A 144,179-nucleotide genomic window follows, 5' to 3' on the forward strand; every position below is an offset into this window, starting at 1 on the left:
AAATGTCAATAAATATTGTTCCTCTCACTCAAGAACTTTATTACTTTTCTCCCTGACAAGCACCTGGAGGGCAGGTAATGTATGTGATAGATCCTGTGGAGCTACATGATTAAAACAATCAGTTGGACTCCTTGAAGCTCCTTCTGACCAAGCATGTGACTATAGGTACATTGACTAAAATTAGATAATGCATAAATTATATAGCAACAAATGATCTTTCATTAAAACTGTGCTTTATTAAGCCAGTTTAACCACACTGAGGAATCTGGGAGCAGGTGTGAAAGATGTATCTCAGAGATATCCCAGGCAACAGGAGAGAGAACTGGGGTATTTATGCACCAACTTCCATCAATAATTCACTGGCTGAGGCCTACTCTCAGAAGGATGTTAGTTCCTCGGCATTTCAGGCCTGTCCTATTTGAAGACAGATCAGGATCTGATGATTCCAGTTCTTTGAATCGAAAAGGTATATGTGGAATAGAGGTGGGGCACTGGCAGTATCTGCTACAATATAACACATGTGAGTTTAAGGAGACATAGTGCATATTTAAAAAAAAAAAAAGGTTTAGATAGAATTTGATAACTTCCTCAAATAATACTCTGCCATTAGACTTTTTCTAGCATCAGGAAGAAAGCTGAAAAATGAAAATAGAAAAAATAAAACCCAACTATGTATTTATAATACCTATCCATCTACTTGTTTATTCTTTTTGTTCTCCTCCCTACCCACTAGATATTACACAGTGCACAAAGCCCCCAAACAGACTTTCTGTCACGTCAATGAGGCTTTGATTTTACACATTTCCCATTTAATTTCTTTATTATTAGTAGTAATAAAAACAGCTTTGCTTTCTCCTGTTGGAAATTATGTGCGATTTATTCTAGTAACTGTAGCCAATAACAAGCTTTTGCAATTTAAGTTTTGAACCACAAATGTGTGTTTTCCTGCATCCAAAAATAGTCTCAATCAAATAAGGTCAGAATAATGGTTACCAAGCAGCTTGCAAAATCAAGGACATCCAACTTGCCAGTTTATGGTTAGAGAAGTTACATGTGGAAAAAAATATGTTTCATTATTAAGCAAACATTTTTTGTTGGGAGTGAGTCAACAAAAGCGTGTGCAGCTTATCTGCACAAATGACTAGCAAAATTTGAGCTACAGAACATTAAAGCTGACAGCCAAGTCAATAACTTTAAATATAAGTGGAAAATAAAGGGGGGAATGGAAATTAAGGTTCTGAAAAGCTGTTTATAAATTAAGCAAGTCTGTTATACAAACTAATCCTGGTTAGAGTGAGTGTGGTTGAGGAAGTTAGCTGGCTCTCAGAGGTTCCCAAATAACACATGAAAAGGTGATTTTATCAGTTAAGGTCAGGTTTAGCTGTAACAGACACATATTGTGGGTGAGGGGAAATAGGAGATTTTTTATTTTTCTCTCTCATTTAAAAAAGGTCCAGAGGTGGGCAGGTTAGAGCTAATGGGGCAACTCCACATTGTCAACAGGGACCCCATCCCTATCTTTCTACTTCACTATGCTAGTATAAGGTGTCTGCTATCTCCAAGGTGTTCTCATATTTCAAAGCGACTGCTGGAGCTCCAGCCATCACTTTGGCGTTGCAGGCCAGAGGAATAACAAAAGAACAAAAAGTTATCTCCCCGGCTGAAACAACTTAAATGCATAAGCAGCCATCCTAGAATTTCACACAGTTCTATACGTTTCTGCTGTGATCAGCACTACGTATTACTGGCTACAGCTAGCTACACTTTTTTTGTTTGTCTTTTGTTTTATAATTCCAAGTGAAAATGAGCCCAGATAAAATTCAAAGTTATGTTGTTGTAGCAGAGGGAGGAAAATTATTCTTGTTCTAGGTGCCCAGAAGTTTCTGTCCTGCAGCCACATGGAGGTAAGACCACCAAAAAGGGAGAGCTTGGATGTGGCCTGTAGCTTAGAAACAGGCAGATATACAAAAAGAAGGAAGGGAGGAAGAATGGGAGGAGATAGAGGGAAAGAAGGGGAGGGGAGGAGCGAGAGAGGAAGGATTGTGAAGAGTCCAGGATGGTGCGTAGGTGCACATGATCATTCTTGCTGGTGCAATGGTAGGACTCTGGATGGGCTTTGGAGCCTCACTGACCTTGCTTTGAATCCTGACTCCTCCTTTTCTTAACCATATGATGGTGGCTAGTTACTAATTTCTCTGTAAAGTGTGCTCATTAAGTCAATCCTTTCATGGATTCTATGGAGATCAATTGAGAAAAAAGTGTTTAGAACCATGCCAGATACAGATAGGCAATGAATGTTGGTTTCCATTATCTTTTCCTGTTTATGTTCAAATGATCTCTTTCCTCATTGGGTTCATAACATATTTCATAAGCTCCTGAAGCCTAGAAATGCAATACAGGACAACATACTTTCTATGCAAAGTTTCATTGCAACAGAATAATGTAAGTGGGCCATTAAAGTTGGTCTTGTTTGTGCTTATTTGAGCATTATGTTTTTCTGTTAATTCATAAATTCCTAATTGGGTACAATCATCCTATTCTTTTGATGACTGAGATAAGTAGCTCTGCTACCTAAAGATCATATCAGACTTCTAAAAGTCAGGGTTGGGGAGGTGATGTGCTTCAATATTAGTGTTTGCATTATCCAAAAATCTAGTTAAATAACTGATAATCTGTATTAGCTTATTATATCAAAATTAAAATACTAAGTAAATATTATTTATAGAAATATTTGTGTGATGTTTTCCACAGTTAATGTCTCAATGGTGCATTTTTTCCTTTTATAATATTGAGATACATTGAATTAAATCTACTTTGAAGTATTAGAGACTTTAGTGAGAAAATATCCCTTCTGTTTAGAGTCCATCTTGTTGCAGTTCTTGTTTACATACTTTTCAGTTAATGCTGAACATTGTAAGGTGAATTTATTTAACAATGTCTATCACTATCATTTTTCACATCTTGATCTCACATCTTCTTAAACTAAAAATGGTGAAACTGCATCATTTTCTATTTAATGATGCACTTTTTTAAGATAAAATATAATATGCTTAAAATTACACTATTTCCATGTGTAAAAATACTTTATAAGATGGCTGAAACCTTTAGCAATTAAAATAATACCATCTTTTCACAACATTCAATATCCATTTAAATAACCTGTCAAACTCCTTTTGGTGAATTCAAATCATTTATAAACATTGAACTTTCAAAAACACCTTTATCTAAAAAAACCATAAATAACAAGCTCAATTTTCTTGAATTGGTCAATGCATTTAATGAATTTGCAAAGTGGTAGACAAGCTATTTAACTTGGGTTAATGCTGCATAAGAGAAAGAGACCATAAAATGCAATATCAGAAAAATACTCCCCCTGGACAATCAGAGGAATTTTATTATTGTAAATCAGAAAGAACACTGTCCTAGAACCTTAGATGAGTAAAGTATGACCCAATAAAAAAGGAGAGGTATTATCACTGTTTCCTGTAGGTTGGGCAATCTGCAAAGCAGAAGACTCTAAGATGAAGATTTTGCATGAAGAAGAAGCATTAGGAAGTGCTCTTAAGATAACAACCGCAGAAAGGAAAGGAAATAAGTAGGTGGAGGAAGGTATTTGGTTTGTAGTCACAATGAAAGCATTAGCCAACCATAGAGAGCTTTGAATCCAATATGGCCCTTTACAGATTTTTAAGAGTTAGGTTAGGAGGCAGAGCCTTTGCATTTTCAAGTCAAGACAGGGTGCTCTCCTCAGCGGAGGCAATTCTGAAGAGGACTGATGGCTGAGATCGGTAGGCTGGTGGCACACCCAGCAGTTTAGGCAATAGGTCTTTCATTCCTGAGAAAGAATCTTGGCAGCACATCACAGCATCTACTATCACTACTCTGCTTTGGGTTTTATATTTTTCTTAAGGCTACTTTTTAATAAGTACCGTTAAATAAACTCTAAAAAACCACCATTAATACCTCCAAGAAAGAAATAAGCTGGTCAAAAAACAAAGCCACAAACACAGACTTACATATTTTTAAAGGCATCAAAGACTGCTGCTATTGCCTACTCAAAACATTTAGCAGATGGGGACACTAAAGTATCAAGAGGTACATGGTTTTTTCCAGGGTCACGGTGGTGATTAGTGTTGACCTTGGTCTCTATGGCTCACTGGTTCTTTATCCTATAATACTCCACACACAGTGCTTCCCTCTTGCTCTCTAATAAATATGTTTCTTAGCAGTCCTGGATAAAAATGGATCCTTAAAATTTGTGGGAAAACAACATATATACAAAAATCATAAATGTTTGGGGGATGGGATGGCCATATTTTCATGGTCAAACCCTTACAAATTCCCAACCTTCACAAAAATACTATAATTACATCTACCTCTCCCTTCATCCTGCTCAGTGGAGAGGGACATGTGGTACTGGGGAAATGGGAAGTTACCTCCCCTTGGTTGCCCTGAGGTGTCAGAGTCAAGGAAACTGCTAGTACTATATGAGCCCTTGCACATTGCCCCAGTCTCAGGAGATTCACTGTGTGGTCATGCTAAAACTGTATTTATCTAGATCATTAGACATGGAAGAGCACAGTGAAGTTGGTCACATTCTCTTATTCCCTGTGGATTTAAGTCCCTGATAAGTCTCCTATACCAGGAGACATTTCCTTGTATTGCATAAATGGATTGCCCAGGACTGAATGATCTCTGCCAAAAAATACATTACAAAACCTCTCATCTCAACCTAAGTAGTCAATCTATTTCCTCCTTTATATTTGGACTCAGTCTCTGAAATAAAAATACTCAACAAAAGAGATGAATGTATGGCAATTATGGCTATTCTAACCTCTTCACTAAAGAGAAACCAAAAATGGAAAATAATTGGGGATCTCCCTAAAAGTATGAAATGGTATCAATAGTATATTCACCATTGGCTGCCATACAAGTTTTAGGCTGGACCAGTGGAGAGTGTTCATGGACTCGTCCTTTTGCTGCCTGAGTTGTGTCCTGTCAGCCATACTGCCCTCACCAGCCCACATCTCCACTGTTGAATCATGTCGTAATGAATGCTGATAACCGAAAGGTCAGCAACACTGTTGCCCCTGCTAGACAATGCAATAGCCCCATGGTGTTCAACAGTATGCAAGCTGTTGGAAATATTGTGCCTGATGGTGCATGATGCTGGTTTTACCAACTAGGAAAGGTGGAGCCAGGACCCATTCACACAAGAAAGTCTGACCAGCCACGAAATACAGAGCTATTGGAGAAGATATATGAAGTGAGCCTATAATTTCTGTTTTGCCCTTAGAAACTTGAGTGTCACAGGTCTGTGGCAATGTTTAGCCTGTTAGAAGTTTAGTCACACATATGTTCTGAATCCTTTCCCCCCCCACCTTGAAAAAAACTTGAAATTAAATGTGGTGTGAAAAATGTGTGTGTTAAAGGTGCTACCTTGGTCAAAAATCATTTAAAAGGGAGATCCATGGTTAATACTAAGGCAGAAGTCATCCTACCGAAATGGATAGGTCAATCGGATTTTTCAAAGTGAATGATGAGGTAATTTTCATGCTCCCATCCCAGGTCGAAGACCAATAGGCAAGATGCCCAAGCAGAGTGCTGAGTTTGGCAAACTGAGCACACAAAAATTGCTTAAATTTGAGCTCCACACATTCAGTCACTTCTACTAATTTAATTACAAGGTCTTCCTTGGCAGGTGATAGTTTGATCCACATTTACGATTATTCAGCACATTTCATGAGCTCTATTTCTATTTAGTGAGGCTTGTTTCTAGAGGTAAGAGAGAAATTCAAGTAAAATGCATCTGTTTCTGACACTGCTAACCCTCAGAGATTCTTTCCACAGGTCAAACTCAAATGGGCCCAAACTCTTAAATTTCATCACATCAATTCAGCAGATATGCTTGCTAATTAAATTTTAGAACATGGGTGAAGAAAGTGAGTCTCAAAATGGATCCCTAATATCCTCCAGTCATCTCTCTGGCAGCTACATTAGAAGAAAATGTAGTAAATGTGTGCTCCTACAGTCCTTAAATCCAACCTGTTTGTGATAATGGAAATGTGAGCAATGGAAGATGAGCATTTTAACATTGACATCTTAATTCCCCCAAAGCCTGAGATTCGTTCTAAGCCTTAAGATTATATCTCTGCTTTGAGGCAGGCTGTCACTGTGAAAATACTACCAGAATATTAAAATCCTGCCTTTTCTGCAATAGTGGATCAGGAAATACTCATATCTACTTCAGTGATTTATAAGGTTAAAATATAAATATTAGAATGCCTTTAGAATTGTAAAATAAGCACATCTCCTGGATTCTAGATTTTGTCACCAGTTCTGTCCCTACACTCTCATGTGAACTGGGAAATCTCTTTTTCATTTATAAAATGAGGATACAGGATCAGATGATAACCAGAACTCCTGACTTCTAACAGTATCAACAATTCTACATCGATATGTACAAATGTAACAGTTTCTAAGACAAAACCGAAGTCTTATAATCTTGCTGGTATCAGCTTTTTAATCTATGTTCTTCCCTCTTACCTTATTGTCACCAACTAAGTCCAAGTCACCATCATGTCTTGGTTAAATTTCCTCAATAAATTTCTAATCACCCCAAGTATGTTTATGATTCTAGCTATACCTTGTCTTCAACTACTCTTTACCTGAAGAGGAATCCCATTGCTTTAAAATTCAAAAGCCTTAACATAATAAAGACTCAGCATGAAGAGATGTTAGTCTCATTTTTCTTTTCACCACACTCCTACTGTGATGCTTAATTTTACATGTCAACTTGACTGGCTTAAGGGATGCCCAAATTGTTGGCAAAACATTATTTCTGGGTGTATCTGTGAGGGTGTTTCTAAACTAAGAGATTAGTATATGAGTCAGTAGACTGAGTAAAGATCTGCCCTCAATATTATAGGTAGGTATCATGCAATCCATTAAGGGTTGGGATAGAACAAAAAAGTGGAGGAAGGCTAAATACTCTCTCTCCTTGAGCTGGGATTTCCCTCTTCTCCTGCCCCTGGACATTGGAGCTTCTGGTTCTCATGCCTTCAGCCTCTGAGACTTACACTAATGCCCTCCACCTCTCCCCAGTTCTCATACTTTTAGATTTGGACTTGGAGTTTCATCAGTGGCCTCCCTGGTTCTCAGGCCTTCAGACTCAGACCAAATTACACTACCAGCTTTCCTGGTTCTCCAGCTTACAGATGACATATTGTGGGAATTCTTGGGCTTCATAATTACATAAGCCAATTCTCATAACAAATTTCCTCTTTTTATATCTCTCTATATATCCTATTGGTTCTGTTTCTCTGGAGAACCCTTACTAATATTCTTGTCAAGCACTTTATTCAAATACACTGAGACTCTTTCCCACCTAAGGGTCTTCCTACACTCACTACCATACCTCCTCATTAATATGCTAACTCTAACTCCCATTTCATCCCTTACTTGTCACTTTAATGCATTACTTCAAATGTGGGCTTTCCTGATCCTCCTAGTTCAGTTCTCTCATATACCCTGACTAAATATCCTATATTTTGCTTTATATCATTCATCTCAATATTAATTGAATAGATTTGGTAGGATTATTTGTTTTATATATGTTCCATCAACAAATTTGTTTTGCTAACTTCTGTAAACCCTAGGTCTGTCATAATTTCTAGCACAAAAATGTTTTCAAAAAATAGTTGTGAACATTGAAATGTCTGTACTAAAATGCCTAATTTCCCTGGTGTAATCCAATCTTGGTATCCTTTTTTCACAACCTCCTTATTTTTCAAATTTTATACTGTGGCCATGGATAATAAAAAATATATATGATGTTAGCTGTCATGTAATATGATTTAAGTTTCTGACTAAGCTGGAGCTCTTTACATTTGAAAAAATGCATTACTTCAGATTTTCTCAGGATACATTACTCAGCATATGCACATGAGTCATGTGTGATACACAGCATCTGCAAAGTATCTCTGCCTAAATAGCATTCACATGTGATAGGGCTTCAGTCAATTAATACTGGAAGTCAGGAAACAGAATAGAATTTCTCCCAATCAACCTTATCCATATGGATCACTAATAATTAGCCTTGAAAGAGTCCCTATGTACTCATACCTCAGAATAAGAAAAGGGAAGATGTGCTTCTGAAACAACCAAAGAAAAAATATAGAAATGAGATAACAGTGAAGATTTGTATAGGGACCTACAAAGGATCTTTGTGGATTTACAAAAACAGATTTCTTTACACATATCAAATGATACCAAAAAACTATATCCTCTTTGAATCTAAAATAAGTAAAAAATTATTGTAATTCATTCTAAATTCAAATTTATCATGGGATTCTCATTCTGTAATATGGAGGCTCAGTTTTACAAGCACCTACTCATCTGTAGGATCTGAAAGGTTAAACCTATAACTTGTCACTATTATTATAGGGTTTGAGGTAGAAACAAAAGAGGAGGCCAAAAATGTTTAATTTTCCTTCTCTCCTCCTTCTCCTCTTCTTCCTCCTTCTCTTCCTCCTTCTCCTTCTTCACCTATCTCCAATAAAAGGATTACTTGGTTGGTTTGGTGGGATGAACAATGGAAAGAGGAAAAAAAGGAGACAGAGAAAGAGGACAGAATAGCTGTAGAAGGTATTCAGAAATCACGCTTGAATTTTTTAGGCAAGAATACAATAAGTTAAATGCACGCCAAAAATAACTGGAATGCTATTCTTCCTTTTTCTATACTACCTAAAAATTTCCATTTCTGGAAAGTGAAAGTAAGAATAGTAGATAGTGAAATTATGTCAAAGAGGACTAAATGTAGTTTCTTGCAAGCACTTTTTAAATTCTCTCCCTTCACGCTAGCTAATATGGTCCTTTGATCTACATGCAGCTGTTGAAATAAGGAATTCATAGGTGATAAGTAAATATGCTTCATGAGACAGGGAGAATTCACTGTAGTTATCCCCCAAACAAGACAAAGTGCAAAAGTACATCTGTTAAATTGAACTGAATAAGAGAATAAATGAAGACTTTCCATACATGCATATAAAGTAAAAAATGTTTATAATGAACAGAGCTTTCTCTGACAGTCTCAGATCACACACCCATTAATCCTGCTTAAAATAAAAGCCTGTGTTTCTGGTTTTATGTACTATCTGATAATCAGTCCCCAATAGACTCTCTCATTTTTCATTGAAAATGCACATATACAGACCACAACAACATCAATCAAAACACACACAGACCCCTGTTAAGATTTTCATGGAACATATCATCAGAATATGGAAGAAATTTCTATTGACAAGACCAATTTAAATTGATTTCTATGTTTAAATGGTGAATCATCTTTTCTATGCTGCCAGAAGAATAAAACACTATCCATGTAAAAGTAAATAGATAGATCCTGCCTTTTTCTCCCACTCAAGACTCATGCTAATCAATGCACTGGCCAGCTGTGTCACTCTTATTAGTGCTGTGTTTTGAGTTCCTCCAGCATGTTGAGTTCCTTCTACTGTACCACCTGTCAGTGCTTCTCTTTTTATTTGCATTCAGACAAAGGATCCTGGTAGATGTACCTCTTTGAAGTCAAGTGCTACAGGTGTAAGCAGAGACAAGAAGGCAATAGAGCTCACTACTAAACTTGTTTATGTGCACCATATATTCACGGTGACAGACAATCAGACCCCGAGGACAGGAGAAGCTCTCCTTAGGTCTATCAGATCTCCACTGGGGTGAAAACCACAAATACAAGTAAAACAGCTTCACAGAAGTAACTGGCATGGAGTGATGCACATCAGTTTACCTTATAGTTCAATGTGACCATCCTTAAGTACATAGAAAGTAGGGCTGAAAACAATCTATGGTTTCTATTTACTGGAGATGCCACATCTGGATAGAAATCTACTTATTTAAAGAGAGAGGATATGAAATTATCTCTAGAATCACAATAAATATATTATTTAGAAAAAGAGTTCAAATTAGTAAACACATTATTTGGAAGAAAAAAGGTGTAAAGAGTTGGATCTCTACATTAGAAAACAGGAAGACCTGATGACCTTAATGAAATATGAATAGAAAGTTATATAAAGATAACAAGCTGAAATGAAAATAAGAGATTTGAAAGGAGAAAGATAAGATAAAACAGAATCAAAAAAGGAAATATTAAATTTAAATTTGCAATGGCACCAAGGAAAACTAAATGCATAAATCAGAGGAATAATATCAAAAACTATTACTTACTAAAAGCAAATGTAAAGGACAAGAGAAAAAACTGGAAAATGACATAATTATGAGGAGGGTTGAGAAGTGTGAGAAATATGAACATTCAGAATAGAAGGAATATTAAAACACATAGTCTAAGAAAAAATATATATATTAGAAACATACATGGGGATCTGAAACAGAATCATAATGCTCTAGGTAAAATGAGTAAAAAGAGATGATATCTTAGCAGGACAAAACACACATACACATATTAAGCAAATCCAGGAGACAGTAGAACAAAATGACCAACCAAATAGAAACCTCCAGTGATCATCCCTCCGCAGGAACGTCAAATTCAACTATCCATGAAAGCAAGTACGTTCAGAGGAAGCAAAAACCCAATGAGTGAACATACTATTAATACTTGGTTTTAATAATGTATCAAGGAAAGAGTCACTGAAGAGAGCAGAAAACACAATCTTGCATTGCCTTCACCAACCCTCCCCCATTCCCTTTCCTGGTAGTGCCGCACCAGCACACAAGTGGAGACAGAATCTGTGTGCCCAGGGGAAGGAGAATGAAGAGATTGTGAGACTTTGCATCGAAACCCAGGGTCATCCTGGCACAGAGGATCACTGCACAGGGCAGAATTCTGCCTGTGCCACAGAGGGAGCATTTACATAGACTAGCCTTGCCAGAAAGAAATCCTCCATCCTAAAACCCAAGTTCCATGGAACCCCACCACCATCGATAGAAAGCAGCCTGGAGCCTGGACTAAATTTATAAGGCAGTTGTGCCACAAAGGCTGCACTTCTTGGGCAATTCCTGCCTCCGTGCTGGCTAGGAGCCAGTGGACTTGGGGTACACATTAAGCAGTGAGACAATAGCAGGGGCAGCCAATTCAGTGCTTCTGTCACCCCTCCCCCCAAATACAGGCAGCAGCTCAGGGAGTCTTATTCCACTTGGGGGAAAAGGAAGGGAAAAGTTCAAAGGACTTCATTTTGCAACATGGGCACCAGCTCAGCCACAGTAAAAGAAAGTACCAAGTAGACTCCTGAAACCTTGAGTCCAGGCCTTAGTTCTTAGAAGGAATTTTGGGACCCATGCTAGGCCAGAAGAAAACATACTGTCCTGAAGGGAAGGACCCAGTCCTGGCAGGATTCATCACCTGCTGATTAAAAATCCCTCGGACTTTGAATAAACATCAGAGGTAGCCAGGGAACAGTCATCACTGGTCTTGGGTGAGTCTGGGCTGGTTTCAGGTATGACCTGGCACTGGTGGCCATGAGGCTGTGCCAATATCACTTGTCCACCAACTCCAGCAGCCCAGCACAAAGGGTGAGGGAAGAGAGTGAGAGTCTGCATGGCACTCCAGAGAATTCTCTCATATCTTACCCAAGTTCACCAGTACCACCAGGACTGTCTGCAAGAGTCATTACTGAACTTGTGGCATCGTCAGAGCTGACATGGCTTTAGTGACATGGCATGTTGTGACTTACATCACAACACTAAATTCACTTTGAATACCTATAAAGCCTTTTTAAGAAGGATGTGTTCAAGCAAGCACAGACTACAAAGATTAAAATAAACACCTAACTCGTTAATGCCCAGACATCGGCAAACATCCAAAAGCATCAGGAATATCCAGGAAAACATGATCTCACCAGACAAACTAAATAAGATACCAGTAACCAATCATGGAGCACTGGAGATATGTGATCTTTCAGACAAAGAATTCAAAATAGCTGTTGCAAGGAAGCTCAATAAACTTTAAGACAACACAGAGAAGGAATTCAAAAGCCTATCAGAGAAATTTAACAGAGTTTGAAATAATAAAAAAATGGCTTTTATCAAAAACAATAACAAATGCTGACGAAGATATGGAGAAAGGGGAACTCACTCTCACATATTGTTGGTGGGAATGTAAATTAGTGCAACTACAATAGATAACAGTATGGAGGTTCCTCAAAAAAATGAAAATGGAACTACCATGTGACCTAACAATCCCACTGCTGAATATATATCCAAAAGAGGTGAAATCATTCTGTTGAAAAGGTATCTGCACTCCCATGTTTATTGCAGCATTATTCACAATAGCTAAGATTTTGAATCAACCTAAGTGTCCATCAACAGAAAAATGGACAAAGAAATTGTGGTATATACATACAATGGAATATTATATAGCTACAAAAAGAATGAAATCCTGCCATTTGAAGCAACATGGATGAAACTGGAGGACATTATGTTGAGAGAAATAAGGCAAACACAGAAAGACAAATCTCACATGTTCTCACTCATATGTGGGAGCTAAATATTAAGAACAATTGATCTCATTGAGACAGAGAATAGAATGATGGTTACTAGAGGCTGGGATGTGGAGGAGGGAATATAAAGTGGGAATCATTAATGGGTGCAAAATTATAGTTAGAATGAACAATGTTTGATAGCACAATAAAATGGCTATAATCAACAATAAGGGTATACTTTAAAATAAAATAAGAAATGGCAAATGCCTGCCTAAGGTGATGGATATCCCATTTACCCTGATCTGACTAATTTATATTGTATGTTTGTACCAATGCAGCACCTGTACCCTATTTGATATTCTGTACACATAATAGTTAAAAAGAAAAAATAAAATAAAAAGGGCTAAAAAAAAAAAAAAAAGAAAAGAAAGTCCTGCAAGCTCCAGACTAACAGATTATTTACAAAAACAAAAATCTCATACTTTTCCTCTATCATAAAGGGGAGAGTGGAGCCATACCTATAATTCTTTGAGAAAATGAGTTGGGATATAACAGATAGTTGCTCATTCAAATCATTTTCCATTTATGAAAACCACAAAAATGAATTTTTGGGGACACAGATATTCAAAAACATCATCACATACCTTTCTTGGAAGTAAAGCAAAAGTTTAATACCTACTCCAGATGACTTAGAGTTGAGAAAAAATTAAGAACTCAAGGATACAGAAAGTTTTATTATACAATTATTGAGAATTATTATTACTATTAAGAATAATAGCAGTTAACATTTATTGGGTGGTCATTTTGTACCCAGTATTTGAATTATTGCATCTTCACAATTACCTTTTGACTTAAATGCTATTATCACTCCCAATTTATAGTGAATACACTGAGCTTTAGAGGCATTAAACATTTTCTCCAAGATTGGTACAGCTAAAAAATATCTTGCTTGAATTTAAGCTCACAATTTTCATCACTACACTGAATACTTTCCTTACTAGGTTTGAAACACATCAAGTTGAGGTGAATTAAGTGTAGACTGGTTTCAAAGCATGGTTCAGCTGTTCCTTTTCCATTTTTACTTCTTTGCTAGTCCCTAATAAATTGTTTTCCTCTACTTTATAATTCATACAGTGTCTGTTGAAACAAAAAAATCCCTTTAGACAATGAACGGGAGGCTACTCCAGAACTCACTGGTCATGGCTAATCTGGATACAATATTTCCCAAGTGATATATGCTTTTCTAAGTAGGTTGCAAATATTAGCTCATCTATCCCCATTTTATAGATAATAACACAAAGCACGGAAATCAGGGTCACTCAGCTCTAAGTGGCAGAGCCTGGATTTGGTTTTAACTTGAATGTAATATTGCTTCTATTAAAACAATTGGGACACCAAGGGGGTTTTTCTTCACAAGATCAGAATTGTGTAGATAAAATAACGATCATTTTCATTTCTGATGAACTTAAGTAATTTTTTTCATATTTTAAAATCTTATGTTGAATAACTAGATTCTTTGATTTGTTCATTGAGTAAAACAAATAAGTCACCTACTCATAGAAATAACCTCTCTCAACAAGCCCTAATATATACCTTCTTCCATCAAACATATCCCTCTGATAACTATCCTTCACAATCAGAATATAAAAGACAATGTCAACATGAACAGGAAAAAAAGAAAAGTAGAAAACACATTAAAATGTTAAGAGGATATATCTGTTCATGAACTTCCAGATATTTTCTTCTTCGTGCTGCCTATATTTTTTAAATTGTGTAGCTGTCCCTTTAATTTACCAAAAGATTATCATATAATACATAAATACAGCTAGGTAAAAAATGATGCATAGAAATACTGAAAAGAATGGTAACAGAATGTTGTGTATTTATTCTTGAGTAGTGTGGCTATAGATGAATTTTTCTCTTTTGAATATTTTTTCTTATTTTTTCAAATTGCTCATAATTACAAAACCTTATTTTTATAATGGAAAAATCATTATTTTAATAAAAATAATTATAGCCTATATCACGCAAATTTATGCACAGTAGGAAATTCTCAGTGGAACAGTCTCCACACATGCCATAGGTATTCAGAAACTGCTAAAGCTCTGCCTTGCTTCCTGGGCAGCCTTTGAGTTTGCTTGCACTAGTCTGTTTACCAAGACTGTAAACATTACTTATGGCATTAGGCCTCCTGTCACACATTGAAAAATCCTCAAGGGTTTTTAAATCTCAATTATGCCATATTTTAACTGAAGCCTATTTAAATAATCTTTTCCTCATGTAATCTTAACCCTTTTTTTTCTACAAAGAAAATAATTTATCAAAGCAAATACTGAATATTGCATATTAAATTAAGTATTTAAAATAGTTACTAAATATTAAAATTGCCTAGAGTGAAGCTGTTAGTGTAAAATCTATATTATTTCTTCTGAGTAATTTACTCAATCCATAGTGAGCAATGAATATAGCTTTGTTTGAGTTTTTAAGTTTAAAATCATTTAACAAATATTTATTAGTGATTTCTAGGTATCAGGCACAGTGCTAAGGGAAAAGAAACATTTTATTTGCTAGAATTATTTTAAGTGAATGAAGGAATATGCATAAATATTCTAAACAATTCTAAATGCTAACATGCTATTGAGGAAATTCCAGAAAAAGACATTTAAATATTTGTGTTGAAGGAAATATCAAACGTACCTTTAGTCATGTACTAATAAACATTGGTTTCTTCTTTATCTTATCTCATGATCATCACTTATTTGCTCAGAACTAATATCCTAGGGGATACTCTTCCACATTCTAGAATTTAGTGATCAATTTGGCATTCAGTAGAAGTGTTAAGATAAAGAATTATCTAAACTTAGTTTCAAAGACAGTGCAAAGCCCTGTGTAATCATCATTAGTCCTCAAGCAATTTGTGTGAAGTTTGCCATACATATTGTGAATTATTTCATGCACTGCAAAGGGCCTCTGTATAAGGCAATCTACATAACTTCATTCTAACACAAAATAAGATAAAAATTAATGCATTGAGATTTTGAGATAGGACTATGCCTTGAATTCAATGGTGAGTTTGGACGTCAGGAGGGAAAACAAAGGCAGGAGAGGGAAAACAGAAGGGAAAGAGGTAGTGCTGGAGGCTGAAGTAAGAATAACATTGATTTATGTGACTACTTATTCAGTTATGTGTCCACTTAAAACAATTTTGAAGGATCCAGAATGTTGTTAGGGACCAGGGATGTAAAGATAAACAAAGCAGCCAGGCTTCCAGTTCCAAGGCAATCAATAATTTTCTATTCAGCCGATCATAGGATATAGGCCCTGTTCCTTACCTCTAATTTTTTTTTTTTTTTTGCCTAATTCTAAAACTTGCCAATTAAAAGTATAGCACCTACTTGTTTTGACATGCTGTTAAAAACTTCAACCTTCAGAAGAGTCCTTACAAGTAAACTAAAGTTTTATTACAGTTACTAACTAGAAAGCAGACTTTAAAAATTTATTCTGGCCGGGCGCGGTGGCTCATGCCTACACTCTGGGAGGCTGAGGCGGTGGATCACTCAAGGTTAGGAGTTCAAAACCAGCCTGAGCAAGAGCGAGACCCCCATCTCTACTAAAAAAGAGAAAGAAATTAATTGGCCAACTAAAAATATATAGAAAACATTAGCCGGGCATGGTGGCACATACCTGTAGTTCTAGATACTCGGAAGGCTGAGGAGTAGGATTGTTTGAGCCTAGGAGTTTGAGGTTGCTCTGAGCTCGGTTGATACCACGGCACTCTAGCCTAGGCAACAGAGTGAGACTCTGACTCAAAAACAAACAAAAAAATTATTCTGAGGCTTGCTTGTTGTGCAGTTAAAAGATTTCCAAATTTATGAATTTTTAAAAAATTCTCTGGAAATAGTGATCTCCTTAACCAGTCTGATGAGTTCTTCCTTCAGTTCATTTTTTCTATTGTCAGCACAAGACTTACCTTCCAAACTAGCATATCAGATACTGTGGATCCCATTTAAGACCATACAAAATAACCTACTACATTCAAATCCATTTGGTTTCTATCTACCTTTTTTTTTTTTCCTCCTTGGAGGGAGGGACATGGTTTCCCTCTCTCTGCCAGGCTGTAGTCCTGGAGTAAAGTAGCCCAGTCAGCTCACTGTAACCTTAAACTCCTGAGCTCAAGTTATTCTCCCAACTCAGCCTCCCAAAATGCTGGGATTACAAGTGTGAGCAACCATACCTGGCAATTTTCTATCTGCTTTTGAGCCAGTGCATCCTGAATACTCCATATGTGTGTGCTACTTGCCCTCCACCAATCACACTCTGCTCTTGTACATCTGCAGTCTTTGCAAAAATGTTATCTTCCTTTGATGCCATTTCTTCTGTATTCATTCAGTCTTATCTTAGAGCCGACCTTCTCCAGGAAATCTCTGAGGTACTAACAAGAATTACTTCCTTCCTCAAATTTCCCTGGGACATGTGTTGAGCCTTTTTAATTATTTTTCTTCCTTCTTTCTTCCCTTTTCAAAACCCCATTTCACTTACAATAAATCAAAACTCCTTACCGTGGCTTATATGATTGGGTAGTGTGGCAGAAACACACTGAAGTGGTCCCCAATGAGTCATGCCCTTGTACAATATCTTTCTTCGAACGCAATGAAAACTGTCCCTTGTTTCTAACCGATTGAATCTGACAAAGATGATAAGATAGTCATTCTATGGTTACACTATGTAAGATCCTATTGTAGCAGACTGGAGTAAGAGGTTCTCCTGCTGGCTTGGAAGAAGTCAGTTAGCATATTATAAAGGTGCCTTGTGAGAGGTTCTTGTCACAAGGAACTTTGAATGACCTAAGAGAGTGGACATTGGCTGCCAACTAGCAAGAAAACGGAGACATACAAACACATGGAACTGAAATCTGCCAAAGGCCATGTGAGCTGAGCTACAGAAAGGAAGACCCTGGCCAACATCATGATTACAGACTTGTAACATTAAGACTCTAGGCTGAGCATCAGTTAATTAATCTATATCCAGACTCCCCAACACAAACTGTGAATTAGATAACGAATGTGTGCTATTTTAAGCCACCAAGCTTGTGTAATTTGTTATGCAGCAACAGAAAACGAATTCAAGCCCTTACCTACTTCTCTACTATTTTTCCTGACCCTCTCTCCTTATATCACTTTGATCACTTGGGTCGCTTGGACTCTTTCTGATCCTCACTTCATGGATTTCAGACATATGTATCCCACTGCTTGGAATGCTTTGTCCCTGTTCTTCCTGGGGCTGGCTGCTTCTCAAACAAAGTCTTTTCATCCTAAATGCCCCTTCATCAGCTTTTCTGGCTACTCTGTCTCAAATGGATGCTCGCTCATCCCACCATGGTTTAGAACCAAATTTGTTTCCTCTGTGGAGTTCATCAAAATGTATTATAATTTAATAATTTATTTAGTAACATTTTTATTAATATTTCTGAATCCTCAACTAGAATATAAGATTGTTGAAAGAAAGCACATGTGCCTCACACACAGTAATGTATTTTCAGCACAAAGCCTGGCATACAGTGAGTTCTCAGTCAATATGTGCAAATAGAATGAGTCTTGGAAGAGGTACGACCATGCAGTGTCTTATAGGTAATGGTGATGAGTTTGTCTTTAAGCTGGGGGTGGACAGGAGTCAATATACTTTTTAAGACAACTATTCCGGTGTCATATAGAGTGGATAACTACCATAGTGATGACACATATTTAAGATTTATAATTTTAGAATCAACAAGACATAATGATGGCTTAGATACAGAGAATGAAAGAATACGAGGTCAGGTGCGGTGGCTCACGCCTGTAATCCTAGCACTCTGGGAGTCCGAGGCGGGTGGATCGTTTGAGCTCAGGAGTTCGAGACCAGCCTGAGCAAGAGTGAGACCCCGTATCTAGTAAAAATAGAAAGAAATTACTTGGATAGCTAAAAATATATAGAATAAATTAGCCGGGCATGGTGGCACATGCCTGTAGTCCCAGTTACTTGGGAGGCTAAGGCAAAAGGATTGCTTGAGCCCATGAGTTTGAGGTTGCCGTGAGCTAGGCTGATGCCATGGCACTCTAGCCTGGACAACAGAGTAAGACTCTGTCTCAAAAAAGAAAAACCAGGAAAATAAACAGAAAATAAAGGAATACAAAGAATTTATTTATGTATAAATGTAGGCAGGTAGGTGGGTTAGGAAGTAGATAAATAGAGGATACCAGGGAAGAGCAAGAATGGATGATGGATAATACAGTTTACTGAGGTTAGTGACTGTTTTTGAAACAGAAAATGGCAGAAGGAAGCAAAGTGATCTTCCAGGTTAATAACTCAGGTCCCTGAGCGGTGATGAATGCCATTCAGGGACATTTTCGGCAAGATGGCAGACGAGAAACACTGCCAGACAGAGTGTCTCTGCAGAAAAGACAGATTCTAGCAGAAATTAGAGGAAAGAAGCAAAAAGACGAGCATACAGCGGACGAGGGCCGGAAGGAGGGGTACCTGAGACCCCGGGAGACTCCACGGGAGGAGGCTGCGGAGGAGAACTGGAGGCTGAGACCACCGGAGCAGCCCGGAGACCAGCAGCAAGGGTAGGTGGATTTGCTGTTTCCCCTCCCCTGCATTTGGGACTGCTGGTGGGCTCCCCAGCGGGTGGAGAGACATGCGGACACCAGCCCAGAGACCGCCGCCACCAGCCAGCAGTGAGCCTGTAGCAGACATGGCACCAGGTTCCCAACTTCCTCCAGGCACCTCTGTGTGCACAGACCCGAGCCGCGCGGCAGGCGCCATATTGCCTCCTCCTCCCCTCCTCTGACCCTACCCGCAGCTGTCCAGAGAGACAATACAGCCACCAGCCAGAGGCACCTCCAGGGAACAAGACCTTCCCTTTTGGGACCCTACAGCTGACTCAGGGAAACTCAGGCTGTAAGCTCCCAACCCGCCAGCTCTCCCAGTTGCTGCTCGCACGGTATTCCCAGGAGAACGGTGCCGACTCAGAGGCTGAGAGACATAGACCCAGCTTGGGCTCCCTGTGGGTGAATTGGGACCGGAACTCCTCTCCCTGGTGGGGATACAGTTTGAATTCTGGGACCCAGAGGTCGGACCTGCAGACCAGATCCCCTGCACCGAGGGCTAGCATTGCCCAGGGCACAGAAAGCTTATACGTGAATAGCCTAATGAGGTGTGTGTGCCTACAGGGGCAGATTGGGGTCCTAGAGGGCAACCCTCCTCCCAGGAGGAGGCCGTGTGCCCAACGCAGGTGGTGTTCCGGTGCAGGGAACCTCCCCGCAGGCATCACAGTCCAGGGAGGCCTGGTGGCGTGTGGTCTGGCCTGAAGGCAGAGGCCCAGGAGTAGCTATGGAGTTGGGGAGGGTGGAAAGAAGCGAGGCCCTCTCCAGACTGTGGGTCTCAGGCAGAACCACCCCCACACCCAGACTTTCTGGCTGAGCGGGACCATTCCAGCCCCGCCCTGACAGCTTTCCCTGGAAGCAGAGCACAGAACTTTGACCCTTGCTAACGGCCTGAGGGCAGGCTTACCCAACCCAGCTCCGCCCAGAACAAGAGCTGATAACAGGACTCAAAATCAACACCATAGCCTGTTCCTCCAAGCAAACGCCACCTACTGACAGGGACGGCATCTTGCACAGCCTTTCCACGGCACCCACTGACTCAATATACAGGGAGTGGTCCAATTTCACCCACAGACACCACCTAACGCCTCAGAAACTAAACAAGATGTGTGAATACCCGAACAATAACTTAAGGAAAGAAACAACAACTGATTGACATGGGAAGAAATCAGCAAAAGAACTCAGGAAATATGAAGAACCAAATGGAAAACACACCCCCAAAGAGGAGCACCAGCCCCCTAGAAACAGACACCAACCAAAATCAGGCAACCAATATGACAGAAGAGGAATTTCGTATGTGGATCATAAGAACACTCACCCAGCTGCAACAACAACTCAATAACCAACACAAAGAAACCACAAAAAGCCTCCTAGATATGGGAAAAGGAATAGACACAATGAAGAAAAGTGTAACCGAACTCCTGGAAATGAAGAATCAATTCAAGGAACTACAAAATACAGTGGAAAGTCTCAAGAACAGGGTAGATCAAACCGAAGAAAGAATCTCAGAGCTTGAAAATAACACCCAACAATTAAATAAATCAGTCACAGAAACACAGCAGAGAAATAAGAGAAAAGAGCAAAGCCTACAAGAGCTGTGGGATTATGTGAAGAAACCTAATGTGAGGGTCATAGGGTTACAAGAAGGGGAAGAAGACAACACTCAAAGGTTGGACAAGCTGTTTGAAGACATAATAGAGGAAAATTTCCCAGGCCTTGCTCAAAATCTTGATATACAAGTTCAAGAAGCTCAGAGGACCCCTGGGAGATTCAATGCAAACAGGAAGACGTCATGACATGCAGTCATCAGACTGACCAAAGTATCAACTAAAGAGGCCCTTCTAAGAGCTGTAAGACAAAAGAAGCAAGTAACATACAGGGGAAAGCCAATTCGAATAACATCAGACTTCTCTAATAAGACTTTACAGGCAAGGTGAGACTGGGGCCCCATTCTCACTCTTTTGAAACAAAACTATGCCTAGCCTTGAATATTATTCCCTGCAAAACTAAGCTTCGTATATGAAGGAGAAATAAAAACATTCTCAGACAAGCAAAGGCTCAGAGAATTCACCAAGACAAGACCAGCCCTACAAGAAGTACTTAAAACAGCGTTACGCACGGAACATCATAATAATAAACCACGAATATAAAAACAACCAAAACCCAAAGATATTAAAGGCCAGATATTACAATGGCTCAAGACAGAACTCATAGCAACAACATGCAACCCAACAGAATGAACAGTAATCTACCTTACCTATCAGTTCTCTCAATAAATGTGAATGGCTTAAACTCTCCACTCAAGAGACATAGGCTGGCTGAATGGATGAGAAAATACAGGCCAAGTATATGCTGTCTTCAGGAAACACATCTAACCTGCAAGGATGCATATAGACTAAAAATAAAAGGGTGGAGATCAATATTCCAAGCAAATAGAAGCCAAAAGAAGGCTGGTGTGGCAGTTCTAATTTCAGACGATTTAGTTTTTAAACCAACAAAAGTAGTGAAAGACAAAAAGGGTCATTATATAATGGTGAAGGGCACAGTCCAACAAGAAGAGATAACAATTTTAAATATATATGCACCCAACTTAGGTGCACCCAGATTCATAAAGCAAACCTTACTGGAGCTAAGCAAATGGATTAATAACAACTCCATAATCGCCGGAGATTTCAACACCCCACTGATGGCACGAGACAGATCCTCCAAACAGAAAATTAATAAAGAAATAATGGACTTAAACAAAACTCTAGAACAATTGGGTCTGACAGACATCTACAGAACATTCTACCCAAAATCTACTGAATATACACGTTCTTCTCATCAGCTCACGGGACATTCTCTAAGATTGACCATATCCTAGGACACAAAGAAAATCTCAAGAAATTTAAAAAAATAGAAATCATACCATGTACCTTCTCAGATCACAGTGGAATAAAAGTAGAAATCAATCCTAACAGAAACTCACATTTCTACACAAAAACGTGGAAATTAAACAACCTCCTACTAAATGATTACTTCGTAAATGAAGAAATCAAGACAGAAATAAAAAAGTTCTATGAAGAAAACGACAATGGAGAGACAAGTTATCAACTCCTCTGGGACACAGCTAAAGCAGTTCTGAGAGGAAAGTTTATCTCCATAAATGCCTATAACCAAAAGACAAGAAGATCACAAATAGACAATCTAACGAAATGACTCAAAGAGCTGGAAAAAGAAGAGCAGACCAACCCCAAACCCAGCAGAAGAAGTGAAATCAACAAGATCAAATCAGAACTAAACGAAATTGAAAACAGGGAAGCTATTCAGGAGATTAATAAAACAAAAAGTTGGTTCTTTGAAAAAATAAACAAAATTGACACACCATTGGCTAAGCTAACGAAAAGCAGAAAAGAGAAATCTCTAATAAGCTCCATCAGGAACAAAAAAGGAGATATCACAACTGATCCCAAAGAGATACAAGATACAATTTATGAATACTACAAAAATCTTTATGCACACAAACTAGAAAATGTGGAGGAAATGGACAAATTTCTAGAAACACACAGCCTCCCTAGGCTCAACCAGGAAGAAATAGATTCCCTGAACAGACCAATCTCAACAGCTGAAATACAAACAGCAATTAAAAATCTCCCTAAAAAGAAAAGTCCCGGTCCAGATGGCTTCACACCTGAATTTTACCATACTTACAAAAAAGAACTAGTACCTATCTTTCAGAAACTATTCCACAACATCGAGAAGAACGGAAACCTCCCCGACACCTTTTATGAAGCGAATATTACTCTGATACCCAAACCAGGAAAGGATGCAACAAAAAAAGAAAACTACAGGCCGGGCGCTGTGGCTCACACCTGTAATCCTAGCTCTTGGGAGGCCGAGGCGGGCGGATTGCTCAAGGTCAGGAGTTCAAAACCCGCCTGAGCAAGAGCGAGACCCTGTCTCTACTATAAATAGAAAGAAATTAATTTGCCAACTGATATATATATATAAAAAATTAGCCGGGCATGGTGGCGCATGCCTGTAGTCCCAGCTACTCGGGAGGCTGAGGCAGAAGGATCACTCAAGCCCAGGAGTTTGAGGTTGCTGTGAGCTAGGCTGACGCCACGGCACTCACTCTAGCCTGGACAACAAAGCGAGACTCTGTCTCAAAAAAAAAGTAAAAAGAAAACCACAGACCAATATCCCTAATGAATATAGATGCAAAAATTTTCAACAAAATCTTAGCTAACTGAATCTAGACACTTATCAAAAAAATAATCCACCACGACCAAGTGGGCTTCATCCCAGGGATGCAGGGATGGTTCAACATACGTAAATCTATAAATGCAATTCACCACATAAACAGAAGCAAAAACAAAGACCACATGATTCTTTCAATAGATGCAGAAAAAGCTTTTGACAAAATTCAACACCCTTTCATGATGCGAACACTTAAGAAAATAGGCATAGAAGGGACATACCTAAAAATGATACAAGCCATATATGACAGACTCATAGCCAACATCATACTGAATGGGGAAAAATTGAAATCATTCCCACTTAGAACTGGAACCAGACAAGGCTGCCCACTATCTCCACTTCTGTTCAACATAGTGCTAGAAGTCTTGGCTACAGCAATCAGACAGGAAAATGGAATCAAAGGTATCCAAATAGGGGCAGAAGAGATCAAACTTTCACTGTTTGCTGATGATATGATATTGTATCTAGAAAACCCCAAGGATTCAACCAAGAAACTCCTGGAACTGATCAATGAATTTAGTAAAGTCTCAGGATACAAAATCAATACACAGAAATCAGAGGCATTCATATACGCCAACAACAATCTAACTGAGAAACAAATCAAAGACTCAATTCCCTTCACAATAGCAACAAAGAAATTAAAGTACCTAGGAATATACTTAACCAAGGACGTAAAAGACCTCTACAGGGAGAACTATGAAACACTGAGGAAGGAAATAGCAGAGGATGTAAACAGATGGAAATCCATACCATGCTCGTGGATCGGTAGACTCAATATCATCAAAATGTCTATACTACCCAAACTGATCTACAGATTCAATGCAATACCTATTAAAATCCCATCAGCATTCTTCACAGATATAGAAAAAATAATTTTACGCTTTGTATCGAACCAAAGAAGACCCCGAATATCAAGAGCAATTCTAGGCAACAAAAACAAAATGGGAGGCATTAATATGCCAGATATCAAACTATACTACAAAGCTGTAGTAATTAAATCAATAAGGTATTGGCACAAAAATAGGAATATTGACCAGTGGAACAGATGTGAGAATCCTGATATAAAACCATCCTCATATAGCCATCTGATCTTTGACAAAGAAGACAAAAACATACGCTGGGGAAAAGATTCCCTTTTCAATAAATGGTGCTGGGAAAACTGGATAGCCACCTGTAGAAGGCTAAAACAGGACCCACACTTTTCACCTCTCACAAAAACCAACTCACGCTGGATAACAGACTTAAACCTAAGATATGAAACTATTAGAACTCTAGAGGAAAAAGTTGGAAACATTCTCCTAGACATCGGCCTAGGCAAAGAGTTTATGAAGAAGTCCCCAAAGGCAATCACAGCAGCAACAAAAATAAATAAATGGGACATGATCAAAGTACAAAGCTTCTGCACAGCCAAAGAAATAGTCATGAAAGTAAACAGACAACCTACAGAATGGGAGAAAATTTTTGCATCCTATGCATCCGATAAGGGACTGATAACTAGTATATACTTTGAACTCACGAAAATCAGGAAGAAAAAATCAAATAACCCCATTAAAAAGTGGGCAATGGGCTTGAACAGAAACTTTTCTAAAGAAGACAGAAGAATGGCCAACAAACATATGAAAAAATGCTCAACATCTCTAATCATCAGGGAAATGCAAATCAAAACCACATTGAGATATCACTTAACCCCAGTGAGAATGGCCTTTATCAAAAAATCTCCAAACAATAAATGCTGGCGTGGTTGTGGAGAGAGAGGAACACTCCTACACTGTTGGTGGGACTGCAAACTAGTTCAACCTCTGTGGAAAGCAATATGGAGATATCTTAAAGCAATACAAGTGAATCTACCATTTGATCCAGCAATCCCATTGCTGGGCATCTACCCAAAAGATCCAATGACACTCTACAATAAAGATACCTGCACTCGAATGTTTATAGCAGCACAATTCATAATTGCAAGGCTGTGGAAACAGCCCAAGTGTCCATCAATCCAAGAATGGATTAATAAAATGTGGTATATGTATACCATGGAGTACTATTCAGCTCTAAGAAACAATGGTGACATAGCACATCTTATATTTTCCTGGTTAGAGCTGGAACCCATACTATTAAGTGAAGTTTCCCAAGAATGGAAAAACAAGCACCACATATACTCACCAGCAAATTGGTATTAACTGAACATCACCTAAGTGGTCACATAGGTACTACAGTAATAGGGTATTGGGCAGGTGGGAGGGGGAAGGGGGGCGGGTATATACATACATAATGAATGAGATGTGCACCATCTGGGGGATGGTCATGATGGAGACTCAGACTTTTGGGGGGAGGTGGGGAAATGGGCATTTATTGAAACCTTAAAATCTGTACCCCCATAATATGCCGAAATAAAAAAAAAAGAATGCCATTCAGTAATATTAAGATCATAGAAAGGGAATAAGCTTTCTGTTTCATACAGAGATAGTTACGTATCTGTCTCTTCAATTACACCATGAGTTGTTAGAGAGTTATGTTGTTAGCTCCTAAACAGTGCTTTTTATATACTATAAATGTCAAGAAAGTGCTCTTTAATTTGAATTGTTGAATTAACTGCAGGTCTCATTTACTTTTAAATTTTTTAATATATTGCATTATGAAGATGGAAGTATTTTATTGGACTTGGAAAAAGCATTTGGCAGAAAAAAGAATTCAGGGAAAAAAATAAGACAGAATAGCAAGTTTATCTGTCAGGATGCCTTAGTTTGCAATAATAACACAGTTCCCCCTGAACAACACAGGTTTGAACTGCAAGGCTCCACTCATACATGGATTTTCTTCTATATCTGTTACCTATGAGTCAGCAAGACCAACCCCTCATCTTCCTTCTCAGCCAACTGAGGTCATTGAAGTCCTTAATGATGATCAACTTCCACTTAACAAATAGTAAATATGTTTTCTCTTCGTTATTATTTTCTTAATATCATTTTCTTTTCTCTAGCTTCCTTTATTGTCAGAATACAGTGTATATTATATGGAACATTCAAAATATGTGTTAATTGACTGTTAATATATGGGTAAGGCTTCCAGTCAACAGTAGGCAACTAGTAGAGTCAAAAGTTAAATGCGGATTTTTAGTTGCATGGGGGAATCATCATCCCTGCCCCCCACCTCCCCACACTCTTCCCTGGTATCCTCTATTTATCTGCTTCCTAATCCACCTACCTGCATACATTTATACATAAATAAATTCTTTGTATTCCTTTATTCTCTTTTTCTTTTCTTGTTTTTTTGAGACAGAGTCTTACTCTGTTGCCCAGGCTAGAGTGCCATGGCATCAAGGGTCAGTTGTATTCTACAATCTCTTTTGCAGCCCTTTCTGCCCTAATATTTAACTTGACTCTTTTATTTGGTGATGTTTCCACATTTTTCTCATTTTATTAAAATTACTGAAATATATAAAATAGTATCAAGTAAAACTAGGAATTTATAATGACCATAATAGATTAAGATTGAAAATAAAATGCTTTATAAATTACCTTGCAGATAGACACTTTCCCGCAGAACATTTGAAACAGAGCCAAAGTGGGTGTGGTAGCATTTTGATCTCTCTCTTGAAGACATGCTGATTTAGCTAAAACAGACAGCAATCTGCTCCATGTTGACCTCTGATAATTACTTGCTCATAGTCAATAAAACCATTTGCAATACACTTATATCCTATGATATATGTATCCTACAATATAGGTATGTATATAACCTAAAGGTAATTCAACAGTTCGAAACTTCCATGGGATATGTGTGTGTGTGTGTGCAGGCATATGCTTGTGTATATAGTACAAGGTAGAAAGAATTATGTTAGTGATATATGTATGACTTGACAAGAAGAATTTGGACCTTATCCTATAGACATTGCAGAGCCAATAAAGTTTGTATGGAAGGGACTGACATAATCAAAATTGTCTTAATAACTAGAAACAGAGTATAGTATATTTTAGAACATCTTATTTCTCAACCATTATATCAAGACTCAGTGCTGTACAATGAACAATTTTGAGATATATTTTAGTAAACATTTCATTTTAATTAACTACAGCAGAGTAAAAGTTGTTTCCACGTCCCCATGCTAATGGTGTCTTTCCACCCTTATATTCTAGTGTTCTTTCATGGCATCACAAGTGAACACCCAGAACTTGCACATGAAACCTACAAATCAATATGTCTTTAAAAGTGAGGAAAGAATGAAGGCAAATGATTTTGAATGATATAGATTGCATGTAGGAAGAATTGACAGAATTAGTGAGGATGAAGTTTAAGGAAAGAGTAGTTGTCTATCACAACAACAGGAATTCCAGCTTGGAAGACTGGGTAATTGGTGAATTTGTTAACTGAGATAGACAACATGGGATACTCTATTTGGGAGGGAAGAAGAAGAGAAATGAGTTTAATTTTAGTCATAACAGATTGCCAAGATTTTGCTACTAGAAATACTAACAATCCTCTCGCTCAAAATATTTTCACTGGTTGGCCTCTGAGAAGGGCAGTGCCTAAAGAGTCCAATCTGTATATTTGAGCAGATAAACGTATTTGTTTTTTTAAATAAAACGTATTTGTTTTTTTAAATAAAGTCACGCAAAGAAGCAAAAAGCATGTACATTCAAATCTACTCTATTACAATTTATTGTGTAAAGATCAAAGATCAAAAATCAACCTCATTTAAATAATATCAATAATGTATGAATGAAGCTTATCTTTAATATAATAACTGCAGCCAATAGAACATCTCATCTGAATAAAGCAGAGCACTACGCACATAGCCTATAAATCCATAACTATAATCAGACTGTGATTGGCCTCAGGTAGAGCCCAGAAATTCAAAAAAAAAGTTGAAAATTGTAAATATAAAAAAAACAAATTCTAAACATTTCGCCTCAATATAAAATATGTCAGACAAAAGTGGTCATAATAATTTGTTCCTTCAGTATCTTCCATAATCCATAGGCAAAGATGATACTCTTGAAATACCTGTTGAATTATTTATAAATTATATAGATAATTGATTATTCTTAATTTTGTGTTATATGAAATGTAAGTTATTAAAGAACTTTTATTGATATGTCTAACTATAACACATATTCATGTGTCACCCCTGCTGTTATGCACATCTTATTTTACAGGTGTATAGACATCTAATTCTATTGGAAAACTTTCTTTTTCTTGACCCAAAGGGTACAATAATTCAGTGCAAGTAATCTAATATGTTGAAATAAACTTTTTTTAAAAAAAAGATTACTCAACATAATTTATTCCTTTTGATGATACAGTCTGACTTGGTGAATCTGAATTAGTTTGTGAATTTCATCTTTTGTGCATTAAAATGTTTCTAAAAATTTTAAATTTAGTGATATATTAATTTCAACTTTCTAGTTACTATTTAAATACAGTATGCAAGAAACTCATGAAAATAGACCATACAAACTTAGATTAAAAGAGTCTAATTCTTCCTTTTTATTAAAATAAATACTTCATCCACCATTTTTGAATGAACTTTTTGCTCTGAAATGATATTATGTAAAACTATTTATGATGATTGTCAGTGAAGGGAGCTCCATTCTATAACTCCTGCTATAAGGAACCTATAATCAGTGAACATTACAGACAAAGTGAAGTTTACCTCAAGGTCACTTTTTCCCCTGATAGACTGACTGCTCACTGTTAACAGCAGATCAGTGACAAAAAAGTGCAGTGCTGATGTTTACTTGATCCTCTAATGGTGATGCATCTGTCTTGTTTTCATGTTCAATAATGATGCTAATCTAATAGGAATTGTGAAAATTCACTACCAAAACCAACCTGAAGAAATGGTTGCCTCATAAATAGTATGATCACGTCATTAATGATATTTTGAAATGTTTCATAGATCCCTGGACTCCTACCCTGTAAATATCCAAAGTGCCACTCTTTAATTGAGTGAAAATAGGTAAAAGTCAACCTTTGATAAGGACATACAAAAAACAGCCAACTTCTTTTAGATGTAAAATGAACTTGTGCTTGAACTCTAAGTAGTTCATAAATATTCCCTTTGGCAGATTTTTTTTTACTCTCACTTATTTTTCTTTGTGGTTAATGGTGTAAAACTTTCACTCTTTCAAATGTCAAATTATCATTTCTTATTCATACTTCTTGACAATTGCCACTCTCTAAATATATTATTTTGAGTTATTTGCAGAGTATAGCAAAATTGTACAGCTACTATTTTATTAAAAGTTTTACACAATGATAGGTTTTCTTAAATCAATTTTTGTTCTTGGTATGGGGTACTGCATGATATGCGTGATAGCATGATGCAAGATTATTATGAAATGTCAAATATCAATTAGAGTCCATATTGCTTTTTATAATAACATATATCTTTTGAACACCAACTGTGAGTAGTACATTGTATTTCATATTATAGCAGTGTATAAAGTGTGTAGAAGACAAGTTCTTGACCTTGAGGAACCTGTCATCAATCTCCTGGCTGGCTAATAGTAAAGGTATATTCTTATAAGAAAAATGATAAATAAGATACAAATAAATAGAAATAATGGTTATTACAACACAAAACACATTTTTTTTTTATTTCGGCATATTATGGGGGTACAGATTTTAAGGTTTCAATAAATGCCCTTTCCCTCCCTCCCCCCACAAGTCTGAGTTTCCAGCATGACCATCCCCCAGATGGTGCACATCTCACTCTTTATATATGTATAGATCCACCCCCCTACCCCCTTCCACCTGCCCAATATCCTATTACTGTAGTACCTATGAAAACACATTATTTTTGTATGTATGTTCCCTGATAACTGAGTACAAAAAAATCTTTATTTTTCTAAATTTAGTCAGAATTTAGTGTTTATTTTTTAAAATTAGAGTAAATCTAGATCAATCCCCAGTCACTTCACTATTGAGGCAGATCTGTATACAAATAAATACATAACGTTAAAGGAAAATTCAGTTTACCAAAATTAACTTCAGAAAGGCTATAAAAATTAAACAGATAAATTTTCACAGAAGAAATAAACTTTTAAAGAAAGTACTACAGAAAAATAGTACCAGGAATAAACATATTTACCAAATAATTCCCCCAAATATTTACAGACACGTTAGAACATAAAAAAAGATTGAAAACCTTTAATTTCATTTATGAAGCAAGAATGGTACTGATACATAATCTGATAAAGATAGTAAACAAAGAGAATTACAGATTAATATTCCCTATAAATATTGCAAAATTTTACAATGAAATGTTAGTGAGTAGACTCCAATATACACCAACCATGTCTGTAATGGACTGTTTGTGTCCCCCACCCCCAGCCCCACCACCCTGAATTCATATGTTGAAGCCCTGACCTCCAAAGTGATGAGATTTCAAGATGAGGTATTGGGAAGGTAATTCGGGTTAGATGAGGTCATGAGAGTAAGGCCCTGGTCTGGTAGAATTACTGTCCTTATAAGAAGAGACACCAGAGAGTTCACTCTTGCTCTCTCTCCCCACAGGAGGAGAGCCCTCACCCAGAAGTAAATCAGCTGATATCTTGATCTTGGACTGCCCAGACTCCAGAACTGTGAGAAAAAATTTCTGTATGGTAAGCCACCCAAATTATGATATTTTGTTATGGCAGCCAGGGCAGACCAATACAGATTTTGATACAGAGAAGTAGGGTGCTGCACATACCTAAAATTGTGGAAGTGGTTGTGCAAATGAGTAACAAGTAGAAAGGATGGAGGAGTTTTGTGGTGCATGCTATAAAGGTCAGGATTGCTGTGAAGGGACTGTTGGTAGAAATAGGGATGTTAAAGGAAATTTTGATGAGGACTCAGAAAGAAAAGAGGAAAGCTGGATTTTCTCTTCATCTTCTTAAAGAATACATAAATAATCACAAATAACATGTTGCTAGAAATGTGGACATCCAAGGTCATTCTGGTGAGGTCTCAAGGAAGAAGTTTTTGGAAACTGGAGAAAAGACAGTCCTTGTGATAAGTTGGAAAAACCTTTGCTGAACTGTGTTCCTGTGTTTGGTGGAAAGTAGAACTTGCAAGCAATAAAATATGATATTTAGCTGAGATTTCTACACAAAAACGGTGGAGGATCAGTTTGGTTTCTCCTGACTGTTCATGATAAAATGCAAGAGAAGGGAGATGAATTGAAAAAGATATTAAGAAAAAAGTAATTACATCATAAAGATTTGAGAAAGTTTTAGCCTATCTACATTGAAAAAATGAGGATGCTTATTCTGAAGAGAACACTAGGAATGTGACTAAATAATCAATTGATAAAGAAATCATAAGTATAACTCAAGGACTTGATCAGCCATCTTAGTGGAAGCCAGGAATAGAGAGAGGTTTGTACCAGCAGAGACACTGCCAGTTTGAACTGCAGGGGACAGAAAAACCAGCACCTCATGAAGGAAGGCTGTCAGACTCCTTGGATTCTACAGGATTGAATCATGCAGCTATTTGGCTACAAATGTATGCTATTCATTAAGCAAAAGGAAGAATAACCCTAAAGATGATTCAGAGATACTCAGGGCTACCATTTCAACATAGGCCAAGGGAGCAGGGCTGTTTGCTTTTAGGTTTCCTGGGGCAGGGCCACCAAAGAGAGATATGTGGATAGAGCTGACTCTCCTAGCCAAAGGAGTGAGGCCACCCCACAGAGCCACAGGGACAATGCTACCACCCCAGTGGGCCTGGGGGACAGAACATTGAACCAAAAAGGATTATTCTCAAGCCTTGAGATCTAATTCAATTTTCCTTGCTAAGTTTTAGACTTGCTTGGAACCCATCACTGTTTCCCTCTTTCTTATTTATCTCCCTTTTAGAATGGGAATATATATCCTATGCCTGTCACGCATACATATTTTAGAAACACATACCTTGTCTGCTTTCACAGGATCAAAGCTGGAGATAAATTTTGCTTCAGGATGAATTTTACCTCCACTCTTACCCATACTTGATTTAGATGATATTTAGTTGAGACTTCAGAGTTTAGGTTTGATACTGGAATGAATTAAGACTTTAGGACTGGATGAATGGAATGAAGGTATTTTTGTATGCAATAAACACATGAATTTATGGGGGAGAGGGGCAAAATATTGTGTATGTTTGTGTCTCCCCTACCCCAAACTTATATGTCAAAGCCCTAAAACCCAATGGGACTATATTTGGAGATAGAGTCTTTATGGGAAAAATTAAGGCTACACATGGTTATAAGAGTAGGGTCCTGATCCAACAGCATTATTAGCCTTATAAGAGACTATAGAGAGCTTGCTCTGCCTCCACATGTGCACAAAGCAAAGGTCATGTGAGTACATAATGAGATGGTCTCTGAACAAACCCTTGCATTTTCTCTCCAAACTTGATCTGCCATAGTTTTCCTCATATCAGGAAATGATATCACCAATAGTTCAGTCTGTATGGTCAAAAATATTTTCTTTTTCTCTCATAACTCACATCCACCTATCAATGAATCCTACTGGCTCCACTTGCAAAATGTATTCAGATTTAAACCTACACGGTAAAGTAGTAGGTACACAACTACCTCTCTAGTCCATGCCTGTTCTGAAATCATCTCCTGACTCATCTCCCTGTTCCCCACTTAGACTATTATAGCCAACTTCCCACACAGCATCAAGAGTGATCTTTTAAAAAATGAATCAGATTAGGCCATTCCTCTGTCCCAAATCCCTCAGGATCCTTAATGCATTACATAAAATTTAAAGTCCTTAGCTAACTAACAAGATCTATATCATCTGACCCACTCACAATGATTTGTTCTTTCTGATTTCATTTCTACTTATTACTGCTCTTTCTCTCAACTCACTGCTTCAGCTACTCATCTCTTTGTATCACATAGCCACCAAGGTAGCTACTACATCAGGGACATTGTACCTGCTGTGTCACTTGTTTATATACCAATTATCATTAGTAAAAGTTAAATCTATGTTATTCTTAATCTTATTAATAGAGTTAAGCTTCTGGTGAAGTCTAATTACTAAGAAAAACAGAGTGTTCTATATTATCCAGAGATGTGTGCTTTAATCATTCTGTCATCTGTTGAATTGTGAGAATATAATTATCATGGAAAACTACAGGTTTTGTTAGAACATTTCTTATAGAAAAAAGTGTTTGTTCAGATAAAGTTGTAAACTAATTGTGGGAGATTTAAATTATGGCCATGAATTCTTAGATGCTCCTCCTTTCAATAGGTAGAGCCTAATTAATCTCCCTTGAGTGGGGGCTGTGCTTAGTGACTTTTAATGAACAAAATGTGACAGAAATGACAGTGTGGTTCTCAAGACTAAATCGTGAAAAGCACTGTAGCTTTTTCCTCCACTTTCTCTCTGTCTCCTTTCTAGGTCACTCACTCGGAATGGGAGGTGGAAGTTAGCCGCCATGTCAAGAAGACACTCAAGCAGCCCTCTGGAAAGGTCCACATGGTTTTACCATGTAAAACTGGGGCCTTCTGCCAATAGTCAGCAAATAACTGAGGTCTCCAGCCACAGTGAGTGGGCATTCTGGGGAAGCAGATCCTCCAGGCCCAGTGAAGACTTCAGATGACTGCAGAGTTGGCCGCCATCTTGACTATAACTTCATGTGAAACTATGTACAAGAAATACTCATCTAAGTTCCATATTCCTTAATCTTAGAAACTGTGTGAGGTAATAAAGGTTTGTTGTTTTAATATGCTAATGTTTGAGTTAATTCATAATGCTAAATAATATATCATCTTATTTTGGTCATAGGGATTTCATTGTAATAAAACATAACCAATGTGAAAATTTACCTTCTTACTACAATTTTACTGATCTTGTAACAAAGTTAAAAAGTAAAAAGATTATATAGATTAGCTTATATTTGATAACATATGCAAATCATTCTTCTTTGCAAAATTAATTATAAGTAAAATCTATAATTAGCAAATAAATTAAAAAATGCCACACACAATCTCTTCTATAGGGGTAAAAATATGAAGGAAAGTCAGGAAGTGGAAATTAACATGTTTACCGAATAAGATGGATAATCTTTCCAAAGTAGAAAGTAAAAAATGGGCCAAAAGCCAAATAATTTGCCCCCAAACAATAAGATACTCTCATAATTTGTTAAAAAAAAAAAAAACCTGTACAGTTACCTATTCGTTTCAAATTGAGTATTTACAATTTGCCAGGAACTAAATATTCAAAGATAAATAAGACTTGGTCCATTTCCTGGAATAGTCTAGAGAGTATCAGAGAATAACCAAGAAATACATTATGTATATAGTCAAAGGAAAGTGCATTTAGGATACCTGCAGGCTTATTTTGGGCCATTTCAATAGGCCATGAAACTAAGTGTGAGGACAGAGAGTATATCTAAAAAAGCGACCCAAAAGTAAATTAAACATCCTCTTACTAAATCCATAGAAAATGATTCTTGTGGTTTCAGGGTTATTCTGAGGTTCCACACTGTTCCCTAAAGAATAACTTTCTCCTACAAGTCTTGGTGTTCCATTTTCCATCCAAGAAAACAGCTGAGGATATAGGAGCAGAGAACAACAAATTGTTTTGTTGGCTTGGAGGTAGGAGCCCCATTCTGATGGCAGAGGAAGGATTGTCAGATCAGGTTTAGAAGCAGCACTGATTCCTGCTGGTCATGCTGTTGAGGGACCACCTGAGACCCCTCCAGGGAAGGAGGTTTCAAGACCATTGCCTAGCAACAACAAATGGAATCATTTAATACTAAACATACACTTTCTTTGCCTGTAATTCAGCTTCGTATCAGAAGAGGAGGACAGCAGGAAAAACAGCAAAGGAGGAGTGAAAATAAAGTTGCAGATACTTGAGCTAGAAATATAGGGCACTTGAGGAATCATTTGAAAGCTATTTCCTTAGGTAAATATAACATTTGCTCGTTCAGCTTCAACCAGAGTGGCAAAAGTCTTGCCTTTCCTAAGACAATTTTGTCCCCAGTGGATACTTGGGGGCTCACTAATTGTACCTGAAGCAGCTGTCAACACTGTCAGCTGGTTTCTTCATAGCTGTGAGCTGCTAAATCCACATCCATCCTGGTTCCACCATGAAACTGCTAATGATGCAGAGTGTAGAAAGCTGATACTCACTGTGTCCCTTTGCAGGGCAATATTCCTTACCACGCTCTCTGTCCCTGTGACCTGGACACTAGACTTGAGGTTGTATTAATACCACATAAGACACACATTCTTCAGGTGCTTTGTGGCAGGCCCTTCCTTATTCATACTGCACTTGCGCACACACTCTGCTGCATGGAGGCCAAGATGGGCTCTGGGTGGCCAACTCCTTTGTGCCATTGTTCTGGTATTGTGGTCAGACCTGCCCACTACAGCCTAAGCTAGCTGTTCTCAAACTGGAGCATGTATTAGAACTACCTGCAGAGTCTGTTCAAACACAGACTTAAGGATTGCAGCCTCAGACTTTTTCCAATTCAATAGGTCTGGGGCAGGCTCGGGAATTTGCATTTCTAACCAGTGCCCAGGAGATGCTACTGCTGTTTGTCTCAGACCTTTAATATAGCACATCTCTCTCTTTAATAATCACTGGCCTAAGCCATAGCGATGAGCTTGCCATTCTCTATGCTTCTGCTTAGTGACACTGCAGTTTTCTTCAATTTTCTTTCAACCAGAGGCTGAGAGGTTCAAGGAAGACCACTATGTTCTTCCTAGGGATTTGAGTCACATCGTCAATGATGATTGTGATGATAACGGTGATAGTAATAAAACTAACATTTGCTTAGTGTGTACTTATTTATTGATATGTGCCAGGCACTGTGCTGAATGCTTTACATACATACTATCATTTAATCTTCAAAGAAAAGCGAAAGTATAAATGGAGTATACATCTCCATGTTATGGATGTTGAAACAGACTCAGAAATGTTAGTACTAAGGTCGAAAAATGAAAAGTTAGAGCAAGAATTTGAATGCAGGCCTGACTTCAAAACTGTTTACAACTATTGCAAAAGAGGTCTTCCTTTCTTTCCCTGAGCAATTAGGGGACTTTCCTTTTCTTATTATATTTCCTTGTCTAGTCAGTTAGTGAGCAAATATGTTCTAAGCACCAATTTTGTTTCAGATGTTGTTCTAGTGCTGAGAGTCTAGTGGCTGGAGACATTGCACATGGAATCAAACCAAGTAAGCACAATTTTACATATATGAATGTTACATAGAAAATAGGGCAAGGTGGTCATAAGTGATGAAGGGGTACACTGACTAGGCTGGTCAGGGACAGCCATCCTGAAGAGGTATTATTTGCAGTGGGCACTAACTCGAGGAGAAGAAGGCAGCAATGGGAAACTTAATGGTAAGACTTCCAAGCTAAAGGAAGAGCAAGTGCAAGAAGGCTGAGAAGTGATGTGAACAAGTAACTCAGTAAATGATGAATCATGTGGAAGGAGATGAGACTATTAAAAGCAAACATAGATTAGATGATGCAGGACCTCATAGGCCAGAAGAAAGCTTATTTTCCTTGCTATGAGAAATTATCTAAGGGCTTTGCAAAGGGAATGATGTGATTTTGATTTATTCATTCAGAATTTACTGTGTGAACAATGAGACATAGTCATGCTGGGGGTGAAGAAGTCAGGAGAAGAGTCATATGACTGTTTCAGTTGTCTGAGGCAACAGAGGTTGGCCACAGAAAAAATAAGTGACCAGGATTCCGGATATATTTTAGAGGTAATTTCCAAAGGATTTACTGGTGAATTGCATGAGGAGGCATAAGGAAAATGAGACATTATGCATAATTCCTGGGGGTTGGCCCTATGCAATGGGTGAATGATGTTATTTGCTGAGATGGGGAAGGTAATCTAGGCAGCAGATCAGGGTGGCAGGGGATTCTCAGTGAGGAGTGGAGGATGGAAATCATAATCTTGTTTTGATACTTAGTTCGAGATGTCCATTCAACATCATAGTGGAGTTCTCAAGGAAGGGGTGGATGGGTGGATATATGAATCTTGAACTTAGGGAAGAGATATAAATTCTAAGGTCAATAGAAGTCAAATGGTATTAATGCCATGGGTCAGGGAGAGGTGTGTAGATGTGGTAGAATGAGGACTGAAGAAATAGTCCTAGGGCACTTCAAACATTGAACCCTTTGGTTTCATTATCTCATGCAAGCCCTTAATATGCTCCTATTTTGGATGAAACGCAGAAACTTGGGGAGAAGAGGTAGCTTGACCTACAGTTTGTAATTGGACAGAGCAAGTATCTGATCTCTTGTGTTCGAAAGTGCAAAAAGGCTGTTACAGTCTTAGCCACTATACTAAAGTATGGAGTGCCATTAACATGATGGCTAAGCATTAAAGTCTTTTTTTAGACCATCAAATAAAAATATACTACAAAGTGCAATTGGAAACGGGAACTAATGACCTACACAGTGAATAAAGCATATGATAATGTACTTTTACTTGATCCTTGATAAATCTAAGCAAGAATAAGGATTATGTCATTTAGGGCTTAGATTTATCTTAAGAATTTGATAAACGCCAAATCCATGATTGCGATTTTCTTAAAATAACTCACTCAATTAGTTTTACGTGTGTGTAGAGGGGGCAGGGTATAGAAATGGGATCTCTCTGTATGAATGATACATAGCTTTTGGCACGCTCACAAGAGCTATAAAGCAGGAATGGAGGATGTCAGCATGCACACACACCATCACACAGCTGCTGCTTGCAAATTGGAAAGAAAAATATTACCAGGCGAGCATTAGCAAAGCTAAACCAGAATTTTAACATTGCCAAAAACCTAAAGAATCATCAGAGAGAAAAGGAAGAAAGAAATGAACCAAGAACTAAATATTTGAATGCAGCATTCTGTGCGAAAAACTGGATGCCTTAAAAGGTTCATTTAAAATATCTAAAACTTGGAAATAAAATATTTTTATAAAATACAGAGTTTACTCATGGAAGGTGTCTGTTTGCCTCAGACAAAATGCAGAGTCTGGACATGTTCCATTATCCAATAGTTTTCTTTAGTCAAAATTATTCATAAGAAGTAGGGAAAGGTATGTTTGTACAGTAATCACATTTTATTATCTAATATATTTGTAGTCTTTCCCTAAGGCAAGGTTGGGAGAGAGGGAAATTTTATGTCATTTATGCATTTATTCCAGATAGACATTCTGAGTCCCAGCCCCTGTTATTACTGACCAGCTGTGTAAACTTGGCCAAGATTGTTAACCAATCATCAGTTTCCACACGTGAAAGGGGTAATAGTAATATTCATCTTATCGACTTGTTATGAGAACAAAGGAAAATAATTCAAGTGATGTGCTTTGCATTATGACTAGCACATAGTGACCACTCAACAAATGATGGCTATTGTCGTTAAGTCATAGATGCTGCCTTTCAGGATGTATGATCAAGTAGGAAAAAATAGTAAAATCCATATTGGATGTAAATCAGAATACAGCAGAAAGTCAATGAATAAGGTAAAAATGTAAACAAAGAGAAATTCAGAAAAGAAAGGGATCTAACTTACAATGGCATATGGAAGAGGACCTTATGAAGAATGGGGCAAAGAGAATGGAGGAGACAGCAAGGGACAGAAGATGAAAGGACTAATCTATCTCTGTCTGCCCATTGCAGTTGGCCAGGGTGGTGCTTCAGCTCAGCTGTTGAATCCAACGGCTCCTACAAGTAGGAACTCTAGTGTTCCCAGTGTTCAAAACCCTGCAGCAGGACTAGAACGGAGGAGAGAAAATAATTCGCCTGCAGTTCTATCTGAGAAAGCTTTTGGAAATTTTGTTAGTTGGTGTAATATTAATGTTTAATAAAATCACATTTCTCAAGACAGGGAGCAGGATTTTATTCCAGGTTCTGCAGAAGAATTCCCTTTGGGAGCACCACTGCCAATGATCATTCTTGAGATTTCTCTTTTGAAAATGCCTTCACACATGAACTATTCTAATTGATACCATATCTTTAATTTTTGAGAGAAGATTGATTTTTCTTAACACCCACCTGAACCAAATATTGATCAAATCAGCCACTATATGTTTGGTTAAAAACTAATTGTTTCTCTAAGAAACAGTCCTTCCTTTCTTCTTTCTTTCCTCCCTCCCTCCCTCCCTCCCTCCCTCCCTCCCTTCTTTCCTTCCTTCCTTCCTTCCTTCCTTCCTTCCTTCCTTCCTTCCTTCCTTCCTTCCTTCCTTCCTTCCTTCCTTCCTTCCTTCCTTTTATTACAACTTGCATATTACCTCTCAAGTCATTATGTCCATTTGGCCTGTGCATATTTTGGTATGTTAATTAACTCACCTATTACCACTACTTTATTGTCCCATTTTTTTAAAAATGTCTATGATGAGAAATTGATAGACATGACATAGTCATCAAAAACAAATATATTTAGAATGATACATCTTATGATTATTAACATGGGACTGCTTTGTGATTCAGTAACATTTTTTGCCAGAACTGCAAAAGATCCCCTGTTTGCTGCAAAGAGATCATGGCCAAATTTTTTCACAATGAATTTAATCTAGCTTCCACATTTTTCAGCCATCTTCTCATTTTCCCTGTTTCACCTGTCCTCAGCTGGCTCCTTAAAGACTACACCCCTGAGAGCTCCCACTTTTCACCAATATACTTATCTCTGTTCCAGTATTGATATCTTAATGCAGTACTGTACATGAAATATTAGATTTAGAATTAAAGACTTTAATACCAGGAAAGATGAACACCACAAAAACATTCAATTCCTTCAACAACCAACAAATCTATTAGCATATTTTAAAAGCAAATAAGGTTAAAATGAAAACAAATTGAGTAACTCTTAAAGTCAAGCAAGAGTACTTTTGCCTGGCTCAAATTGATGAATGTTTTGCCCACATCATTTAGTGTAGTTTAGTGAGTCTCAGACTTATGGTGTATAAGAATCACTGTATATTATGGGTGATTTAAAGGATTTCCTAGGGTACTTTGAAGTAGATTTGATTTTGGCCTTATCTCTGCTTTTAGAACTAACACCTCCCTCCTTAGCCCTCCCAAGCCCCATCCACTGTCTCAGGGTTTATCTCCACATTGACTTTAAGTCTTTATATAGATGGGCCTGAGAAGTGGGTAACTTTCCTGATCATTCCCCCAAAGGTCTCTTCCCACTTACTACACCTGTGGAGCTGGTACCTTCCCATGCAGTAACAGCCTTCCTTGCCTCCAATTCATTTCCTTTCCCTGTTAGGTCTACATCTTGCTCCAGGCCTGAGACCTGGTCTGAAGCTCCATGAAGTGGGCAGAGCCCTGCAGCATTGATTTGCCTTTGTCAGTCTTTTCTCAGGGACTGAGCCATTGATCCCCCACCCTGAGGGCTTCTCATCTGACTCCTGACAAGGGAACACCACCTCAGCAATTTACCATGTCTATAGTAACTTTCTGCCCCAACACTGGCTTGTCGACCCTTTCATTATTATTAGTGTCAACTGACATACCACTGGAACCAGTTTTGTCTGCTGAGCTTTCAATAACCCTACAGCTTATGTTTTACCCAGAAATCCAATTTCCTCCCTCCCTCTCACTTTTTTGGCCTTTCACAAAGGAAAAAGAAAAAACAGACCATGTATTACCCAATCCATGGATTAAATATAGCTAAGTTCTGAATGATGAAAGCCTATCTGAGTGATGCAGTAAAAAAAAAACACTGGTTTGGGTTCTAATCCTGAATTCAGATTCTAACTTCACCACTGATTAGATTTGATTAGATTTGTGATTGTGACAAGTAACCTAAATTCTCTCCACCTCCATGTCAAAGGGTTATTGTGATAATTAAGTATGATCATGCATGCAAAGTGCCTAGTAATGATTAGGTTTGTATGTTTTTATTTTCCAGTGTCAATAAATCTTAACTCCCTTTTCCTTATGTCATGATATGAAATAGGAAGTGATATCACTTTCTTTGTAGGATCAGAACCTCCTTAATAAGCATGGATTTTAAATTTGGAGTAGAATATTAACATTTTTTAGATTCTAGTTTGAGTTCAACTAAGATAACTCAAATTTCTCTTTTAACTGAATTCTAGAAGTATTTTTCTTCAATGGTATATTCATATAATTTTCTGAGTGTGAAAGAGGAGAATAGAATTGTAGTAACCACAAACAAGAGAAGGAAGGCTTAGGCAGATATTAATATAATCAATAGGGTAGTGGAAAGCCAATGAGTTGGGCTGAAAAAAAAGCATACATATGGAGTTCATTTTCATATTATTATTTTAATATAAAAAGAGGTGAGAAGAATAATTCACAATTAATTTTAAAAAGTCAGGTTTTTAAGACACATTAGTAATGGCAGCATAACTTTTATTGACTTTATCTGTTTCTTTCTTTTAAGAAATTACAGTATTTTTTTTGCCATAGGACTCAGCAACTTATGTCCTGACTTCTTATAAATTAAGCATCCTCATTTATATCAATGGTATAGGTGTACAACATAAATAATATTCCATAAGAAGGAAGAAAGGTTAAAAAATACCTATTGTGCACTAAGACTTCTTTTATAAATTATAAATTGAATTATTAGTTTATCCATATTCTTTTGAAGCCAGTAACAAATGATAGGAGGAAGGTTCATAAATAGACATATAACAAGTTGCTATTAGTCACACAGAGAAGCACAGCAGAGCTGGAATCAAAACACGCATTTCTTAATGAAGGCAATGTAGGCAGCTGCCTACATGGTGTAATTTGATGATGAGATTTTCCTTACCCAAAATATCTGTACTGAAATTTTATCACTTCTTTTGGTTAACAAGCTAATCTTGAAAAACATAAATATTCTAGAAGGGTTATGACAGTAAGGAAGCTAACAGTAAAAGCAGAATTATACCTGGGAGTTGGAAGGATTCTTTTATGACATTTAGTTCAGTTTCTTACCCAATGCTTAGAGCCTCTCTTTGTTATCTCAGACAGGTGGTCTTTCAGGCAAAATGCTCTCAATAAGTCCTGCTTTTTAGAGAGCAGATGATTCCTGTGGTGGCCATCTTTTATGTTGGGAAGACTCTCTCATGCTGAGGCACAGTGACAAAAATACAAAATACTGGTACTTAAGAATTCGAGAGACATGGTTATTAATCTTGGTTCTATCCTGTTTGGAGTGCGTTCACTTGAGCACATATGGCAAATTTTTGAGGCTTCAACTTACTCATCTATAAAAAGGAGATAAAATACTCACCTCATAAGGCTGTTGGGGCTGATTGAACTAATACATATAATTGCCTGGTGCAACACCCAGTGAGGAGTCAAAACATAAATGCTACCTCCTTCTCTCTTTACTTATCCAAACTGTCCCTCATAGTAACTTTTACTGATTAATTTTATTTCTGTTTTTGGAGCCACAAAGAATACATTTAGTTTCTCCCTCCCTTCCTCTCTCTTTTTCTTCTTCTTTTCTTTCCTTCCTTTTAAATTTTTGTCTTTGCTTTTTGCTTTCTGTATTTAACAAAGCCACTGCTATCTACTAGTGTCATAACTATATAAAAAAAGGGCAATGTGGTTATTTTGACATAAAGTGTTTTTGCTAAACCAATATTAATGTCCCTAATGACCACTATATTAATACAATCCATCTGACTGATCACTGACGACCTATTTCAGAACTTTGCCTGATGTTGAAATGAGTTATTTTTTAAGAAAAATTTCCTTTTCTCTTTTCAAATTAGGGATAGCATTTGCTTACATTCTTCGATTTATTTCATTATATCATTTGACATGATTACTTAAATGTTGCCAGTATATACGGTTTTTGAAATGTAATTGGCTTATTGATATAAATTCATCTAAAATATCTAGATGGTCTTGCCATTTTATTGCTCTGTTTTCCATTTTATTTTATTTGGTTTTTTGTTTCCAGTTTGAAGATTTTTTTTTTCTTTTAGGTAGCAAAAAGTGAATTATTTCATCTTCTTTTTTATCATCTGTTAGCATTAGACCATCTGTTTGAAACAGTGAAGTTTTTCCTTTTTTATCCTTTTTTCCCCCAAAACATAGTTAAAATAAAGTTCCTTTAGCTCTCTGCCATTTTCTTCAAGTCTTAGTTCATTTTAGGTTTTAACAGTCCTAAGAGTAAGCTCAGAGTATCACAATACTCCTGTATATTCATCCTTGGGTATGGACTTCTCCTTTTCTTTTTTGCACTTATCCTGCAAAACCCAATTCACATAAGCAAATGCCCTCTGTCTTATTCTGGCTTTCTCAGACACCACATTTATTTTTCTTCATATGTGTTTGCATACTAAAAATTTAATATCTAAAAATTAAATTTAAATTCTCTCTTTAGAAGTACAGCATTTTCCTTGGATCTGAACACAGGATCACATCTTTTTCTGATAGGCACCAAATTGTATCAATTAAGTCCTAGGTAAGTTATACATCTGTTTAGTCATTTTGTTTATGTCTCTTTCTCACACTCCATGGTAACTTCATGAGGGCAGAAAATAAGACTCATTTTGTTACAATAGTTTTCTCAGCAATTGCACAGGGCCTAGCATACAAAAGGCATTTAATGAGAATTCATTGAATGTAATTATTGAATAAATATTAACTTTGAGCGTGTGGTTGCCCTCAGCATTGCACAGAACTCAGGTGTTTGCATGTTCTGAACACTGGCAAAGGACTGAAAGAGCTACATAGTAGATGGTTTTCCTTGCTGTGAATCTGAGAAAAGTTCAACAAACTGGCGCCAGAATTGTTTCCTCTCCTTCATTCTTCCTCCACCAAATCTCTTTTCACAAACTTTTTACTCTCATAACAAGGTCAAAGTACACTCTGTTTTACTTACATATTAATTTTCTTAAACCATTAATTGTCTTCACCCAAGCCCAAAGCAGCAAAGGAAAAAACACATTCTCAGCTCATGATTATAGTCTGACCCATTTGTGTCGACCAGATGGATTCAGCCAAGGTCCAATAAGGCAGTCCCCCAATCTCTGGACATTGTGCAGAAATGTACAGATGTCACTGACACACAGTGATGAATTTGCAGCAGCATGAGCAGAAGAGAAAAGCTGGAGCTTTCATGATTGTTTGACTTGGACAGACCGCTTAAATTTCTCTTGTTATTAATATTTTCTTCTGATTATTTTGAACCAGAAATGTTTTAAAAACTAAGGGAAAACAAAGGAAGAAAAATACTGCTAACCTTTACTCGAAAATGATTTAAACAGATTTTGAATAACTTTACTCGTGTGGAAGGAATGGGCATTGAATGCGGTAGAATTCAAAATGAAGTCAAGATAAAGCTGTTAACTTCTGAACTGCATAAACAGTATTCAGAGCGGAGTGTTGAACTAAAGACTACGTTTAGAGATTGTTGAGACCTGATGAAATGAGCTTCCCTCCATAAATGTTATATTGAGTAAAAAACCCAAAAAATGACATAGTTGAGCTCCAAAGAAAAGATGTCTTGTGTTTGAGTCCCACCTAGGGTACCAGAAAAACAACAACAAAAAAGAAAAGTTGTTCTAAGACCAAGGAGGAAAAGGAAACTAGGAAACAGATGTCTCCGTGGCCGGGGTCAGGAGGTTCTGACCTGGATTGAAGGCCTAGAGCCCCACTTGGGGACTGGCCCTGGGCTCTGCTAGCCCATGAAGGCCACTCTCCACGTTGTATTTTCCTTACCCTAAAGGAATATCTACCCTAAAGGAATCTAAAGTGAAGTATCTCAAGAATGGAAAAACAAGCACCACAGGTACTCACCAGCAAATTGATATTAATGGATCAACACCTAAGTGGACATATAGAAGTAACATTTATTGGGTGTCAGGCAGGTGGGAGGGCAGTGGAGGGGATGGGTATATACAAACACAATGAGTGAGATGTGCAAGGTTTGGGGGATGGTCACGTTTGAAGCTCAGATTCGAGGGGGGAGGGGGCATGGGCAAAATATGTAACCTTAACACTTGTACCCCCATAATATGCTAAAATAAAAATAAATAAAATAAAAAATAAATAAAAGCTAATGCTATGACCTAGGGTTCCTAGCTTTTGGTCCATGATCATTTTTGCACACTGCACATTCTTTGAGGCTAAATGTTTGCTTGCAGGGATCCTAAGGGGACTCAGTGTGACATGTGAAGCTGAGATAGGGCTTTGGATCAGGCCCTGCCCCTTCCTAAAAGTGACCCTGGGCAATTCTTAATTCTATGTGTCTCTATTTCCTCATCTGTAAAAAGGAGATAGTATCAATACCAAATCATATGGATGTTGAAAAGGTTGAGTTGACGCACCTAAAGTACTTAGATGTAAATATCATTAAGTATTTACAAAATGCTACATATTATTACAAGTCATGATTTGGCTCCAACCCACCTTTCCTGACTTACTTCCTACTCTTTCCTCTCCCACTTAATGGTGATACACCCAGTATTTTGCCATGTTGACCTTCTTGCCCTTTCTAGAAAACCTAGCTTTTCTGTGCCAACATGTCTTAGTGCATGCTATTTTCTTTGCCTAAAATGACTTTCTGCTCCCTTGTGCCTATATTAGTTATGAGATAAAATCTATCTTTACTTCCAAGCCTTCCTCCAACCCTCTTTCCCACTCCCAATCCCACAGTTAGGGCTCTGCCCCATTTCTTGCCTGCTACAGTTCATAAACTCTCCATCTAGCACTTTCCATATCAGATTAAGATTATGATGTTGTGTCTCTGGTTGTCTATATGACTGTGATCTTGAGGGTCAGGATTATGGTTCAATACTTCTTGTAGCATTAGTATCGTGTTCTTAATAGTCTTTCAATAAATTCTTATTTCAAAATGATAAATATAGGCCTGTCTAGCCCACCCTTTCTAAATTGGAAACACTCAACACACATTCACAGACACACACACGTGCACACACACAAGCACTGCCCCATCCTTGCCTGACTTTTCTGCTCAGCATTTACCAACATTTAACATATTATATATTTTATTTATTCATCTTGTTTTTTTGCAATAATATATATGAAAACTTAGAACTCGGGCATGGCAAGTAATGACCAGTAAGTGTTGCTCATTGTTGTTAGTTATTAAGATCATTATTAGTTGCCTTGTGATTCTGAGTGGCAATGGGATTATTTGTATTCACTACATTTTATTATTGTTATTCTTACTAATATTATTATTATTGTCGTTATTGTTACTGTGCTCCTGTCATTCTAACTGGTAAAAGTAAGAGAGCAGACCATTCCTATGCTTTATTAAGTTCTGTTCTATGGAAGTACAATCTGTGTATTTTGTTTGTAAATATAGTTAACCTATTACTTTTTTACATACAGATTTCTTACTTTCAAGTGTACAATTTGGAAGAACCAGATGACCCAGATTTTACTAGCGATGTGACCTGGGGCAAGCTCCTTCACTTACGTTTAATATAAGTGGTAGAGAAAATCAAGGCAGCTTATGAATGTTGACTCCACTCTCCAGCGACAGCCATTGTGGGGGCTGTCTGTAGCCCCAGAGTCCCCACCATACTCTTCAAAACAGTGTGTAAGCTATGATCTGCCCGTCATCCCTGAATGACCCCCAGTCTCTTTCTGTTTCATCTTTCGCTTTTCTACAAATGAATAGCGCAAAGAATGCCTTCGCCTCCAACGGATCCACAGGCTTCTACTCACAATTTCTCATTGGCTTCTCTTCAAATTTTTGTTAGCTCCGTCCTCTCTCTAAAGCTGCCTGTATAGAATTTTCTAGTCCATGTGCTGCAGGAATAAGGGTAAAAGCCGCCTCCATCTCCATTATTGCTATATTATTCTCTAGAGGAAAACATAAAGTTTTCTGTCCTTGTTTTTATAGATCCAGAGGTATACCAGTTCCCTCATGGGCCATAGTGTGGTCAAGACCATTTTCCTGTGGAGAAGAAATGCTTGTGTTTCATCTTTCTCTGTAAAGTCTGGGAAGATATTGGTTTCTTTCATCAAGCCTGTGTCATGGAGGTGTGAAGATTAATGAGCTAATGTTTATGAAGTATTGTCCTTTGCCTTGAAAAATAAAGGTGATTAAAAGAACAAATTCATCAAAACGCCTTCATTTTGAGTCAACCTGTTCTCATCCAACTCATTAGAGCTCAGTTCCAGCACTGAGATTCTTGAAAGCCTGTGAAATAATGAAATTTACCTGAGATGTTTTTACATGTTCAAATATAGAGAACACTGAGTTTTCTCTTAAGTTCTTATTTTCAATTTAAAATTTGTGCTTCCTTATAAGATTTCTTACTGGTTGGTGCAAATGAGGGATGGTAGAGGAAAATGGGTGTTTTGAGAGGTATAGTATAATCAGCCTGAAGGCCAGGAATCACTAGCTGCTACCAACAACAACAAGAAAATAAGCAAATATTTTAATTAATCTTTCATTACAGAAGAACTATGTTTATTGATGAGACTAGAAAAATGCAGTGAGGGAAGTTTCCCTTGAAGAAATTTTGGGTAGCTCTGTAGAAATCTCTCTTTTAGTCATAAGCTGTTCTACTGAATTCAGTAAATCCTTACTCTTTCCTCACATTAATTTTGGTGGGCACATTTGTTACATAATGTTTTGTGATTGCACATGACTGCTAGAATTGTTTACAGAAAGGTTTTATGTGTCTTGGAATGGCTGTCTCACAGAGAAACTTAGTGAATTAGTTTGTAAATGCTACAGGAGCACTAACCCATGAGTTGATCCACAGCTCTGGAGTTTGCCCCTTGATACTCTGATGGAAAAACTTCCCAGAGGAAGGTCTGGCCCCAAAGAAAACCTGATCTAATTTCATTTCTGTCCTGTACTCCTTAATTCAATGGAGTCACATGCAATTCTATAACATATTTTCCTTTCCCAGTGTAAATAATTACATACATAATCACTGGACTGTCAAAAGGTATAGAAGATTCAAACAGTCCTAGATGAAAAACTAGCATTTTATAAATATCTATATCTACCTATATCTATATCTATATCTATCTATGGATATCCATACCCAACAAACACAGTCATGCATTCCATAATAATGTTTTGGTCAACAATAGATCACATAAATGATGGTGGTGCCATAAAAATGATAATGTAGCTGAAAAATTCCTACCACCTAGTGACATTGTAACCATTGTAAGGTCATAGAGCAATGCATTATGTTTGTGGTGATGCTGATGTAAGGAAACCCTACTGTACTGCCAGTCATATAAAAGTATAGCACATACAATTATGTACAGTACATAATACTTCATAATGATAACAAACAACTATTACTGGCTTATGTTACTATAGTATACTTTTTATCATATTCCAGTGTCCTCCTTATACTTCTAAAGAAAAAGAGTTAAACATATAACAGCCCCAGGAGGTATTCCAGAAGAAGGTATTGCTATCATAGGAGATGACAGCTCCATGCCTGTCATTGTCCCTGAAAACCTTCCATTGGGACAAGATGTGGAGGTGGAAGACAGTGATACTCATGATCCTGACCCTGTGTAGGCCTAGGCTAATGTGTGTGTGCTTGTGTATTAATTTTAATTTTTAATTATTGTGGGTATATAATAGTTGTACATATTTATGTGGTACCTATGTTTCGATATAGGCATACAATGTGAATTATCAAATCAGGGTATCATCTCTTTGTGTTAGGAATATTCCAATTGTACTCTTTTAGTTATTTTAAAGTATACCCTGACTTATTGTTGATTAGACCCACTTTATTGTGCTATCAAATATTGCTCATCCTATCTATCTAGCTATATTTTTGTACCCATTAACCATCCCCACTTTATTCCTCCACCCCTCTTCTACCCTTCCCAGCCTCTGGTAACCACCATTCTATTCTCTGTCACTATGAGATCAATTGATTTCAATATTTAGCTCCCATATATGAATGAGAATATGTGAGATTTGTCTTTCTGTGCTTGGCTTATCTTACGTAACATAACGTTCTGTTATTCCATCCACATTGCTGCAAATGGTAGGATTTCATTCTTTTTTTGTCAGTATATAATATTCCACAGTAAATATGTACCACAGTTTCTTTATCCATTCCTCTATTGGTGGACACTTAAGTCAATTCAAATCTTGGCAATTGTGAATAGTGCTGCAATAAACATGGAGGTGCAGATATCTTTTCGATACACTGAATTTTCTTCTTTTGGATAATGTACCTAGCAGTGAGATCTCTGGGCCATAGTTTTTTGAGTTTTTTGAGGAACCACCATACTGTTCTCCGTAGTGGTTGCACTAATTTACATTCCCACCAACAGTATACAAGAGTTGATCTTTCTTCACATTTTTACCAGCATTCATTATTTACCTGTCTTTTTTATAAAAGCCCCCACTAAGCAGGAAGCAGCCAGATGAGTCAACACCCTTACCCAATGTTTTGGGCTTCTAGAATAGAGCTTGGGGAAATGTTAGGTAGATAGTAATGGATTCTGGGTCTCCTAGAGATGAAAGTGGGCCCCCATCCTTGTGCTACCCCACCTTAATCCTGAAGGAGGGAACACCCTATGAATCTGCCAATCAGAACTTAGAGCGCCAACTGCAAAAGAATGCAGAGCACTCTCTAGCCCATGGACCAAGCAGCATAGGTAAGATAGAGTCTAGAAAGTGACCTAGAACAACCAGCTTTCAGAGAGGCTCATGCAAGATACACATATGCAGTAAGAATCAGGTGGTATAACTCCCAACTATCCAATTGTCAGGTTTCAGTCTGAAATGTCAGCATGCTTATGGCTGAAAAATGACCAGACATTCCAAAGTAAGTCAAGCACAAAAATGAGGTTTATTGAGGAGAGAAAGATAGGATTATAGAGCAAGAGCAAGATATATGTTTACAGAGTATGATAAATATGCCACAGATGATGACTGGACCCATTGTCACAGCAAAGAAAGAGCAAAAGGAAGTGTACAAAAAAGGGAAAAGGGACTGGTTATGGTCTGAGTCTTATTTTATATTGCCAAGATTGGGACCTCCCTTGTGGTTCAGAGATCTTCATGGAACCACTTTGATTGGACAGTTGGGAGTTGCATTACTATGCATGTGGGTTGTTCTAGGTAGATTTCCGGACTCTATAGTACCTATGCTGCTTGGCCTGTGGGCTAGAGACTCCTCTGCAATCTTTTGTAGTTGGTGTGCTAAGCTGATTGGCAGATTCATAGGGTGTTCCCTCCTCCCCATGTATGGCAGTAGCTCAGGACAGGATTAGGGTGGGACAAGACCAAGATGGTCCTTCTTTTATCCTTCTTCCCAGTGGGACAATAGCACCAAGGCAACAGCACCCACTTTCATCCCCAGGAGACCTGGAATCCCTCGCTATCTACCCAATACAATCAAAGTGGTTCCATGGTGACATTTGAACCATGGGGAGGTCCCAATCCAGACACTATAAAATAAGACCCAGACCACAACCAAGCCCTCCTTTTTTACCCTCTTTTGCTACGACAGTGAGTCTGGTCATCATCTGTGGCATATGTATCTCACTCTGTATACCTTGCTCTTGCTCTATAATCCTATCTTTTTCTCCTCAGTAAACCTCATTTTCGTGCTTGCCTTACTTTGCTGTGTCTGGTCATTCTTCGGCCATGAGTGTGCCAATAACCGACATTTCAGACCCCTAAACCTGAGAAAAGACTCTCTCTGAGCTGCACTGCCTGTTGGGGGAGGGGTGACACAGGCACTGACTTGGCCGCCACCGCTGGTGTCTCACTGGGTCATGTGCACCCCAGCTCACTGGCTTCAAGCCAGCACAACTGTAGGAATTGTCCAAGGACTGCAGGCTTTGAGGCCTTAGTGTTGTAGGAATTTATTTCAGGCCCCAGGACACTTTTTGTTACCTGGTTGGTAGGGCTAGCCAGAACTCAGGTTTGGGGGCAGAGGATTTTCCTCTGGCTGATGTGGTCTAAATGCTCCTTCAGTGGGCACTGGCAGTATTCTGCTCTGTGCTGTTTTCCCCCTGTGACAGGGCAGCCCTGAGACCCAATGCAAAGTTCTACAATTACTTTCCTTTCCCTCCACTGGTTATACAGATTCTCTCTCTGCTAGGTGTGCTGGGTCCGGATACCTGGGAGATGGGGTGGGGTGATGTAGGCAATGCGGACTCTCTCTGCCCTCTTCAGTGTCTCTTTCTTAGATATAATGTTAAAACCAGGTGTTAGGTAGATACTTGGGCTCTTGGGCTCTTCTCGGGAAAAGGGTTCCCTGTTTTATTGCTGTTTTGAGCAACTGCACCACCTAGTAAGAAGGATAAGGGTGGGCACTCCGTTTTGGTGTGGCCCCACCCTTAATCCTATCCCGAGCAACTGCTACACCTGGGAAAGGAGGGCATACTTTCCCAATCTAGGAATTCCTCACCCAGGCATAAGGCCATTTAGATTTATAGGCGTTCTCAAAGTGCGGCCCGTGGGCCACATGGGGCCCACCGAGGATATTTATCCAGCCCGCTGGGTGTTTTTGCCACCACTGCCTGTCCTGCTTAGCAGCTGACTCTTCCCGGATCCACAGTGCGCATGTGCGGAATATGCACGGCACTCTCCAACGGCCCTCCAACAGTCTGAGGGACAGTGAACTGGCCCCCCCACACACACTTAAAAAGCTTGACAATTCCTGATTTAGAAAGTTACCTAGAGTAACCTAAGAGTAATTACTATGCCATTAGCTTGAATCTGCATTTTAGTTCACCCCCACCCAGGTGGGCTTTCTTAGAGGGAGCTACTGTAGATGGAATTTTGAGGACACCTGTTGATCATTTGACAACATCTTACACCTGCCAAGACCCCGCCTCCAGACTGGACTAATAAAAGGAAACAGTCCAAGAAGTCGGAGAGTAGTGAGTGGGTTAGTCAGTGAGTTGATCTGTTTCTCTCCACTTGTGAAGCCAAACCCATTTTATTCTACAATACAGAGCTGCCCTTGTTAAATTGCTCCCTGCCTGAGGTTACTCCGTCATATTGGCCTTGCTGGTGATTTTTCCAAGAAAGGAGTCAGAGGACTGGGATGATAGTCTGGACTTGACACTTTGGTGTGTCTGGTCATTCTGCAGCCAAGAGGACACCAAGAACCGAGGGCAGACTCCCACCCTGACATCTTTGGTGCTGAAAACCCGGATTCTGACAGAGGTACTGTGATTGCTCACCTGAGTTTTGATTCTTCTGAAGGTGCTTCCTACATGGATAGTTGTTGAATTTGGTGTTTGTTTGGAGGTAGGATCTCTGGAGGTTTCTATTTGGCCATCTCGCTCTGCCCCATTTGTCTTAATTTTTAACAACAACAAAAAAATTTTTAAAGTATAAAATTGTGTTGTGGATTTTTACATCTATATTCATGAGAGATATTGGGCCTTGGTTTTCTTTTTGTTGTTGTTGTGTTCTTTCCTGGCTTTGGTATCAAGGTGATATTTGGCTTCATAGAACAAGTTAGGGAGGATACCACCTTTCTCAATGTTGTGGAATAATTTCTGTATGTAGGTATGAGTTCTTCTTTGTATGTTTGGTAAAACTCAGAAGTGTAGCCATCTGGTCCAGGACTTTTCCTTTTTGGAAGGTTTTTGATTGCTGCTCCAATTTCTGTGCTTGATATTGGTCTATTCAGAAATTCTATTTCCTCCTGGGTGAATTTACGGAGGTTGTATGTTTCCAGGAATTTATCCATTTCTTCCACATTATGTAGTTTTGGGTCATATAGGCTTTTATAGTAATCAAAGTTAATATTTCGTATTTCTATAGTGTCTGTTGTGACCTCTCCTTTTTCATTTCTAATTGATTTTTTTTTTTTTTTTTTTTTGAGACAGAGTCTCGCTTTGTTGTCCAGGCTAGAGTGAGTGCCGTGGCGTCAGCCTAGCTCACAGCAACCTCAGACTCCTGGGCTTGAGTGATCCTTCTGCCTCAGCCTCCCGAGTAGCTGGGACTACAGGCATGCGCCACCATGCCCGGCTAATTTTTTATATATATATCAGTTGGCCAATTAATTTCTTTCTATTTATAGTAGAGACGGGGTCTCGCTCTTGCTCAGGCTGGTTTTGAACTCCTGACCTTGAGCAATCCGCCCGCCTCGGCCTCCCAAGAGCTAGGATTACAGGCGTGAGCCACAGCGCCCGGCCCATTTCTAATTGATTTTATTAGAGTCCTTTCTCTTCACATTCTTGTCAATCTAGCAAGAGGGTTGTCAGTTTTGTTTATAGTTTCGAAAAACCAGCTTTTGGTGTGGTTGATCTTCTAGATAGTTCTTTTATTATCAATTTCATTTGGTTCTGCTTTGATCTTAGTTATTTCTTTTCTTTTGCTAGGGTTTAGAATTGAGTCGCTCTCCCTCTTCTAGTCCCTTGAGACTATTTATTAGTTTGTTGATTTTTGAGCTTTCTGTTTTTTGGATGTGAGCATTTAATGCTATTAGTTTTCCTCTCGGGAAAAGCATTCTTTGACTTTTTTGTAATAATACATAAATGAAAACAAAAATGTTTAGCTGTACAAAAATATTTTCTTTATTTCCTAATTCTATAGGTTTTTTTCTATTTTTACTATTTTTTATAATGACAATGTGGACACAAGTTATCCACATTATCATATAAAAAGTAGTAACAACAGAAAAAAGCCTACAGAATTTTTTATTTCAGGATATTGTGAGGACACAAACATTCTGGTTACATTTTATATCATTGCCTCTCCCTAGAGGGAGTTAGAGGCAGCCCTTCCCCCCCCCCCCCCAACAATGCACACAGTGTCCTATACCTCTGTGGAAAAGAATTTGGAGATATCTCAAAGAGCTAAAAATAGAAATACCATTCGATCCAGCAATAGCACTGTTGTCATCTGCCCCAACGAGCAAAAGTCATTCTATAATAAAGACATCTGCACCCCAATGTTTATGGCAGCACAATTCACTATTGCAAGGATGTGGAAACAACCAAAGTCTCATCAATTCATGAGTGGATTATTAAAATTTGGTATATGTATACAATGGAATATTACTCAATTCTAAGAAACAACAGTGATCTAGCACCTCTTATATTTTCCTGGATTGAGTTTGAGCCCATTATCCAAAGTGAGGCAACACAACATTGGAAGAATAGGCTCCACCTGTACTCGCCATCAAATTGGTACTGACTGATTAACACAATGGTGCTCACATGATGGTAATATTCTCCTGGGATGGGAGTTGGAGGGGTAAACTCACAGAAGTACCATTTTTTAAAAAAATCTTTCATACCGTATTCTTACTGTATACCTTTTCTATGTTTAGATACACAAATAGTTACCATTGAGCCTTCTGGACCCTTGAGTGCAGGCTTTTGACTGAATCCAAACTTCACAGTTTGGGGATTTGGAAAGCCACATGTGGCCCCAAGACCGCAGGTCCTCCACCCTAGTAGGCTATTCCATCTAACATGTAGGTCAGTACTATTAATACATCTAGTATAAGTACACTCTATGATGTTCACACAAAGATGAAATCGCTTAACAATGCATTTCTCAGAATGTATCCCCATTAAGTGATGCATGACTGTATATAATATATATACACACACAAATACAAACATATATATTATCTATTATATATGACGACATATCCATATGTATGCCTATCTTTATATACATACATACCCACTTTTGAGTGAACTCTAAAAATGTCCCTAAAAATCATCTGATTAAAAAAAGATTGATAAACTATACTTCACTCATTATGAGAAAAGAAACATAGCAAATTCAATTCCTCTATGAATGTTTACTTTGTGTATGTTATTGCTGTTATAACATGAGTCATGTAAAAATTGGAGTAAGTTTACCTATCCAATGGTTTGCAATAAAAGGAGGAGAATGAACACACATGCATAACTAACAATGTGAAGGGTAACATAGCTGCAACTAGAGAAGAATAAAGTCCTCTGAATGCATAGGAGAAGGGCAGAAACTGCTTTATTTTGAAAAATAAGGGAAAGTTTCACAGGAGAGGTATCATTTGGCTGGAGCTTGAATAAGGGGTAACATTCGATGGTGGAAATGCAATTCAAAGCACTTTGGGTATAGTGAAAAGCAAGGGTAAAGGTACGGAGATAGGAAAACTTCTACACATTGAAAACTTGTTTGGGTGGAATACAAGGATATTAGACAAGGTAGAATTATTTTTAAAACTACCCTAGGGTTTCTTATCTGTAACATGAGCATAACAATGTACATAATTCATGAAATTATTTTGAGGATCAAATAAATTGATTTGTGTGAATTACTTGGTACAATTCACAGAGAAAGCACTCAACAAATGAAAAAAAAATTATAAAACCACTTAACTGCTAATGCATTTATTTTTTTAAATGTTCCACAGAATTTGAAAGAAGATCTATTTTCTGTTTATATGGAATTATGGTTAACTTGCATTGTTTCCATCTCCTATATGCTTACTTAGTTGGTCAATTGTGGTCTAGAGTAGGAGTGGGCAAACTATAAACAGTAGGCAAACCAAGCTGAAGCCCAGTTTTGTAAATAAGTTGCATATTTGGACAAACTATAATCAAAGCCTAAAATATTTACTATCTGCCCTTTTACAGAAAAAGTTTGCTGACCTTTGGTCTAAACAGAGGCAAAATTAAGTTTCTTGCTACTATTTTATTTTAATCAATTTCTTCTTGTACTTACAACAATTTTTAGTACTTGTATTTTGGTTTTATATTATCTGATGCTTAAAGATTCATTGTGGCATTCACTTTTATCATTTTGAAATGGTACAATCTATCTAATTTGTTTATGGTTTGCAATGAAATTTAAGCTTGTCTGATATCTATATTATCACGTCCAGATTTCTCTTTGCATCTTTCAAGATATGTCTTTACCTATACTTTTAGAACCACCTTGTTATGGTTGCATCTCTTTTATGTATTTTTAAATATTTAATGTGATATAAGGTGAATTTTTCCATTTGCCTATATTTTATAATTATTCTCTTAATCCATTTATATTTTTTTGTAATGAAATTTTGCTCTATGAGATATATGGGAGGAGGTGGTGAGGGGAGGAGACAGAGAGAGAGGGAGAGGGAGGGAGAGGGAGGGGGAGGAGGGAGGGAGAGGGAGAGAGAAGGGGTTAGGATATAGCTGCAAAGTATAGAAACCACTCTAGATAGTTTAAGTAGAAGAGGATTTACAACGAGCTAGTTCAATGGTTTGTGAAATTGTCAGAAGGGTTGGAAGAGCAGGCTTGGGGGCAGAGTTCCTTGCTCCTAGGATTGTAATGCCTTAACCATGATTGTGATTGAGAAACCTACAGTGATGTCTACAGAAAAACTACTAAAACGGAAAAATGTGACCATGGCACACACTCTGTCACACTCAGGAAAACTGCTATTCCCTTTTTAGCCAGTGTTTTCTTTCCAGCCACACTGCTTCCACTGTGATCTCTATCAGAAAATGAATGCTTCATACTCCCCCCTTCTCTTATTCACTTCCATGTTCAAATACTTCCACTTTTTCAGAAAATGCCTATGTCTGGTAGGTCCTAAAACACATCTGGAACCCTAGCACCGCAAAGTCTGGGAAATGAAGATATTAGCTGTCTTCTGCAATCTGGGGAAGCATTTAAAAATATATAAATGTCAAGCAGCCCAATTCACTATATTCATCTCCTCGTGGTCTTCCCTACTTTAATGTGCAAGCTTTGAATATAATAGCTCATTTTAAACAGGACACATAAATGTCTATTTCTTGACTTATCAATATTAATTGCAGTATATTGTCACTCAAATATGAAATATAAAGCATCTCTGTTTACTCCATAATAGGAAAAAATGCAGCAACAAACTCCCACTTCCCTGTGTTCTCTCCATGTTTCTCATAATTTATATTAACCATATTACTATTTTTAAATGATAAAGATTTATAGCACTTACTTTCTGTCATAACTGTAAATCGCCCACTGATTGGCATTAGTTATGCATTTTGTAGATTTAATTATTTACAAAATATTTTCATAATATAGCTTTTCCATTTCTAATTTTAACTTCATGTATCTCTGTTTGGCTATATTTAATTAACAAATATGTCTGTAAAAACATGAAATATTGTATATAAAATATCTGGTGCACGATAGGTTCTCAATAAAAGGCCATTCCTATAGTTTATTTATGAAGGAAAATAAATTCAAAGGACAAAATCAAAGATAAGATACTGTTAGAACACAATTTAGAGCACTTGGTAAATAATGAACAAATTTAGGATCCAAATTTTTGTTTTGAGCACCAAGAATGCTAGATTTAAGTATTTCTTATGATATTAAACTAAACTAAATAACTCATCCCAGCTCACAAATGAGTCATAGTTTAAGAGGCCTCAGGTCAGACATCTATAAATTGAAGCAGCAGTGCTCATAATCCCTTCAGCCTCTTAAAATTCTATATTGCATTTTCATGAATCTTGGTGGATTACCTGGAACTATTTTTAGAATCTAAGTTTGCCTTCTTCCAGGTGCTGTGAATGCTCCTTGACATATTTTCTGTGCTGTCAGTTGATGTGTGTGACAAGGAATGCCAGCTAATTCTAATATTAATCTTAAATCTCTTTTTAATGATAGCCTTTTATGTCATGCTTATCAAAATCAAGAAGCGGTGATATTTGCTTGTCTATAGTTGTAGGCTACCTAGTCATTACAGGTCTTTTGCAATGTATAAAATAAAAACCTGACTTTATTTTTATTCAAGTCCAAAGTAGTATTTGGGGAAACTCTGGAGCTATTTTGGACATTTATTTGGGGAAGAAAAAAAACAAAAAACAATCAAATGTCATTGGAAGCCAGTTAATACATATATAAACATTTGAGTACATTTGTTTCTTATGGCTTCCAATAGACTAAAAGGCTTACTAAAATGAGGAAGATTATTGAAACTAAAAATAAGAAAGAAAGAAAAATGCCATGTATGACTATGGGTAATTTTATGATTGTGCAGTGGTTGGAAGCTTCTAGAACTGTAGTCTGGAATATTACATCACAATCTTATAGCTGGATATCATGGTATTCGTTTTCTGAAGTACGACCCAAGAAAATTAAGAACACTAATGTGGCAATTAGTGAGTTTCTAAAACACTCATATTGCTGAAATTGCAGATAGTATTTCCTTTCACTGGTATGTTTCCTTACTAAGATTTGATGGGAATACAATTTTTGAGTCTGCGACATGGAATAGAAATTTGATTAACTTTGTAGTGGCCAGTTATAACCAAGGTTATTATGAAAAAAGTTAATTGTTTCTGCATGTTCTCATGAGGTCCATGTTCAGTGTCTGGAATTTGTGTTAAGTAAATATAAATAAAAACTAGCTGCCGCCAAGGCAGTTGACTTTGGAATTCTACAAAATAAAATGCTAAGAGGAACCCATTTGCAAAATTTGAAAATGAATCCCATACTTTTTGCAGAATGTTGAGTTTTGTGAATTGTTTTAGCACAAAGACACCTCCACACACAATCATAGCTCAGAAAAGTCATATCCCTTAGAAACAGTTAAACTTCAAAGAGTGTTGTATTCTTCTTAAGCATCGGTAGCATCAGTATGATATTGAATTTGAAAGGAAAACTAAATTCTTTGCATGTATGTTTATATTGCACAAGCTTTTTCACCTATCAGCTATGTAACTGTGGGAAAATCATTTACTGTCCCTAAGCTACTTAGTGAGGTTGTTTTGAGGTTTATAGAATAAAATTAATGGGAAACAATAAAACTCCACATATATGCAGCATTAATGCATTATTGCATTTTGAAATAAATGGCATGATTTAATCATATATCCACATGTTCAGAGTAAAAACATTTTAAAGCAACATTTAAAACCAATGCAATGCTTTAATATATAAGCATTGACAATTCTTATCACTGTTTTCTCAACTGTACTTAACTTTTAATTATCAATAATGGATTGCCTACATAGTAATTTTTTAACAGTAACACTTCATACCCTCAGCAGAAGCATTATGCTAGGACATACTTTGATTACTTTATCAGTTGAATTTTAATTAAAATGCTGGGTGTAATGCTACAGCGAAAATTGTTTGGGTTTTCTCTTTATACTCCACTAAACCCAGAAAAAGATATTTAAGACATATTTCATTTTTATGCCTATCTCAACATCCTAGAGATTATGAGGAAAGCTACAGCATAACCTGGCAAATTATTTCATAATCATGTCTTGAATGTCTACTATATGTAACTTTCAGAAATTTAATAACAATGTCAAATTTATATGTACAATTATATAATTTCTGGGATTTTTTTTCAAAATCCAGCAGAAGATGGGAAGGATATATGTGTACAGCTCTACATGAAATAATGTTTGCTATGTATTGTTTATTGTAGAAACTGGAGAAGAGCTTATTTTACTATTCTCTCTACTTTAAAAATTCTGTGCTGAAATTTCAATAATTTCAATAATAATAAAAGTGAGAGAAAAAAAAGAAAATTACTTGATTTTTTTCCACTGGCTATAGATCCAGTGGTAGAAAAGAAAACCCAAGAGTTAATATGAAATACATTCTATCCAAACATGTTTTAAAAGCATTTCCTTTAGGAAAGTTTCAAAACATCATGTAAACTGAGTATTCATTCAGATTATTACATGATCATGTTACGATGCCAACAATACCTTCTCTTATCTCCCTATTATGGGAAAAACTAAGAGTTTGTATTTCATATTAACTTCTCAGTCATTATACCATTATTTTATGTCATTAAGACATGAAAGTTATAAATACAGGCTATCAGATGGGAAAATAAAATCTAAAAATATAGCTTATTTACCTTTCTAAACATTTCATGATTTCACAAAATATGTATGAATCTATATTTGTACCAAACTTTTTAAAAATATCATCAAATATTTGATAATGTGAAGAAACAACTATAGATTTCCAGTGTAAGTGACTATGCACTACTTGTTACACCTGCAAAGACAAATGAAGAATTGACAATTAAACATAATTTGAGAAATTGGGATTTTCATATAATTTACTCAGATTGGGTCTTTTTGCTAAATCAATTCCCTGGATAAAACTAGCTCTCTACTTTCTTTTTACCTTTGTAAACACTCTCTTCCTTAATTTTGTATAACAGAGATAAAAGTGAGCCTCTTGTAGCACTAAGCTTCAGCTTTAAACAAGCACTAATTTCAAGTGAAATTGTGGAGTACTTTGGGAACATTTCTTCCGATGACTTATATGGGTGCAGACTTACACCCATGTCTTCTGATCACTTACATGGGTACAGGAAAAAGCAGTCAGGTTGCTTAATTGGATGCAAGATTTCTCACTGGGGCAAAACCTGGAGTCTATTCATGTCTGTAATACAGTTTTATATTTAGTGCAATATCCACACATCCTCATAAAGTGAATTCCTCATTATTCTTTTGCAGGCCTTTTAAGTTCTAAAATTTGTCTTACACATTAGTATTATCTGGACAAAACATACATACCACACACTTGCAGGCCACCAAATTCAGGAAATAGAGAACACTAAAGCAACATTATAATCTGACTCTGCTTATGTATCTACTTCATTCCATTCTACTTAAAAAAAAAACCTCCCATTGTAGGTTTTTTGCATTTGCAGTTCTCTGTCAAATCTTTGGGGCTTAATTATCAGATCTAAACTCAATACTGCCCTTTAAGAGAGGTCATTCAATCTAGAGTAGATTCACCAGTACTTAATGCATTACCCTGTGTTTTCTTCATTGCATTGTTCACTACTTAAACTTGTCTTGTTTAATTATTTACATGTTTATTTTCTGTCTCCCTTCATTAAAATGTAAGCTCCATGAGGACAAGGACCTGTTTTCTTAACCACAGTGTTTAGAACACTGCCTGGTACATTATTGATGCTCAGAATGATATTTTATATGACCAAATTATTCACTAGGATGAATGAATGAAGTTTTTATAGGACTTTTCCCCCTTTGAATCACAGTTAACTATTTACAAGGAATTTCTCATTACTAAAAAAATTATGGTGCTTTCATTAAGAAAAGTCACTAAATAAGGCCCTAGATTAAATCAATCAATGAAACAAGGGCAAAGTTGTGCAATTGTGCAAATCACATATAGGTGAACTATCTATGACGACAGCAAAACCTAAAGTACTTGGTTATACACACAGTACTTAGAATTTCATTTAGCAGTTTTAGAATCTCAATTATTGGGCATGTACTACTTCATTTTCCCCAGAGATCTGCTCAACAAGGTGCAGTGTGAAGGGACAGCTGGAGCTGAAACCTATCATAGTAAATATGGGAAGGTAGCATTCTCAAGCTTAAAATGGGTTATATGTGAGGGACGAGGAAAAGATGACTCCAAAGCTCAAATATACTAGATTTAAAAGGTGAGGTTTCCCTAGATGACGCAGAAGGTTAAATACTGCTAGAGAAAACCATAGGCTAAATTTATTAAATCTCTAATTTATATTGTCTTATGTGAGCTAGCTCTAAGATAGGTTATTTTTTTCTTTTTAGAGATTCCATGAAATACTTTAGAGATCCCTAAGCACTGGTGGTTTATGACCTGCGGTTCCCTTGACAAAGATGAATGTGTCTTCTTTAGCTTGTCATGCTCATGCTTGTCAATTCTCCCTCATCCTCTGAGCATCCTGCATTGCTCTTCCAGCTTTTGGCTCTACACAAACATCCTCCTTGTTATATGGTTCTACTCCTATACTTTTTCTGATAGTGTTACTCCTATAACACTGCACTTATCTTGTTCACTAACCATTCTTCAAGTGTTAATTCATATACTGACTCTTTCAAAAATATTTGTATGACCACCTTAAAAAAAAAAAAAAAAAACTCTCCAAGTGGTGGAAAGTTCACTAAATCTGGAAGCTATCCACCCTATTGCTTGACTCTGAATTCTATATAAAGAAAACTCTTCATATTAGGCCAAAATTTTTATATGTATAGTTTTTCTGAATTGATTCCTCTTTTTCTTTTTGAAGCCTCTGCCATGTGAGATGCCTTTGAATATTTTTAAACATTTATTATGCTGTTCCAAGTCTTTTCTTCATTAAAGATAAACATCTTTAGTTCAAAAAAGTCTGATGCTAGCCCAGCCAGCTGGCCTACACTCTCCTCACAAGCACCAGCAAGATGACTCCTTCTATAGAATTTACACTGTACATTTATTAACAACATATGTTGAGAGTCCTAGGATCGATTTAAATATTGATTTGCTGGCCTGTCCATCTGGAATTTAACTCCCTGAGTAGCACATAGGCTTGATTGGCTACTTCCTAAAACCAGAAACCCCTATTCTACATCAGGGACCTTCATTAATCAATGATAAATCATCACGGTTCCCATTCCTGCCCAAACTGTACACCTTTTCCCATATTATCCTACTTGCACTGCACTATGCTGGCATCCTCTGACCCAACCTCCCACCAACACTCTCCCTCTCAAAATCGTCCACAATCCTGTTGGAGCTCCATTTCCTGCTGACTACAACCCATTACGTACTCCAGCTTTTTACTAAACATTCCATCCACTTTGTTACATTGGCTGAAACCTGCTTCTTTTCATTGTTCATACCTCCCTAAAAGATTTAGTGTCTGTGCTATTTATTACTAAATGGGGATATTTTTTAAAGTAAATGCATACACTATTAACAATTACAATATGAGAGTAGACATAAACCGGGACTGTCCCAGACAAACCAGGATACATGTCTATAATAGTTTCCTGGGACTGTCCTAGAGATTGTCACAAATGAATGGTTTAACACAACAGAAATGTAGCATTCAAGAGGCTAGCAGTCTGAAATCAAAATGTCAGTGGGGTTCTTTCCTTTTGAAGTATCTGAGGGAGAAACAGTCTCATTCCTCTCTCCTTGGTGATCATCCACTTGATGCTTCTGGTTGTTGCGGACAATCCTTGGCATTCCTTGGCTTATGGATGTATCACTCCAATCTCTGCCCACATCTTCAGATTGCCTACTTACCTGTGTCTCTGTGTCTTCTACTTATTTGTCTCTTATAAGGACTCACACTGAATTTCAGGCCCATCCAAATCCAGTATGATCTTATTTTGATTTTTAATTACATCTTCCAAGTCCCTTATTCCAAAGAAGGTCATGTTCTGAAGTTCAAGTGGACATGAATTTTTGAGGGACATTGTTCAACCCACTGTGATGGTCAATCTACTTATAGGATGACAATTCTTCTCCCTCATCCTATAAGCTTTGGGGTTGTGAGGTAGAATGAGCATGTTCTCTCCCAGTGCCACTTCCAGACCATTATTTCTTGATCTTGTATTAAAATGTCCTTCTTGATAACTCATGTCAATTGGTTAAACCATCTTCTTCCTTTCTTTTTGCTTCAATCTTAGTTGATTTTCTCCAATCATCAAAGCCTATTCAATTTCAACATTCATGTGAATGAACCCATAGTACCCTAAAAACTCAGTCACTTTATATTCTGTGCTCCATGAAACTTTACATTAACTCCTTTTCAGCTTCTAATCCATGACTCATACTGTAGGTTGGAAATTATAAAACCATTAACTTCAAAATGGTCAAATATCAGAAATTAAATGTAGTTTAACAAAATAAAATTTATCCTCTGATCTCTGCCTTATTGTTTGAGATATATGTCCCCAAAATATCTCAAACCTGGATCAAACAAATTGTCCCTTTTCTCTCTCACTTACTGTCTGGGGAAAATCCTATACTACAGCAGATTGTTGCTACTTCATCTTGTTGGTTTCCATAAATTGTGTTAGTGCTGGGTAGAGCAGTTGTTAGTCATCACTTCCTGGTTCTCCATAGTGTCTATTTCAAACCTCTCCACTCTGTTCCAAGTTCCTACTTCCCACTCCATCCTTCACACTCATCAGGCTACCTGTCCTCCTACTTTGTAAGGGAAAACAAAGCCAACAGATGGAAAATTTCTTTCTTGCTGACATTCTATTTAAAAATTTTGCTGTTTTACTTGTTTTCATCCTATCACAATGGTATAAAATACCTCCATTTCTTATTTAAGAATAGTTTTTCTGCTTGTATTTTGCCTACAATCCATTTATCAAGGATGTTCCTCCACTTATTTCCTGTATTTCTTTTACAGCACCTAGTTCAAGCAGCATTTAAACATAAATTAACTTACCAGATATTTAGGAGAGTAATTGAACATACTATAGTATCTATTCATCAAATATTTTCTCGCACTTTGTCATTTTTCTTTTAACTCTGCTTAAATATTTTGTCATGTAAAATCTTTTTTCTTTTAGTTTTTATTCTATTTTACTTAGTCAAAGTCTTCTCTCTTAAATTCCATGTAGATTTTGAGACACAGTTAGACTTTCATAACATCCAAGTTATAGACGAATTTCTCATATTTTCTTCTAATACTTTTATAGTTTCTTTTTTCACAACTACATTTGTGATAACTTTGAGTTTATTCTTGTGTATGGTTGAAGTATCAATCTCACTTTTTTTTTCCAAATGACTAGTTAACTCCATTTATTAAATGGTCTATTTTTGCAGCTGTAATTTTTGATGCTGTCTTTATCAAGTACTAAATTTTCAGCTGTAGTTTTAATCTATTACTGGACTTTCTATTTTATTCCATTAGTCAATCTACCTATTTGGGCACCAGTTCCATGCCATTTAATTAGAGAGGCTTGATAGCTTATTTTAATATGTGAAGCTATTTCTCCCTCATAATGTATTTTTTCAATGCTTTCTTAGCTATTCCTTCCTGATTTCTTTAATGCAGTCAACTTGTATAGATTTTTAAAAAGCTGATGATATTTCTATTGGGATCATATTAAATTTATGAATTAACTTCAGGAGAGCTCACATCTTTATAATGCTGAGTCATTTTATCCAAGAAAAAGGATACATTAATTTTATTTGTTCAAGGCTACTTTTGTGTGGTTTTGGGGAAAGTTTTAAAATTTTCTTCATATAATTGTAATTTATTGCTAAATTTATTTCTAAATATTTTTTGTTGCTATTGTTAACAGGATTTTTTTCATTCATTATATCTTCTACCTGGTTATTTTTTGTTTATGTAAAGATATTGGTATTTGTCTATTACTTTTCTATTCTACTTCCTTGCTAAATTCTTTTCTATTTTGGATTAGTTTATCATTGATTCTTTAGGTTTTACAGGTATACTATCATATTGTCTGCAAATAGAGGTTTTTTTTAAATTTTAATTCATCTGATTAATTTTTACTACTTCAATTGCACTGTCTGATACTTTCAATCTAACATTACATAGTAGTGGATATAGTGGTCATTCTTGCCTTGTTCCTAACCATGGTGTGAAAGTCTCTTGTGTTTCCCATTAAGTAAGACACTGGCTTTAAAATTGAGCTGTATATATTTTTATAACATTGAGGAAGTACCATTAAGTCACAATTTCATGAGTATTTTTATCATAAATAGATGTTGATTTTTCAGTATCAATGGAGACACATTTTTTTTTGTCTTAGATCTATTAATTTGTTTAATCTTATTTTATTTCAAAATATTAAGGGGGTACAAGTGTTTTTTTTTTGTTGTTTTTTTTTGTTTTGTTTTGTTTTTTTACATGGATAAACTGAATAATGCTGAAGTCTGGGCTTTTAGTGTGCCTATCACCAGAGTAGTGTACATTGTATACAATAGGTACATTTTTACCCCTCACCACTCCATCGTTCCCCCTGCTTAGTTTCTAATGTCCTTTATACCACTATGACTATATGACTATTCATACCCACTGTTTAGCACATACTTATTAGTGAGAACATGTAGTGTTTGTTTTTCCATCCTGGGATACTTTGCTAAGAATAATGTTCTCTAATTCCATCCAGGTTGCTGCAAAAAGCTTTATTTCATTCTTTTTTATGGCTGAGTAGTACTCCATGGTATATGTATACTATATTTTCTTTATTCACTCATCAATTTATGGGTACTTAGGTTTATTCCATATCTTTGCAATTGTGAATTATGCTGTGATAAATATTTGGGTGCAGGTGTCTTTTTGATATCCTGACTTCTTTTCCTTTAGGTAGATGCCTAGAAATAGGATTGCTGGATTGAATGGTAGATAGATTAAAGACTTAAATGCAAGACCTAAAACCATAAAAATATTAGAGGACAATGTAGGAAAAACTCTTCTATACATCAGCTTAGGCAAAGAATTTATGACTAAGAACCAAATGTGAAATATAGCAACAACAAAAATAAATGGGACTTAATCAAATAAAAAGTTTATGCACAGCAAGAGAAATAATCAACAGAGTAAATAGATAACCTACAGAATGGAAGGAACTATTTGCAAACTATATATACAATAAAGGACTAATGTTGAAAATCTACAAAGAACGCAAATCAGCAAAAGAAAAACCAAATAACCCCATTTAAAAATGGGCAAAACACATTAAGTCTCTTCAAAAGGAGATAGACAAATGATAAAAAAAAAAAAACATGAAAAATGCCCAATATCGCTAATCACCAGGGAAATGCAAGTTAAAACCACAATGATATACCACCTTACTGCTATCAGAATGGCCATGATTAAAAAATCAAAACGCAGGCCGGGCGCGGTGGCTCACGCCTGTAATCCTAGCTCTCTGGGAGGCCGAGGCGGGCGGATTGCTCGAGGTCAGGAGTTCGAAACCAGCCTGAGAAAAGAGCGAGACCCTGTCTCTACTATAAATAGAAAGAAATTAATTGGCCAGCTAATATATATAGAAAAAATTAGCCGGGCATGGTGGCGCATGCCTGTAGTCCCAGCTACTCGGGAGGCTGAGGCAGAAGGATTGCTTGAGCCCAGGAGTTTGAGGTTGCTGTGAGCGAGGCTAACGCCAGGGCACTCATTCTAGCCTAGGCAACAAAGCGAGACTCTGTCTCAAAAAAAAAAAAAAAATCAAAACGCAATAGAAGTTGGCATGGATGCAGTGAAAAAGGAAAGCTTATACACTGTTGGTGGGACTGTAAATTAGTACAACCTCTGTGGAAAACAGTATGGAGATTCCTCAAAGAATTTTATCAAATATTCTAATATTGAACCACATTTGCATGCCTGATATAAATCCTACCTAACTTTTATATTAGTCTATTTAGGCCTCTATAACAAAATATCATAGACTAGGTGGCTTAAGCAATAGAAATATATTTCTCAATGCTTTGAAGACTGGAAAGTTCAAGATTAAGGTGCCACCAGGGTAAGTTTTATTCTGAAGTCTCTGCATGTGAGTAGCCACCTCAGCCACCTCTGTTAATATTTCTATTATGCATCTTAAATTTAGCAGCTGGGATAGGCTAGATTAAGATGTAGAACCAGCAATCCCAAAGTATCATCGGCTTAATAAAACAGATATATGATCTATTCTTACTTCAAGTCCAGGAAGGATTGACAGCAGGCTCTACCCACTTCATTTGTTCAGAGAGCCAATCTGATGGAGGCTGTCGGTGGGCATATACTCCCCTGATAAACAGCAAGGGCAGGAGAGGGTATAGGGCCATTATGCTGTGGCTCTTTATGGCTTCTAAGGTAAATGACATAAAACACTTCCTGCCCACATTTCATTGGGAAAATATGTATGTTGCTAACTACATCAGGGACAGGGGTTCAGAGACATGCAATTCTATGATGTATCAAGGGTAGGAGAATATTTATGAACAAATTTAACAATCTCTACAATAAATGAAAATGCTGAGTAGACTGATGGATACTAGAATCTGGAGTCAAGGAGAGAGTTTGGGATTGAAATATATATTTGTGATAGGTCAGCATACAGAAAGTATTTAAACGTATGAAACTAGGTGATATCACCAACACAATGAGATACTAGGATTGAGACATCTCAATATCTAGAAATAGGAAGAGGAAGAGAATCCAGTGAGGCAGTTGGGTAAGAAGTGAGGTGGGAAGAGAACCAAGAAATATTGAGTATTCAGTTATCAATTCAGGTAGGCTTTTAGATTTGTTAGAAAGAGAAGGTAGAAATTGTTTTCTGGTCATGTCTATTTTCTCTGTGAAATAAGAGGTAGTTATCAGCTGAGAATTAGAAGAATGTGGTGAATGCTGTAGAGAGGAAAAAAATATAAGCACTGTTGATTTATAAGAGCAGGAAAATGACTACCATGGGAAAATGGAGGGGAATACTTAGTCAACACTGAAGCATACTTGAGGTTAGTCATCATGGATTTTAAAATCTGTCAACACAGTTGTATGATTTTTTTCTCACCATGGTCATCTCCTCAGGTTCAAATTCAAAGTAGGCTAAAGGCCATATATAGCTGTATGGGTTGTTTGTCTACAATGGGAGGGAGGGGAAGATGTTGAGATGTATATGTGGGATATAATTGTAGTGACTGCCCATGGAACTTAAACTGGGTAAGCAGAGAACTGAAAATTTGAGAGGGATGAGAGACAATGAAAAGTAAAGTAGGAGCAATAGTTTACGGAAAGATCCTGGTGGCTTTGAAAAATCCTTGAAGTTGGGGCACTAAAGAAAGCCAGAGGAATGACAAGTGTGTGTAAAAGATTGGTGAGATCTAGGCTGATCATAGTAATCGATGTCTCAGAATGGAGGACAAGATCTTTGGAGGAAAGGGTTAAGGATCCAGGAGTTACTGTACTCAAGGAATTACTAGTGTGGATGTCAAAATCCCAAATCAAATTTTAGTCATGAGAATGCCAATGTTTGGAGAGAGAGGCAATTGGCAAAAACACTCAAAGTTCAGTGGGTTTCATCATAACCACAGGGATAGTAGTGCCCAGGATTTATTCTCTTTTACAGGAGAATAGAAATACACAGTAGGACAGTAGGAGCAAGTACAGAAGGAAACACTTTCATCCCAACATTTATTCCGATGAGATACCTGTGGGACATCTAAATGTCCATATTGATTCATCCTTAATGAAAGATTAATAGCAAACATTAAAGTGTTAATACTAGTCAACACATGCACATGTAAAAACAATTTGAGTCAGTGGCAATTATAATAAGTATAATATTTCTTAAGGTAGGACAGCCCATGAAAAATATTTCTATTTTAAAATCCTAGGAAACAATGTTTTTAAGTATGTGGAAAAAAACTGGACTCATTTTCATTGACACAAAGAAACTGAACAATTTTTTTTGTTTTAATCACTGTTTTATTTACTCAAGAGAATTATTTGACCCTGAATTTTGCTCAGTTTTGAGTATATTCTCGACATGTAAGCATTTTCCTTACAATTGAACTGATTTTTCAAGAGTAAATTTCTTGGAGTCTGCAGATTTTCAACTGCACAGTCATAAGACACTCAATTCAGATTCCCTTTTTACTGAATTTTGATGAAAAACAAAACGTTTTCATGTGGAGACTTGAACCAAGCTGTCTCTACAATACAGTTTTACTAAAAATTGTCTATATTCTAGAGAACAATATTATTCTTGATTAACATATACAGCTGTCTGATTAGGCTGGTTTCTTAAAGTCAGGCTTCTCTGTGGTAAGATATTACAAGGGAGACATTTTCAGAATGTTCTGCACACTTAAAGTGAACAGAAGAAGGATATACAAGAAACAGGAAACCCTAAATTTTGGATCAATATAATGACACAAAAGTGATTTCACATGCATTTCTTTAGTAGTTCCAGGAATGTTCTGCTATTTATAGGGTGGAGTTGTAATTACTGTCCATTAGCTTGAAGATCCTTACCTTGACCTGTCACTGGTTTAATGGGGCTAGTTTGATCATATCCACCATTCATCATTGCTAATCTTCTTTGTTCTTCAAGTAGATGACAGAGTTTTGCAGTAGTATTTCTCTCTTTATGATGCATTTATCTGCTTTTATGTTTATCACCCTACGCATACTAAGATCCCTTTTAAAGGAAAAAAGGCTTACTCATTTTGTATCCCCAGTGCCTAACAGGGGATACATGAGAAGTAGCTCCATAAATGCCTGTATAATAAGATAATGTATTGATACAAATACAAATCGTGTATATGAAAGACAGAGAGCAAGAGCAGATATACACATACACATAAGACACATCCATATGCACTTATAACATAATAGTGCATACAAATACATTTCTAACAGGACGTCAAAATACAGAACTTTGTGATTCAATTGTAGCTGAGTCTTAAGACAATAGCTAAGAACCTCCTTAAGCTAGACCACCTTAGTAAGGCATTCGAAAATACTTATAAAAAGTTATAATTTTCTGATCATGGCCCCTTATAACCACATTAAAGCTATTATAGAACTAAGTCAGGAGTACAAGGAGGGTGAAATTAAGGAAAGTTTTATATTGGAGAGAGTTGTAAGAGTTTTGCCTTCATAGCCCACCTTGATTAGGAAGGGTGAGGAGAACTTCCCCTTCATCTCACACATTGTGAGGGGACTTTCAAGGAAATCACTTGGAGAATGTGATATGCATTGCCTGAGTTTTGAGCATGCACTGGATGGATGTCTGACTCATGATGAGATGCTGGCCGATGAGCTACATGGCCCCAGAGCAGAGGCTTACATGTGTGGAATAATTGCATCTCCACCAAGGACAGATCTGTGGATTGTCAGCTCAGGATTGCTTTAAATAATACTCTCCAGGGGGGTATCCTGTACAGAGCAAGGAGATCTCAGAAAAAATTGGCTTAAGAGTGGGGGGTCTTATCATGCCAGCCAAAGGAGCAGTGCCATCCATATCAAGAGCACAGAAGTTAGAAATGCCCAAGAGAAATCCTGGGCGGAAGAGAAATCTTGTTGGTGGAAGTCCACCAACAAGGACAAGGTTCAGTTGAAACATCAATCATGGCAAAAGACATCCAGTAAAATTTAGGGGTTTCAGTCAAGTAAAATCTGTGCTTGCCAGGCTTCAACCAGGAAAAGTCAGAGGCATCCAGAGACTACGCAAGTAGGAACAGAAACAGTAGACAAGGACTCAGAGGAGAAACTTCCCATGCCCTGTTTCTCACTTGCAGGAGTTCAATCTGAAACAAGTCTTAGCTCAGGACAGGGAAAAATTTGAACTTGCAATGAAGTTCAGAGTTTCAATAATTACACTGAACTCAATACATCAATTACTAAAATAGGACACTTGTATTTATTTGCTTGCTTGCTTGCTTGCAACTGAAGTGACCAGAAGCTCTAGTTTTCCAAGAGACCCCCCAAATCATGGAACCACTCCAAAATTTTAACAAGAGAAGGGAAAGAAACAATTCCCTAGAATAGATTTAGGGGAGAAATATTCTGATGGCGTCCTATGAGTCTTGATTGTTCAGTGGAAACTTTACACATATGATTGCTGCTCACTTTAGGGGGAAATGCATTCCTGTGTAGTAGCAGAACTTTGGAAGTTTGCTTAAATTATTTCTCCTCCAAGAAGCTTGACACAATTAAGTTGAATCTAGCCGTGAGTTTTTTTACAAACAAACCACTCTTCTGCTGGGATATGTATGTTTATAAGTTTCTTGAGGATTACCATCATCCATGGAATCTACATGTGTGTTCATTTTATTAATAAATAATGTAATTTATTTTAAAAATTAATTAACAATTAAGGTTCTTAGAGAAAAAGCATATTTTCTAACCAAAACCTTGGTCCTCCTGATCCTCAATAAGTGATAGCTTTAGAGGATTACAAGGTGCTCAGTACAGAGAAAATTTTGTAGAAAAAAATATTCAAGCTGAAGCATTGTTTAATAAGCACTTTCCTAAATTCTGAGCACAAATTTCCTTATCACTGCTTATCATCCCATGCCTTTTTCCTCATTCACACATTATCATTTAATGAAATAAACATTTGAGAGATTAACAAAGTTGGTAATTTCAAATTTTAAAAATATGATTTTATGACAGATTTTGATTTCTTTTAAAATGATCATGTGTATATGCAAAACAAAACAAATTTTGTTTTGAGTTATTTTTCAAAGTGTTTTTTCATAAAGAAACTGATTGCTTTGCTTATAGCCTTAGCACTGACAGCCACAGATCTTCCCTGGGGAAATAATTCTAGTATAAATTTACTTTTAGACACGTTTCTAGTGTTCTGTCTTTTAATTTAATCTTTCCATTATCTGCCCTGTTGTAACAATGCAATTCAAGCTTCCTCCTGTGTTTTTATATTACTTGAATTAACCTTACAAATTACTTCATGAAATTTTTCATCTATACAAACCTCCTCTAGCTCACCTCTGTCTATCAAGCCACCGACTTCCCACTTTCAACTAATGTGCAAAACTAAAAATAAAAAAAAATTTACACAGAAAAAATAGAAATACAGTTTAACCACAGAATTTCCAACTTAAATGAATAGATAAAAATATCCTTGGAAAAAGAGATTATTGTGTTATTAGAAGACTCACTCTAACTTCTTAGGGGTTCAGGCTCTGTGCAATATGAGACAGTTCTTACATATCTGATAGATTTATACTTTCCAAATATTTTTTTCAAGTGTCCATAGATGATATTTAATTTCTTTGAGTTAAAAAAACAGAGCCATAATAATTTTTTAATCTCTACATATAACCCTATTGTTATTCTTGGTTGTTTAAAAATGACATATAATTGTGAGAGAAAATTTATATATGCTTTTGCTTTCTTTTATAAATTTAGATAATAGCACAATGCTTGGTATATATAGTGTTGCATTTTTAATGAATTCTTTAAGGAATTCAAGGAAAATAAAAATTTAATAAAGTTAAAAGCTCCCTAACCCCAACACAAAAAAATAGTCACCATTGCATTTTGGAGAATTAGTCTCTCAGCATCATTCCATGTATTTATTTATATGATGTATATATTTTATATCACATGTAAAAGTGAAATTTTATAAACTGTAAATATATGTATACTATTTACACAGTTTTGTTTAAAAGGTTTCACATTGCACATGTAAACCATTTTTCACCCAACAAGATATGAGGTCCACATCATTTATATTTATGAAACAGGATTGGCCCTAGGCAAAATTGTAAAGTAGATAAAGTTCTATTTAACTTTTCAGCCTCTTTTCCTTCTTTCTCAATTTCCACATCAGTGTAAACCTACTGTCAGAACAGGATCTAATGTAGACACTGTTTTGTTGCTGTTTTTAAAAAAAATTTATGCCAATATTCTTTACACCATAAATAATAAAATCCCTCATTCACTCCCTCATTTTCTTGGGTCTTCTGCACTTCTCACAACCCACCTTTTTTGTACTTCAAAGTACATGCAATTAATGTTTCTTACCAATTAGTCTTTAGGGATGAGAATATAAATTTGTTTGAGCAGATGAACTTTATAAGAGAATGCCATTTTTAAAATCAGCTGCACAGTCATTAAAAGCAGAGAGACTGTACATAGGTCATCTATATCTTAGTTGAATAAAGTTATTGTATCTTATGTGACCTTGGACACTTCAGATTTTCAGGCTTATATAATTATAGCATGAAAGTCTCAAATGACCACTGCTTGCATTATTGAAGGAATGTCAGAAAGTGTAGGCAGCCTCCCCCTGTTATCAGGACACTCCTGATATGCACACAATTACTGCACAACTATTACCCTGCATGGTGGCTCTGTTTGGGTGCCTTTCTCCCTTCACCATAGCTTTTGATGGCCTTAGTTATAGTGTCTTAGTTATCTTTGCTTCTCAGCACCTAACACAATGCCAGACTCATGGTACATACCAAAAATATTTTCATAAAATGGATGAAGTTATCTCCCATAAGGTAGTTGTATAAGGCTAGTTGTCTCCAGTGAAATGCTTATTTTCTCTCATTATCTTAAATCTGAATTTCTGTGGAAAATATGCTACTATACAGTACCTTTCATTGACAACAAAGATATGCTCCCTTTGACAAACAGATAACATGACAAGCTAGGTAGAATTTCTGCCATCATTTGAGAGATGATAAATATTCACAGAAAGAGGGAAACAAGTAATCAAGTAACAGAGGCAAATATGCCATGATTAAAGTGAAAGAAGGTGACCTCAGGGAAAACATGAGCCCTCAAAGAGAGGAAATTGATCTTTTCTGTACGGAAGCTGAAAAATCAAAGGGAACTACAAAAAGCTAGATGATTCAAGACCATGGCAATCCTGAAATAATCAAGATAGAAATTCTGCTATAGGAAAAAAAAAGTTCAGCATTGATTCTTCTGTACCTTAGAGTTTGTGGGACTGATTCAGATAAGGTATCTGTAGCATTGGTATAGCAGAAATTTATCTATAACTAAAACATTTTCACAAAAATGAAGAATAGAGGATTAGTGCTAAGAAATGCAAAACAAAAAGTTTGAACATTTGCATATCAGAAATTGGTGTTAGACCCCAAAGTAACCCAAGCCTCCGAAAGAAGGTAAGATAACACCCCATGGAACATCCTTCTATCTCAAATGAGAGCTCCAGATTAATTAACCATGTATGGAGGACTGAAGTCAATGTTGGTTTCATCAATGAAAAGAGCTGATGTCACACTCTGGTCTCTAGGCCAGTTTCTTATTTTTTGAGATTCACTAGGAAAAGCTTTCTTTTATTTTTCTTTTCCCCTTAGATTTACTATTAGCTATGCCAATCCACATAGCTTGACAGGCCCCAAACCAGAAAAAAATTAGATGAGTCCTAATGAAAAGAAACTAGGTAAATCATTGTATGTTTTAAATGGCACCCATACCACTGGGAATGTACTTATTCAAAATTCTCTGCCCTCTGCCAAGAAATGCATCATGGTGTGAATAATGAAAATGAATAATGCAAAGCAAAATGCAGTGCACAATTTGCACGTCAGTCACAGTTTTCCTCCTCAGAATGATAGACTTTGGAAATTACAAACAAGGCTGTTTAAAATCCAGACCAACAGGAGCATTAAATTGGAATAGAGGCCAACTGGATGTGAGGGCCCATCAGTAATGATGCTGTGTCTAGTCATCTATAGAGAAATGATAATGGAGACCCATAATAAATGGTAGGTAACACACCTGACAAGTGATTGGTTTGGAGAATATACATGACAGATAGCAGGAAGAGTTCTTGGTTCACCGCAGGACAATGCATTTTGGAAGTCCTATAAGCCTAGCATTTCAAGTTAGCATTTTCAAAGGGTTTGGAACTAAAAAGTGGAAGAGATTTTTCATGATGAGCCAGACTTTTCCGGATCTGTGGTCTCCTTCATTATAATTTGGTCAACTTACTTAAGCAAGGTCATGCTCCTAACTTTCTTTTTATGGTCAGGTGGGGAAAGGGCTTCGATAGCAGAACTTATTTTAATCTTAGTGAGAGAGCCAGAAAATAGCTCAAGCTTTGCAAGAAAAGATGGAGGTTAAGGCCTTCTCTGAACAAAAAGAAAAATCCAAAATCTATTTTCCACAATTAATTACTTCCCTACATGTTCTTTCAAACATGCACTTTATGCAATAAAGAACATTGCACATCTGCTCTTAAGAGAAATGACTTTAATTGCTAAGCTGCTAATGGGGCGTTTTCTCCCGTAGAATTTCTACCCATCTGCACACTCTGATTACCACATCCTCATCAGATCTTGTCTACTTCAACCTTTTTTTTCCTAAATGATCATCATTAATCCCATCTATGGTATCTCTAAATATGGGAAATGAGTCTGGAGTAATAATGATGTCTGATTGTGTTGCCACTTTTTATGGGGAAAAAAAAGATTGAAGTTTCAAACTACCCCTCTCCTCCCCAAAAACAAACCAAAAAACTTTCCAAGCTGGGTAGACTAATCCTAGAACCCAACGAGGGAAAAAAAAGGTCAACTGACAACTTGAAATTACAAAGACAAGTTTAGATAGAGATACCTGCTAGAGAATTCTGGACTCCTATAAGAGGGCATTAAACTATTTCTAGAATGTAAGAAACTTTTCTGTAACTTGTGGCAGAGAACTACACAAATAACACACTCAGGGGAATCTTCTCACTTCTTTTGGAACAGAAATGAGTCAAGGGAAAATAAACACCATTTTTAAATTCAATGTACCCTTGTCTGCCCTAACCTTTAAGCATCATGAGTGAGTTTGATTCAACTGATATTTGTAAAAGCCACAAACAAGAGAAGCAAAAAATAAATAAGACTTTTATCTGCTTCTCTTCAACATATACCTTTGTTTTTATGGCAACTGTTAAAAGTGAGAGTATTGTAGGTGAAAAAAAACCACCCTGATCATGTGTAATTTTCACCTATACTAATATAATTTTCTCTATAAGAAAAATAATACAGTTAAAGGTAAAAATAATTCAAATCATACATCAGTTAGGATCAGTTAGGATTTGGTAGAAAAAACAGAAGCAGCTGTAAGAATTTGAATGAGGAAATGTTTTAATATAAAAATTAGAGACTATACACTGTTGGAAGAGCTAGGGGAACAAAAATCAGTGAAGCCACTGCCACTAAGCTCAGCTGCCTACAGCACCAGAGCAGCTGATCCTTACCAGTTCACCTGGAAGCTTCTGTGGACTTTACCTCTGTCCTGCACCTGTGAGGCTCCTGGCAACTGTCGGCAGAGAATAATGATTTCTCCTTCTCTACTACATTCACAGTCTAATAAGAGTCTGTCTTATTGGCAGATTCTAAACCAAAATCTTGGGGAAAGAGATTCCCCAAGTGGAGGTAGAGATTCTTCCCCCTGCAGTCCAGAAAAGAAAATGGAAGAGTTTGGCAATAAGTATTTATTGTGCAAATGTATAATGGATGAATAAATGAATGAACAAATTCTTTTCTTGGCAGTTTAACCACTTCGGTACGAGCATCGACTATAGTCGATAGCCACAGATGAACGCGCACAGCGACTTTAGCAGACAGCCGTGATAGGACTTTTCTAATTTTTCATTTATCAAGATAAAATCGTGAACATTTAAAAATAACGTAATGAAAACATATATGTATATGTTACCTATTCTGATTTACATTACAAGTAAAGCTGCCTGTAAAGTAAAACAAGCTTTCAGTGCTTTAAAGGTTTCTTCATCACACAAGAGCAAAACGGATTCGTCGTCAATGCACAGCACACACTATCGTGCGGACTGTGAGTGCCGGCTGTGGGCAAGGTTTTGCGGCCAGTGAGCGCCGTACCGAAGTGGTTAAAGCATTTCCAAGATACATGGAGAGTAAATTATAAGTAGAATGAGAGGAAAAGGAGTTGTGTTATTTGAACGTTTAAGGGTTGTGCGCTAATGTAGATTGAACAATTTTACTTCACGAAAGGGCTCCAATTACTGTGAGCTCAGACTTGGTTATGTCTTTAGCTTGCTTTCAGTTTTATCCTCTATATTGGCCACCTCATGTCTGATCATACAGCCTTTCTGAAAATTCTGTAGTGATATTGACTAGTTTTTCTACTTAATAAATTGAAGTCACATCCAGTTTTGCCTCCCAAAGATTGCTCTACCTAGTCATCTTGATTGAAATTTTGGGTTCCTAATTTTTTTAGTCAGGTATTTCTAGACAGCCTTTGGTCTATTCTTGGAGAGGGCTAATTGCATCCCAGAAATGTATCTTAGCAATTTAACTCTCAAAGAGCAGCCTGATTCTCCTTACTTCTGTGATTATTGCTTTACGTGCACCAATAACTTGAAGAAGCATTCTGTTGACATGTTCTGCAACATTCCTAATGTTTCCACAATTTCACTGGTTTCTCCAGTCAGCAATTATGCTCTTAAAACATAAGCAACTGATGTGATCCATAGACTAAAAAGAAAAAACAAACCAATATTCTAGTTTTTAAATTAAAAGTAATAAAGTTTCTGGAACTGTGATTAAAGTGTCCTGCCACCAACAAAAAGTGAGTTCTGAAATATTACTAGTGTCACTTAATTTTTTAGAGCAAGGAAATATCTTTGTTTTATTTTTTTTTTCCTTTTTTTTTTTTTTTTTTACAAAATACCCTCAGATTCTAAGTGTGTATATCTTTGTTTTAATACTATAATAATATTTCCATGAAAACCCCACTGTATATTTTACTGCTGTGTAAATTTCAGCTAACACAGAGCTTAGGATAAAATATGAATGTATCATAATTAATTTAAATTACCTCAGATACTGGATGTTTCTTTTTGAAAATATAACCATTAATTAGATAATCAAATGACAAGATTGTCTGCAGGGGTATAGCGTCATGGTAAGCATGCCCAAGGACAGCCTGATATTGTTTGGTTGGGAGCTTATGGAGGTCATAATGTCACTCCACATCACTGGTTTTCCTTTTCCTGGCTAAAAACCACATCAAAATTCATGAACACATGGCACTTCAGCAGGAATTGTGTTCAAGTGCTCTGAACATCAGCCTGAAAGTTCACAAGATGCAAAGTTCTATAGAATTGTTTCTCATCAACCACATAATTCCTTTCACTAGCTCCTTTATTCCTCCTTTCATTCAATAGGTGGTAGGAACTGAGGTCCAGAGGAGATGTGTGAAATACAGAATCAGACATGGAAGAAAAATTTAGTGTTTATTATTTTCTTCAAAAAACCCACATTTATTTTTATGAATATTCTTTAAAAAGGACCAGCAATTTTTGTAAAGATGAGAAAGAAAGGCATCTGGGAGCTACTCATTTGAAAAATGCAGCCGGTTATGTGCATTTATGACATACATAAATTTCTGCCTACATTTACTTCTCGCCATTTGGTTCAGCTCTTTTATTGAGAACATGCTCTTCAGAAGGCCTCTGCCAAAGGGTCCTCACAGCCACGGAAGCACGAATTGCTAGGAATTGAGATCTCTGAGGAAATGGGATTAAAACAGGTGGTTTTAAGAGATTAATGAGGACATTGGCCAGTGCTCCAAGATATGAAGCTTGGGTGGGTCCCAGAGTGAAGGCAGCCTGAGAACTAGGGCCACCCAGGTGAGCTGATTTAAAAGAAGAATGGAGGGAACACAGGGCTGAAGGAAAAGGTTCAATTCTCATTTCTACCTAGGGCCACCCCTGAGCAAAGAAAATATTGAAAAACTAGATAAGTTGAGCAAGAAAAAAAAAAAAAAAGGAAAGAAAGAGTTGAATGTGACAAAAGAAAAGATGTAAGAACAAACTTTGGCATGAAAACACTGTGCCCCATTTTCAAGAGCCTTTAATTTAGCCATAACATGCTTGCAGATATCAAAGTAGATTCAATGCTTGTTCCTCTAGCAAGATTTCATAGTACACTGCTTACTAAAACCCTCATTGTCCATCAGGTACTGTTATCTAATAATAATTTTAGTAAAGTAAATGGCATTATTTATAGTTTGAGTACATTTTGATGTATATTTAGAGGCAGAAAATATTTATTTGATCATGAACATATATCTATGCCATCTAGATGTACATATTCACATCTAGAGCAAGATACACACACACATATATGTATCTCAAGTGGGCATTGTCATTGATTAACTAGTTAAAATGTAATTAAATTTTATGATTGCTAATTAATTATATTGACTGATATCTCATTAGTGGTTCCAAGCACAGCAAGCCGGAAGGGGTATGGGCACGGTCCTCTTTTAGGGAGCAGAGGGAGGAGGGGGCATGGTGTGGGCACTAAACTGCTAAATATCAAAACCTTTCCCAGACAGAAAAGTTGATCAGCATCTCCAATAAGGCAGCTCTGGTGACCTTAGAGCAAAGGGCTTTGCAGCAAAAAGAGTCAAGCCCATCTGGGCTTGATTGAAACACAGAGTAGACTTTTATTATTCTCCATGAATCCTCTTCTTGATAATTCCAAATTTACAAATGTCATACTTCTAAAATGAATCTCACTGCTTTCAGAGGAGGACCCGATCTTATAGGAGTTATGCAGCTGAGGCTCACCCTGTTTTCAGTATTATGATGATTTGTGTTCCTGTCATTAGAAACAGAAAGAACAGCAGTTCTGGAAATGGAATTACTCATCTCTCTTTCATCAGCATGTAGCTTCTGAAGCTGAGAATAGGAAGTGTGAATATGAAAGGTCCCAGTCTGTGATGAACCTTCCAAAGTCTATTGATTGTCCTAGCTTCCCAGGTAAGGATACCTAGTTACTCTGTAGCTAAATCTGGATATTATTTTAAATTAGCTGGAAAATGCTCAAGGTTCTTAGGGGTTACTATATGTAAATATAAACAAACACATATTATGTAATATGGACTGGGTTCCTCCCATAAAATTCTTTTAATACATGTCTTTATGAAATCTAATGTGAAAAGAACTCTTTTTAGGTAGGGTTAAAGACAGTCATATTAATTGGATGGCCCCAATGTGAACATAAAGTCCTTATCTTGGTGCCCTAACTAGGTAAGTAAGCAAAGCTTTTAAAAATAGCACCCAAACTGAGATAGCCTGTGCTGGCTTGGTTGGCATCCTGTAAACTCCTGTGGCTTTTCCTGGGTTCTCTTTCACTGTCAAGACTCACACTGACCCTGCTTAGTTATGGCTTTGCAGGGTCTGAGCCCGGCCCTGTTCAGCTTCTCTGGCCAGGCTTGGGATTGGTCCTCTAACCATCTCCTATTAGGCAATCATGGCCCATTTCCAAGGTTTGTCCAGGTTATTCTCAACTCTGTGCTCTTCTTATTCACATGGATACTAGAACATAAATTTCATTTTTGCCAATCGATTTTCAAGGACAACATTGTTTTCATATCTTATCACATTGGCATTACTTTTCTTTTACTATTCAATGTCATCATACTGTTGACTTTTTGGGGACTTGGCAAATCCAAAGAAGTCATCAAGGCTCACCTGTCCTTAATTTACTTACAAGTTTGACTGATAGAATTATTATGCTTTTGCACTAAATAAATCATACCTGGCAATATCAAAGTACATTTTAATTAGACTAAAGCATAATATTGATTTAGATATTCTACTTTAAACAAGTCCTTATTTTTTGCCTTCTATTCTCATCAGCATCTCAGTTGTTTTGCTAGACTCACTTCCAGCACAACAGATTGCTTTGTAGTCAGGGAAAAGACTTTCCAGTGTATTTATTGCCATCTAAATATCCCTTTTGTGGTTTTAAAAATTGCATTCAAACAGTAAGAAAATGATATCTCTTCTAATTGGCTTCAGGTGCATCATCTATTTTAACTTGAACTTCCCTGCATTGAACACAGTAATCAGTTGTTAAAAAAAAAAAAAAAGAGGGTGAAATTATTATTCTGGTGGCTTGTTTTATTTTTTATGCCCTTTTTAAGAATAGTTCATTTTGAATAATGCAGAAACACCCAGTGGAAATAGTTTGAAGCCAGACTCCTTTATCTCAAGGAAATCACAGACTAGAATGTTTACTTGTAGGATTGGATCCTTGGGTCACTGCCAGAATTCATCTGTTATCCCCTCCCAAGCAGCAGAGTTTAGTTAAAGGACTTCTCTATAATTATGAGCCAATTTAGGAGACTGATACTCAAAGTGCTTGGCAAATGTTTAACCCAAACTACATGTCTTCCCCCCTGCAGACGGAAGCACAGGGACTTTGTACATCATTTACTTATCCAGTGCTTTTTTTTTTTCTATCATAGGGCTGGATGCCACCAAACTCACTCTTTCAGGCTTAGACCACCTGTCCCAGGTACAGATGAGGACAGTGATTTTTACTTCTGTATAATAATCTCTTCCTTACTCTTTACTTTCCAAACAAAAGAAAACATCGACCCTCTTATTTCTGTTACAGACAATGCTACTGTGAGACTAAGTGATATTCTGTTTTTACATGACTTCAGAAATATCTCCCCATATGTAAGAGGTACTATAAAAATAATACTTGAATTTTTGGTAAATGTGATAAAATTACGTGTATAAAAATTTGAAAGGCAAGTTCTCATAGCAACATTAGGTTGAAGACATGTTTTCTTACTAAAGTCTCTTTTTAGGACACTAATTCGTGTTGAAAACCCTGTACATGTGTGACGTGGGTGAGTTCACCTTGCAAAGGAAACTTATACCAATCATGCTTGCTGGACTTGCTTGCTTTGATGTTAAGGAAAATTCACACAGAATCCGAGTGAATTCATTTGGGTTTATTAGTTTGGATTATTTACTGAACCAGTTGATCCCATTAGCTCTCCAAGCTTCAGTGAGATTCTCAGGGTGAGCTTTGTTGTCTCTGTGGACTTCCACATATGACATAGTGCCCCATTTGACAAAATGTATAACCTAGGTCTGCTTTGAAAGTAAAGGAGGGCACATAATGATGAATGAAACACAGTCCCTGTCTTAAGGACCTTACAGTCTAGAAAGAAAATAAGGTATAAACTCCAGTAATTTTTTTTTATTTCGGCATATTATGGGGGCATAGATTTTAAGGTTTCAATAAATGCCCATTTCCCTCCCTCCCCCCAAAAGTCTGAGTCTCCATCATGACCATCCCCCAGATGGTGCACATCTCACTCATTATGTATGTATATACCCGCCCCCCTCCCCCCTCACCTGCCCAATACCCTATTACTGTAGTACCTATGTGTCCACTTAGGTGCTACTCAGTTAATACCAGTTTGCTGGAGAATATATCTGGTGCTTGTTTTTTCATTCTTGGGATACTTCACTTAGTAGTATGGGTTCCAGCTCTAACCAGGAAAATATAAGATGTGCTATATCACCATTGTTTCTTAGAGCTGAATAGTACTCCATGGTATACATATACCACATTTTATTAATCCATTCTTAGATTGATGGGCACTTGAGCTGTTTCCACAGCCTTGCAATTATGAATTGTGCTGCTATAAACATTCGAAACTCCAGTAATTTTAATATGGGACAATATAGTCCCTTTGAAAATATGAAATTTTACCACAATAGCATATGGGATAAAAATCTAAATTCCTTAATAAAGAATATAACACCCTTTATGATATTTGGTTTTTTTCTACCTTTCTAAATTTATTTTTAACTGCTCTTTACTTTATTCTACATCAAGTACTGAGAGAAGCAATTTTTAGAGTTCTCTTAATAATTTGTGCTTCTCTCTAACATAATGTTTGTGACATAATTGAGTAATTCTGTTTGAACAAATAAATGACCAATGTTTATAGAAGTGATCACTTCCAGATGTCGTGAGCTGTGAAGGGTTAAGGGAGACCATGGTGTTTGGGCAATAAAGAATGAGAAAGAATTTGATAGAGATAGGACTCAGAGTGTTCAAGGAATACAGGCTGTAAATTTCAGATGCAAAAGGTAGTCCATGTTTGGTTTCCACAGTAGAAGAATGAAGGACAGACTAGGAAGGTAGACTAGAATTAGATTGTTTATTCTAAAATGCTTACAAATGTTTAGGTTACGTAAAAAAAAAAATAAATAAATAAAATGCTGCAAAATATCATAATTGTTATATCTTCGATATAAGATTACTATTACTGTTTAAGTGCAAAAAATTGAAAGCTTAGCCAGAGATTTTGAAAGATTAGATTTTCTTGTATTCTAAAAGAAATGTATTCACAGAAAGCACTATTCTGTATAAGAAAATAGAGTTTATAATTGGAAAAGTTGGTCAGGGAATTGCAGCAGCAGGGCTAGACATGGCTTTATTTGTGAATTTTCCCCTGGATGTTTCATGAACTCATTGTGTTCCTTCCCCACCAATATAATTTGCAATTGTTTCAAGGGCAGAGCCCTTAAGTTTCCCATGATACCCAGCCCAATATAGCCACAACAGAAGGGTTTGCATAGCACAGAAAACATCAGCTTTCAAGGAGGGCATAAAATCTATGGCCACTAACATCAGAGTGAAAGGATAAATGAAGTAGGATAAAATACACCCAACTTCTCATTTTTTTTAATTTCTTATTCATGGCTTCTTCCCAAAAGATAGGGTAGAACTGAATGTGGCAAGATTGTTCTGGACTGAAGAAGTGTGACTAGATTAGAGGAATAACTTGATTTGGAGAAAGTTGATATTTCTGTCCTTCCAAACTCCTGATATCCTCAAAGTGTCATCAACTGGAAATTGGTTTTCAAAAGTTCTGGAAAAACAGCCAAGTGTGCTAAATCTAACTTTATTTTCCTACCACTACCTTTTCTGATTTTGTAAAAAAAAATTTCTTCTGTCTTCCTATTGGCTCTTATGTGCCCATGTTCTGTCTGGTTGTCAAAAATTCTCCTATTCAATCCATTCCTATTTTTCTATCCCAAATTGTTGATAGGTGTTTCTTACTGCAATAAAAAATGTTCTACCCTGATTAAAGAGATGGATACTAATGTTAAGTGATTATAATTCTTTCAAGAAAACTTTTTATTATAAAAGACCAGCCTTCAGTGAATTCCTATGGAGGACATAAGAGAACAGCTAGAACAAATTTTCAATGCCACCTCTGATATTTCTAGTTGTGTATATTCTGTTGTTGTTTTACCTTTGGGGCTTTAGCAAGATATTGCGAATAGTAGAGATTATATACATATATGTATAAAATTTGTCACAGGTATGTGATAGGTGTCAGTAAATGGTAACTATCATTATTATCCTGAGTCTCAACATTATGGTTATCCATTATAAAAGAGGCTGTATAATGCAGTAATAATGAATTGAATTTTGGAGCTAGACTACCTGGGTTCATATGCAAAGGTTACTACTTAATAGCTATATGATCCTATAAAAGCCTTTTAATTTCTCTCTTTTCTAATTAAAAGAGAAAATAGTAGTACCTACCCTTTAACTCATGTTAAGAAAAGTTAAAGTAGCTTTCCTGAAGTTAGCAAGACATTTTTAGGTGAGTGCAATAATGTGCTAGAGGTTAAGCATGGCCCAATACCTCTGACATATTTATCAATGTAGACAGCCCCATTCACCTTCCTCTCCTTACTGATACTTTAGTGGAGCAGCTGGTGAAAAAATGGAGATCAGCTCTGTTGTGTCCACCTCTTTGTAATTATCTTTTTTCTTTCCATTCTCCACCAGCCTGGAAAAGACAGGAAACCAAGTGGTCCTGAATTGAGGAGGATACATTTTGAGCTATTATCATCTTGACTCTCTTTCTTTCTGCCTTTCTCTACAATAAATAAGTTATGTACTTTGTTTTTAGGGTTTGATTTTTATCATCCTAGGGTTGTGTTTCAAGAGTATTATTTTGATAGCATCCTAAGGTTGCAGGATCTTACTAGACCCTGAGAAAGACAAAAACTTTTTATAATGGCTGAGGTTACAGGTTCATCAAACAATTGATTCTCAGTTGAACTATGTGACATGATTGCTGCTCTTTGGGTGGATTTTTGCACTCTAGCATCTTCCCCTAAAATTACGTATAACTTAAACTTCACTTTGAATTACTTGATATACTCACTGATTTGTTAGTAGTATTTATGGCCTATTCTGTTAATATTATTAAAACATAAATATTGCTTATTAGTAAATTATTAGAATGGGTTTACTGAGATATAATTGACATACAACAAACTGCATATATATAAATCATCTAATTTGATAAGCTTCGGCATATGTATACACTCATGAAATCATAACCATAATCAAAATAATATCTATTACCTCCCCAAAGTATTTCTATGTCTTTTTGTGATTATTCCTTTCCCTTCCTTCCCCTTGTCCTCTCTTCATTGTGCTCAGGTAACCACTGACCTGCTGTCTACAATGATAGATTAGTTTGAATTTCCTATGATTGGAATCATATAATATGTATTTTGTCTGGCTTATTAAACTCATCATAATTATTTTAAGATTCATTCAGCTTATTGTCTACATAAATCAGTTCATTTTTTTGCCAAGTAGTTTTCATGATATGAAGATGTTATTTGTTTATTCTTTTACCTGTTGATGGATATTTGGGTTGTTTCCAGTTAGAGGATATTACAAAAAAGCTGCTGTGTGTACAATTCTTTGTAAGAATATATGCTTTCTTTTCTCTTGGGTAAATACCTAGAACTAAATGACTGATTCATATGGTAGGTATATGCTTAAATATTTTAGGAAACTACCAGCTATTTTCAAGAATAGCTATACCATTTTTCATTCCCACTAGCAATGAATGAAAGTTCCAATTGTCCCGCTTCCTCACCAACTCGCTAAGGTTAGTTCTTTTAATTTTATCCAATGTAATTTGTGTGAAGTGGTATCTCCTGTTGGTTTTAAATTGCATTTTCTTTATGACTAATAATGAACATCTATTCATGCACAGTATAGTTCTGTTCAAATAGTTGTAATTTTATTTGTTTCTGAGTTTTGAGAATCATGTATATAGGACAGATATGAGTTCTTTATAAGACATATGATCTGCAAACATTTTTTCTCCCTGTCTTTGATTTGTCTTTTTATAATAAAGAATAATTTTCTAATTTTGATAGACTAATTTTTTTAATGAATTGTACTTTTGGCATTTTACCTAATAATTTTTTGCCTAACCTAAAATATAAAAGACTTTCTTCTAAGTTTCCATCTACAAATTTTATAGTTTAGTTTTAGGTTTTGCCTTTAGTTCTATGAACCATATTGTTCAAAGTATAGATCAAAGTTCATTTTTCTGCATATCACTATCCATGATAGAACCACTATGATTCTATCATGGCTTTTGAAAAGACTGTCCTTTGTACACTAAATGCTTTTGCACCTTTGTTGAGAATCAGTTTGTTCTATGTGTGTGAAGCTATTTCTGGACACTTTATTATATACCCTCTATCTGCATGTATGTGTGCCTGTGTTTGTCTCTATGCCAATACCAAACTGTTTTATTATTATAACTTTATACTAGTTCTTGAAATTAAGTTCTCCAACTTCGTTCTTCTTTTCCAGTCATTTCAGTTATTCTAGGTCCTTCTCATTTCAGAATCAACTTGTCAAATTCTATTTTTTAAAAAGCCTGCTGAAAATTTAATTGGGGTTGCACTCAATCTATAGATCAATTTGTGGAGAATTGACATCTTAATATTGAAGCTTCAGACTATGAATACAAAATATGTCTCCATTTATTGAGGTCTTCTTTATTTTTTCTGGATCTGGAAGTTCAAACAATTTCATCAGGGCTCTTTCTCAATCTCAGTTCTGTTTACATCTGCATGGTTTTATTAGACTTGAAGGTTGTGATTAAAATGTAGACACTTTAGCTGCCATCAGCTTAAGTCTTACATCTTTCTAACGTGATAAAACCAATGAAGACAGAAAAAAATGTAATGTATTAACCTTAGAACAGAATTCTGATTAACCCCTTTTGAATCATCTGTCTAATCTGGATCAATTGCTGTGCTGGGGAGCCAGGCTTCTTCCCCAAGATAATCTCTCCCTCCATCCACCAAAATGTTGATGTCCCCCAGGGCTCATTAATGGCTCTGTTCTCATTCTACCCACAATCCTATGGCATCAATATTGACCACTCTCAAATTTGATGCCATGACCCAGTCCACTCTCCCTTATCGCAGGCCCATAATCCCTACTTTCTATTAAGCATGTCTTCCTGAATGTCTTACAGGCTAATCAAACTTAACATGCTCAGAATATACATCTCATCTTCTCTTCCAAAACTGACTTCTCCTCTGTTCCCTTAAATTGGATCCTGTCATTACCCAGCTTACAAACCTTCAAAGTTTTCTCATTGTCATTGGAATGAAATACAAACTCATTTTTGGCTTCAGGACTGCATAATCTAGAGCCTGCATATATCCCTAGCTTCATCATGTTCTATCTTCTTTTCTCTGTCTATACTTTAAGCATCCTCAAATAAACTCTATTTCTGGACCAAAGCATCTGTCTTGCCTCCAAGCTTTTATCTTTGCTGTTTCCTTTATCTTGATCCCTCTTTCACTGCCTCTTCACAGGGCTGAGTCCTGCTTCTCACTCAGGTTTTAACTCCACTATCCCCTTCCCAAATAGGTCTTTACCCCTGCTTTCTCAACTAAATAATATCCCCTTTACTTTCTTATCATACTGTTTATTTTTTAATTGCTCTTGTCACTATAAATATCTTGTTATGTATTTATTTCATTATATGCTATTTCCTTTCTCTGGGATGTAAGCTCCTAGAGACAGAGATTACCTGGGCAGTTCAGTGCTAGATCCCAACACTTAGCACAGTGTCTACCCCATGCAGGCACTCGATAAATATTTGTTGCATAACTAAATGTATGAATGAGAAAATACCACTGCTATCCACTCAGTAATTATAGACTCATATCTTTTTCCTACTCCATATCTGATTTTGTCACTAATTGTCTAAATCATAAATTCTATAATAATTCTTTAATGTATTCTACCCATATTCACTCTTGTCTGCACTATTTCTACCTTAATTCAGGTCTTCTTCTCTAATGTGGCTTAATTCAAGAATCTGCTAATTGATTTCTCTGATGCCATTTTCAACTCCCTGCAGTTGATCCTTGCATGATGCAAAATGGATTAAGCTCTTTCCTACTTAGATTCATTCAATGTGTCTGAATTTCTTATAGGTTCAAATCCAATTTTAGCACCATGATATACTGTTTGCCATCATGAACAGGCCCCTGGCTATATTTTCTTGCTGGGCCTTCCCAGCCACCTGGAACTCCCACTTAATTGATATGTAACTGCTTGAAGACTGAAACCCAAAAAAGTTTAAGTCTTTTATCTCTTTTTTTGTGCAGTATTCTCTTTCTGGATTGCCCTTGTCACCTATTCTATATGGGGGGTTGGGGGGAGACTATCCCATCATGAAGACTTGTACATATACACGCTATCAGGCACTAAAACCTGTCTTTGGGGTTCAATAGCCTTGGTCTAGTCACAGTTATAGAAAGTTATGCAGCACTCATTTAAGGTCTATACACTCTTTGTACCACAATTTCCTCTTTTGTAAATGTGAAAAAATAACACAAGCTTCAAGAGGTAATAGTAAGCATTTCTTATGTTAGTTATTGTTATTAAATGTGACTCCTTCCTCCTGTGTGTCCCCTCCATGTCTTCTTGTCCCCTCCACATCTTCTTTCATAGCATCCTCAGGATCCCATAAGATTATTTGCTCAACCTGAAAGACAGTAAATGTTTCAAAGACAGGACTATATCTCATCATGAAGACATGCTCTCTTAGCATTTGTCAAAATTGTGGATTTATGAATAAAATTGCTAACCAAATCTAACTGGTTTGATATAGAAAGAAGGGTTTCCTCTCCCCTCAAAATACTGGCTAAACTTCTCACTTATTCCAAATAATTCAAATTACCTTATCTGTCCAGAAATAAAGTCCAAAGAATCCATCTTTTTGTAATGTACTAATAGTTAGTATGCTTTCACTCTGCAAATTGCCTATGGGACTGTTTAATCCATGGGATTCAAATGTATAAGACCTCATACACATGCTTGTTTAATGAATAAATTTGACATGTAAAGGAGAATGACTAGAGGGAGGGGAGATGCTCTGTCTTCTTTCTCCTCAGTTTCTACCTTGGTCCCAGGGATTGGGGACTTTGCATTTGTCCCCCACTCACAGGGCAGTGTTGGAGGAGAAGTCTTGAGCACTTTCTCCCTCCTACTGGCTTCTCTCCCCAGGAGGAGGCACTGTTCCGAAAACTGGGTGGTCACATTGGATCACATTTAAACTGGGAGCAGAGTCCCTGTATCATAATGGCAGAGTCTAAGATTGGAGCTTCTCTCTTTGACCTGCAGCATCCAGTTACAATGTGAAACTCACTAGGGCAGTAGCTGCCAAAGTCTTATTCTTGGTTCTGGTTTCTGTTCCACATAGGTGGCAGGGTAAACTGAGGTAAAACAATGATTCTCAACATTGCTTTATATTAGATTCTCCTAGGAAGTTTTAAGAGTTCCAAAACCAATGCCACACCCCAGAGTAACTCAGTGTCTTTAGAGGCAGAACGCAGTCTTCAGTAAGTTTTGAAGGTAATTATAATGTGCAGTTAAGTTTGAGAAATAGTGTTCTAAGATAAACTAAGAGATCGGGTTCAAACGAGAAATACTATTCAAACATGGTAGAATTTGTAGTTCAAAGTACAGGAATTGTTAAACATTGAGTTCCTTAGCCATATACTGAGTTGGCTACAAGAAAGGCAACTTCAGTTTCCTCAGAGACCAGACAAATCCTAATAGTTTCTGCGTAGACTAGAACCAATGACTTCATTCACCACATTTCTAACACAGAACAGTTGGGAAATGGTATGGCAGCATCCAGTGCATGGGAGAAGAAGAGATAAAACAGCACAGAGTTTCCTCAAAAACTGTTTAATAAAAATAGAACTACCATGAGATACACTAATCCCATTTCTCAGTATATATCCAAAGGAGATGAAATGAGGATATTAAAGACATATCTGGACTCCTGCATTCCCTGCAGAATTATTCACAATAATCAAGATATAGAAACAACCTAAATGTCCACCAACATAAAATGGATAAAGAAAATGTTGCATGTACATACAATAGAATATTAATCAGCTTTACGAAAGGAGGAAATCCTGCCATATGCTAGAACATGAATAAACCTGGAGGACATTGTGTGAAATGAAATGAAACAGGCACAGAAGGACAAAACTACATGATTCCACTTATGTGAGATATATAAAGTAGTTAAACTCATAGAAACAGAGAATAAAACGGTGGTTGCCAGGGGCTAGAGGAAATAGGAAAAGGGGGGTTGCTATTCCACTGGTATAAAGTTTCAGTTATATAAGATTAATAAGTTCTAGAGATCTGCTATACAATACTGTGCCTATAATTAACAAATACTGCATTGTACACTTAAAGATGTGCTAAGAATATAGATCTCAAGTTAGGTGTTCTTACCACAATAAAAAATAATTAAATTTAAAAAATTAAGTGGGTATATGCTGTCTACTTGGGTATCATGAAGTTTGAATGAGGAGTGTAGGACATACATTTTAAAAAGGTTTGTTTTGTTTTTTCCTGAAATACATGAAATAAGAATCTGGTCCTGTACTAAAAGAAAAAAAATCTGATTGTATCATTTACTCAGAGGGAACGATTTTGAGAGATAAATGAGGAACAGCTGGGGAAGACATGCTAGGTTATCTGCCTTCTCTTTAAGAAGCAGTTAAAACTATGGGGAAAAGCAGCAGAGAAAATGTCTGGAGAAAGAGGGATTATATTGGGAGAAACAAAGGATCACTGAGGGGACTTCTGTGCTCAGAGCAGTAGCTGAAACATGTTAATGATCAATTTAACACCTGCCATTTTAATTAGCACCTAAGGATAAACTGAAATTGAGAGAGAGGGTTGGAAACAGTAAAATGGCCTGAGAAGCAGCCCAAGGTCAGAAGGAAAAATATAAAGAAGCATTGTTTATAGAAAGTGATTATAGTTTATTAGTGAGAGGGAGCACAATTTGTATTTAAAAGTTGTTTGTTAATGAGTGAGATGTGCACCATCTGGGGGATGGTCATGATGGAGACTCAGACTTTTGGGGGGAGGGGGGGAAATGGGCATTTATTGAAACCTTAAAATCTGTACCCCCATAATATGCCAAAATAAAAAAATAAATAAATAAAATAAAAGTTGTTTGTTTAGTCTGTCTTTATGGTATAAAATTTGGAACTGAAGCTAATTTGTAAATTGTCTCAAGAAAATTAGATTCTATATAAACTATTTTAAAACTTTCCCTGGTAGTCTTGACATTTTAAAGAATGAAAATAGGAAAGAGTACATGAAGATGCATGAGCTGCCTGTTGTATGAGATTCACTCTAGTTTTTTACTTCTATTAATTTGAACTACTATCCAGCTGGTTAGTAGTAGGTAAATACAACTCTCATTACTTATAAGCCTCTTGGCCAAATGCAGCAAAAATAAAATTTAAATAAACAAAGCCCATATAAATATGCATTTGGCAGCGATAGAAGGTGGGGGGATATAACACAATAATTGAAAGTCACATCATAAACACCCCTCTAATACCTGATCTATTGGGGCTGTTTAATCATTTATAGGTTTCAGGGTCTTTTCAGGGTAGAACTACTATGAACTGGTACAAAGTCCATTCACACCTCTGGTTGCTAAGCCTTTTCATGTGGAACTGTTCCTGTATTAAGACATGTAACTATTATCAGCCATGAACCCATACTCAGGAAAGATAATTAAAGCGATATCATACTTCTCAGATTTTCTTACGATCATGAGACTGGAGATTAACTCCAAGTGAGGTCTGAAAATCTCTGCTAACCAACACATAATGGGTGTGATGTATTTATTGATCTTAGAAGGATAGAAGGACATCAGGAATTATTGCAGGGCCATATCCCCATTGTAGCTCTTTTCCATATACAGTCCTAAGTAAAATAGAATTAATAGATTGGTAGATGTACTTATATGCCGATGATGAAAGTGAGACCTGAGACCACACAGAGTGAGGGCAGAGTCAAGCCTGAACATTTATCCCCAACTCAAGTCATTTTCTAATTCAGAAAGATATGTATCCAGGAGGATATGCATGCTAAGATCCATTCCCAGTTAAAATACACATTAATAAAAAAATTCAGAATTTTATTCATCCAAAAAAAGCAGTTAAAAACTAAGGCTACTCTACTAAAGTTCTGCAGTAAAAAGTATTCTTGAACATATGATTAAATATAGCAAATATATAAGAACTACTCAAGTATTTGATATCAATTTTAGTCTTGTTTTGTAGTTGCATTTTAATTCAGGATTTCAATCTGGTAATACAGATTTGGATGATGTAATACTGGTACTTTTACACAATAAGCTTATTTTTAAAATTCAGTAAAGGCTGTAGAGGATTATTCCTTGTTGATTATACTGATCCTTTCATGTACAAGGTGTTCTGGGGTTTCGTGTTTTGTTTGTTTCCTTGCTTGTTTGCTTTATGGTTAAAATAAGACAGAAGGCCATGAAAGAGAAAAGATAACATGTACCAAGCAATGAGAAGAAAGAAAAGGACCTTGATTTCTGATCCAGGAGAAACTATAGTGCCAAATATACCAAGCTTAAATTCTGGTTTCAGAACCAAAATAAAATAAAACTGTTTCCAAAATCCTTTAATTAGTTTTTAAAAATAAACTATTGAGGTAAATTATACCATCTTCTTTTCTTATGCCTTTTCAAATGTACAGAGTATGCTTGGGTAATTGTTCCTGTGACAGAAGCTAATCACACCCTACTTGTATGTTAAGCTGCGGGAAAGAGTCATTCAGGAAGATTCAATCTCTCTCCTTATACAGTCTGTAAAACTACAGTGTAAAAGTCTCTTTCCAAACCTGTTATCTGGAGAAATCTTTACTGTCCTTTGATTCATTTTGGCCTGCAAAATTTTTGCTTACAGCAAATGAGTCTGCTAACAATAAAATGTTCATTTATTTAAGTGAATTTTCTTTTCAAAAATTATCCTTAAAAAGCAATAATTACACATAATAAAAACATATGCAGCACATGTTTTTACTTATGTCAAAATATACCTAGATTTTTACTAAAACTTGAGAAGGAACAAGTTTAAAAAAAACTAGAGACAATATTAATACTCAAAGCAATTTACAGATTCAATACAATCCCTATCAAAATACCAATGACATTCTTCACAGAAATTTTTAAAAATTCTAAAATGTATATAGAACTACAAAAGACCTTGAATAGCCATAGAAATCCTAAGCAAAAAGAACAAAGCTAGGGGCACCACACTACCTGACTTCAAAATTTACTACAAAGCTATAGTGAGCAAAACAGCATGGTATTGTCATAAAAAGAGACACACAATTGAACCAATGAAACAGAATACAGAACTCAGATATAAATATATGCACTTTCGGCCCACTCATCTTCAACAAAAGTATCAAAAACATACAATGGGGAATGAACAGTCTCTTCAATAAATGGTGCTAGGAAAACTGAATAAATATATGCAGAAGAAAAACTATTGCTCCCTATCTCTCACAACACACAAAAATTAAATCAAAATGGACTGAAGACTTGAATATAAGATCTGAAACTCCAAAATTACTAGAAAAAAACTTTAGGGAAATACTCTAGGACATTGCTGTAGGCAAATATTTTTTTGCAACACATCAAAAGCATAGGCAACAAAAGCAAAAAATAGACAATTGGGGTTGCATCAAGCTAAAAAGCTTCTACACAGCAAAGAACACAATCAAAAAAGTGAAGGGATAACCCACAGAATAGAAGAAAATATCTGCAAACTATCCATCTAAAAAGGGATTAATAACCAGAATATATAAGGAGCTCAAACAATTCAATAGAAAAAAAAAACAATCTGATTAAAAAACGGCCAAAAGATCTGAACTGATTTTTCTCAAAAGAAGACATATGAATGGCCAACAGTTGTATGAAAAAATGTTCAATAACACTAATCAGAGAAATGCAAATCAAAACCATAATGTGACATCTCACCCCAGTTAAAATGACTTGCATCAAAAAGACAGGCAATAATAGATACTGGTGAGGATGTGAAGAAAGGGGAACACTCATGCACTGTTAGTGGGAATGTAAATTAGTACAGCCACTGTAGAAAACAGTATAGAGGTTCCTCAAAAAGCTAAAAATAGAACTACTATATGATCCAGCAATTCCACTACTGTATAAATATTCAAAAGGAAATCAACATTGAAGAGATATCTGTATATTTACATGTTTATTGCTACACTAGTCACACTAACCAAAATATGGAATCAACCTAAGTGACAACCAACAGATGAATGGATAAAGAAAACATGGCATATATATACAATGGAATACTAGTCAGTTATAAAAATAATGAAATCCTGTCATTTACAGCAACATGGAAGGAACTACAGGCCATTATGTTAAGTGAAATAAGCCAAGCCCAGAAAGACAAATATAACATGTTCCCACTCATACATGGGAGCTAAAAAAAAAAAAGTGAATCTCATGATGATAGAGAGTAGATTGGTGGTTACCAAAGGCCAGGAAGTGGTAAGGGTAAGGATATGATGAAGGGGTAAAAAGAATATAAATGTATTTATTACCACTGAACTGTACATTTAAAAATTGTAAAGATAGTAAATTATATTTTTATCTCACCAAAAAAAAAGTAAAAATAAAATGCAAGAAAAGTAGAGAAAAATTCCCAGGCCTGGCATTTATTAATACATACTCTTAAACATCATCTTTCAACAATGAAGTTGCCGTATGGATTAGTGCATCTTAAAAATTTTTGAATATGCCAAAAATATTTCAAAACTCTTTATTGTGCCACAATGTTGGTTAGTATGGGATAATTCATTGAAATGTTCTTTTATATCCAGGAGTATTATTTAAAATATATAGGTGAGGATCTTTTTATGATTTAAATTTAGAAAGGTCTTACAGCAAACACTTTATGATACTATACATTCAGCTATGAAAACCTGGCTTTGGTTTTCCCCTATTAAATTTTATAACTGTATAAAGTCCCAAGTTATTGGGAATTTTGTAAGAAATAGTTAAATCTTCTTTTAAATCTTTATTTCAGTTCAAGAAACCTATCTGAAGCATATAATGCAAGAAACAATGAGCAATAAGCTATAGTCCCTAGTCTAAATGATTTATAGTCTACTAATCAAATATATGTAATAAAAAGAACAAATATACACAGACATACAGATGTCTGATGTATCTGTGTGTATAAAAACTTATAAACAAAAATTGTTTTAAGTTAAATATACATACATATTTGCGGCTATTTTTAATATATATAAAAATATGCATATTAAAAGGAAGCACAAATATATCTAGTAAAAGGAACCACAAAAGCCACATGAACAAAAAGGAATGGAGCTGGTGGAGACAGAAATATCTAGTTGGAGGAAATCAAAGCAGGACTCACAGAGGCTATAGGACCTAGTAGTGATCTTCAAGATCCGCCAGAATGGATAATTTATTAATAGAAACAAATTAATATTTGTTTCTATTAATAGAAACAAATAGAAATGAGGTCATATTTAAGATGCAAAAAGGAAATAAAGTATACATTAAACAGCTGTAATTTCCAAAGACAGAAATTAAAAACACACAATTGTCCAGAATGACTATGCAGGAGAGTACAGTGTTATGGGGATTAGCCTGGACAAGACAGTTTGGTACCAATGCCTAGGAGATGTTGGAAATTCAGACTTGGAAGTTTGGTTTTATCAAACTTAACCTCAATAGATTTTATCAAACCAAAGCTCTACACATTTGATTTTATCGAGTTGGCCGAAAGCACTGAAGGTTTTTGACCAGGAGAGTGATAAAATCGGAACTCAGATTTAAAGAGTTTCATTTCATGTGTAGGAAAGAAGAGAGACACGAAACAGGATTACTGCTTAGAGAACCTTTGTACAATAAATAGTCTGGGAGAGAAATAATGAGGAGTAAACCTGAAGTGTTGGCAGTGAGAGATTGAAGGGAAAGGAGAAAAACAAACATAGGTGATGTTTCATGGATAGCTGGTGGCCGAAGTATGTGTAGAGCTGATATGTCAGAGATTACTGACTGTGAGCCACAAAATAATGGCACAGCTATCCAAAATGCAACCACATATGTCTCCTGAGCATTTGCCAAAGAGAAAGCCCTATAGACGGCTGGGTCCTGGGCACGCAAAGATGAGTAAGACAGTACAAACAGTGCACTCAGGGATTTGGTAAACTCATTAAAAAAAAAAAAAAAAACAAGTAAATCACTATCCTTGCAAACTTAATAACTGCTTAAAATCCAGAAGGGTGATTTTGTGGTGGGATTTGTGGTGAGGGAGGGGATCCTGAGATTGTGAAGTAAAGGTTAGGAAACATTTGGGAAGACCTGGGTGATAAGGAACACTTGGGAAGCACGGTACAAAAAGGATTAGTCCAGTGAGTGGGAATGATGGAGCCAGAAAGGTATGCAAATATAAGAGGTGCTATAGACCGAATGTTTGTGTCCCTCTATAATTCGTGTGTTGAAGTCTAATCCTCAGTGATGATATTTAGAGGTGGAGCCTTTGGGAGGTAATGAGGTCATAAGGGTGGAGCCCTCATGAATGTGGTTAGTGCCCTTATATCATAAGAAGAGACCTGAGAGAGCTTGCTTTGGCTTTCTGCTCTCTGCAAGGTGAGAGTATAATGAGAAAACAGTCATCTGGAAACCAGGAATGGGACCTCACCAAATACTTGATCTGCCAGCACCTTGATCTTTGGCTTCCCAACCTCCAAAATGTGAGAAATTGAATGTTTGCTGTTTATGCCACCCTATTTATGATAACTTGTTATGGTATCTCAAACTGACTAATAGAGGGCTAGAAAGAGGTTTTGCACTTTGGATAATATGGAAGGAGAGATGACAGAAACAGGATGATAAAAGTAAACTGTGCAGCAAAAACTGTCCATATAAATGAGTAAATGCTAAGTATGCAGAATTTTGTTATTGAATGAGTATGTCATGGAAACCAGCCAAAAGCCAGTTTCATTTGAAATGCTAATTTAAATTTGAGTCTTTATCTGTCTATTCCTCTGCCCAAATGTCAAAGTTGAGGGCTTCAATTACTTCTATAGGAGGAGGAAGTCTCAGAAGTCTCAGGATTCTCCTCATAATGTCCACAGGTCTAATTAGGTTTTCAGTATTTATGGCTGATGTGAAGACATGTTTTTATAAGCCTATCTTGTTGGCATTTGAAATGTAATTATTCTGGTGTCATTTAAAAACTTTCCCTCAAAGAAGAAAGCAAAGTATGATAACCTAGGATTTTATATCCACAGCATGAAATAATGCAGTCATTTAAAAGAATGAATTAGAGGTAAACCATTTGGCTTAAAATAATTTTCACAAATAAATGGTGAGTAGAAAAACAAGATAGAGAATTTTAACTGTATGATATTGGGTTTTGTGTACAACAAACTACTGCAAAACCCCCCATACATGTATACTTGTATATATGTTAATTATGATTACATGAACTTTCAGAAAATATGGAACAACACGTAGTAGATGTTCACAAGGATTACTTTGAGTAGAGGATTATAAGGGTAGAAGGAAGATGGATGGTGGTCAAATCAAAAGAAAAACAAGAGACTGTACTTTAAAAAGCACACGTTCAGTAATTAGATTTATGAATAAAACCTTGCATTTATATGTAAGTGCACTTAGAATGCATTTATAAAGAAATTAGTTTTTTTAAAGAGGGTAAAAGCATAAGCACATTTAGTGAAAAATATTGAATTTCAAACAAAACTAAGGGGGAGCAAACATGGATTCTCTTTCAATTTATTATCCCATCAGAGACTATTTCTGTTTCTTCTTGTATTCAAAGTATATAGTCTTTGGAAACTGAGCTCCCTGAACATGTCAATTTTGTTTCATGTATGAGCTGTTCCTGTGAAATCTCTTTTGTACTTTATCTCCAGTTGAAGGAAACTGGTTTTTATTCAACCATCACAGAGTCATTTTTCAGCGGAGCTGTCATCCTGATCTGACTAGTTCAATCATTATTTACTTTCTTCCAGCACCTGAAAGGCAAAACAGCTTTAGTTGTAGTCAACTTCCCTACTTGACTGCAGAGTTTCAAAGATTTCCTCCAAAACTAAATGTTACCTTGATTTGTATTCTAAGCTATGCTTCTGTGATAGTGCAGAGCCTTCATCGATATGTTTTTTCCAGCATTTATTAGCAAAGTAGTTAGAGGCATCATACTGCATTAATGAAGAATTCCCCTTGGTGTTTGCTGCCACTGCCAAGCTATGGGGGAGATGACTGAAGCAGAATCAGGACAGCAGAAATGACAAGCAGCTTATGGATGAGTAAACGAACATTGTGCTCTAAGCTCTTGGGATCACCTGTATCATGCCTTTGTTCAGATGCTAGAATATACTTTCCTCCATCACTGCATATTCAAATCCTTCTCATTTCCCAGGCTTGGCTCCAGGGTTTCTCTTGCATTAAGGGATCTGATCATTTGTTTCATATTTGAGATATCCCCATGTGTGCTTATTATTCTTCTAGGCAAAATATCAAGCTCTCTCTGATACATCCCCAGTTAGAAGTACTATATATTTCCCTTTTCTGTCATGCAATAGGGTACCTTTTTGTGGTTGATATGTATAACCTTCTACCTTAGCTAATGTTTAAGTATCTAGTTGTCTCTGCTTTTAGAGTTAACCTCTGAAAGAGTGGGAGTTCTTTCCTATCCAATGTTACTTCCCCAACACATTGCTAACAGCAAGGTACATGACGAACATGTTTACTGAATCATTTCTCCGCTGAGATGCAATACTGGAACACCATCTTTGAGAGGATTTTGGGAATTCCACAGGCAGTTGGATATACACTCACAACAGTGTTCTCTATCCAGATACTTTGGAATGTTCCTCTTCATCTATGGTAAATTCTAGCCATGCAAAGACGTGGTTAGAAAGAACCCACTTCTCCCTCTCATAGAGCAAAAAATTCTGTTCCTGCTGTGTCTTTCCAAACCTAGCAGCATATAATGAGTGTTGGATTTTTACAATCTGTTAGTATTCTAAAAATGAGAACAGTGACCTTTGTGTTAATTAGTTGCTACAAGAGCCTGCTGGGAGTAGAAGAATAAGATTTAATGGGACTTAAAATTATGTATTCCAATCATAACCATGAAGGTAATAACTAATGTTAATGATAAGATCAAATAAACATGCATCCATACTAATGTGCTTTTTAATCCCTTTGCTGAGATGTTCTAAGGATTACCTAGCAATATAGTAAACATACTAAAGACTGCTCAAAACTCTAGAAACATAGAGAAAAATACTTCATTGTATTATTTTAAATTAGCAAATGGACCCAATGTTTTAAATTTAGAGGGCTATCACCTGAAAAGTTGTTTAAGAATTGAAGAAAAATATACTTAGCATATTACTTGAAAATATAACTAAAATGCTTTTAAAAAAATAGATTTCCAACTTTTTGTAGACCCTTTATGGCAGTGATAAGTGTTTTGAAGAAGAAACAAGTAGTGTAAGAATAGAAAATTATAAGGAAAGAGATACGTACTATTTTAGGCAGAGTCTGGGGAGACAAAGCAAATATAGACTTTTTATGGAATTTGTAACCCCTCTAGATTGTGCCTGCTCCAACATCAAGCATACTTCCATTGCAGGTATCTGCTTTCTCTAGCACTGCTTGATTCAAGAAAGGATGACTCGCTCTGTCAGGGTTCTTGACCTGGGATCCATGAACTCATTGTCAACCTATCTAGGAACCTCTGGGAATTGTATGTAACATTTTCTGTAATAGTATGTGGACATATTTCTCAGGAATTTAAGAGTTTAAGGAGTAGTAAACTAGATGATTAACTATAGGTTTTGCATCCTATTGTATAAGAATTGGAAATGACCAGGCAGCACACACACACACCCCACAAGCCTTCTGGAATAACATCCCTGGGAACACCCACAGAGACAAGAGGATGTGGATGACTCCCACAGCCCATTGCACTCTGGAGCAGCAGACAGGGGTGTTTGGGCTCTGAAGGAGGAATACAGCTCTTGAGTTGTTGGCTTTTCACTGCATGTTTAGGGAAGCACCAACACTTCCCCTGGTGTAACCAAGGTTTGGGGTCTAAGCTTAACGGCAATAGTCAAGTGTCCTGGAAAATCTTCGGTTTCCAGCCCTGTCTGCTACTGAATTCTTCATTGGTTGGGAGAGGTGAAGGAAAACTGACTTTTCCTCTAATGTAGCTGGGGTCCGTGCCTCGTGCTTGCAGCTGTGTGATAGATCCTCTGGCTTAAGTTATACCTACTGAGATGGATTTGGAAAGTGTAAGGAAGGTTGTATAATGAAGTAGAAAAACTCTGGTTCCTTGTTTCTCACTCTAAAGTTTAACAGCTAGCTGGGAATAAATAGGCTTTTGGATCAAAAGCAAATATTCCAAGAAGTCACTTGAGTTATTTCCCACTTTTGTAAACTTTTGTTTTCCTTCTTTCTCTCCATTTGATGCTGGGAGTTTTCAAGTATCTCTTGACCTACCAAGAAGCCACACACTCTGCTGCTTCTACTCCCATGGGCACAGCCCCTTGTGTCATCACCATGGAGCTGTTCATTATTTATTCATTTGTTTGGTGCTGTTTGTTTATTTATATCCTGATGTCATTCATGAAGAATTTGTGGTTCCCCAAGGGAGCTGTTGTGATAAGATCCTGGCTCTCCAGCTTCTATGTGTTCAGATGCAAAAGATGGGAAGAGGCTGAAGAAAACCAGAGGAGCTTCCGGGAAATGGCCGTGGGGAGCAGCATCCCCAGGGTACCTTGACAGCTGTGGTGACAGCCATATAACTCTGCTCCCAGCCTCTCGGGTTTCGTCCTTCACTTTGTTTTCTGCCTAATATGCTACTTGCAGGCATTCTCTGTTTTAAAATGTATAACTAAGATTCTGGAGGAAGGTTGAAAATTAAATCATTCTAATTTAGGTGTTAATTCATTATGTTTCTCCCAACTTGCAGCTGAGTTCAGATATATGTGGTTGGATTGGGAGAGTAGAGAGGTGATGTTGAAGTATGGAGCCTTTGGGGGCAGAGCAGATATTGGGAAGGTGGGAAGATTACCTCATCTAACTAGGCTCTGTTTATATGAACATCTGGAGAGAGAAACATGGGAGCTGGGAACTGGATGAGTAAAGAATGGTGAGAGGTTCCAAGGCAAACCACAGTATAATAATTTCAGAATTATACCTGGGCTGTCACTGCCTCATGACATTTAAAGGAATCTTCCTTTTCCTTCTCCCTCTTCATATCCCTCTCCTCCTTTTCTTCCACATCTTCTTGACACTTCTCATTGTTTGTTCCTTCCCCTCCTGCCTCCTGAACCATTTGACCTATAATAGAGTTCCAGGAAAAATTGTTGATATTATAATTCTGCTACATTATTGATTAAATAAAATTGCTGAAGTGCCAGCAATGGAATGGGAACTAGAGAGCATCAGGTCCTTCGATTGGAAAATAAGGAACATGAAGCTCCAAGAAGGGGAAGTCTCCAATTAGCACAAGGTCATTCTGGGACTAGAATCTAGATTTTCTGGTTCCCATTAAGTGTTCTTTCTGTTCCACATAGAATTTTCTGGGTAAACAAAGAACTACATGCCACATTTAATGTTAATTTACTCATGAAAGAAGCCATATAACTGCCTGTTTTGTGCCAACATTGTGCTAAAAGTTGGAAATTAAAGTTGGAAAGAATGCAATTTTAAATGTACTTTATAGTCCTTTGTATTCCTTAAAGTTGTAGAATTGAGCAATTTGTTCATTTTACAGCTTTAGAAACAAAAAGAAGTGAAAGAAATTTCAGATGACCTAAAACATTTTTTTTTAAACAGAGTTTCATTCTGTTGCCCTGGCTAGAGTGCAGTGGTGTCATCATAGCTCACTGCAACCTCAAACTAATGGACTCAAGTGACCCTCCTGCCTCAGCTTCCCAGGTAGCTGGGACAACAGGCATGCACCACTAAGCCTGGCTGAGTTTTCTAGTTTTTGTAGAGACGGTGTCTCACTATTGCTCAGGTTAGTCTCAAACTCCTGACCTCGAGCAATCCTCCCAGAGTGGTAGGATCACAGGAATGAACCACTGTGCCTGGCCCCAAAATACAGTTTGAGTTTGGATACTCTGTATTCATTTTTCTATTTGAATTTGTTAATTCTTCATTTTACTTAAATTTCAGGATGTACCAGTCACAGTTTGTGAAAGTAAAAAAGTTAGAAGGAGAGACAGGTATACCAAATTTAAAAGCTTATTATTTATCATTCATTCCTGGAAATCACATGGTTCAACTTAACTATTCCATCTTTCTGTCTTAAGTGAGCTCTGTAGTGAAAACGATGGCTGTGCAGTAAGTGACTTGAGGGTAGGCTCAGCTGTGTAAATATGTATTAATGCGTTAGGGTTTCATAGGCCACAACAGCCCTGGATGTGTAAAGCATAATAGGTAACATTAACAGTAGTCACAATACAGTATTTATTCAAATTCCTTTGCACGATATCATTCTTGCAACTAAATTTCTCCCAAATATTTCTAGGAATGGAATGTTTGGTTGAGTGAGTAGAGACCACTAGGGATTTATATGAGCTGCTGACAAGTCCTCCTGGGATGTATCCTGGCCTCATTTCCTCTTGTCTGCCCAGCTCAATGGAGTAATGCTACTGAGGACAAAATTAACAGCTGTTAAGACAATGTCTGGGCCAGGCGCGGTGGCTCATGCCTGTAATCCTAGCACTCTAGGAGGCCGAGGCGGGCGGATTGCTCGAGGTTAGGAGTTCGAAACCACCCTGAGCAAGAGCGAAACCCCGTCTCTACTATAAATAGAAAGAAATTAATTGGCCAACTAATATATAGAGAAAAAATTAGCCGGGCATGGTGGCGCATGCCTGTGTCCCAGCTACTCGGGAGGCTGAGCCAGAAGGATTGCTTGAGCCCAGGAGTTTGAGGTTGCTGTGAGCTAGGCTGATGCCACGGCACTCACTCTAGCCTGGGCAACAAAGTGAGACTCTGTCTCAAAAAAAAAAAGACAATGTCTGTCTGATAAGGTGGAGCCCACGCTACCAGCGTTCAGTGTGGTGTTCAGAGTACTGCATATCTATGGTACCCACCAGTGCCTAACACTCTCCACCACCACAATGTATGGGATAGAAATTATCTGTTTTCAAAGGGGTGAAACTGGGCTCAGAGATTTTAAATAACTTGGCCAAGGTCACACAGCTAGTGAGTGGCAAAGCAGCCTTTGAAATCTGCCAGTTAAACTCTAGAGCCTGTCCTCTTAATATCACAGTACTTGTCTGGGTTGAGGAGGCAATTGGACACCAACATCTGTCTGGAGCCAGTCTTCCCTGTTGGCAAATTGGTTCTCTGGAGAAGGGCTACTGGTGCTAGGGAATTTGAATACAGTAGCTGTGGATATGTACAAACTTGGCTGGCTTAGCATGGGATTTTTTGACTGATTAAAACACTTGGGAATAGAATTATCCTCTGCAGAAGCATAGCTAAGACACAAAATTTCCCATAAAACACAAATTTGGGGAAAGAGGAGATGACTCAGCTCTAGGTATATTGATTTGGCAAGTCCATACCGCTTGGCTTTAGCAGGCACTTCTTCATTCTAAATGGAAAGAAAGAGTAAAAAGAGCTCTAACTACACAAGAGCCCCTGTTCAGTTTTGCCATGCTGTTTAAGCAAATAGAGCACTGAAGTGAGGTAGATTGTTTTTCTTCTCCCTAACTCGGAGCCCTCTGGCTTAAGCAAATAGAGAAATCCCACCAGACTTTCTGTAGGGTAGCCCCAAATCTCGCTCCCCAGCCAGCAGACCCAGCAACCTGGCAGGCTGTTCTTTGCCAGGCAATTATGGTCTTGTCCCAGGCTCAGCAGGTGTACTCTGAGCTGTGCCAGTGAGGAGATGCAGGAGCCAGCAGTACTTCCTCATCTGCCCCATTCCCACTCCAACACTGGTGAGTACGTGGAGATCCCGGGTCTGGCACATGAAGCTTTTAGCATTCATTTTGACAGGTGATAATGGTTCTATATTTTGCACAACTTAGTAAGTTTGATACCCCAGATAAACACATATATGTATTAATAATATACTATGGTCCACATCCAAAACCAAGGAAGCAAATGTTCAGAAATTTTAAAAGTTTGTCACAGCCTGGCAGATATATGACATCTCATCTCTTTATTCTGAAGCAAGGCAACCATAAAAATAAATTCTCACTTTGTAAGTGTTATTTGATAAATTACATTTTCGAAGCATACTTTGAGATTCTCTTTAGAACATTAATGACATCTTCCACGAACCAGCTGCTATTCCACTCTGCTTCAGCAGTAATTTTAATTTGTCATCATTACCCCTGTGTCCTAACATGCTTCTCTCTCAGATGTGCCCAGAATCTCATTCTAGCCCAACTGTCACTGGCCTAGGCTTTTGACCAGCAGCGACAGCAGCAGCAGAGGTAGCATCTGCTTGCATCCTGACAGCACGTTTCTCTTTAAGTGTGGGTATTATACCTCCATATATGCAAAGAAGAGGGAGCTGAAGCAGAAGGCAGAAAGGGATTGGAGTTACTAGTTCTTGCTGAAAGGAAGAATGTCAATGATTTGCAATAGGAAGGCCAATTGGGTGGAAACATGAAACCAGCTATTATGTGATGCTGCTGAGAAAGTGAGATTTATGATACAGCTGGCAGGTCCTCTATAGATGAACACTCATAGCAGCCTGGCTGGCACAAGGCAACGGAATGCAGACCAAGAATTCTGGCCATTTCTGAAGGACCATTGTTCCTAATGCAAACTTCTATCATTTTCTAGTTCAGTTCATTAACAAGTAGTGATGATATTCAAATATCTCAATGAAAATATTTGACAACAGAGTTTACAACTACAAAAGGATCCAGTAAGATTTGGTTCTTTCTTTTAAGTGAGGAAAAGAGAAGTAATCTTAGTCATCCATTATAAAATTAGATTAAAATAAAACTTTGATAGACACTGAACCCTGTCATCCTTTTGAGAGGTAGTTGAATGAATTTAGGTTTTAGAATCAGGCTGACCTTTATTTAAATGGTTATATGACCTTGGAGAAGTACTTTAACCTCTCTGAGACTTAGCTTGCTCATCCATAAAATGGGGACAATAGTCACTGTTTCATGGAATAATTAAGAAGTAGATTGTGTAAGGTTAGTAATTTACCTGATAATATGCCTGGTGCCTTATAGGAACTCAATAAATCCCTACTTAGCTCTCTGTCTTTTGCAGTCTTGAGATGTCTGTTGGTCCAATGTACATAAGAGCTTCCCCAACTTCCATACAAAAAGCTTCAGGTATGATCAAGAACCTTTAAACTTAGAAGCCTAGAACAGAGAGGGGACAAGAGTAGAGGAGGCTGCTATATCCTGGGAAGAGCCATGAACTGAAGTCAGATGTCCTGATCTGAAACTCTAGCTTTACTCCTTAGTAGCTACTGAACTGTAGGCATGTTGCTTAACATATTAAAGCCACAGTTTTCTTATCTACATCAAACAGATAACAATATGCCCTTTGCAGACATTTATTTAAGACATCATTTCTATGCACAGACATTGGGCTTGAGGTTGAGTTTCCCACAAAAATGAATAAAACAATTTCAAGGCCCTCAAAAGAGCTTGAAGCCTATGGGAGGAATTAGTCACATACTCACATTTGTAAAAAGCATGCTCACTGAATATGGGATCTGCTTTTGAATTCTTTCTCAAATACAGTGCAATAAAACAATTATAGGCATACACTTATGCCAGATAGCTGTCGATCCAGTCTCTTCTACTTCCTAGCCATGTAAACTCAGGCAAGTTGTTTAACCTAATATTGGAAATGCGGAAAATAATAGAAGTGTTGTGAAGTTTATGACAGGTAATGTATGCAAATGTGAAGAACATAATGAGCATTCAATAAAAGGTTAGCTCTAAAGTTTGTTCTACGTATCCCCTGTACTTGGGGCTGAAGATGACAAGCTTGAGGGGCCTCCTTGTGAATCCCATGTCTCTTCTCACACCAAAAATCCATGTATGAACATTTCTCTACTTCCAGAAATGAAATTGTTAGGTGGTGTTAGGTACATCTACAATTTCAAAAGTCCCAACTTTAACATCTGAATCTTATTCCTTGAAAGAACAGATTGATGGAAGCTACATCTTTTCCCATTCTTTTTCATAAAAGCTATTGTGAATACTTTTATCTTGTTACTTTTTATGAGTCTTCCATTTTCTATAAAAAAATGTTTCTATAATTAGCTAAGAAAAGTACAAACTTAACATGTTACAAGGAAACTATGAGATGGCAATGAGTTTCAGGGAAAATCACCACATACAGAGAAACAATTATGGAAGAAAAATGTTCAGGATCTCTTTTTCATGGTCCTTAACAAGAAAATCTGTAAGTAAGAGGAATTCTTTTCCCATATGATAGTTTTAGTTCCTGACTCCTACTCTACCTCAAGGCGCAGCTGTGTCCATTTATTTCATGTTCTCTCAAAGTAGAGATAAACGAAGATAAAATGCCATGCATATGCAGTACCTTGTTTCCAAGAAGTCCAACAGACTTTAAACATATTATCCTGTTAATCTTCCCATCACTCTTGAGAAAGGGAAGCAAAAAGTGTAATGTCCCCAGACTTGCAAGTGAAGAAACCAAGGAATGACAAAGAGAACGGAATGGCAAAAAACAGTGGAATGGGTGACCAGGCGGTGAAAAGAAATTGGGTCTAGGAAATCTTAATTATTTCAAGGGTATAAGAATATCCATAAATTATAAAGAACAAGATGAAACTTGGTTGCTGATTATTTAGAGCAGGCGTCCTCAAACTACGGCCCACGGGCCACATGCAGGTGTTTTTGCCCATTTGTTTTTTTTTTACTTCAAAATAAGATACGTGCACTGTGCATAGGAATTTGTTCACAGGTTTTGTTTTGTTTTGTTTTTTAACTATAGTCCGGTCCTCCAACGGTCTGAGGGACAGTGAACTGGCCCCCTGTTTAAAAAGCTTGAGGACCCCTGATTTAGAGTGTAGCTAAGTCAAGGTAGGGAGCATGTGGGCTCTCAAATATACACAATAGACATGCACCCCTGAGTACCTGGGACAGTGCTAGCAGATATCCTATTGGATTTCTTCTCCTCTTGGCCCCCATAATTCTAGGTCACTTCTCATATTGCAGTAAATTTTCCAACTTGAACTTCAGGTTTGTTTTTGTTTTTTGTTTGTTTTTTTTTGTCTTCTCTAATCAAATCAAATGCCTGTTTTCTTTCCTTTCCAAAGTCTACCTATATGGGAGTTGATCAAATTCTTTCCAGTTTCCTTTAAAGTAAAAATAAAAGTAAGATGGTCTAGAAGACCAAATTTTCTCAATATAGGCATTGGTAAAACTGAATTAAATATAGTATATAATCTTCGAAAGCTATTTTTCATAAAATGAGGGTAGTTTGCTTTTTTAATACCCTTGGAGAAATATTTATAGGTTAAAATATCATTATAGTTTATCATGAGAGTTAGCATTTTTATAAATCATGAACCAGCTAAGAATGTCAAGGTACCTCTTAAATAGTTTAAGAGAGCAGATGAGTAAATTACTTTGATCTCAAAATCAATTCCTGAGCAAAGAGTGGGGCTGACTTAGTGGTGGACGCAATGGATAGCTGAGTACTTACAGTGGCTTAAAGGTGCTTGGAAGGAAGCCTTTGTCCTCAAACTGCCCTCTGTGCCTGTTTGGTCACCAATGACCATAAGGCCTAGACCAAGAAAAAGAAATCTTTATGTTCCAGTGTTAGGAAAAAGGCACAAAATGTCAACCATCTCATAAGATAGTATTAGGCTCACCCTGAACCTGAGTATTAAGGGATGGGGGGTGGGGAAGCACACAACCAATAGGTAAGTGAAAACGACGTCCAAAGTAACTGTTAGAGGCAGCATAGTATAGTTAAAATCATGGAGAATACAGAATAGGTCAGAACTGAGTAAAATCATTTTCCAGCTAAGTGACCATTCAGGTTGTATGAAGGTTAACAGTAATGAGCCTAAGATCCTGGTGTGTGGTTAGACCAGCAACAAATGGTATTCATTAAAATTATTTTAATCTACTGTATCTTATTTTCTCCTTCCCAAAACACATTTATAATCTTTGATACCCCAAATTTTACTAATCAAATTTTAATGTTTCAGAGAGCACACTAATTAATAGAAGTTTTATTTTCAGTTAATATGAATTTGATATCTACAACAGAAAAAGCATGGCCCAATATCTTTATTTAAAAGGCCTGAGGTTTAAGTGAGGTAGAAACTATTGTTTATATTATAGTACAAAATATCTACTTGTCATTACTTACATCTAACAAATCTACTTATTTCACTCATACCTAACAATATGTCAAATATTGATATAATAATCTTCTTTACATTCTTGTCACTCTTAATTTATGTTTTTGTTTTTATTTTGAATGGATTATTCTGTAAATAATGTCACCAGGCAACAAAATGTAAAAAATGTGGACCATCATGCCTATAACCTCACCTGCCTAGGATGGCTTTTGATGTGTCCACCTGGCTAGGTGGAACAACAGTCCCCAGGGTTCCCTTTCTAGAATGTTTCCAGTTAGGCTGAGCTGCAAGAGACATTCTCACCCAAGAGTTAGAGGGAAAAAAGGACATAACAGCCATTGGGTAGCAGACATCCTTCCTCCTGGTTATTCAATCAGACAGTCATCTAGGTCTACAGTTCCCAACCCTCAGGCTATGGACAAGTACTGTTTTGTGGCCTGTTAGGTGCTGGGCCACACAGCAGGAGGTGAGTGGAGGGCAAGCGAACAAAGCTTCATCTGTATTTACAGCTGCTCCTCATTGCTTGCATCACCAAATAAGCTCCACCTCCTGTCAGATCAGTGGTGGCATTAGATTCTCATAGGAGCACAAGCCCTAGTGTAAACTGCACATGTGGTCAATCTTGCATGTTTCTTATGAGAATCTAATCCCTGATGATTTCGGGTGGAGCTGAGGCAGTGATGGCATTGGGGTGCAGCTGCAAATACAGATTATCATTAGCAGAGAGATTTGACTGCACAATAAATGTATTATGCTTGAATAATCCTGAAACCATTCCCCCTACCCCCCCGGGTCAATGGAAATATTGTCCTCCATAAAACTGGTCCCTGGTGCCAAAAAGGGTTGGGGACCAGTCCTCTAGGTGCTGTAGTAATAGGATTTTGCAGATGTGATTAAAGTCCCTAATCAGTTGATTTTAATTTAATCAAAAGAGAAATTATTCTGGACAATCTGAGTAAGTCAGACTTGCTCACTTGGAAGGCCTTTAACACAGGGCTTAGGCCTTCGCTAGGTTAAGAGACTCCCATCTACAGACATGGGATTCCAGCCTGCTTGTGATCTTTCCTTCCTGACCACCTTCCCTATAATCTCTGGACCTGCTTTGCTTAGTTAGCCTTCACAATTGCATAAGACAATTATTTGTAATAAATTCTGATTGATAGATAAAGATGTAGTTGTAGATATAGATGCAAATACGGATATAGATATATGCAGATGATATAGAGATAGTGACAGAGAGAGAGATTGAGATTGATTCTACCGATTCTGCTTTTCTGGTTGAACCCTTGTATATCACCTTATCTTTCTGTACCTACTGAAGTCCCTGTGTGATCAGGTGATATACCAGATCTTGAACACATTGATGACTCAATGGAGCTGTTGATCTCCATTAATAGACTGAAGCTTTCATTAATTTATGCATTTGAAGCTTATAATTACCTACTTAAAGAACCTGAGGCAAATTAATTTTTACTAAAAGTTTTTTGTTTTGATTTTTACTAGTCATATTCACAAGTTAGATTTGATATCTTTCAAAGTATTAGCATCACAAAAGATTATTTTACACCAGCTGAGTGACTTTGAGAAAATTACTTAACTTCTCCATGCCAATTTCATCCAAATGTAAATAATTAATATGTTAAAGAATTTAGAATAGCTCTAAGAATATAGTAAACTATATGTGTTATCTTGTATTATTCAATTAAGTTACTTTCACAATCTTTACCTAATTTTCCAAAAAGTTACTTATGGAGGAGAGTGACAATATCAATGACAATTCTTTACACCATTATTTCCAGAGAACATTTTAAATAACCAGAAAAGTTTGGTTTGAAAAATAGAAGAAGTAAGGTGTCTTTGATTATTCAAAGATAGCTTTTATAGAAGCAGGTTGGTTTTGTTTAACTCCAGAGCTGACCCACATGGCATAGGGAAAGAAGACAGGTGCTGATGTCAGATGCACCCAGCAGAATCCTTGTCCCACCACCTACTGTTTCTGAGCTCCAGCTCCACTGGTGTAAAATAGACGGTGTAGTCCCTTCTTGGCACCATAGCCATAAGGACTGGGGGTTACCAACTGTGCCATGGTCTTGGTATTATTGTGGCATTTGAAGGAGAGCTAGAAGACAGTAATATTATTTTTTAATCTAATATTGGATGACAGAACAGTACTGGTGCTACTTGCAATGTTTAGATTCTCAGGGTTTCATTAAGTTCCTTCCCTCTAGGATATAATTCAATAGGCATGTATTACTTATTTTGTGTAAGCTCTGCTGATTGCTGTAAATACCTGAAACAGTCCTTGGTCTCCATCCCTGGAACATTTAAAAATGCTTGGCCACCACATGTACTCACCAGCAAATTGGTATTAACGGATCAACACCTAAGTGGACATATAGGAGTAACATTTATCAGGTGTCAGGAGGGTGGGAGGGGGAGAAAGGGAGGGGTATATACAACCACAACGAGTAAGATGTGCAACATTTGGGGGATGGACATGCTTGAAGCTCTTACTCCAGGGGGAAGGGAGGCATGGGCAATATAAGTAACCTTAACACTGTACCCCCATAATACGCTAAAAAATAATTTTTTTAAAGGAAAAATAAATGCTTGGCCACCTTTCTATGAAACTTTCCACATTAAATTTTCTAATGTTTGGCTTCATCCTCCTTACTAACAACCTTTTGTGAACTCTTTAGTTATTTAGGATTTTTCCTTCAGATCCTATACATGTATGTATTCTTCCAGGTTCTGCCCTTAATTCTTTATCTGTCTGTATTTTAATAATATGTGCCATTTCATTTCCATGGCTTTGCCTCTGCATAATTGATGATCAAATATACGATGTACATGTACAATGTGAACATTGACCTGTTAGTCCCTAAAACTTCAAAAGTCCAAAGCAGAACTTCCTGTCTCTTCTTCTGCTCCACAAGAAAGACCCTTCTCTTGATGTGTGTGTACATGTTATTGTCCTAGCATACAGCTTGATGCCAATGTTGTCGCCTCCCTACCTTTTGCTTCACATATCCAACATTCAGGTCTTATGTTTTGCTTTGTTTTGTTTTGTTTTTTACCTCGAAGGATGTTGTACTCCATTCTTTTCATCCTTGCATTTTTCCTGACATTATTCTTCCAAGCACTCTTTACTTCAATGTCTCAATAGCTTCCTAATTTGTCTGCTTCTTTAGTTTTTATCTCCTTCCCATCCTTCCAATGTTTTTCCTCTAGTTTAACATTTGTATTCAACTTCAATTAATAACTTGATAGAAACCTTTTTTTTTTTTTTTTTTGGTTACACAGAACAGACTGAATTTAAAAAGAGCACAAGTTCAATGCACAAGAACTTCCCAAGGATATCTCCAAATTAAACTATCATCTGAAAGAAGAAATTAATTCTTGTTGAATACTGACCATTCACACACATGAATGAACAATTACATCTCTATAGGGGGGATGTGTGTTCATGTGTGTGCTATATATGGCCTGATGTGTGTGTGCACACATGTATAAGAGAGAGTGGGGCAGAGTTAATAGAACTGTGAATTGTACATAGGTCAGATAGATCCAGTAAAACTTGTTATAGTAAGAAGAACAGGAAAAGAATGGGAAGAAACACAATGAGCTAGTGGTAGTCATTATTACAGCACCTGAGCATGGGCCACGGAGGCTTCCAAATTATCGAAATGAGAGTGTAAGTATGAACTTCTTTCTTGAAGTCTTCTGTTAGGTAGTTGATAGTGGTGCTAAAATAATGTTATCCAAAGAGCAAGGGGTCCCTTTTCTGACACCTTTGAATTTAGACAAGAGAGGAGCAACCTGCTTTCTGTTCTGGATGGATGGAGTTTCTACAGCTCTCTGTGTATGAAAAGCCACCTTTGAAAAAATGTTATTGTTTCACTGTCTGCAAAGTGACCAGCGTGTCAAATACCTATGGTGACTTCAGCAGGTTTTGGTGTCATGGGCCTCTAGTTGCAAAAAGCTTCCACTGTTTAGAGAACTTGCACCGTTTATGCGCATAAGATTTGCAAGCTAATTTTTCCAGCTGTGTAAAATATTGAGATCACATTTTCTTAAAATATGACATTTTTTGGTAACATATTGTTATGATTTGAATTGTGTTCCCTTAAAAGTGAAGATAATGTTTAAGTTCCAACCCTCAGTACCTCAGAATGTGACTTTGTTTGGAAAGAGGGTCATTGCAGAAATAAGTCAAAATGAGGATATTAGGATGAGTCTTAATCCAATATAACTGATATCCTTGTGAAGAGAATAAATCTGAATACAGAGATGGACATGCATTGCACAGAGAGATGATGCAAACAGAGACACAGGGAGAATGCTATGTGAAAATGAAGGCATGAGTTGGAGTAATGCGTCTATAAGCCAAGGAGTGCCAGCACCCCACAAGAGGATAGGAAAGAGGCATGGAACAGATTTTCTCTCACAGCCCTCAGAAGGAACCAACCCTATTAACACCATAATTTTGGGCTTCTAGCCTCCAGAACTGTGAGGCAATACATTTCCGTTATTTTACACTACCCATTTTTTGGTACTTTATTATACAGCCCCAAGAAATCAATGAATACATAAATATGTAATTTAAATTATTTTCTAGTATAAAAGAAAAGAAATAGACTTGGAGTAAATGTTTCAAATATCATTGTTTTTATTTCAAACAAGTGATTGCTTTTAGCTTGTCAGAGAAAAATGTTTGAACAAATACCTTTATGGTTGGGCAAACACTTTATGTATGAGCAAATAAGTTTCTGTTCCTACAAGTAATAGTTATAGTAAGACTTCTCACCAAAATCTTCCTATTTTCTGTCTCCAACTTCTATCTGAACTGCCAATCATTTTCTATTAACTCCTTAATTTGGATCCCAGCTGATATGAGTGAGTAATCCTTCTTGCAATAGATCCCAATGCAACGAGGATATCAGTACCCAACTCAAACTGCAGTGGCTTTGATATCCTCTTATTTCTGAATCTCCTGTGGAGATGAAGGGTTTGGGGCCTAAACTGAAGTAAATCTTGCCTAATTTACTCCTCCTTTTCAACATTCATTATTCCCAGCTAGACTCAGATGGAAAGTCACTAGCTGTTCTCCTGTCAAAACTGGAAGCAGCTTGGCTGACTGACTTATAGCCAAACAGAATCCTTACTGGAAGAAATGCTGTCATTCCTTAAACATCTACTCTGTATTTGAGCAATTTCCATTTCTAGTTGAGCCACTTTTTCCTTGAGGGTAATAAGCATATTACCAAAAATATGCAATAAGCAAAAATATGGCCTAACATTTCAGATCTTAAGAGGAAATTAACACTTCTTTCAGTGAAACATATAATTAAGCCAAGGCTTAATTTTTACTGTCTGTATGTTTTTAATTTTTTACTGTCTATATGTTTCACTATTATTTCCCTTCCCTGAAAGAGGAGGAAGAAGGAATTGATTTTCATCTGAATTCAATCACAAGAGCATCTTTGTTGAGCCAACCAAAGTCAATTAGTGTTTGTGGGTTGGATGTGGGACAGTGGAGTGAAACTGAAGGCATTTGACACTGTTATGAAGAACTTTATTCAATCTCCTGCCAACCACTAAGAGTAACTGATTGCCAGGGAGAGTTTTTTCCCCAATTTGAGATGGCAGAGCACTCTTTTTGCAAAAAATTCTGGCTTCAGAGAAAGTGCACCTGAGCCCATATTTTCTTTTCCTTTTGTACAGTTGTCTCTTTCTTTGTCTCTCCCTGTCATGCATATTTGATCACTCTTTCCATGTGTTAAAAAAGAGTCCTGTTTCTTTCTGGGATTTTGATTGCATCTGTAAACACTGGCAAATTTCTTTTGCTTCACATCATTTTCTAGACATGCTAACTATAAGAAAAGGGGAGTTCTCCAGAGAAAAGGAAAGTGAATGGAAAAAATTACTGAAAAGGGGAGAGTAGCTTAAAATTATAAGTGTCGTTAGAGCATATCTAATTTTAGCAAAATGAATATTTGCAAGATTATTGACTACATTTTTATAATTTAAAAAATCCTAAGTTTCTCCTTTTGATACAATACTTAAGAAACATGACACACACACACTTTTCTACTTTTTCAAGACAAAATTGTTTTCCCAGGTTTTCTGCAGTTTTCTAACCCACAATTTACAACCACAACAAAAGTAAATAAGAGAGCCAGAAAAAAACTGTGCAAATTAGTAAGTGATAAGAAGAGAACACAACCAAAGTCTGGTCTCAGGTAGCGACATGGGATTGAGGCAATTGTATATTTCAGCTTATCCATTAAAGTTAATTGTCTAATACTATACACATTTGGGGTATAAAACATATAAAATATATGGTTATTATCTTGAAGGCTGTTGTATCAACTTGAATATGAAACTCTGACCTCTTTCCCAGACTCTAGACAAGCTCTTATGACTATCAGACATTTGAGATAAGGAAAGGTTGATTTCTGCAGCAGTAAGCATTGGGCTTTGCAATGTCCTCCCGGGGGAGTGGGGTGGAACAATGAGTGCCTTGAGGTGGCCTCTACTGACTAAGGACATTTTCAGGTATCCCAGTCTTCATAAGAGAATATTTTATATATGTTGATATCCAACTATGCTAAGTAAAAAAAGCAAAAGAGACCTGAAAAATATTGCTAAAAATTTTTAATTTGTGGTCAGGGGATTTGAGAAAGAAGATGTAGCTTACAAATGTATTTCAGGAATTAAATGGTCATGATTTCAATCCTGGATCCATCACTTATAAACTGTTTGACTTTAGCAAATTGGGAATTTTTTTAATCATCTTGTGCATCAAATCTGTCACTGATAAAAAGTGGAACATATCACCATCTACCTAATAACTTGTGATGATTAAATGAGATAACATCTCTGCCGTACAGTTCAGTTAATTTCCAAAAGACAGTTAATCTGGACCAGATGATCAATTACCTTAATCCAGGCAAGTAAATCCCTATTGATAAGAGTCAATCCAAAAGGAAAAAAGTCAATCCTATCATTTTCTGTCAAAGGAATAGATAAGTCTGGACTTATTTGTGTTAGACAGATACAAGTTAGAATCGTGACTCAATCACCTAATATATGTGTAACTTTGGTTGTAATGCATATTTTCTCTGTGTTCCTCATTGGTGAAGATAATAAATCCATTTGTACCTCTTTAAAACAGATAATATATATGTACAGTGCTTAGCCAAGAGCTTGGCATATATACTAAGCACTCAATACTAGTTGTTATTAATTTTTATTATTAAGAAAGAGTCTTTGGATATCAACTTACTAGATCAGGGATATAGATATTTCTTTAGCTGTAGCCTCTCTTAGCTGAGAACATAAAATATTGGGGACCAGATACATAAATGGAATTGGTGGGCGCTAGCCAACTAAAACACATTAGCAATATCTAGGGACTAACAGGAAGAGGGAAATGTTATTTCCAAAACAAAACGTTCTGATGAGATGACATGTGTTTTATAAGGTGAGAGAAAAGAATACAATTGTTTCATAACTGGCATGTCAGCATTCTCTACTTCCCTTGTAGCATAGTAGCCAACAGTAATAATTAAAACAGTAATAATTAAGCAGGTACTTTGTGAAAAGTGCAGTGCTCGGCTCTGGAGACAAATAGATTGAAAAAAAATGCCACCTCTTCGCTTATGGAGTTATAGTCTAATAAGAATGGCAAGCACTTTAAAAAATCAAATAAGTAAATATATAATCATAAATTATGTAAGTACTGTAAAGAAAACATAAAATTTGCAGCTGGGGAGTAGACAGTGTGATCAGTTTTCCTGGGGCTGTCTTGGCTTTGGCAACTGAAAGTCTCACTTTGCGAGAAACGCCCTCGGTACTGGGCAAACCAGGAGAGTCACCCTAAAAGTATAGCTGAAAGTGTTGGTGGAGGTGAGGGTCAGAGAGACCCTCTGCACTGCAGCCTGAAAAGTAGGAGCTGGGAATCCTCACAATTAATAGAAGAGGATTCCTGGAAAATAAGCATCTGGGAAGGCCTAAGATGGCATAGGGTTCAGTGAAAAAGGACCAGAGATGAAGTGAGGCTGGTGGGGCAGGTGGGTTATGCTGACACTTGTCACACATGTTGGAGGGGAGAGAGAAAGAAGTAGAGTTTAACCTCAACAGCAAAGGAAAGATTCTGACACGTATTGGGCAGAGGGGCAACCAAGCTCAAAAATCCTATATGCTTCTTATTTTAAGATGATCAGTCTGGATAGTATGAGAGAAATGATAGAAAGTGGAAAATGGAAAATATTGTGACTAGTGGGTGGCTTTGGGAGCAATTTTGACATTCCAAGACCATTTATTTTTCATCTCATTAAGGAAGAACATCTCAACAATGGTACTTGAGTTGTGATCACAGCATCAGCTGAGAATTTGCTAGAATTAGTTTCTTGAGCCACTGCACAGACCTACCACAGCAGAAACTCTAGGAGTAGGCCTAGAAATTTGTGTGTATGTGGGTTTTGGGTTTCTGTTTTGTTTTATTCTGTTTTTTGAGATAAGGTCTCTCTGTCACTCAGGTTAGAGTACAGTGGCAGGATCACATCCCCTGTAACCTCCAGCTCTTAGGCTTAAATGATCCTCATGGCTCAGCCTCCCAAGTAGGTAGGACTACAGGTGCTCACCACCACACCCAACTAATTTTTTTTCAATAGAGATGCTGGAGGCAGGGGGCTCACTATTTGCTCAGGCTGATCTCAAACTGGCCTCAAGTGAACCTCCCACCTCAACCTTCCAAAGTGCTGGGATTACAGGCATGAGCCATGGTGCCCAGCCAAAATGTGAGTTTTAGCAAGCCCTCCAGGTGACTGATGTATGGCTAAGGCATCTTTAAGGCAACAAAATTGCTTCCAAATGTAAGCCTTAGAAAGGATGGAAACATGGCTATAAGCATCACTCCACTCGGAGGTTAAGATTCTGGAAAATAATAATAGATGTAGAAAGAGAACAGAAGCCTAGATTGTTTGTATTAATAAACATAATACAGATTTTTCAGATTCTGGACAACATTACCAACAAGGTACTCCTGGCACAATAATTAGCTGCTTAAGAGAAAGGTACTTAAACTGTAGTTTGAAGGGCAAAGACAAAAATAGCTAGTTTAAAATTTGTCAGTAATTATTAGGTAAAACTAGTGATTGTTATATGAAAAGAAAAGCCACAAAACAGATAATTTTCAGTACAACCTAAAATCAAAGTCCTTTCCAGTCTTGTATTTCTGTGATTTTACAGGCAGAAAGAGAATTTTAACTCTTTGGTATTTAACTCTTCAGTATGTAAATTCAGATGACTATATCAAAATATTCAAAATCCTAGGATAAAATTTTGATCTCAATTTTATTCTGTTTTATCTTTGGATTTTTAATGTAAATAGATTTTTTATTGATATATAATAGTAAATATTTGTGGAGGACTTTTTGATACCTACATATAATGTGTAATAACAAAATCATAGTAATTAGGATATCCATCACCCTAAACATTTGTCGTTTCTATGTGTTGGAAACATTCCAAATCTTTTCTAGCATTTTGAAATATAATGTACATTCTTAATGTAGTCATCTTACTGTGTTATTGAACACTTGAGTTTATTCCTCTATCTAACTGTATTTTGTGTATAACCAGCCTCTCTCCCTTCATCCCCCTACACCATCTTTCCCAGCCTCTGGTAACTATTCAACTCTCTACCTTGAGAACATCAATTTTATTAGCTCCTACATACAATTGAAAATAGGCAACGTTTGTCTCTCTGTACCTCACTATTTCGCCTAACATAATCTCCTTCAATTCCATCCATGTTGTTACAAATGACAGAATTCATTTTTATGGCTGAATAATATCCCATTGAGTATGTGTACCACATTTTCTTTACCCATTCATCTGTTGATGGATAGATACTTAGGTTGCTTCCATATCTTGGCTATTGTGAATAGTGCTGCAATAAACACGGGAGTGCAGATATCTTTGATATACTAATTTCCTTTCTTTTGTATGCATACCCAGCACTGGGACTTCATGTTGTAGCTCTATTTTCAAATTTTTGATGAACCACCATGTTATTTTCTATAGTAGTTATACTAATTTACATTCCCACTAATAGTGTACAATCATTCCCTTTCTCCACATTTTCGTCAGCATGCTATTTTCTGTCTTTTTGATAATAGCCATTTTAACTGAGATAGTATCTCATTGCGGTTTTGATTTGCATTTCCCTGACAATTAATGATAGTGTGCATTTTTTTCATACACTTGTTGGCCATTTGTATGTCTTTCTTTGAGAAATGTCTATTCATTTCTTTAATTGAAGGAACCACATACAGAGATATTGAAACTTGATGGGATGCTTGATCTGCAACAACAACAAAAATCATATTTAATAGAAAAAGGAAAGAATTCTACACTGTATAGAAATTCAGAGTCAAGAGTAGAAAAAAAATTGCATGTCAAAAAGAAAACCTGATATTGGAAGAATATTACAAATTTCCAGATCAAAGAAAACATATAGATGATGATTTCCTTGAACAGATAAAATACTGGAGGGAGAGAGGAAAGATGTAGTAGTGATAGGGAAGTCTTATTTGATTCAGTAGCTGAGTATAAAATATATATTTTCAATTTTGTTCCTCAGACAGGAAAAGAAAACACCTGGGATGTATTACTTTGCGCCTAATTTTGACTAACAGAGAAGAAGTTTGTTCTGTAAAACTGTTCAAGACTTTGGGAGAAGTCATTTTGCTTCGGGGATTATAACAACCAAAAAATAGATACACGTATTTAGAAAACATTCTTTGGAAGAGCATTTACTTTTGAATCTGGATCTATGTGACAGGTCACTCATTACTCTTGGAAGGTTCTTGGAATAATAAAATGTTATCTAAGTAAACTACTTCATTCTGGCAAGGAAGGAACAGATGTTCAGAGAACAGGTACATCTGATTGCTTGATCAGGTGCCTTCCATTTAAGTGCACTCTAACTGGGTGATGAATGAGGACAGCTGTAACTGTTAGATTCCATATATCTATACTAGCCTAGACTTAACCAAAAGTGATGACACTTAAACTTTAATGTACAGTAGAATCACCTGGAAGGCTTTTTAAAACACAGAATTCTAAGCTCCAACCGCAGAGTTTCTGTTTCAGTAGGTCCAGTATGAGGCTTGAAAATTTGCATTTCGGTCTAGTTCCCACACTTTGATGCTGCTGGTCCCTTGATCACTTTGAGAACAAGTTAAAGCCCCTGTAACTAAGGCCTGCCCACAGAGCAGATTGAAATCAGTAGCACAGTTCTCCTCCTTCTGCCTAAGGAGGACTCCTTGTTTCTCAACCCCATCTACACATTAGGAACCCTTCTGGGAAGTTCTAAAAACACCCACGCCCAAGCTCTCCCTGCCCCAGATTGTTTGAATTAATCTGAGCTTCCACCCAGAATGCTAATATGAGCTAAAAGTTCCCACGTGGTTCTAATGTGCAGCCAACACTGAGAATCACTGACCTTTATATTGACAGGTCCCGAGAGTTTAGCTCTTCTACCTGATCCCGTAGGCATCATTAGCTGACAACTTGCCCTGAAACCTTGAGCTAATTCAGTGGCATGCACTAGTGAGAGGCTAAGCTAAAAGGGTTCCTTGGTTTGTCGTGAGAACTAAAAAACTAGATCACAGCTACCATCATCTAGAAAGCATGATTTTGAGTTGACAAAAGATTTTTAGTTGAGTTAGGTCAAATACTAAATATTTTTACTATCCTCATCATTATTAACAATAAACTTCTCTTAAACATTTACAGCATAATCAGGTATAAACAACCTTCTGCAGATAAAGATGGACCAGAGTGCTCATACACATGAACACTAGGTTTTGTCAACATTTTTCAGAGATGATAGTAATATATGTATTGCCCTGGAAAATCCCTTTGAAGAAATCAGAAGGTGGGATAGAGGATGGAATTGTAGCCATCTGTTGTAAAAGACACTACATAGTAGGTGCTCAAATATTACTGAGTAATATAACAAAGTCAGGTCATTTTAGACAAGTTGACTGATTGAAACAAATGTAACAAATGTAAACAAATGTTTACAAATGTAACAAATGTTTACATTTGTAAACAAATGTAAGCCCTCCTGTCAAATAAATATATTTTGCTTTGTTGAAATCAAAGGGATTGTCAATTCTACATACATTCTTTACTTTCTAACACTTAATATTTTTTATTAACAAATGACAGAATTGCTACATATGGAAAAAGTTGGGAAATGACAATTCTATATCACCCATTTGAGTATAAGTTTCTTTCCTTATTTATATGTTGTAAGATAACCACTTCTCACATCAATAGGCTAGCATACTAAGAACACATCTTTTAGTGTATTATTTTATCTCAGGACCGTATTCAGAAACAAACTGATAGATTTGATAAAACTGATAATACTATGTTATCTGTGTTTGCAACAATGAAGATAGATTGTCTTAATGATGAAAGGGCGGTATATATTATCAATGATCAATTCACCTAACATATTAAACTATCATTATTATAACAATATTAATATATTTATTAAGATAATTTATCATATTTGCATCTAGATTAAGGAAATGTATTAATTTATATCTATAATGGAAAATAGGCATTTTCATAACTGCTATGACAAATATTCAAATGTATGTTACTAGATTTTTAATCACAAGTTCCTCAATGTTTATTGTTTTAATCTGAGCTAATTTTCCTGACTACAACACACTTTTATAAGAAAAAATAATTTTTGCAAGCAATTGTGTGTTTACTAAATAGGATTTTATTTCAATATTTGCAACAGAGAGAATATAGAAATATTGAGAGAAGAGTGAAGAAAGATCATCTCAGAAACTCAGGAATTTGCTTAGCAGAGTGCTTGCTAAGTCCTGTGTGTTTCTTTCCAGAAGCAGTGCGGAATTCATCATTTAACAAGACTGTGAGCAATAACCTCAGAAATGCATTTTTTAACAGTAACTGAAATGTGCACTTTGAATAGGGGATGCAACTTTAATGAGATCTTGTACAATTTGTGACAATAACAAAATAAAATATGGTAAGCTAGACACTTGTGCATTCATCTCCAAAATGGGAAAAGAAATGGTAATTTGCATAAATACCTATCAAAACATGAAATATGCAAAACTGTACTCTAATTTTAGGGACTTCATTTGTCCATTTTAAGAATTACATTGGACTTACAGCCTCTTTTGATGTATATATTATGTTCTTCTCACTGTATATGTGTATATTTATACACACACTGTATATGCTATAGAGACATGTATGTAATATATAGCTATATTTATAGCTATAATTATATAGCTATATTAGAAATTGGATAGCAAATATAGATGCTACTTTTTTACTCTTAAAATTATTTTCCAATTTTCTGATCAAAATTGCTTATAATTTGGAAGAAGCAGCACCAAGCTTCAATATACTCTAGAGTGTAATAATTAAGGTATTAATATGAAATAAAATTTACTTTCTTCTATGATATTAAGCCCAGCAGCTTAAAGAAATATCCTACTTTAGTAGATGTTATTCAAAAGGAGATATAAAGAAGCATATATATATATATATATAATATTTTTTTACATACAAGAAGAAGACAGTGATGTATTTATAGTGAATGAGTAGTAATTTTATGGCTTGGTGACCCATAAAAGTAAAAAAACACAACAGGCATGAGAGTAGAAACAAAGTAAGAGAGGATGACAGTTATGTATGTCTTCATCTCTGCACAATTCTTAGCAGAGATGCTTAGTACATGCTCTTAGTACATGCTCTTAGTACATGCTCACATCATTCTTAGTACATGCTCACATCATTTTTATTGAAGGAATAGATGAAGGCATACCTATGATATTATGATTACAGATGTTTCAGAGAAATTGAAAGTAGAAAATAAGACTCCATGGGGATACTAAACATAAGCAAAATGATAAAACAAACAAAATAATAATTTAAATGAGATACACAGAAAACAGAATTGCTGATAGTTATAATATTCACCACTCCTCAAATCAAACTGTATTTATTAAAACAAAAACATACTTTCTCATACTATATCTCCTCCTTTCTAGGCAGGCTTTCCTGAACACCCTACCTCTTTCTTCAAAGCACTTACCTGCCATAAGCTAGAGTAATGTTTTAAAGAAATAAATAAATTAGAACATGCTACTTTCCTATTTACATTTTTCCAACAATATTCCTCTATACTGCAAAACCAAACAAACAGACATACTCTATGTATCAGGGTTTATTACTCCCTGCATCACTTGGCCTCTGCCTACCTGCCCCCCAACTCACCTTCCCCTTTCCCTGTCCCATTGTTCTCTTAGTTCCAGGACTACAGCAAACTCTGCTTCCCACCTCAAGTACATTAAGGCCACAGCTCACTCTGCCTAAATAGCATATTCCTCTGTCCTCACCTGTTTCACTCCTTCTCATTTAGGTTTCAGCTAATTCTATGAAGACTTTATCCCATTATCCTGTGGATAAGTAAGTGTGCTACTGGTGTTATTTTCTATTATTGTTCACTGCTATTTCCCTTTACAGTATTTATCATAAATGGTAATTATATAATTATGTGTTTATTTGGCCGTTGTCAGTGTCCTTCATAGCGGGAACTCCACGAAGGTGAGAAATGCACCTGTTGGGTTCACCACGTTACACCCAGTGCCTAACAGAAGGCACTGCCTTGCAGTAGGTGCTCGATATTTCTGAGATTTTTCAAATATGGTCAAAAGTATCAGAATTATACTTAAATAAACTAGGCAAATCTTAGTCTTTATAAGTGAAATGACAATTCACTTTTCAAAGAAAAATACAGTTCTATCTAATTGCCCCTAAATAAAAAAAAAAGCAAAGGTTAATACAGAGAACCAACAAACACATGCATTGGAATTGGAATAATGTAAAGGAATCTGCATCTGTTTCTATACATGAACCCTTAAAACCAGGGTGAGAATGAAATATTTTATTCACTTTAAATTTTATTTTATTGTGGTAAGAACACATGACATGATACCTACCGTCACAACAAATATATTTTTATTATTATTTCAGGATATTATGGGGTACAAACATTTTGGTTACACGTTATAACTTTGCCACACTCAAACCATGATTTGAGGCGTGCCCTTTCCCCCCTACAATGCTCACCAAATTTTAAGTGTACAATGCCTTATTTTATTTATTTATTTTTTTGACACAGAGTCTCTCTCTCTTTCCTGCGCTTGAGTGCCATGGCGTCAGCCTAGCTCATAGCAACCTCAAACTCCTGGGCTCAAGGGATACTTTTGCCTCAGCCTCCTGGGTAGCTGGAACTACAGGCACGTACCACTGTGCTGGGCTAATTTTTTCCTATCTTTAGTTGTTTTGGCTAATTTCTTTCTATTTATAGTAGAGACAGGGTCTTACTCTTGCTCAGGCTGGTCTTGAACTCCTGAGCTCAAGCAATCCGCCACCTTGACCTCCCAGAGCGCTAGGATTACAGGCATGAGCCATCGCGCCCGGCCTATTTTTTACTACAGGTACGATGTTGTACAGCAGAACTTGAGAGCTTCTTTGTCTTACTTAATTGAAACTTTATGCCCATTGATTAATGACTTCCCCTTTCTATTAATATCTCTATCAAGCCCCTGGCAACCACCATTCCACTCTTTCATTCTACAAATTTGGCTGTTGTAGATATCTCACATAAGCAGGAGCATGCAGTATTTGTCTTTCAGTGACTAGCTTATTTCACTTTGCATAGTTCTATTTTTAGTTTTTTGAGGAAACTCTATACTACTTTCCCATAATAGCTGTGCCATTTTACATTTTCTACAATAGTATGCAAGTGTTCCTGTTTCTCCACATCCTCATCAATACTGTTGTCTTTTGTTTCTCAATTTTTTAAATTTGAGTTTTTAAAATCTGTATAAGTATTATATTAAATTCAATTTTAAACACTGCTAAAATCAAGCTCTCCATCTTTTAAAAATATTTGTGGAGGAAATAAATAAAATCTTATATTTAGCCTCCTACTCAAGGCAACAGGTACAATGACGATGATTTGATGAACAGTCAAATAGTAGCTGACACTTTCAAAAGACAGCAAAGGAAATCACATGATGAAGGAAAAGTAACTCAAATGGTTGTTCAGAACTCGGTCACTATTTTCATTTTAAATTTATAATGCAAAAGGGGAAAATGCTAGATTTTCTTTTCATTAATGAAGACCACTGTTTAAGAAAGGAAAATAGCAATTAAAAACTGTTTAACAAATATGGATAAGTGACAGTACAGGATGTTAATAACCAGGAGCACTGAACCATGTGGATTTGGGCTCTCAAAGTGGTCTTTAAATGATTGGAAAATACAAGTGCTCTTGTCTGCTGCTTTGAAGTGCACTTGTGTAAATCAGAAATTGTAACAAGAATTATTCTTGGATTTATAAATACTTCCTATGAACTTTTGGAACCCAATCTGTATCTTTATGTACACAATTACCACAAAGGTAATAACTGCAGGTAGTACGTGAACTCTAAACCTCTAGCCTCCTGTAATTGTTTATTTCTGATTTTTGTCATCATAAGCTTTTTATCAATATGCTATGTAAATAGCTTCCATTTATAGATATCTTGAAAGGATAGGAAAAAAATCCTATATAACTTCTACTGTAACCATCTTTTTTGGTTTACTTATCTAATAGAGAAATTCAGTGGTGTGTTCAGATCGCTAAAATTTTATTTCAGTGAGTTGATTAAAAGAATAAAAAAATCAATGAAATTATTTTTCTGAAAGTCTCCATTTTCCTGCTATTGACAGTGTTACAATAGCCATATATACATATGGCAACATGGGGAGAGTTATAGGGATTGGTGTTCTCCTATAAAGTTTTTTCAAGACATTTTTGATAGAATTTTCCAATGACACCCAAATAAGGGGCTTTCACAGGAGTCAAATAGTGTCATATCTGTAATGTTAATGAATCCAAATACTTTTTGAATAAAAGGAGTTTTAAATAGAGCCTAAGTGCAAATTGGAAACTAAACCAGCTCCAAACCTAAAAAGAGATAGAGATGGAGATAGAAACAGAGATGATAGAGATGGCAGAGACAGAGATGCGGGGATGACACATAGAGAGTTTTTCATGGATATAGGTGAAAGTATAAACCAAATCAGCAATCAGCACCCACAATCAGCACCTACCTATGGTAAGTTTTAAAGTATTTAGACTATTAAATTATACAAATGTTTTCCTTAATTATCTCACTGAGATGAGGACTACTTTGTTGAATATAGACTGACATACAATATTTGAAAGGGACATGACCAAAATATGGCAATACATAAAAAAAACAATAACTACCAATAATGACAAATTATAGCTTTCACAGTGCTCTTAAATTTTCTTGTTAGGTAAGAGGATTTGGAAAATCTAAAGTTATATGCTAGAGAAATATTTAGAATTAAGTCCTCTACTTATTGTTATTTATTTGTGCAAATCTGTGGGTCACAATGCCACGTTCTGGCAAACAAACATTTTGTGTTTCTTTAATGAGAAAGTCATTATTTCCCATGAAAAGGATTCAATATTAGTAATAACGTCAGGAGCAACACAGAAGAACATAATCTTGACTTACATATTTACCTCATTTTTCTTTTCTTTTGACTCAATAGCATTGTCTCCTCTCCATTTACTCCATTTAAGATTAATCCCTCCACATATGCTCTTTGCATTGTTCCTTCCCTCCTCCTGGAGGATAATAACCCAGCTTGATCCCTTCTGTCCCCCCCCCCACCCATTGTTGACTCAGGGTGCTCAAATTCCTTTAATCTTTGAGCTATCATTTGCCTTTCTTCTTTATTTTGCTAAGAAATTTCACTGAGTCTATTCCTCCTCCTTCCAGTTCTATCCTACCACTCACTAACCCTGAAAATTGGTTTTTGCCTCATTCCTACCTGAAGCTATTGTCTATAAAGTCTCCTTCTAATCATAAAATGCATGTGTTTTCTTTAGAAAACTCATTTGTTGAGTTATAATCTACACTGTGACCAAGATGCCCTGAATGTTCCACTTAGATGCACTAAATATTAGACAGGTTTCTCCCTGACTATAGGCCCTTGACCTCCCTTTTCTTAGCACATACACTTTAGAAAACAGGCAGTTGTAAATTCTTTCTCTGCCTCTGTAAGATATAATTCTTCTCTAACCCTCTTGTCAGTTTTACATTCCAGAAATGCCTTTCGCAAGGACCTGGGAGCCATCCCTTCCAACTGTCATCATTGAGAAAGAAGGTGCCCCTCTCTCCCAGTCTCTGTGGAAGGGTAGGAGCTGAACCTTAGTGAGTGCCCATTAGCAGATGCAGATGGCCCAATCACATGGACCAACTGGCCCCCTAACATCCTCCAGCTCTTGCCCACTTGCTCACCCAGCTCTTAAAAACTTTTCATGTTTTGTTTAGATGAAGTTGAATTCAGTCTCTCTCCTTATTATATTACAGTCAGTCTTGAATGGCCTTCCTTGCCTGTTTAACTCCATCTGGTGTAATTTGTCTTCAACAACTGTCACCTCAAAGAATTATTGAATTAATTTATGGATATTAGATCAGAATGGGAGTTAAGGAAAACAGGGCTATTAATAATCCATTCTGAACTACTTAGGCTTATTAAAGACCAATTCTTATCCTTCAATGACTTGTCCCTGGATGTCATTATTAAAACAGAAGACTAGGTAGAAATGGTTAGAATGTTGAATCCAAGATAGAACGTTTTTATTCAGTCATCGTATTCATTCATTCCACAATATGTATTTATTTAACAACTTCTAAATACCAGGCATGGTAGATAGGCATTTAATATTAAAAAGGTGACAATACCTAATCTGCTCCCAACTGGGCCTTACAATCTAGACTGGGGTGACAAAATGTAAACAATCATTACAGTACTATGTGACAGGTGCTCTCCTCATAGTTCTGTTGCCAGGAGTTATTTAATTCTCATTCATGTCACAACCATCAACCCTGCATAGACAGTAAAGCTCCCCTACGTGTTTTGTGAGGCAGCCCAGACCTGACATCTACCAGCAGGTGGCTTCCTGATGAAGAGATAAGGCAGAATTCCCAGCTCAGAGTCTAGCCGCTTTGCTTCTCTATTCATAGATTCAAGTAAGCAAAGGTTCTCCATCCAGGTAACCAGATTTCTGAGACTTCTTCACTGATTCTGCAAATGCAAGTGGTTTTATAAGATGCTGTTCTGACTTCTGATATTTGTTGTTTGCTAATTTAAGTGTCTCTTCCATTTCTTATACTTCAACCCACATAGATGAATAGTAATTAACCTTCAATTATATTTACTCTGACCCTAAATAATTTATATTAATGTCAGAAACTGATATTAATAGGTGGCATTGTAATTTAGAGCAGATAAAGAATGATATTTCTCAAAACTAATATTCTATCACTTAAACATTTTTATTTTTAGATAGGGGCATAAAATGCCAGAAATTAGGAGATTCATAACTAATATTAGTCACCTCTACAATAGGACTATGTAATATATCTTCCCAAAAGAGGTAAATTTTATTGACCTTTCTTTCTGTGGAATAATAAGAGACAATCTTTTCTCTTGTCCTTGCTTACTGATTTATTTTGCTTATGGCCATGGTAACAAATCCTTAGTCTCAGGAGATCACTATTTTGAACCCTGAATCTTTTGACCTCTGAAACCAGCAGTCTAGAAAAGGTAGAAAAGCAAACTCTGAAACCCCCTCAAGTGAACTAATCTATGTAAATGTGTATTCTGCTGCTATGCTCTAAACTATGTCCAGTATAAAATTGCAAGCATTTTAAAGAGAAAAAAATATAATAGGCTCTGAGCTTTGAATTATCGAACTATTGTGAGATTAGTTTTATGAAAAATTATTTTAGAATGTGTCCCCAGGCCTCCATGCATAAAAGTTTTGACCTCACAAAAGGCATCATGATTAATATTTTAGATATATGGTATTTGAGTTTAAAAGCATGAAGAAATGTATATAAAATAGGTCTTATCCTACAGTACTGGCACAATTCATCTGCATGTTAAAATAAATTTATAAGTAGAAAATATTACAGAAAAGAAAAATACTTCATATAAATAATGATTTCAGTTTTATTTTTTTAATTTAAAAAGAGAAGAGAGAGCATCTTTTAAGGTTAGGGTCAAAATTAGGGTACAAATGAATTGACCAGATCTCAGCATATTTCATTTATTTATATATTTATTTATTAATCCATAAATTATTTGAGCTCTACCATGTGCCAGTCAATGTTGTCAGCACTGAAGATGCAAAAATTTACATATTATATCAATGGTCTTTGATTTTATTAAGCTCTCATTCTATAAGGCAGGAGAAAACCAACAGTAAACAAGCAAGTACACAAACACACACACTCTCACACTCACTTACTCACTCACTCTAAGACAAATTTGGGTAGTCATAAGTGCCAGGAAAGAAGTGAAACAGTGACATGATAGAATGATAGAGGCGACCACGGGCATGTTCAGTAACAGAGAACCAAACAAAAGAGAAGTGTGTCTGGTAAATACAATGAGTGAAGGGAGAGAAGAAAAGGGAAGGAAATGAGCCAAGAGAGACAAGAGCCAGATCTTGTAGAGCCTTGAAGGGCATTTTAAAGAGCCCCGATTGTATTCAAAGGGCAGTGAGAAGTCATGGGAGGGCTGTAAACCTATTAGTGTAAACATGATTAGATTTGGATCTTAAAGTAGCTGCTAGATATTTTGTTCTTCACAGCTATAATTTGATTATCTTTTTAGAAGTTATTAAGCAATTTAATTTTGCACAACTTTGTATGAGTTGGATATTAAAATGATAGATCATACTTGCATAATCCCAATGATTGCTGCACCCAGTTAGTTGTATGTCTGAACATGACATGAGTGTGAATCACCTTAATTTTTGTCTGCCCTAAGCTTTGATTGTAATGTTGTTGATGACAATGATGATTATAATGATACCACTACTAATAATAGATACCATTTATTAAGAACTTTTGCCTCAGACACCATACTAAATGCTTTATATAATGTATTGCATATAGCCCTTACAAGAGAAGAACTTCACACAATGTCCATTGTATAGAAGAATAAACAGAGTCTTGGAATGATTAAGAGGCCTTCCTGAGTTCAGGCAGAACAGATAATGAATCTAGTCAATCCAAGATCTATCCAAACTCATAAAGCAAACTCTTAGCCATTGGACTTTTCTGTCTTCAAATGTAATCTGGTGATTATTTAAAATTCTTTTAAAAATATGAACTTCAAATATTTTTTAATGTAAAGCTTAAACCTTTAATGTAAAGGTTAATGTAAAGGTTAAATATGTAGTTTTGAATAGAAAACATCTAGAAATTCATTACTATTATTTTCCTTTTTCGAAGATCTAAGATAAGGAAAAACTGCTGCATTGGCATTGCTATTTAATCTACTAAATTTTGGTCAAGACAAACTTGGAGGTTATATTAACTTTCTGATATATGATGTATTCAAAACAAACAAAAGAAATCAAAACAAAGTGGCCAGCAGCAATACCAATTCATTATCCATTATTAAATCAATGGTATTTCAACCAATAAGAAAAAAAAAAACACAAAAACTAAACTCACCATAGAGTTTTCTGTCTTGATTTATGGTGTACAATTCCTTACAAATCAGAGAGTAAGTGATTCACATTTTACAAATTCTTTAAATCCTAACAAGATAACCTTCTTAAAAACTAAGTGTATCCCTCCTTAACATCTAATCCATCTGGTGCCTGTCTCCCAGAAAGACTGGGGCCTGGTGCAGCAAAAAATAATTCAGTTTTTCCTTAAAAAAAAAAAAAAAAGTGCTAGCTGCTGTTGCCTCAGTACTAGTGTTAGCAATTCTGCTGAGCTGCCAGCCACCACATCATAAAGACCCCTTCTTTGTCTTCTGCACTTCCATTTTTGCTTAGAACTTTAAAAAATGTCTTTTCACTATAGTGCTTTGCTTTCTAATTAGCAACAATCTTCTAAAATTCACTACCATTTAGTCTCTTTTTTAATGAATTAATTTATTATTGATTAATTATATTAATAATTAATGATTTACATATTATTTCCATGTTCATTTTTCCTTCTGGGCTCCCATTCACCTGCATCAATGTACCTTGGCAGAACCCATCTAAACACATTGTTTTGGCAGGAAAAACAAGAAAAAAGAAAGGAAGAAACATCAGATGACTCGGGCTCTCTGATTCTCATTTGATTCTGTCTGACGTCTGTATTTTTATAGCTATATAATATCTTTGATAGCTATGTGATTAGTTTAACATTTGAGGAATAAAATGACCATGAGCCTTTACCACCATCATTTTATGGTGAAGCAGGATTAGTTGTCAAATCACAGAATGTCACTGCAAACTTTCAAGGTGTTAAAATTACAGACTCTTCCAGGGTCTCTCTTTTCCACTCCAACACACATATACGATGGAAGGATAGGCTGCCAATCACTCCTGATGATTTGTTATTCAATCATTTCCATGTCCTCACTCAAATATCATTTAAGTGTTTTCAATGTGCTAAGCAACAAAAAGACTGACATAGTTTCTCCTTGCAAAACACATACATTTTAGGAAAAGAGAGATAGCATGATATAAATGCCACAGTGCAAGGCTAAATACAAGTTCATGAAGAGAGGTGCAGAGTCTCTTGCAAAATTAGAGAATGAAGAGTTCACTTTGAGAGGATTAGGGTAATCTCTGATGGATAAGCAACACTCAATCCCTTTAGGAAGGGGAGGATTTTGAGAGGTGGATTAGGGAGGGTTGAGGAAATCATTAAAGGAATAAGAAAGGGCATAAACAAAGTAAATTTGGTATAGTAGAAATAGCATGGGCCTCTGAGTCTGAAATACAAGTGTGAGTGCAAGTCCTTCCATTTACTAATTAATAACATAGGTCCTCAATGTCCACATCTGTATAATGTGGGTTGAGCTAGATCATCTTCAAGGTTACTATTGTGAATGGTATTGAGTCTTTGATTTGGCTCTCAGCTTGACTGTTATTGGTGTATAGAAATGTTACTGATTTGTGTACATTGATTTGTAACCTGAGACTTTGCTGAATTTATTTATCAATTCCAGCAGTCTCTTGGTGGAATCTTTTGGGGTATCCAGATATAAGATCATAACATCAAAAAAAAAAAAAAAAGCAATAATTTGACCTCTTCTTTCCTGATTTGAATACCCTTTCTTTCTTTCTCTTACCTGATTGCTCTGGGACTTCCAACACTATGTTGAATAGCAGTGGTGAAAGGGGATACCCTTGTCTTGTTCCAGTTCTTAGGGGGAATTCTTTCAACTTTTCCCCATTCAGTATGATGTTGGCTGTGGGTTTGTCATATATGGCTTTTATAATTTCAGATATGTTCCTTCTATGTCTAATTTATTGAGTGGTTTTATCTTGAATGGGTGCTGAATTTTGTTGAATGCTTTTTGTGCATCTATTGAGATGATCATGTGGTCTTTTTTTTTTTTTTTTGCTTCTGTTTATGTGATGAATCACATTTATTAACTTACTTATGTTGAACCATCTTTTCATCCCTAGAATGAAACCCACTTTGTCATGGTGTATTATTTTTTTGACATGCTGTTGAATTCAGTTTGGTAGGATTTTATTGAGAATTTTTGCATTTATGTTCAAAAGGGATACTGGTCTGTAGTTTTCTTTTTTGTTGTGTCTTTTCCTGGCTTAGGTATGAAGGTATAGGTGATTATAGGTGATTCCTGGCTTTGTAGAATGAGTTGAGGAGGATTCTCTCCTTCTCCATATTATGGAATAATTTCTGCAGTATGGATATCAGCTCTTCTTTGTCGGTCTGGTAAAATTTGGATGTGAATCCACCTGGTCCAGGGCTTTATTGTGTTGGAAGGCTTTTTATTACTGTGTCAATCTCACTGTTCATTATTGATCTGTTTGGGAGTTCTGTTTCTTCCTGATTGAGCCTTAGGAGGTTGTGTGTTTCAAGGAATTTGTCTATTTCCTCTACATTTTTTAATTTATGTGCATAGAGATTTTATAGTTATTACAGATGATATTTTCTATAGTATCAGAAATAGATACCACAGTTGTAATATCTCTTTCATTTCTGATTGAGCTTACTTGGGTCCTTTCTCTTCTATTCCTGGTTAATCTAACAAGAGGTCTGTCAATTTTATCTTTTCCAAGAACTAATGTTTTATTTCATTGACTCTTTATATTTTTTGTTTGTTTTCCACTTCATTTAGTTCTGCTATGACATTATTTATTTATTTTCTCCTGCTGGCTTTTGGTTTCATTTGCTTTTCCTTTTCTAGTTCCTTTCTAGTTCTAAATTTATGATCTTTCTGCCTTTTTGATGTAGGCATTTAAGGCTATGAATTTTCCCATTAGGTTTGCTTCTGCTGAGTCCCATAGATTTTGATAGCTTGTGCCCCATTTGTCCTTCAGTTTGAGGAATCTTTTAATTACCATCTTAATTTCATTATTGACCTAATAATTGTTCAGTAACAGGTTGTTTACTTTCAATTACTTTGTGTAGATTTGAGTGTTTCTCTTGAAATTTTCCAGTTTTATTCCACTATGTTCTGAGCACATACATGGAATGTTTCTATTTTTTTGAATTTTTTGAGACATGTTTTGTGGCCTACGGTATGATCAAACTTGGAGAATTTTCCATGTGCTGGTGAGAAAAAGCATATTCAGTAGTTTCTGGGTAAAATGTTCTGTAAATGTCTGTTAGACACATTTCTTGTAGAATCCTTTGTAAGTCCAGTGTTTGTTTATATTCTGCTTGGATGATTTGTCCAGTTGTATCAGTGGGGTATTGAGTCCCCAATAATTATGATGATGTCATTTGTCTCTTTACAAAGAGCTACTAGAATTTGCTTTATGAATCTGGATGCTCCTGTGTTAGGTAAACGTATATTTAGAATTGTGATGTCTTCTTGTTAAGTTGCTCCCTTACCATTATATAATTACCATCTTTGTCAATTTTTACTATTGCTGCTTGAACATCATTTTTTTCTTATTTGAGAATGGCTCCACCTACTTTCTTTTGGTTTGTTTACATGGAATATTTTTTTTCCATCCCTTCACCTTGAATCTGTATGAGTCCTTGTAGGTTAGATGTGTTTCCTGGAGACAGGTGATATTTGGGTTGTGTTTTTTCACCCATGCCAGTCAGACCATTCATGATGATTGATAAAATTGATATGTGGGATGCTGTTCCAGATACTGTCTTGGGTGGTACTTTATTGCTTTGTTTTATTTCTTGTGCTATCATTTTATATGAGCTCTAAGCTTGAGCTTTTGGGTACTTTTACACTGGTGGGTGTCTGTTGTACTGATCCATGTATAATGCAGTTCTGAGTATTTCCCATAGGGCAGGTCTGCTCTTCACAAATTCCCTCAGGGTTTGCTTGTCTGGAAAACTCTTTATTTCTCCTTCATATATGAAACTTAGTTTTGGAGGATACAAAATTCTAGGCTGGCAGTTGTCTGTTTAAGAAGACTGAAGATGAGGCCCCAAACCCTTCTGGCTTGGAAGGTCTTCAATGAGAAGTGTGCAGTTAGCCTGATGGGTTTTCATTTTTAAATTGATGTGTTCACCTCATGGCTCACAGGAGTTCCTCCTTCAGGTTGACTTTGGCCAGTCTGATAACTATGTGTCTTGGTGATTGCCTCTTTGCAGTGAATCTCCCAGGTGTTCATTGAGCTTCTTGTACCTGAATGTCTAAATCTCTAGGAAGACCAGGGATGTTTTCTTTAATCATTTCCTCAAATAGGTTTTTTAGCCTTATGCATTTTCTTCTTCACCCTCAGGGATGCATACAATAATTATATTTGACTATTTTATATAATCCCATTTTTCTTGTAGGCTTTGTTCAGTCCTCTTAATTCTTTCTTCTTTACTTTTGACTGCCTAAGTTAATTTGAAAGAGTTGTCTTCAAGCTCTGAGATTCTTTCTTCTGCCTGGCCTATTCTATTTTTACAACTTTCCATTGTGTTTTGTATTTCCTTAAATGAATTTTTCATTTTCAAAAGTTTTATTTGATTTTTTTTCTCAATATGTTGATCTCTTTAGTGAATTTTGTATTCATTTTCTGAATTGTTTTTCTGGTCTCTCTGAGTTGCTTTTCTATTTTCTCTTGGATTTTATTGTACTTTCTTATAATTCATATCTGGAATTCTTTATCTGCCATTTCAATATTTTCATTTTGGTTGGTATCCATTGCTAGAGAGCTGGTGTTCCCCTTTGGCAGTGTCCTTTCACTCTGAGTTTTCATACTTCCAGAGTTCTTGCTCTGATTCCTTCTCATTTGGAGCAGATGCCACTTCTTATTTTTGAATTTTCTTTTGTTAGATAGAGCTTACACACAGACACACACTTATAAGGATGTGTCTTTATTATATTTTAGGTATGAACCTTTGGCTTTGCTTCTAGGTATTTTAATGGTGGTCTAAGTTCTGCATGGATGCCTTGCTTATAGATATCCTTAGTGTGATGGCTTTTTCAGTTGCCAGTTATTTGCAGGCTGTAACAGCAGTGAGTTATGTGTGTGGGCAGATTCCCTGTCTCACTGATGAGGGAGGATGGAGGTCTTTGTAATCCTTTCTGTTTTCCCAGGCCTATCCTCTTCTTAACAGTGTGAACTGTATTGGTACACCCAGCTTAATTTCTGAGACTGTAGGTGGTGCTTGTGTATAAGAATCAACCACACCCTGTATGACTGAGTCAGTAAACATAAAGTGCTGTGCAAATTGACCCCTCTGTCAGTAGATGGTGCTTGCCAGAAGGAACAAGCTATAGTGTTGTTTTTGGGACCTGCAACTGGCTCTAGCATGTCAGAAGATGTGCTCAAATGCCCAAGGTGGTGGGCAGGTCCCTGGAACTTCCAAGTGCATCCTTATTCTTCACCATAGCAGAGGAAGATGGAAGAGTGAGGCTAGGTGGAGCTGGGTTGGGTGAGGCTGCTCTCAGGCTCCACAAAAGCTGGTAAGGTAGCTGTCTCAGCAGGGGTGAAAGGTCCGCTCCCAGGCTTCTGGAGAAAGCTGCCAGGGAAGGGCTAAAATGGCTCCCCCCAGCCAGAAAGCCTGCTTGTGGAGGCAGAACCATCTGAGATCCACAATCTAGCTGTCAGGAGTCAGTTTCACTCTTCTCCCCACTGCCCTTCTCTGCAGTCTCCTTCTGGCATTTGATAGCAGGCAGGAGCTCAAACTAGCTGAGCTCCCCATCAATGGCACTGTGGGCTGGAAGCTTCCCTGTGTAGGATCCCACCCTGGAGTGAGAGCACAGCCTTCCTGTAGGGGGATGGGTATTCCATAAATGTGCTGTAGCTTGTACCCATACTGCACTCTCTTTTCAGTTCTGCCCATGAGGGCTCCCTCATCTCCTGAGATTAGTTCACAAATCTTACTTACATGACCCTAAGCAACATAATCCATACTGGGGTTATAGGATCTGGCCTGTGGGCCTGTCCCAAGTCCCTGAAGATCAATCCATGACTGTGCCATGGAGAAGTGTCCTGGTCCTAAGTTGCCTATGAAATGTGCAAGCAGGTTTGATGTCCCTTCACTTAAAGAGACATACCTGCTCTGATGGAACAGCTGAGCAAGCAGCACCAGGGAGGGCCAGTGACCAGGGAGCTCATAATCTGAAGACCCCTTAGCTATAGATTTTTAAGAGGAAAGACTTGAGCCCCACTCTCTGTGGAAGCTTCATTGTTGTGGATGCACCAAGAGAGGGGAAATAGATGCTTCTGAGAGCCCTGGTTGAATTGTCTTTCTCAGCAGTTATGAGTGGTGGAGGGTCAGGGGAGGAAGAGAGTCTGAATGGAGGAAAGCTAGCACACTGGTCATTTCTGTCCCTCTCTCTGGAAGGTAGCCTGCCAGAAAGTCCAGACTCTAGAGTCCCAAGCCATTGGCCCCTGTGGCTCCTGCAGTATGGGCCAGGTTTGGGAAATGTTTTTGTGGGAAGGAGTGAGATGAAAAATGAGGGGCTGAAGTCCCTTGGGGAGGACAAAGGTGCCTGTTTGTGTGGAAAAGCAATATGGTGCCTGCTGTCTCAGCTCAGGTCTGTGGTAACCTGAAGTGATACCAAAGGGGCTGACAGCCTGGTGCTCTGTCCTCAAGAAGTTCTCAGTACATTAGTGGCAACCACTTTTGGGCTCATGAGGGTAGAAAGGCTCTCCATCAGCTCAGGAGCCTGCTGACTGCCAGAGATGCCAGGGAAGGAGAAACAAACCACCCCACCTACTCTTTTCACTGGATTCCAAGCTTCTTGGGGATTGATCTCTGCTGCTATCTTACTTCTTGTTCTGCTCTACAGCTTATTCCTGTAGAATCTCTGATAGGTTCTGACACTTTTCCCTAGAAATTACACCAGATTTATGTTTGTTTGTTTGTTTGTTTATTATTTCTTTTTCATCTAAAACTTTTGCTTCTTTCTAAGATGATCTGGCAGCTAATGTCTCTGGTCAGCCATCTTGTTTCCATCTTCTCTATATGTATTCTTGATCTATCTTAAACCAATCCTTTATGTTGATGAAATGAGTACATAAACTACATCACTCTTTCTTGTGTTGAGGATCCCTTTTGCTTGAGAATTTTAATCAAAATTTCTAGTGAAATGCTATATACCCAAGAAGAAAAGTTTTTCACTTAAAAGGTTAGCATATTTGTGTTTCATGTATGAGCTATGTATTACAATGAGAATAATTTTTCAAAACAATGCTCTTATGAATATATAGTAAAAACATCAAGAATTTTTAATATTACAACACATATTCATTTTAGATGGCCCACATGAATGGTTTATTGAAAATAATAGTGATTTGTGATGGATCATACATGTAGCCTAAGACTTAAATATCACTCAATCTAAGTCAAGTATAAAAAAGCTATTATTTCTTAATTTTCTTTTTAAATAAATATTTATAAAATTTAATTTTCATGTAAGTTTAGTGTAAAAAAACTTGAACATATCAAATTTGCATAATTAAATAAATTTTGCATAAATTGTGATGACTAATTGATTCTAATCTACTTCACTACAGCTGACCTTTTTCAGTCATATAGCAAGAAGCTTGTTAAACCTTGATGGCCCACTACTTTGTCTTAGCTAATTAGTTGAAAAGTAATTGCAAAAGTATGCTTGTAAAACTTTCCTCATTAGAATGGGATTGAGTCACCATTTGGCTTCTGGTTCTATATTTGATGACAAGACCAACTGACCTCTTTGCAAAGTGGATGGGGAACATATCTTTCAAAATTAAAATTATAACACATTATTTATGAGAGTCTTATGAGATCAAGTGTGCTATGGGGATAAAGTAAAAGAATGTGTAACTAGAACTGCCTCAGACTATCTAGGCTAATGGTATATGCTACATGTTATCTCCTTAGTGCTTAAATACTGTACTTAGAGTCTGTACCTTCTGGGGCAATATTGCACTGTATAGTGTTATCTGAACATTTTATCTTTCTACAAAATAGACTACTGCTTTCATGGGATTATTTCAGGGGGTAGGAAAAACTCCTCCAAATCCTGATTTACCTGTTTTTAATTTCATTTGTTTAACTTAAGGTTTTCCTTCCAATTAAAATCAGAGGCTGCCTAAATTTGTGGGTTATGTAAAAACAAGCTTTGATATAGCAGAGAGAATTTCAAAAGGCTATAAAAAGTATGAGGTTTCTATTAAGAGCTGAAAATTAACAGACATTGGATAAACAAGAGTGCTTAAGACACAATTGGCCCATTTCACAATCCCACCTAAGGTCAGGCAGGTGTATCCATTCAAATATCAAGGCCAGGGTACATGTTTGCTGCCAGATGTTTTTGATGGGTTAATCTTCTTAATAATTTATAGGTTATTTGATTGATTAATCTCTTCAAATAATTTTATTTAGCATTTATATTTACAAACAACTGTCAAGTCATTTTTATTAGTGGGCATCTACAACAAGCACCAAGGACATTGAACATCATACATATGCCTTAACATTGAGACCTGAGAGAAGCAAATTCAAGAGGCCTTCTCAATATATTGTAAAACTCAAAGTTAATGAATTAGTGTTGAAATCATCAAGGGAATGTTTGATGTTTTCTTATTTCTGACTTAACCAAACTCTCTCATTGTCTATGATCCAGTGGTTTGAGAGGTGCAATATATGAAGAAGACCCTCTATCACGTTCTCTGTATTCTATTTGACTTCTCTTTAAAATTTATTTTGAAATGCTACACAAGTTCAAGAGATCTGTTGTACAACATAATGACTAAAGTTAACAATACATCATATTGAAAAATTCTGAGTGGATTAAATGTTCTTATCACAAAAATGATAATTATGTGAGATAATGCATATGATAATTAGCTAGATTTAGCCATTCTGCAATGTATATATTCTTCAAAACACCATAGTGTACTTAAGAATTGCATACAATCTTATCTATCAATTTTAAAATAAATAAAAGAAATTACAGCTTTCCTTTTCATATCTTTTAATTACAACTTCTATATCAGCATCTTGCATAATAAAGTTCATGTTATTTAACAACTAAAAATAGATTATGCACTTTAAATATGAACTTATTGAACTCATATCAACCTTTTGTTTAATAAAGAGGCCAAAGCTTCCTTTGAAGTGGAAAGTTCAGGAGCTACAGAGAGCCATACTAAATTGCAACTGCTTTGATGATTGTAAGTCTCAGTCTGATTTATTGACATGATGGTTTATAGAATTCAATTGATTTGATTTCCAAAAGTAGAAAGGTGTTATGTATTAAGTTATCATGCTGACCTACGGTTCCTAAGTGAATTCATCAGGGGAAAAAAAACTGCAAAAGTGAAACATTCTATGACTCTGGGTTTCAATTTCAGCTATTTAAAAATTGGCAGACTGGGAGAGAAAAATGCTTTAGCCAGACACAGTCAATAAGCAACCAATCTGCTAGGTAAAGACAATCTACTTACCTGATTTTTGGTTCTGACTCTTCTTGTCCCTTGAGCAGTGACACCTATATCTAAGCAGATAGTTATTATATCAATGACCAGAAAATTGACCCTATGCACACATCAAAATAAAAAGTTAAAACTTTGTGATTTTTTAAAGAATGAGAAACGTTAAGAATGGAGAGTTAGAATACCACATATTATTTTAAAGATAGCATCTTACACCCTTAAAATCACCTAGGAACTAGTTAATAAATATAGCAAGATCAAGAAAATGTAAGCTTAATGTGCTATTTCTTTTTATGTAGGACTGTATTTCCTTTAAACAAGTTACTCGTTACTTAATAATATGCACTCTTTTAGCTCAATAATTAAAGGGTAATGATTTACGCTTTTGAAAAATTAAAATGTTCTCTAAGAGTTCAATATGAGGCCAAAATCAGCTATATTTAATTTCCCATTTCCCATTCTAGACTACTCTCAGATACCAAATTAGCTCTTCTAAGTTGGCTCCTTATTTAAATTAGAGATGCAACAAGGTGTATACTGTGAAGTGAGAGAGAGACTAGCCTCAGAATGAGGAAAGGATGATGCTTAAGTATCTGACATTTTTCTTTATAACCTTTCACCCTTCCTATAACTGGCTTTACATTGTTTTTTTAATCACAAATTTATATGGAAAGTAAAAAGACATAAAGACTAAAAAGGGCCTACAATGTATAATCATATTAATCTACTTATGGCATTTTAGATTTATTATAGTGAATTATGTCATTCTGTTTACATATAAGGATTTTGAATAATCTAATCTCTCTCTTAACCATCTGGAAAATTGGAAAATAAACAGAAGAGCAATACAGAATGGATTTCACTGTGAAGAAATAGTAAATAATAAGTCATTCTAAACTAATCAGTATATAAAAATGTATTATAAATATTTTACTACTTGCCTTTATTTCACATAGATGATGAAAAAATGAGTTCCAAATGAAAGAAAACCTATATCTCAGTTAGAAAAAAATTTTCATTTCCTGATAGAATCTTATTCTTTACTATTAAATTTCCTTGCCCTGGATAAGAAGCTACAGACTGGAAGAAACATCCAATGCAAATATTTTATCACAATACTTCCCAACATTTTCCCCATCTGATATTATTTGTTTAATGACCTTATTTTCCACTTCACTAGAAGCTCCACGTATGCAGGGACCATGTCCGTCACATGTACTACTGCATCCCACAGCATCTAACACGATACCTGGTACATACTGGATTCCTAATAAACAGTTGTTTTATAAATTAATTTCAGAAACAATTGATTGAACTACTTGTTCCCGGAATGCTAAGCCATGTAAGAAGTAAGTCTGACTTCCCTGGACACCATGCAACTTGTTGACCATGTGGCACGCTGGGTCAACAGTCCCAAATAAGTCCAGACACCCCCACCAAAGTGCCAAATGTGTGAGTAAAGGTCTCTTGGAACATCCAGATAAACTAAATGTCATGGAATGACCTCTATCAATGCCACATGACATAGAAGGACCACCCAGTATAGCTCTGCCCAAATTCTAGAGCCAAAATTTTGTTAGCTACAATGAAATGGCTATTGTTTTAAGCCACTAAAATTTAGTGGTAGTTTGTTATGCAATAATAGATCATTGGACCAATAGATAACAATATGAATATTTAAAAGCATTAAAAATTAGACCCCCAAATTAAATGGACATCTTGTTTTCAATTCCTGTCATAGGTTAAAATAGATTAAATAGAGGTGGTATCAATATTTTAGAGAAGAATGCAATGAAAATATTATTTTTTTAGACTGATAAATCAAGCTACTTCAGCATAACATTTTACAAAGTTTTCTATGATATCCTTGTAGAGGGCAAACTATAGGCTCAAAAGATGCATTGGTATGTGGAGCCATGACTTGTTAAAGAATAATACCCAAAAGATGTTGATTAATTACTTGGTTTCAGTCTAGCAGAATATCTATAATGGAGTGCCACAGGGTATTCTCCTTGTCTCTGTTCTATTAATATGTTTTCATCAATGATTAAGATACAAAAAACCTTATTTATAAAGAATAATACTCAATGTTTTGTATGTAATACAACATGCAATACAATAAATGCCACATACATTATGGAAATTAAACAATCTGAATCATACCAAAAATCAGATAAGCATTTTCCTTTTTATTATAAAAAACATATAACATTACATTTACCATCTTAATCATTTACAGTTCAGTAGTGTTAAATACATTCACATTGTTGTGCAGCAGATCTCTACAATGTTTTCATCTTGCAAAAATGAAACTTCAAATTCATTAAATACTAACCCTTCCTTCCTCCTCCTCTCAGCCCTTGGCAACCTCAATTCTACTTTCTGTTTTTATTAGTTTGACTACTTGGATATAAGTGGAATCATATAATATTTGTGTTTTATGACTGATTTATTTCCTTTAGCATAATATCTTCAAGGTTTGTCATTGTTGTATATAATGTGTCAGAATGCTTCTCTTTTTAAAGCTGAATGAATAATATTCTACTGTATGTATATAGCACATTTTCTTTATCTGCCGACAGATAAATATTCTACTTGGCTATTATGAAAAATGCTACAATGAACACGATTTTTCAAATATCTCTTCAAGATCCTGCTTTGAACTATTTTGGATATATAACCAGAAGTGGGATTGCTGGATCATATAGTAAGTCTATTTTTAATTTTGGGGGGAACCTCCATCCTATTTTCCATAATGGCTGAGACATCACCATTTTACATTCCCACTGATGGTGGATAAGGGTTTCTATTTCCCCACATCTTAGCCAGCTCTTCTGAGTAGCCATCCTAATGAACATAAAACAAGATAAACTTTTAAATGTTTAGGGAGAGAAGGGAAAGACCTGGTTTTCTGGCACTTCAACTAACACTTGTTGATCACAAGTTTAATGTCAGTCAATGTTGTAATGGCTACTAAAATGCTGATTTAGTTTTAGGCAACATGGATAGAATTGCAGTGTCCAAATCATGATAGATAAGACTTTCACTCTGTTCTGAATTGTTTATATCATATTAGAGCATTATTTTCAATTCTGAATATCATGTTACAAAACACAAAGTGGAATATGTTCTGAGAAGTTCTATCAGGATGGAGAATATGGGAATTTTTTTAATTTCAGAATATTACAGGGGTACAAATGTTTAGGTTACATATATTGCCTTTGCCCTGCCTAAGTAGAGCCACAAGCATGGAATTTTTAATTAAGAGAAACAATTGAAGGTACTAGAAATCTTGTTGAATAGAAAAGAAGCCCACAGGGATATATAATTTTGAATATATAAAGGAATGTTGAGCAGGACACTATTTGTTCCTGCTGCTCTAAATATTGAAATGGAGTCTGAAAGATGGAAGAACCTAAGAGCCTTCTATCATTTGGAACTGTCCAATAGCAGAATGGGTTCATTTCAGTACGCTGATTCTCCCCTTTCAGTTGACAGTCCAAGAAGAGAGTCACTGACAATTTTCAAGGAGATTGTAAAAAGGAAATTACACTATTATGAACTCTAAACTACTTTCTACTCAATATGCCATGATTACCTTTTTAAATAGTAAAATAAAACTAATTCTGAATTTCATAAAACTAACTCATTTCCCAGTTCTACCAACCAGTACTTGTGTGCAAACACACACACGCACAGAGTTGGGTTTTTTTAATATACTAGTAACCAGTGTCAATTACCTCCCTCCAAATGTCTTTCTTACTCATTGTGTCAAATAATTATCTAAAAGCATTATAGAATGATGAATGGAAAAGATAAAGAGTCAATACTACTGCCCATTAATATTTCTCACATTCTCAGCTTTTAAAATTTGATGGATTGTTTTAGTCATTTTCAAGATGTCTTTACACAGTTATCTTTGACAAAATGCATTTTCCAAATGCTGCTGACATGTAGCATATTGCTGTTAAAGTCAGATGATAGGAATGTCTGTTTATTGTTTATCATATTAGTATATATATGGTACATACAAGTTTGGGCTTTAGCAGAACAACAACATATTTAACTTCTCTGGACATGCAGAAGGCATAGGAAATGTTCGATTTATAGCACTGAGAATTACTATAAAATCTCTTCATGATGTTTAGCAAGGCTGGATAAAGGATAACCAACCACTTATGAAAAATTGTCAAAAGTGTTATATTTTTAAGTGCTTTTCTTTGGCAAAAATCAAGATAAATAGGGGCTAGTGATTCAAAAAAAGAAA

This window comes from Microcebus murinus, chromosome 13 (genome assembly GCF_040939455.1).
Source record: "Microcebus murinus isolate Inina chromosome 13, M.murinus_Inina_mat1.0, whole genome shotgun sequence".
Classification (NCBI taxonomy): domain Eukaryota; kingdom Metazoa; phylum Chordata; class Mammalia; order Primates; family Cheirogaleidae; genus Microcebus; species Microcebus murinus.